Source organism: Ixodes scapularis, unplaced genomic scaffold, assembly GCF_016920785.2.
Source record: "Ixodes scapularis isolate PalLabHiFi unplaced genomic scaffold, ASM1692078v2 PGA_scaffold12__126_contigs__length_90152505, whole genome shotgun sequence".
In the NCBI taxonomy this organism is placed as follows: domain Eukaryota; kingdom Metazoa; phylum Arthropoda; class Arachnida; order Ixodida; family Ixodidae; genus Ixodes; species Ixodes scapularis.
In genome coordinates, this window is record NW_024609838.1 from 67,489,631 (window position 1) to 67,633,098 (window position 143,468).

A 143,468-nucleotide genomic window follows, 5' to 3' on the forward strand; every position below is an offset into this window, starting at 1 on the left:
GCCGCCATCGAGATTCAACAAATGAGTGCGTGAACTGGCGTGCGTGAACTGCGTGAGCTTGTGCACGACCGAACTCTGCAACGTATTTTCATCAGTTCCATTTCTTCTAAAGTTGCGGCTTCTAAAGGTTCGTAGTTTTTTTTTTTTTCTTTTTTTTTTTTTTCGCCGTTTTCACGTTCTAAACATATCGCAATAAAATGCCCGTGCTCTTTTTTACGATGCTGCCAGTTTGAGCCGTTGATCAGTTAAGCCTCGTTCGCCGTAGTACGTTCCATAGGAGCGGCGGAACACGTTTTTCTCTTGACATCAGCTTGTTTGCGGGTTTTGCACGATTGCCCTGCGTGCAAAATTCCTCTTACGAAAGCCCCTTGTCATTATCCCCGCGTTTTAAAAACCCAGAGTTCAGTTTCCCTCTTTCGTATCCCCCGCTTTCTAAAAACCCCGTACCCGCTGCGGGAGGCACTCACTTGATCGAATGACGTTTTAGCGAACGCCCACGTTTCACCGAATGACACTTCAGCGAATAGTCGGACGCCGCGAAGCGGCGTTTTCGGGTGGGCCAAATGAGTTCATATTTTTGTAATGAGTTGCCGCAGACTGTCGCCGCGAAGCGGCGTAAAGCGGGAAACACATGTACGACGAAACCTTCCGATCCGACGTGCGGACTGCCGGAATGACCTTGGGGGGAGAGGGTTTTCGTAGCATTGGAGAGCGTTGAAAACCCTCGCCTCCGACCGTCGTATTGCGCGGTCGGATGTCGGATCGGACGGTTTCGTCGTACATGTGTTTCGCGCTTAAAGCGCAGCGCGACGGATGGGTTAACGCGCGCCCCCGTTATTCGCTAAAACGACCATTCGCTCAAATGTCGCCGTTCGCTAAAATGTCATTCGCTCTTGTGATATGGACCCACAGTCGGTTACAATTTAAGAAGGTAGGAGAAGCTCCTCCCACAAGCGTGATGCGCCGGTTTCAAACCCATCCGCTGTCGAAAGAAGAGTTCACTGGAAATGCTCCTTGTTCCGCTTCAACGGATTCCAACTTGTTTCCAATCCCACTTTTTAAACCTTTGTATTCATCGGAGGGGAAACCGAGCCCCTGAAAGCAGCCTTTGTATCCGTCCGAGGGAAAATCTTATCCCGGAAAGTCGTATTTGTTTCCATCGGAGGGGCAAAACTCTAAATCTCCCTCTCGTGGCTTCCACAATGCTAAGTCAAAGTCGAAAGATAAAGCAAATATGTACAGAAAGGCAAGACCCTCCTCGCGCATTGGCCGCGACGACACGGAAACGATGGGACGCGTAGGTGGCAGGGGGCAGGGGCGGACTTAGAGGGGGGGTCCGGATGTCCTGACCCCCCCTCTTGATTTCTGCATATGTAAAATTTAGGGCGTGAAACGAGGGAGAGGGGGAGGGGTTTCCTGAACATATGGTACGCTGACCAACACCTGACCCCCCCCCTCAGGAAATTCCTGCATCCGCCCCTGGGGGGATATATGATCCCGCTACCTTCTTGACTTGTAACCTACTATAGTGATGCATAAACTATCGATAACTTGACTATCGATAGTTTTTCCAAAACTATCGATAGTGTCGCAAAACTATCGATAGTTTTTCGATAGTCGACTCTGTGTCGGGCTGCCGGGAAATTCTGCAACAGAGGCGATGTGAGTGCGCACGTCCTGGCGAGCGGGATTGTTTGCGAGTGCTCTGGGGATGGCCGCTACGTCCCACCTTGCCAAACATCGCCAACCACGGTCGGACCCCAAGGCCGAGAGGCTCCAGTGCAGGCAGCAACCCCACAGAAGTAGGAGCCACTCGTTCTGTGGTATTATGCAGTCCTTGGAGCTCTCGGTGTCATTTGTTCTTGAGCCAAAACCTCTAAGGACTCCCTCGGATGCAAAAGTTGTGATTCACATGGCCTGGATTAGTGCTGTCCTCAGCATAAAAGCTATAAAACGCTAGAGTTTCTTCTCAAGAGAAAACTGCGGGCGACCACACAGCACTACTCTCTGTGGCCAAGGTTGGCCGCCGCCATGTTCTCAGTTCACTCGATTCCGCAGCGAGTGCCTTCCGATAGTCCTCCCTGTTTCGAAATGCGATGTGACCTTTAATTACATGATCTGAATGGATGCACATTTGCCGTCTCAATCCACATCAGTCTTTAGACTTGAATGTAATGCACTTCCCTAGCACATTATGCCGTTTACATGACCACATAGAATGCGACAACTAGATTCAATGTGACTAAGTTGCATTTATGTAAATGTGGCTACTGGCAAGGGTTGGTACTCGGTATATCAGCCTAAACTTCCTCCGTTGCTGCCATGCTTGAGGCGTACAACTGCATTAACACACTCGACCACTGTTCCCCTGCACTGAAACTTGATTTTCATTGCATTACCTGTTCAGGTATTGATAAGTATATGACGATAACAGAAAAAGCAACTACTAAATTCTGTATTTCTTTAACAGCAGATTTACAACAATATCCTTGTGCTCTGGGTCTCGGAGCAGATTGCACACTCCCAGCATACCTACAAGAAAGTGCAGGTATTTACGTGCTTCGTAACAAGATACAGGCTTTACACAACCCTCGGGACACGAGCAGATTGCACACCCCTAGCACGCCTACAAAATTCGAGTGGAGACATTTACATGCTTAGTAACAGAACATAGAGGCTTGCACAAAACACATGGGACACGAGTAAAATGCACACTCCAAGCACGCTTACAAAGTTTGAGTGCAGGCATTTACATGCTTATTAAGAAAAAAGAGAGGCCCACACACAACACTGGACACTAGCAGATTGCACGCTCCTAGCGCACTTACAAAGTTCAAGCGGAGGCATCTACATGCTTGGTAATAAACTAGAATGGCCCGCACATGGGACACGAGCATGTTGCGCACTCCTTGCACGCGTACAAAGTTCAAGTGCAGGCATTTACATGCTTGGTAACAAAAGAGGAAGGCCCATACACTGGACACAATCAGATTGCACACTTCTAGTACGCCTACAAAACTTGAGTGGAGGCAGTTGCATGCTTGGTAACTAAATATGGAGGTCCACACAACTAGGGTGCCTACATGTTTCCGCCGCTCCGCTGTTTAGGGTGGCGACAACGTTTGTGATACCTGTTGCTGACAAACCAGTGTTGCCTACCTCGTTACCATGGCAGCCTCCGCTGTTTCGTCGACAATTTTGTCACACTCGCCCGTCGTGTGCTCGCGCTACTCCGCTAATCCTCGTTAGGGCTAGGGAGCGCCCACCGCTCTCGTTTCGACGGCGAGGTTTCGGCATGCGATGCCAGTCTGTTGCGTTCCATTTTTTCGAGGGGACTCACGTTTCGATAAACGCAACGCATACTTCCTGCTCGCAACTTCAAAGTATCAAACACCCGAATAAAGAGAGCGACAGCCTTGACGACCGCCATTCCGCTGAGCCTTTGACTCGTCCGACTCCTCTTATGAACGGAAACGGAAGTGTCCTCACAGTGTTGCCGGTGTGTCGAGGCTACAAAAACTCAACGTTGTGTACGTTTAGCGAAATAAGAAGTGGGACAAAATGGCGGTGGGAGAGGATCTGGGAAAGGGTAACAAGAAGTTGGCGCCACCCTAAAGCGGAGCGGAAACATGTAGGCACCCTACACACAACACTTGGGACATGAGCAGATTGTAGTACACTCCTAGCATGCTTACAAAGTTTGAGTGCAGCCATTTATGTGCTTGTTAATAATAAAAATAAAGAGGTATGTCAACAATTTCAAGCAGAGTAAGTCCCAGCATAAAGATTAAAAAGGCTCTCACAGGTTGAAGCAATCTGCACACTGTAGGATATCCACGAAAATGTCACCAGTGGCATTATACTCTGTTTCATACTTAGTGTGCAGCGTTGTCAAAGCTACTGACGCGAGCGTGGGGCTTGATCTCGTTGATCATTTGCACGCATTCTCGCGCAAATAAAACCGTAGTTGAAGCCCTGCGCTCGCGCCAGTAGCCTTGACAGTGTTGCACGCTAAGCATGAAACAGAGTCTAGTCACCCCTTGCATTAGTGTCCTGATCCATGAGAGTTTGCGTGTGCCCGCTCGCTCTCGACACTTAGGTGGATGCTGTGTTTCTGCTTGATCTTTTTGGCACTGGGCCCTTTGGGTGGACGGCCTGCAGGCACTCTTTTGGACCCTCTTGTGATGCCCGATCTGCGCCGAGCGATAGCTGTTGGCTGTACTTTGATACGAGCTCCACATCTTTTGGCCCTCATACACGCCATATTGGTTGCAACAAGTGCAGCCATTACCTGCCCCTCGTTGCACTGCTTCTTCATGTGCGTCAGCATGCGCCGCAGCTGTGCTGCATAGCTAGGGCATGCTCCAGCGCCAGGGTGCGATGCCTTAACATCTCTTCATGGATCTGGTGAAGGAGCTCCAGAGATTCCTGGAAATGGAATGTCATTTTGTGATAGTTATAGAACTAAGTTATCACAAACCATTTTCATTCTTTTTTTCATGGCTTCTAAAGAGGAAATATCAGAAATATGCAGACTAATGAAGCATGTCGATGAGATGGGAATAATGAAAAAGTAATTTATGTAGAGGAGTTTCAACGAATTCCTTTTGCACTTTGATAAGGATACTTGATTGCAATACTGTGCATGTGCAAAGGCCCGAGGAGAAAATATGATTGACATGCTAAAACTGTTCAGTTGCATCTATGATGTAACCTTGAGTATGAAGGTATTCCCGCATGCAGCTAAACGCTGACTATAGTTCATATGTTAAATCGGTTCTGTTGGAACTGTCATGGCATAAGGTAGTTTTTGTCAATATGAAGCAACTTTTATGAATCTTTAGGATTGTTAGTACCTTGCAGCAGTTTGTCATACGTTAAAAGAATACTGCAACAAAATTCTAGTGCCTATTTTGCTGTCTAAATGTCAACCACATTCTGGCCACACCACGGAGATACCTTTATTTTGCTCAAAGAAACATCAAAACATTTAGGAACAAACCTAAAGTCGTTACGTCACTCTGGACTTAAAAGCAGCACTGCTCCGCGGAAGTACGGTAGCAAGCTGCGTGCACGCGAGCCTTGTTGAACCACATTTCCTTTCTCTCTTGGCCTATTCAACTCCTGCGGGGAGTGGCGAGGGGCAACTAAAACAGCCAGGTTGTAACACGTTTACGACACCAAATGGTGTCGCCCCCATGCTCACTAAAGCTCTCCTTGCCACAGTATGATCGCACACTTTTGCACTCGCCCTCTTCCCCTTTGATCTTCCCCCCCTGCATGCGCCACGCAAGACCTTCGTGGACAACGGCGAGTTTGTCCTTGATGCTTTCGTTGTCGCTGCAGCTTATTGTCAGCGGGTCGAAATCAACATTACCAGCTTCCAAGATCTCTTGATAACAGTCACTCTCATTGCTGCTGCAATCAGTGTCAAAGACTATAACAAAGCAAGTGATGTCGTGGGTGTCATCGTCTCAAAACTGCATGCTCTTAAAGGAGCTGTGCAACAATTTCAGGGCTTTGCTTAAATAATTGTGGAAGTTGATGCCTGACACTTCTGAAGTGAACTACAGAAATGGATACCCTAGTTTTTATTTTTAAAAAAATTAAAAAGATCCATGTTTTTGCCACCTCTCAGCTCGTAATCGTCTTCCGGGTCACGTGCGCAGTGACGTTGGTGGGGTAGGCGTGGGGTTCTGGTGAAGGTCTCTCTCTAGAGCCATCCGTGAGCAGCAAGAACTCCTCCGCTCGCAACCGCGAGACCACGTGCTGGCGGCCGCAGTGCGAACAATATGGTAAAAGGAGAAAAGCCTCATCTGGGTCCGGCCATACCTGACCGGCCCTGTCCCCCTCCCCCTCCGGCTTCTGGCGGCTGTTCACGGGAGCAGGTAGCGCTGACTGTTTTGTGGACCTAGGATAGATGGCGCCACTAAAGCTCCGCACAAGAAAAGTTTTGTCGATGATACCAGGTTTTTGACCCATTTATATATATGTTGGAATAACAAGATTTATAGAAAAGTTACCTTTTATCGAGCAGGTATTGGCACAACTTGCTATCTTTCTACAAGATTCCCCATTGACGTCATGCCGCGTGTTTCTCATGGCCACCGCTTGCGGCTGCAGGTCCGGGAATATTCTAAGTTTTGCCACGCTATTACGCTGCGGAATCGCAACATTTCGATGAAAGGAGGTGTGTTTTCTGTCATTTGTGACAAGGTGAACAATACGAAAAGGAGAAAATGCTAATTCTTTCAACATTAAAATCGTTGCACAGCTCCTTTAACTTGTTTACAAACAAACCGGAGCGCCCCTAGCGGACGCCACCGGCGCCGCGCATGCGCGATGGGGGTGTGGGCAAGAAGCTCGGCGTCGCCCATAAACAAACCATTGAAATGCGATGTTGTCGGCGTCGGTGTGAGTCCCTTTGCCCTTTTTCGCGTTCGAATTGTAGATTCTACGTCTTCCTGACGATGTTTGACTACTTGAGCGGCCTCAGCGAAATTGCCAAGGCTCGTTACAGCGCAAAACTTTGGGTGAATAATGTGACATGCGGCGATTCATTCCGCGTGGACGCTGAAGAATGTACGCTAAAGCCTGATTCGCATGATGAGATTTCGCTCGCAATTTTCAGTCGGGACGTCGATCGGGCTGCAAAAGTGTGAACCGTAGCTGAGGTGGCCGACGTCGATGCTGAAAATCTCAAGCAGAATCGGATTAAGTGAATCAGGCATAACAAGTCGGTGATGGCCACTGTAACAATTATCAATACATCCTTTTATCTACTGTTTACATCGAGCCTGCTTACCAACCTTCAAACTTGAGTATTTTGAGGCCTGCACTTACTTTTTATCGCAAGTACCGGGCCCGCGTTTGGTCTACGGGCCGGTGTCGTCTAAAAGAGCAGACGACAAGCAGAAACGTTTGAAACAGCAGACGACAGTTCGAACGATCAGGCGGCCGTTTGAACTTGAAGACGCATTGAACGTAGTCCGCAGGTGGTCCGTACAACTTCGCGGTTTTTCACCGTTCATGTTAGAACAAAATAAACAAAATCTGATGACCAGAAGTGTCCGTGAATTCAATCCGAAGTGCTGCCCGCCCACCCAGGCGAAAATTTCTAACTGGGACCAGTTGGCACCTCAACTGGTTTCAACTGGGACTAACTGGTCCCAACTGGGAATCAACTGGGACTAACTGGTCCCAACTGGGAATCAACTGGGACCAATAGGAGCCCAACTGGGGCCAGCTGAGGGGTCAACTGGTTTGAACCATTCCCAGTTGGGAGTCAACTGGTTTGAACCATTCCCAGTTGGGAGTCAACTGGTTTGACTCCCAGTTGGGAATGGAGTGTACTGGAACCAGTTAGGAAAGTAACTGGTTGGAGCGATTCCCAGTCGGACTCCAAATGCCTTTCCCGTTCCCAGTTCACACTGGGCAACAATTTGGACAAATTGGGGGTGTATTAACCTATGCTAATGAAGAAAACTAAAAACACCTAAATTTTTAGATTTATACAAATAGGGAATTTTAATTACTGGGGTACATTTATATATTTATAAAAATAATATAAAAATTTTAATTAACTAAATAATTTTTTAATTGGAAAATATAATTAGTGACAAAATGTGTTCACCTAAATGAACATTTAGTGCATTATTAAAATATATTAAAACATTTATTTAAATACCTACAGTATTTTTTTTTCTTTTAATAAATAAATTTATCTTTTGACTAATCAGAGCTAGCCGGCCGCCGTGGCACGCGGGTGCGGATTAGTGGTACGCGCTGTCGACAGATGGCGCTGCCTATGCTGACGCCGGCGACGAAGTCAGGAGAGGCACCCAGGGTTAAAAAGAGGAGAAAACGTAAGAACAGGTATAAAAAAACAGCACAATCAGACATTGGATATATTAACATGCAGGGTGGTAGAAATAGGTTAAAATGGGAAGAGGTAGAGGAGCAACTAAGAAAGGAGGATTTAATGGTGTATGGGTTTGTGGAAACACATCTCAGAGACATGGAGCAGCCACCTTGCAACCCTGACTATGTGTGGGAAGAATGCAACAGAATGGAGTGAACGAGGAAGGGAGGTGGAATTGGAGCATTTATTAAGAAGAATATGAACTTTCAAAGGATCAGAAAGGAGTGCGCCGAACATTTGTGGCTGAAAGGAAAAGTCGCTGGGGAATCAACAGTCCTTGGAGTGGTTTACTTATGGACAGGGACAGGTGCTAAAGAGGAAAACAGAAAAATGATTGATTGCATATCAAGAGACATTAGTGAACTAGGGGAAGGCTCCGAAATAATTATTATGGGAGACATGAATGCCCATATTGAGGGTCTGGATGGGTATACGGACTCAACTGGAAGCATATTACTAGAACTGGTGGAAAAACATGACTTAGTTTTATGTAATACCAGTCAGAAGTGTGACGGGCACATAACTTGGGAAACTGGCAATCTGCATTCAACTATAGATTACATACTCATGTCACACCAAATATATGGTAAGTTACAAGTAATGAAAATAGATGAAGAAGGTTCCAAAAGTCTTGGTAGTGATCACAAACGTATTAAGCTGAATTTTGCCAGAGAAGTAAATCCTGAAACTAGACAACATAATTCAAAGCAAACTTTCTGCAGCGACAAAGAGTTGGAAATAGTTGTTGAAAGAATAGAGGCAGCAGTTTCAGGGCACCGGCATACAGATTGGACCTATGAGAGCCTAACTAGGCTTTTTGCTCTAGAACTAGACAAAGTTAAGAGTAAACGAAAGGGGAAGCAAGGACATAGACCAAAAAGCTGGTGGGACAAAGAAGTGAAGCAAGCGATACAAAAACGTCAGGAAGCCTCTAGAGAACACAGGTATTCCAAGCGTAGTGGGGAGTCCGAAACGGAAGTAAAAAGAAAATGGGACAATTTTATAACATGTCGCCGAGAGGCATCCAGTTTGATCAATGCGAAAATTCAGAGAAAGGGTGAGGAATGGATGAGTAATGTAAGTAAGAAAGATAGAAACGCTGCCAAGAAGTTTTGGGAGCACTTGAACTCACTCGGTGAAACAACGCAAGCTAGACAGAGGTTCATACTCTCGCATCAGGGAGATCAATTAGAGGGAGATGATGCGATACAATATATAGGAGCAGTGATGGAGGAGAAATTTCGGGAACGGTTACATGTGGAAGATAGGAGAACCGAAGGAAGTAGCAGTCCAGTTTGTGATATCGCGGATTTTGGACAAAGAGAATGGGAAAAGGCGGAACGAAGAGTCCCTAGTGGCACGTCGACAGGCACAGATGGTATCCCTATCAAGCTGGTGAAGAATTTGGGTCCTAAATCTAAGGCAAGACTAAGGGAGGTAGTGAGTACAATGATAACAAAAGGAAATATTCCAGATGAATGGAGGCTTAGTAGGATGAGTATGATATATAAGGGAAAGGGAGATAAGTCTGATATTAGGAATTATCGTCCTATAACCGTGACACCGGTTATTTACAGGTTGGTAATGCAGATTATAAAGAACAGACTGGAGGAATGGGTAGATTGCGAGGGCATACTGGGCGAATTACAGAACGGGTTTCGAAAACAAAGAAGGTTGGAGGACAATTTATTTTCTCTAACACAGTGTATAGAAATAGCGCAAAAAGAAAACAGACAGCTCTGGCTGGCATTTCTGGATATCAAGGGTGCCTATGACAATGTGAACCAAAGAAACCTGTGGGACATAATGGAGAACTTAAACCTAGATGAAGGACTAACAGCACTATTAAGGAACATTTACAAAGATAACAAGGTGATTATAACATGGGAAGGAAAGGCGACAGGGAAAATAGAGATAAGACGAGGCCTTAGGCAGGGGTGCCCGTTATCGCCTTTGCTGTTTATGTTGTATCTGAGAGGATTGGAGGATAGACTAGAGAAGAGTGGGCTTGGGTTCAACCTTTCTTACAGTAAGCTAGGCCAAAAAATTCAGCAATCCTTACCGGGATTGATGTATGCGGATGATATTGTACTAATGGCTAACAACAGGACAGAGTTGCAGGAATTAATGAGCATCTGTGGTAGGGAAGGAGAGGAATTAGGTTTAGAATTCAGTAGCGAAAAATCGGCAGTCATGATTTTTAACGAGGATGAAGTTGAGAGGCTGAAGATACAGAATATTACAGTTGAGAGAGCTAGTAAATACAAGTATCTAGGAGTATGGATATGTGATGGTGCAGAATATCTCAGAGACCATGAAAAGTATATAATAGGTAAGGGCAACAGAAATGCAGCTGTAATGAAAAATAGAGCACTTTGGAATTACAACAGGTATGAGGTGGTGAGAGAGATTTGGAAAGGGGTCATGGTGCCTGGCTTGACTTTTGGAAACGCAGTGCTATGCATGAAATCCGAAGTGCATGCGAGACTAGAAATAAAACAGCGCGGAGTAGGTAGACTGGCTTTGGGGGCACATTGCAAAACGCCAAACCAGGGAGTACAAGGAGACATGGGATGGGCATCATTTGAGAGCAGGGAAGCGGTGAGCAAGGTAGAATTTGAGGATAGGTTGAGGCAAATGGACGGGGAGCAATGGGCACGAAAGGTTTTCAGCTATTTATACATGAGGAGTGTAGACACAAAGTGGAGACAGCGCACTAGGAAATTAAGAGGAAAGTTTTTGGGCTATAGCGAAGATACCGAAGAGCAAGTCTCAGTTAAGAAGAAAGTTAAGGCCACAGAAAGAGATTGGTGGCTAGAGGGAATGCAGACAAAGACGGCTCTGGAAAGCTATAGATTAAACAAAAGAGTTATTGCCAAAGAAAGCATTTATGACAATTCTAGGGGAAGCTCATTGCTGTTTGAGGCAAGAACGGGTGTTCTGCGAACCAGAACATACAGAGTGAAGTACCAGGAAATTGATACAGTGTGCACTGCTTGTGGAGAGGAGGACGAGACGGCTGAGCACTTGATACTCTACTGTAAAGGGCTTCACCCTATGCCTACCGAAGACAACATAGATTTAATAAAGTCATTGGGTTTTAGAGACAGCGAAGGGAGAGTGGATTTCAAGACTGTAGAGATTACCAAGCAAAGATTAAGTGAATGGTGGCAGAAATCGAGAGAAAACTAGGTATTTTCTTATCCACTGATGGCAAGGGGGTTTCATAGCCTCACTTTCTTTGCACTGCGGAGTGAATATAGATTTCACATTTAAATATTCTAAGCTTAAATGGTAAAACAAAATGGCTAGGTGGCGTAAGCTACCGCCCGATCCAAAGGGCTCAGCCGTATTCATCCATCCATCCATCCATCCGGAGTCGGACGAACGCGGTCGAGAAGGGTCGCCATCGCCCAAGTTGGCGTCGTTATGAAAATGTCAAAACTACAGCTGCGCTTCTTTGGACCTAACTGTACACACACCACGGTGGCGGCGGTGAACTTCGAGGATGGAAAGATGCAGTTCAGCGATCGGAGGGCACCCAGGAAAGACCGGACGGACATAGACCGGACGGAGGAGAACACGCCGCGGAGAGCACAATGGCGAAAATGGCGGGAGGTCTACCTCGAAAATGTTCGACTGTTGTGACAGAGATTGCAAGGTGGGAGCGCTACCGCATCTTATCTGGACTTCACCTGCGCAACGCAGGATCACGGGTGAGCACCTTTCTTCACGCGATGGGAAGAGAAGCTGAGGACGTCTTCACTAACAGACGCCAGCGGCCGATCTTCCTTCATCTCATGAATACCACCTCTGAAAAAGCGATTCAACCGTCGCAAGCAAGTGGCTAAACCCGGAGCGTGTACGTCACCAAACCTATTTAGTTTCATTCTCCAAGTTTTTGACAATAAAGTATTGTCAACCTTCCATTTTGTGCCGTGTTTCATTGTTGCTGGAGTTGGTACCAACTCCAACTGGGACCAGTTGTAACTGGGACCAATTCCAGCTGGGACCAACTCCAACTGGGACCAGTTGCAACTGGGAATTGTTCCATAAACCAGTTGCAACTGGGACCAACTGGTCCCAGTTGAACGACTCCAACTGGGACCAGTTGCAACTGGGAATTGTTCCATAAACCAGTTGCAACTGGGACCAACTGGTCCCAGTTGAAAATTTTCGTGGTCCGACGGCGTCTGGTTTTCCCTTTTCACGGCACATATCCACATTCTCGGACGAACCGAGCACATGAAAGCTGGCCTTCAAACTTTTCTCGACTCTTTTAGTACAGCCCCAGTTGCGGCGTTTGACGAGAAGGCAGGCTTTTGTCAGGTTCCTTTCAAAACAACGCAGAGATACACGTCTCGCATGGGGACTTCTGCCCACAGCCCCAGGCCGGAAGTGCGACCGACGTGCCACCACCGCGTCGTGACGTAACAGAGATGAGTTGGTGTATTCGCGTCTCCAGCTTGATGCTCGCCCTCCCGCGGCGGAAACGGGAAGCGCTCTAGTGAGGGCTTCCCGATTCTAGTGCTCAGCGGGCATGGTGGAACTGCTCGCGATCATGGCACGCGAAATGTCGTTTCTGAATGCAAACAACACTCTTCACTGTCCCAACGTAGTGCTGCAGCCGGTATGCGATTGCACCTTACTGGAGAGTTTTAGTATTGCGCACAGAAGCAAACGCAAGCGCTGTGCGTTTGCGTTAGTTGCCTGCCCCCACGTTGTGCGTGCGCCTCATCGCCATGCGCCATCCAAGACCGCAATTTCGGGCTCCGCGCACGCGCAGTGTGGAACATGCAAAGCTAACGCAAACACACAGGGCTTGAGTTCACTCGTATACGCAATATTAACACTCACTACTGTTTCACCGGCTTCCAACGCCTACGAAACGTGCTGCAGTGAGCAGATGTGCAAGCAGGTAGGCGTTCCTTCGAACTGGAACGGCTGAGATTGGCAAAACGACGGCGAGCAAATACAAAAGTAAATAAATGTTATGAAAAAAACTAGTAATTAAAAAAAAAGCTTTTTTTTTCTTTACGTTAGGGCATTTGGTCTGGAAGTATATTGGCGGCGACTTTGGACGTTTCGCCGATTGTCAAAAGTCGCGACTTTGATAGCACAATATACTTTACCCATAATTAATGTAATTTTACACAAATTTCTCACATTAGCTAGAATGTTTTCATTGATTTTAGACTATTTTTTTATTTTATTGGTAATTAAAATGCAGCATTTGGAACCAGTGATTATAATTAGCACGGTTTTCATTTCATATCTCTTCGTCCGTTTAGAATTAGATCATAACCAACAAATTGTATTTGAGCTTGAAGAATTACTTATTCAAATATGTGAATTTTAATATTTTTATTATTATTAATACAAATCTCGGCAATGTATGCCTCCAATTAACGCCAAGGTCACGAGAATACACTATTTAACCATAATAGTCTTTCTAGAAAGGTATAACTCTGTTTTCTTTTTAGCATGTGAAAAGTTATGAAAATAGACAAACAGATATTGTAAAAATTTGAATTATTCTCTTATTCTTATGCTGGGATAATTGTCATATTATCTAAACGAGAAAAAGGCAGAGAGAACGCACAGATATCAGCACTGATTTTTTCAACAACTACAAATATCAGCCTGGATCGAACAGTATGTCACAAAATAAAGTTTTTGTGAATAACTTTTCTAAGTAAATAATTACGATGTGAGACACATCTTGAGTCATGAAAGAATCTGAAATTAAGACCTATATCGAGAAATTAAATCCAAAATAGAGGTAAGTTTCGGTTTCGCTCCAGAATTAAAACGCGCATCCTTCCGTAATTAATACGCTAAACACCGTTCTTGTTTTCAGGTTAAAGAGGTGGCCTGCACTCATTAAACATTAGCTTCCTCGTATTACCAGAAATAATTTGTATCGCTCAGTAAAGCCAGCACACTAGACAGGCTCAACAGCGGCACGCATCTCTGACCCTCACTAACCCCGCCATCTTGGAAAATGAGTGGCGCCACCTATAGTTAGTTGGAGTCGCGAATAGGCAAACGAAGTCACCGGACCCACCAACACATAAAAATAGATTTATCCATAAAACTATTGTGCCATTTTCAAAGCATATTTAGCAAAAATATAGGAGCATACAATGGGTCCTAGCAGTATAGTAATCTCATCTTTACTTCTTGTCCTGTCCTAACCCCTTTAGGCCTCATGCATGCAACAGATATTTGCACAACTGCCCCTTCATTGGCTTGGCCATGTCTGACAAATACTTGCACGTCAGACGCACTAGTCCCGAGAACGTCCCATGACCAAGGAGAGTTAAAAATGAATAAGAGTTGAGCTTTGTGATTGCAGCAAAGTTTAACAGGAAATTTTGGTTGAAATGGGAAGGTATCTTGTTAAAAACCGGTGGTAATGATACCTGTCATCTGCTATGATATACATTTGGGTGAAACACACACACCAGAAAGCTTTGTTTTGCATAGCTGATTCAAAAACAACATTGTTTGTCATAGTTGGTAAAAGCAAAAACTTATATCTTTCATTGCAAAAAAGTATATTTCTGACAAGAGAAAAAAGAAACAATTTGGTCACTCTTCAACAATCTTCATGGTACAAAGAAGGGAGCTAGAAATGATAACTACTTCCTCCCGCAATTCTCTACTTGGAGTATCGCTAATAATTTTAACAATTTTTTAATTCCATTTTGCGTCCTTTGTTAAAGATTATTTCCAATGACTTGTGCCTTGGAAAGGACATTGACATATTTCAAGCATTGCCTTTGCCTGATCTTAGCTTGCTATTGATGGAAACTATGGTTCTTAGGCATTTTTGGGATAGTCAATTTAAAGCTATATATATACATTTTTGTGTTTTTAGATTTTAAGCTGTGAAGCCGTGTAAAGTGCATCTAAGTTATCTAAGTTTATTTCGGCATGCATTCTTGAGTACTGTCTGCGTCGTATATCAGCAGTTCCTTCTTTCAGCTGGTGTGTTTTACTCCATTTGTATATCCTAGAAGTGTAGTGATTGAAAAATAAAAATCCTAACCTTTTCATTTTCTTGCTGAAGGTTAGAGTCTGGGTGCACCATGCTGTGTGCTTTGCTTGTTGTGGCTGCCTGTGGACAGTCTGGTGGGCCTTGATTTTCGGGCTGGCTGGTGGATGGCTGCTCTACGTCTCTGAAGTTTGCAAAGTAATCTGGCTCAGGGCATCGGTCTCCTAGTGCCAGTCTTCCCAGCTCCAGTCGATCTTCTGGTGTGAGCGGGGGTGCATTTGGGAAAGTTCCTCCAAATCTCTCAAGGACCAGCGCCTGGTGCTTACAAAATCCTCCTCCTGACTGGCCCACTCGACACGTGCAGAGGCCCACGTCCTTCCACACATGGTAGGTGATGTCCGGCCGTTCTGCACTAGGCACTTGGAAGGTGTGCTCATCGAGTTGTTTGATGGCGTTGCCAGCTTCAGGGGGCATTCTTTCGAGCAGCTTGTCGTACAGGAGCAAGTGGGCAGCTACACGATTGTTGGCATGTTTCAACAGCCGCCCCTCGAAGTACTGCTCCCACACAGTTGCGACCATGTCCGCAAGGGCCACTGCATTGTAGACTCTCTGCCTCCCAAGGACAGCATCCTTCAGGACTCGAATGGAGGCCTCCGCAAAGTTATTTGTATTATGACCACGGGTCATTATTCCCGTGCGGAAAAGGAGAACCCATTCTTCTTTCTTCTCCAGGAAGTTGTTCACCCGGGCCACGTAGTGTTTCTTGGGGCACTCTTGGAGCTCTTTGGTTGCAGCTTCGAGCTTCGCTGGTGAGTCTGCGTTCATGATCTGAAAAACAGAAAAATTACCACATTAGTTTAAACACTGTAATGTCCCGAGATACCAAACGATAACCCACCCTAATTTTTTGCTTGATTTCCTTTTTCTTTTTTTTAAACACTGAGAGACAGCCCACTTCCAGTAATCAGTGTTTGGATTAACGATGACGGCGTAAATGCGGCTAGTTAGCTATGGGGGCATGTAAGCGAACATTGCTCACTGGGAAATGCAGCCATCTTTGCTTCAGTGTCTCTCGCTGCAATAAAAGTTTGGCAGAAAAACATAATCTAAATTTTTTTTTTTTTTACTTTTTTCGTTATTGTACACTGAAAATTATCCCATTCCTTAATTTCACCCAGGGTTGGGCACTATTGCGATACAAATGTATCGTGATAGTATTTCAGAAATACATTTCGTATCTGTATATCTGTATCGCGATACATTTCTTTCACCAGTATCTGTATTTCTGTATTGAAATACATTTTGAATGTTCCTTTGTATCACGATACAATCAGGGTGAAATGTATTTCGTTACATTGCTTGAGATATACTCTCCCCCCCCCCTCCAAAAAAAAAATCCGAACGCATTTTGTTTTTTTACTTCTGAGGGCGCCAGGGTCAAGGAGATGCTGCGGCATGTGCTGACCAAGGTTCCTTCCGATTCTCCAGATTATTTTTCTGTACGTCCTCTTCTCTTTTCTGAGAAGTGTTGGGTAGTTTGGGACCCGAACCAAGTGGCGTGCCAGGAACAGGAGTCAGAGGACGTTGTGCCGCAGGTCCTTACATAGGGGTTTCTTGAGTCGTTGTTTGGTGGCATCCAACGCCCGCTGCTCACCGTGTCTCTTGCCTTATCGTACACAGTACACCCAGCCGGCAAAGCTGATTCACAGTCCGTTGCAGCACGAGCTAGCCTGGTGATGGTTGACTTGAAATAGTAGGATGACCCACGCAGTGAAGTTCCGCACATATTTGAATGCGTCTGCGGCTGCGCCCGTAATAATTCACGGCTCAAGGGTACATCATCAGCTGACGTGAACGTGACCCGATGCTCCGGTGATCCGAAACCAGAAGGAGGCCAGACGTGGCCTCACTTTGCCGACCCAGACTTCATGCACCTCTGACTCGTCTTGAGCGCACTGTTTTTCGGAGAGCTCGCTCCTGTACGGGGCGATATCAGGTCGCAATCCACAATGTCTTTGTTTGGATTATACAAAGCGAAACTTAAGGACTGCAATCCATGCGTCGGTGGCGGAGGGTCGGCAGGAAGGACCTTCACAACAGGGATGCCACCGTATCGTTTTTTCAACCATAACAGAAGATAAGACATGTGTTCCAGAATGCTTCAGGTGTCCCGCTATTCTCGAAAATTCCAAATGACATTGCCTGCACGATCTTCAACGAGGTAACCTACAATGAAAGCATGTATTATCCTTTCATTCAGCAGTGTGGTAAAGTTTCATATTCAAGGCTACACCTACAGATAAACAATAGTAGTTCATTCCACCGTGACGTCATGTGATCATTGTTGACAGGGCTGGATGTCCTTATTGGACAGGGGTATGGTGGCGTTTTGATAGGATTTAGGATGACAGAATTTATTTAGAGGTCGAAGTCTTTTCGATCCCTCGTGAGACAGACAAGATGTGAGGGAAGGGACCGCGGTCAGTCCTTGATGGAATGTTTTTTGAGTCCATTCAAACCTCCTCGTCGTCCAAAATCACTACCCTCAAGGCAAAGTGCCAAGCCTACGGGACAGTAATTTCGGGATCAAAAACTTCCACCTCCAACTTCAAGTTTCATCTCGTTTGGTGTTTCAAACAAATTTTAAGAATGTATTGCTGTATCAGTATTTCTGTATTTATATTTCTGCCCTCCCTAAAATGTATTCCTGTATTTGTATTTCCAAAGACTTTTTGCCTCTATTTAAAATGTATTTTTCTGATACGTATCGCGATACACTTTTACAGATATATTTCAGTATCAGTATTTTAGGTACTAGTTTAATGTATCCCAGTATTTAATATTAAAAAATTCGAACACCAACCAAGCCCTTCTGTAGGGACCCAACGTTTCAAGGCCAATTCGGCCTCTTCTTCAGGGGCGACTACGGCTATGGCCGTTGAGGAGCAGTGTCCTTTTCTTTTTCTTCTACGGCGTGTGTCTGGTCTTCTTCTTCTACGGCTCTGCCTTTTTCAATAATGTGACGAAGCCCATTCACATAGGCGGATGGTAAAGCCCCTAGAGCTCTGTTGATGTTCTGTGGCGTTGTTTGAATGTGCCATGATTCTAGGAACAGTCTTTTTCGAGGATTTGTCTCAACGTCAACGATGCATGCGTTGTCGAAGTCAATGCGATGGTCCTTGACGTCGCAGTGCTCAGCAACCGCGCTACGCTCGTGATCGAACTTGCGCACGTCGTTTTTATGTTGACGGATTCTCTCTCTAAAGTTCTTCGTTTCGCCGATGTATGAGGCCGCGCAAACCCCGCACGGAATCTTATATACAACGCCTTGGGCTCTTTCTTTACCAGGGCGATCTTTTGGGCGTGGCATGAGTCGTCCAAGGGTAGACACAGGTTTGTGCGCTAGTTGGATACCCTCTTTCGCAAGCACACGTGCCAGTGCCTCGCTTGTTCCGTTGATGTAGGGAACGCTGATGCGGGAGGTTGGGCGGAAATTCGCACTTAACTGTTGCTGCACGTGTCGTTGGTTTCGGCCTACACGGCGGGCAACGCGATGGATGAAGCTGCTCGTGTAGCCGTTTTTCTTAAGGTCAGCAATGACGGTTCGTTCCTCCTTTCTTTTGTCCTCTTCTGATGAGCAGATGGTCTTTGCCCTGGTTAAGAGTGTCCTGACCACCGACGCCTTATGATTGGCTGGGTGGTTGGATTGAAACTGGAGGTAGCGTCCAGTGTGCGTCGGTTTTCGGTATACAGAAAATTTTAGCTGTTCCTTTTGCCGTTTTACTAGCACGTCCAGGAAAGGTAAGGTGCCGTCCTTTTCGCGCTCCACAGTGAACTGGATGGCAGGCTCGATGGTGTTGAGATGCGCTAGGAATTTGTCCACTTCAGATTTTGCCAGGACGCAAAAGCAGTCATCTACATACCGCAAGAAATTCTTGGGTGGTGTAGATAATGACTGCAGTGCCTTCTGTTCAATAGCTTCCATGCAGAGGTTTGCCGTGGTGACGGAGATGGAAGCACCCATTGCGGTTCCACTGGTCTGCTTGAAGAACTCCCCCCTAAAGCTGAAATATGTACTGTCGAGGCAGAGCTCAAGGAGGCGGCACAGTTCATCCACGCTGAGGTTTGTTCTGTCGCTGAGGTTTTTGTCTTTTTCTAAAGCGTTCCTAGCCGTGGCGACTGCCAGGGGAACAGGAACACTTGTAAAAAGCGAGATGACGTCGAACGATACCATGGTGTCCTCAGCGCTCAACTTTAATAGTGCAACCTTCTCTACGAAATCGCTGGAATTGCGCACATGGGTCGTCGTATTTCCCACAAGAGGATTAAAGGTGCGATGAAGATAGTTGGAAAGAGCACGAAGTGGCGAGGTGGTAAAATCTACAATAGGCCGAAGAGGAACGCTAGGCTTGTGAATCTTCGGAAGACCATACAAGCCTGGAGCAGATCCATTCCTACAGAGAAGTCGCAGGTGGAGGCTTCTTGAATCAGGGTGCTTCTTGAAGATGTCCGCTAGAACTTTGTTCATTCTTGCCTGGACTTGTGATGTAGGGTCCTTTGGCAGCTTTTTATAAGCTGAAGTATCAAGAAGATCTTGAACCTTTTTCTCGTAGTCATCACGGTCCAAGACGACAGTCGAGTTGCCCTTGTCGGCTGGAAGGAGCACAATCTTGTCATCTTCTCGAAGCGCTCGAAGTGCTTTTACTTCTTCTTTTGGTAGGTTGTGTCGCTGATGTTGCGGTATCTTAGACAAGATGCCGATCACCTTTTGTCGGGTTCGTTCGGGAGAGCTTGGATTCATGTGCGCGATGCCGTCTTCAAGAGCTGCGACCATTTTTGGCAAAGGCGGCCTCGTTGTGGTCATGTTAAACCCATGGCCCTTGGCTAATACATTAATCTCACAAGGGGAGAGTAACCTGGACGAGAGGTTTGTGACAAAACTAGCGGTGTTGGTGCTGCGTTGTGTTGTTTGTCTGTTTTGCAGTCTCGAAAACTTTTTGCCTTGAGATACTTGCTGTTTTTCAGCAGCAGTGGAGGCGACACTTTCGGCGAAAGACTGTAGAGATGGGAATACGTCTGGAATGCAGTATTCTAGCTGCCGTCGAGTGAAAAAAAGGTCCAGCTTCTTTTTCTTTAAAGTGGCGTGGCATTCGTGGATGCGGGCTTTAATGAGACGGCGCTCAGCCTGCTCGAGGATCTTGTGTCCTTCCGGCGTATGAACGAGGCGCTTAATGCGAAGGCTTTGGGGAACCACATGGGAGTCCCGGCAGGCAACCGTAAAGTCCAGGTGAGTCTTGAAAATAGAGATGCTCCGAGCAATATTCACATACCGTTTAGCGAGCTGCGCTGTCTCCTCTCCGAAGTCAATGCGTAAAGATTTAAAAGTAAACATTTGACAGAGATCTGTCTGGTTGGGAGTAATTAATATTAAAAAATTCGAACACCAACCAAGCCCTTCTGTAGGGACCCAACGTTTCAAGGCCAATTCGGCCTCTTCTTCAGGGGCGACTACGGCTATGGCCGTTGAGGAGCAGTGTCCTTTTCTTTTTCTTCTACGGCGTGTGTCTGGTCTTCTTCTTCTACGGCTCTGCCTTTTTCAATAATGTGACGAAGCCCATTCACATAGGCGGATGGTAAAGCCCCTAGAGCTCTGTTGATGTTCTGTGGCGTTGTTTGAATGTGCCATGATTCTAGGAACAGTCTTTTTCGAGGATTTGTCTCAACGTCAACGATGCATGCGTTGTCGAAGTCAATGCGATGGTCCTTGACGTCGCAGTGCTCAGCAACCGCGCTACGCTCGTGATCGAACTTGCGCACGTCGTTTTTATGTTGACGGATTCTCTCTCTAAAGTTCTTCGTTTCGCCGATGTATGAGGCCGCGCAAACCCCGCACGGAATCTTATATACAACGCCTTGGGCTCTTTCTTTACCAGGGCGATCTTTTGGGCGTGGCATGAGTCGTCCAAGGGTAGACACAGGTTTGTGCGCTAGTTGGATACCCTCTTTCGCAAGCACACGTGCCAGTGCCTCGCTTGTTCCGTTGATGTAGGGAACGCTGATGCGGGAGGTTGGGCGGAAATTCGCACTTAACTGTTGCTGCACGTGTCGTTGGTTTCGGCCTACACGGCGGGCAACGCGATGGATGAAGCTGCTCGTGTAGCCGTTTTTCTTAAGGTCAGCAATGACGGTTCGTTCCTCCTTTCTTTTGTCCTCTTCTGATGAGCAGATGGTCTTTGCCCTGGTTAAGAGTGTCCTGACCACCGACGCCTTATGATTGGCTGGGTGGTTGGATTGAAACTGGAGGTAGCGTCCAGTGTGCGTCGGTTTTCGGTATACAGAAAATTTTAGCTGTTCCTTTTGCCGTTTTACTAGCACGTCCAGGAAAGGTAAGGTGCCGTCCTTTTCGCGCTCCACAGTGAACTGGATGGCAGGCTCGATAGTGTTGAGATGCGCTAGGAATTTGTCCACTTCAGATTTTGCCAGGACGCAAAAGCAGTCATCTACATACCGCAAGAAAATCTTGGGTGGTGTAGATAATGACTGCAGTGCCTTCTGTTCAATAGCTTCCATGCAGAGGTTTGCCGTGGTGACGGAGATGGAAGCACCCATCGCGGTTCCACTGGTCTGCTTGAAGAACTCCCCCCTAAAGCTGAAATATGTACTGTCGAGGCAGAGCTCAAGGAGGCGGCACAGTTCATCCACGCTGAGGTTTGTTCTGTCGCTGAGGTTTTTGTCTTTTTCTAAAGCGTTCCTAGCCGTGGCGACTGCCAGGGGAACAGGAACACTTGTAAAAAGCGAGATGACGTCGAACGATACCATGGTGTCCTCAGCGCTCAACTTTAATAGTGCAACCTTCTCTACGAAATCGCTGGAATTGCGCACATGGGTCGTCGTATTTCCCACAAGAGGAGAAAAGGTGCGATGAAGATAGTTGGAAAGAGCACGAAGTGGCGAGGTGGTAAAATCTACAATAGGCCGAAGAGGAACGCTAGGCTTGTGAATCTTCGGAAGACCATACAAGCCTGGAGCAGATCCAGGCTTGTATGGTTTTTAATATTAATTACTCCCAACCAGACAGATCTCTGTCAAATGTTTACTTTTAAATCCCAGTATTTGTATTTCCAAATACATTTTTGAGTATTTGCCCAACCCTGATTTCACCCAATTTGCTCTTGATTTTAGGTTGGCTATCTCTTGGGATATTACAAATAGTTTTTTACACCTTTCACTACCGTTGCATCATGCTCAGACGAAAACCCAGCTAAATTCGTGAAGGTTCTTCCACTTGCTCATATATAAGCTAAGTTTATATTTATGAACTGTGACCTCGGAAGGTCTCATGTCTTGGGATGGCAAGTAAACGACGCATTTGACATAAAATGAATCCTATAGAGATGGCTGTCTATACCCAATTGAGTGAATTCACAAATCTTTATAACATTTTCTTTAATCTTGAGTCAAAAACGAAAGAACCGTACATGATGGACGCAGGTTGTAAGGGCATCTCTGTCTAACATATATACTCTTGCATAACAGTCAGTTTAATTTGAAACTTTTACTACAATGTAGATATACGGATTCACAAAGTTTCCATTTATTTTCAAATACAACCAGCACGCGTGCACCATCCCGCTTTGAATGTATGCTTTTCTTCCAAGCACGCAATTGCGATATTGATACTTTTCTAAGTGTTTATTGCAGCGGTGCGGTAAGAAGTGCACCGTTCAGTGCACTTCTTACTGTGCACCGCTGTAATGCCGAGAAGCAACACCCGTGGAGCTCGCTTCCGCGAATATTGCTTCTCCAGAGTACACTGGTGCTTGGTAAGAAGCACGCTCAACGGGGCTAACCTGCTGCAATCAACGCTTTGAAAAATGCGAATAGTGCAGTTCTTCTCGAAGCGAATATGGAATAGCATTTATATTTGAAACTACTATTCAAAATTTTGAATATTTGCACAACCCTAGTTATTTTATCAAGACATATGCCAGAAGCACCAGTTCTTTCTATGACAACCTACTCTCGTAAAAACTAGTTCACGCAGAGTATGAACAATGCCATCGGCGTAACTGCGCATTTCGTTACGGGACTTTTCCCATAGTGACGTCACACGGGCACACCCTCCTCTCCTCCTCCTCAAGACCTGCGCTCAAATTCGGCATTACAGAGAATAGTAAACGTCATTCTTTTTTTTTCTTTTTTTGTTCCTTTTTTTCTCTTTGCTAAGTACTGTAACCAAGACCTAGGGTCCAGTCAGAGGACAATTTCGTCTTCAGCTGTTCAGACTCTTTCCATCTTAAATAAAGAAATCCTTCATTCATTCAATTACTACAACATTTTGAAATATCTACTTGCAAGGGCAACATTTCTATGTTGCCCTAACTCCTTTAAATTTAAAACTAGGTTTCTGCGTTTTCAGCATTTATTTTTCTTTGAATTCGGCAAATAAAATGGAAAGATTCTGGTTACAGCCCATGGAATGACTATGTAAAGCATTTTATCTCCCAACCTTTTGGAACGCCACCATTAAGGTTCGCCTCTTGTCTTGTTCCACGTTGCTCATTATCCAACGCCACTCTGCCTGAGCGACATGGAATTGGCACAGTAGCTGGGTCCCCTCTGGCCACGTTGCTTGGAGGGCAGCTTTTTCGGCTGACGAATGATCCGTCATGAAGGCCTCTGGAGCCTGACAAATAGGAATAATGTGACTTTTGCACCATGACTCTGCATATATTATTGACCTAGGGCTTGAATCCCGGTGCTGCCGAAGATTCAATCTTTTGGCTGCTTCGTAACCTTTTGCTTCATTAGATCGGTACAGTTGAATCATCCGCATATTTTCAACAATGTTGTATGTGCTATATACAGATGATCAAAATAACATTTTTTTTATCTATCTTGTACTCATCAATGAAACGAGATGCCATCTGAGAAAAGGTGCCACTATCTCATTTTAATATATGTTATTCCATCATTCTGCCTAATTCCAAGGGCCAACATACTTAGAAGGTTTGATTATTTGTGAGATATATAACTAAACTTGTGTGTTGAACACCCTTTGTTGCCCTTTGACTGCTCAATGTTATGCAGTGATTGCCAAGCGTTGAGATGCTAAAAATATATGTACAGCAAACACAACTTCAGTGGGGCTGCACTCTATGTGAAAGTTGTGACATGAGATTTTTTTACATGCCTGGACAAATAGGAATAGTGGACAGTAATGCAGCTGAGAGGCTTTTGGCATCCTAAGGCACCTATTTACTATCATCTGCCTGTTTCTCACACACTAAGTAAAGGCTCCGGTGAAATTATCAATATACTTTTTGGCAGTTGGAGGATGATAAGTGTTATGCAATGACAAGAATGATGGTACTAAATCTTTTTTAAATCCTTGAAAGCTTTTTTTATTTAAAAAGTAGTTCTGTGTAGTATGTTTTTGTCAGATAGCAATTGACCATTTGCATCACTAATAATTTTCTCTTGTGAGAAGCTACACTATGCAATCAATCTGGTGATGCTCTTAGTGTTGCATGTTTCACGATTCAGCTCATTCTTTGAGCCCAAATGTTGCAATAATAATTCTGATATTTTCCAGCACTACGATAGTCTTTGTAGAGCGACAGCTGTTATGGCCTGTCCCGCCGGCTTCGTGATGGCGTGAGCGTAAATGAATTCGATTTCCCCGCTAAATTGTAGCAGAAAAATTGATGTCGCGTGACCTTTGCACCAAATGCTTTCCCCCCTAAATTTTGTGCAAAACATTTAGTTCACGTTACCTGACGTGACTGGCCCTATAGAGAAATGCAGGTTCCCCGCTAAATTCAGCGGGAGAATTTACATCACGTCACCTTTGCATTCCACATTAAATTTGGTGAACAAATGCATCTCAACCTTGCTGTTGGTGCTTAAACGTATCACGTCATGTGATTGTCTAGAATTTTTAAGCCCGTTATCTTACTAGAAGGCTATCCCCTAGTCCCACTTGATCAAATCTTACAATTTGTTGCTAGTGCTGACCTCATCAGGGTTTGAGGCTGCTCTCTTTAAAAATGTTTTTCAGAGTACATTGACCTTTTAGTGTGGCTATGATGCCTACAACATGTCTCCAACCGGTGTGTTTACCATGTCCAAATAAGTGGTCCCTCAGTTTCTGCCTCATGACGTCATAGAAGAGTTATGCTGTTGCTGGCCGCGATCCGCTTTCGATGTATGAGTGGGGTAGGATGCTAAACACACCAGTCGGAGACACGTTCCAGGCACTGCAGTATGTCGCAGTAAGTTCTCTGTTCCTCTTGCGCTGTAGAACCGACAAACATAATCCTCATTACACTCATCCACCTTCTGCATTTTTATGATTGATTCTTGCATGATTTGAATGAGGCAACAAACAGTTTGACCGGCTGACTTCGATAGACCCTTTATCAAATTGTCCAAGCACCAAGGAGAATGTTGGGGACGTAGGTACAGAGCGCGACACTGTTAGCGCGAACAAGCGATCGCCGGTTTTTCGAGTGTTTCTCTTTGAAACCAAAGGATGTCATCCAAGTTATTATTGGTATGGAAAGAGCTCATTAAGTTCTATAATGTAAGCGATAACATTTCGTGCTCGCTAATACTATTTAGGAATAAAATGCGAAAATGCGCCGACGTCGTGTTCGCACTAACAGTGTCGCGATGTGTACATGCACTCGCCTCAGCTCTCTAATAGCTTTTATAAAAAGGAATTGCCAAATGCACATGCTAAGTTCCATTTGCTTTAGACTTTAAGTTTAGAACAGTTCCTTCTGTAGATGCCAGCACGTGCACATGCACTATGCCCCTTGGTGCTTGGGTAATTTAGCAAAAGGCCTAGTAAACAAAACAATTTAGCTTCACTCTGAGGTCTTTGAAGCCTTAGGCCCACTTCAGACGGGGCAATTTCGCCCAGCAACTTGACGTCGCAACTCCAGCAACACGGGGCGCCCGCGTTCACACGCAGCAACCGAATTGCTACGACTTGCCATCATCATCATGAAATTTGATTTTTCTTACACTATTTAGACGCACAGCTACGCGCTAAAAACATGTTTTTATATCTTTTAATGGTGTTGAGAATACTAACTCATCTTTCTGGAAAGGTTTATTTCCAAAAACGATCCATTTCAAACCAGAACCAAGTTTATAGTTGTCATCGTCACCACCACAAGGGTGTCGCGTGAAAATATTGCATCCCTGATTCGCTGCAGCCGTTTCAAACGTCTTCGAATTGCTCCGAGTTGCTCGCTCGTTCAAGCCGGACCCGATCTCAGCAATTTGTGCCGATCTAGGGAAAGCTAGGGAACAACCCGCCAGCAACCTCAAAATTGCTGGAAAAGTTGCCCCGTCTGAAGCGGGCCTTATAAATGCATGTAGCTTACTCACAGCAGCACCCCCAAAGCAGAGTGGGTAATTCTGTTTCACAAGGCCAAATGCAGACATGTAGCCTTGCGTGGTCTGGGAGCTGTGGATGACAACTGCCAAGGGTATGGCGCCGGCCTTTGTTGCCACGAGGAGGACGGTGGTAGTGCTCTGGCTGTCATCAACGGAGGATGTGGAGTCGATGAAGATTATGTCTCTCGCCGCTCGGTTCTCCTGGACCCTCTTCATCAGAGGCGTGACTATGAGCACAGCCCAGCCAGCACCATCTGCTCCCTTCGTTGTCTTGATGTCGACACCTGCAAAGTATGCAAATTTAAGGAGTTATTGTCACCTGAATCACGCTTCAGCTGTGTTCCAGATGCCCCTAGGCTTGCTGAGCCAGCAAGCCAGTAACATTGTCATGTGACCATGCTTCTGCCCTCATGAGATGGAGGTTTATCTATTAGAGCAGTGGTTCTCAAATGGGAGTTTGCAGACCCTTTGGGGTCCGCGAAGGCATTCTAGGGGTCCACAAAGTTCTGCCTCATCAGTCTAGCCCAGCAATAAAAGTTTGACTTTTTCTCAGATTGAAAAGAAACATTATAACTTTTGGGTGAGTTTTCTCGTGTGTATGTCAATGAGCGAAATCTACTTCACACTAGCCCTTTGTTATATCTGTTTATAAGATCATTATCATAATTAACCTATACCATTCCCCTCCCTTCATTGCAAATGGGGTACTCTATCATATTTGCTGATCTACAAGGAGTCCGCAAAAGAGCAGTGGTTGAAAACCACTGCATTACAGTATAATTATTTTTTAAGTTTCCTCTTCATTGCTGATGTTGGATCCAAAAGCTTCTCTTTTTATGTACAACTCTATGGCTTTACAAATATGTAAGCAATTAAACCTAAAATAACCAAGTGACACATGTTGTGAATCCAGAATAAATCAGACTTCTTGAATTTATGCAGCACAAGGTCAGTCTATTTTGAGAGATTATATTATCTCATAACATTTGTGTGGGGGGGGGGGGGGGGAGGAGGAGGAGGGGGGGGAGGGGAGGGGAGGAGGAGGGAGGAAGCAGGGCAGGGGTGCATTTGGTTAGTGCACTGTTACTTGAGCAGAGTATTGAATGTGGAAAACACTCAACATACACTTCGTAAATTGCCCATCTTGTAAAAAAAGTACCAGGATTAATCTTGCAAGTTTCTTTGGCCATGTGTGACCCCGGAATAGCTACCCTTTCCTTGTGATGCTCGTGGCAGCCATATTGACTTTTGATGGAATAGGTTTTGGGTTGTTCCCATACTACTGAGGGCACATTTTATATGCAGGGTGTGGCCGTAAGGACCACCAGATTTTAGCACGCATTGTAAAATTTGAATTTCATACATACCTAAAACTGGACATGTGAATGTGTTTTTGCAAGCAGTTTATGTCCATTTTTCTTTACAGTGCAACTTTGAGGTGGTAACATTAGAAATGGGAGCAAACGTAGTGTTATTTTCTTATTTCTGTGCTGCTCCTATGCACCTTCTGCATCCAGCAGGGATGCACGAATGCCAGACGACAAACGCAGGTAACAATAAAATAAAACAAACATTTCTTTTGCTTTAGAATTAAGTTTTCTTTTTTTTGTTTGTTTTGTTTTTAAATGCGAACTGAAACTGCATCATCAACGTTCACATTGCCGCGTGTAAGGCGGAGTTGGCAGGAAGGGAAATGCGATATGGCGGAGAGGGATACACGAAGGAACAGGGTTTGAACTCCTTTAGGCCCAGATCTTCCTTTTATAATTCTGTGGTCTTCTGTAATTTTGCAGTTCATTTTCAGCTGCCATCAAGTGTTCTAGTTTGGAACATTTCAGAACCTACCGCTTGTACAAAAGCGATAGTAATGCACTGTTTTGAGATAGCTGCCCTGAAAACATAAGATACTGGTACCTTTGACTTTAAGTTTGTAGGCATAAGTTAACCTCAGTAAGTATTCATTTTCTGTTCTAGATTTCTTTACCCATTTCTATCTGTGAAAATATATGTAGATTAAACCATTATTTATCATGGTCATCCTTCTCGTCACCAGTCTCTCCTATGACTATCTCAGGGTTTTTGCATTCACCACGCCACCTGGGAGCAAGCTTGCAAAGCAGTGTGCAGACGAAGAGCAGACCGGTAAAGGACAAAGGAAATTCACGGCTGCTGTTTTGCTCTACTTTTTAAAATTTCACGAGCTGAAGTTGAGTTCCAAAAAAATAGTCATAAAAATTATTGCACAAATTACTTGCGTGCCCTGTTTTAGGTATATACTTTTGGAATTTCAATTTTGCAAGGTGTGCCAATTGTGCTATAGTCAGTTACAGGTTAACAAACGTTTTGGAGGGAAAGCAAAACTGAAGAGGAAGAACCAGACAGAACGCCGGTGAAAGGAGGAGGCTTCCTCCTCTCCCCTCCAGCATTGCATTCGCTCCCTCCTCCCCAGCCCCCCTTTGCCTCAAAAACTTTTCTTAACCTGTAAGTGACAAGAATCCTATAGGGTGACAGGGTGACTATACTATATATAGCCCTATAGGGTGACAGGAATACCCAGGCTTGATCTAAAATGGGCTGTAAAAATCTGAGCCTGCATGTAGCAATGTAAGCTTTTTTTCAAAGGTGTTTTTCACAGGTCGGTTTTATCTTGTCAAATTACAAAGCGTAGCTCCCTTTCCATAAAAAATCAGGCCAACAAAATTGCCAGGGTCAACGGCGGCCAGTGACGCAGACGATTGAGTCCAGTTGCGGGGCACGTTTGGTGCACATATTGATAGATGGTGCACCTCATTATCGAGACTGCTCACGACGACCGTGGTCGAAAAAAATTAATGTAATCTTTTTGTAATATTTTTTTGGTTTAAAAATATATGGGGACAGTAATAGAAAAACTTAAATAAACAAAGATTTAAAAAAGATGTGGTTGCATAACTGGCGCTCTTGCTGGTGACAGATTTCGTCTGCGTGTCGTCTGCTTTCTTTCGCTTGTTGGCTACACCACCCGACGCCATCTATCAATATGTGCGCCAAACGCTCCCCGCCACTCGACTCGGTCGTCTGCGTTGCCGTCTGTCGTTTGCCCTGGCAAGCTTTTGGCCTTATTTTTTTTATAGAAAGGGAGCTGTGCTTTGTAATTTTGCATGGCAAAACCAACCTGTGAAATACACTTTTGACGAAAAGCTTAGGTAGCTACGTGCAGAGGCCGATTTTTACGACCCCTTTTTTTATCTCAAGTCTGGGTATTTAGGACACCCTGGTACCTCATGACCATGGCGGTATATTCTGTGATAGGAAAAGCATCTCTGTTAGAAGCCTTCAAATAATGATGACATACCACTCTTAAGGTAGAGTGCCGTTTTCTCCTCCAGCTTTGATATTGGGTCCTTGCGCTCTCCGAATTGCTGCTGGCGCCAGAGCTTGTTCCAGTAATAAACTGAATTTGCCTTGGGATTTACTGCAGCATTGGCAAGCTGCTGTGGGCCATCATCTTGAAGTGAAAGTTTTCTTGCATGCAGAGTCATGGCCTCTGCTACGGTGAGGCCGTCATCAAAGTAGCCAAAGAAAACTTCCCGTGCCTCTGGCGTGCTTCGCAGGAGTCGCAGTCCATCGGCGCATTTTAGCTGGTGATTGTGTTTCTCATTGAGCTTGATGACCCCAGCAAGTGGGATATCTCGCACTAGAAATTTATCATTCTTCTGTGTGCCAGGACTGACTTTCTTGATCTTAATGTCGACTGATGCACAGCAGTTGGTGCAGTGACGACCGGCGGTCTTGTTTTTGGCATTGTGTTGACATTTCCAGGTCTTGTGAAATACCATCCTGTTGAAATTGAACATATTATCAGTCAGGCCTATATTGATGTGGAAGATTTTATAGAAGTACAGTCTATTTTGCAAATTGTGCACACATTGTACAATTCGATACCATAGGCATACAGCCGAACAACCCCCCCCCCCCCCCCCAAAAAAGAAAAAAAAATTAAGTATGCATTAATTTTTTAAGAAACATGATATGAATACTGAAAATGTACTTGCTTCAGTACAAATTTACTATTTTTTACAGGGAGTATGCCATGGGGATGCACACATCATTGAGTCCTGGAGAAAAGCTCACCGGAGAAAAGCTCTGCTCGCACAATTTTCTGTGGGTCTGGAGAAAAGCTCGTCATGGTCTGTTGCAGGTTAAGACGAGCAGAACAAGTCCCCCTTGCAAAGCTCTTTGCTCATCATAATTGGTGGTTCTCTTCTCTCCACTCGCCTCCTCCAGCGTTCACTTTATTAAAATTGAAAGAGTGGAGGGCTTTCTGGGAGGAGCTTGTTCTGCTATTCTCAACCTAGACTTGACAAATCTAGAGAAAATATCATCTGAATTATTATTATTATTTTTTTTTTTTATAATGTGGTTGGTATTATTTTACTTTCAAAGCTACAGGTGCGTCCCACACAACGCTGTATTTGCTGCAGCCCATGTTCCACTTGTAAGTAGACCATGTTCACATGATTATTTCCAGATTTAATTTTGGCATAGCCAGGTTGCAGAAAATATAAACATTACTGTATATTAAAGAGCACTTGTAGTTGAATTGGTAATTTCTTAAATAGATACTGAAATGTAAAGATTCAAAAATGCAGTGCCACCTGCTACGTAAAGGGTTATTTATATAACAATCCACAAAACTACACAAGTTCCAGTGTGCTGCTCTGGTTATATTTTCACTTCACTTTCACTGCCATTGTACAGAAGCTGTATTTTACTTTGTGTTTTACTTATTCCTATAAAAAAATTGCTAGTAAAGTGCAGAAAAGTTGCTCGCACATATGACATCCAAACATACTTCAGTGACATATATGTAGGTGAGGTTTTGTCTGCAGCCAACGGTTTTGCAGTGAGTTTTTTTTTTTCCTGTGAGCTTATCTCCGGTAAGCTTTCCTTGGTCTTCCCTCATTAATTGTTAATAAGGGAAGGAGCTTCCCCTCAACTCTTGACCTGTCACCGACTTTAGGGCTTAATTCCTTTCTTACTTTATTAAAATATGCAATACTTTCATTGCTGTTTTGTAATTAAATTAATATTAGAATGGTTGCAAAAAAAATTAATTTTCTGCATTGACTACAAGTTTGTATAAGCCGTGTTCCTTATTTCCAGATTTATTTCGCTGTAAAAAAATAAAGAAAGCGAGATCTATTTTTACTTTTTTTATACATATATGTATGTGTGTATATATATACATATAGGGAGAGAGAGAGAAAGAAACTGGAATATTAAAAAAAAAAAAAAAAGTATTGCGAGTATGATTTTTGCATACCTCCGCACAGTTGGCATTTACAAGGAGCGAGGGTCGTTAATGTCATTGCCCTATACTTACCTCTCGCATTTCGAAGCTACTTTGGAAACATTCCAGGATGTGTGTGTCTTTGAACTGTACTGTGCCAGCCAAGCAGAGGCGTCTTCCGCGCTGTACAGGTTCGCACGAATTACGGTAACATCATTCGATGATTGTGCATCGTCTCTCACACACACAAAGGACGTCGCAGTGGCCATTCTCACCGAGACAATGGAGCAACGGTATTAGATCGTCTGCTTTTCGCGCGTAAATTGCCGGAGGGCGATCACTGATCTCGATTACGAATGGTCCCAGATGGATGGGCCACATGTGGAATCATGTTCTGATATCAACGACAGAAATGTGTGGATTTCCTGTCCTGTCTGTTAAATCATATTGCGATTAAAGAAAAAGTAAAACACTTAAATAAGCTTACTTTATATTCTTTAAAAAAATCAATAGCGATATCATCGAGTTCGTCTGCTAGGAGTAGGGGTGTCGAAACTTTTCACCAGATTCGACTGGTTCGACTTTGCGGACAGTGTGGCCAGACCTTCATAGACGCATGTCTAGGTTTGGATAATTTATTTTTATGCAAATGGTTATTTTATTTTATGAACAGTTGGAATTAAAAGAAACCACTTCTAATCACTAAAGACGTTAATAACTTAATTTTGTTTGTACTGTATTAACTGAAATAACCAACCAGCGGTGCCCTTAATTCATCCATTAGCCATTACCATCCAATCCGAAGACAACTGGCCAGCCTGTCGCGCATGCGCATATGAGTCGAACCTCAATACAAGGTTCGTCGAAATTTCCATGAAAAGTTCGAAAAAGTCGAACCAGGCCGAACTCGAACCTCGGCCGGTTCGCGACACCCCTAGCTAGGAGCGCTCGGAATAGGCGCCAGCAGGAGCGCCAGGTAGATGTCAGTGGGTAGAGGATTGGATGAAATTTCATCCAGTCCTGAAGAAGAAAGAGCGGCGTCGTTTTTTTTTCTTTCTTTTTCCTCTTTCTTTTTCTTTTAGGTACTTCGCAGCAGGAACGTTACTATAAAAACTTTAATGTGAAATTTTAAAGTATGAAGTACTTCATGACGTATAGTCGCAACTTTTTTTTTTATTTATTTATTATTATTTTTATCGAAGTCTAAACATTCAAACATTTAGCGCCAGTGACGGGCATGCCAATGTTGGGACGTCGTGTTGATTTCGAACAAAAGTATTTTTTGTTCAAAGAATTTAACCCCCCTCTCTCTCTCTCTCTCTTTGATTTCATTATTTTTTTTTTTAAGTTCTGGAGCGGCGGTGATTACAAATTGTATTTGCACAAAAAAAAAAAAAAAAAAAACGGGTAGCAGGAGCGGTAGTTAATTAAAAATATGGATAACGCGAACTTTTGTCGAACCTCGACGTTCGGAGCTCCTTCGACTTTTATGCAAGGATTAACATCATTAACATTGACTAGTGAACAGTTGTCCGGCTTCAACTCGAAGGTTTCAAATCTTGGGAAGCATAAAATAGAAAATAGTTTGTTTTATATTTTATAAAATGATTACCAATATTCAAACGTTATGAAAGCCAAAATAGGTGTTTTCATTGCTTTTGGTACTTAGTAATGTGAACCAGAACCATTGAAGCAATACATCCAACAAGTATTGCACTTTTCCTCCGCTAGAAAGTATCGGATAGTTTTCTCATTTTCGCGCATGCGCACGAACGTAAGCTTCTGTCGAACGTACGGTCGGATGGCAGGTTCGCGACATCCCCAATTAAAAACCAAAAAGGACCTTTTTTTTTCTTTTTTTTTTTTGGCGTTTTCCTATTTGTATTTTCGCGGATTGACGATCAGGTGTACACCGTTTTAGATGACGTTAAGAATGGACCTTTTCCGAGAAGCATTCTGCGCACGCGCGAGCGCCCGATGCCAAGCGGCGGAAGTCGGAACGAAAAATCGAGGAAATTCGGAATGAGCCTGTGGATAAGCGAGTAGAACAGGTAATTGCAGCATATATATAATTTGGTTACACAAAAAAGGAAAGTGGACGGAAGGAAAAACACAACGATTGGGTGGACGCCACGAATGCCCATCTTTAAGCTCACGTTGGGCACGCGCCGCAGCTCGGAGAGCGAAAAAACTGGTAGCGTAGCTCCCGGTAACGATTGGTAGAGCAGGTAGGTCACTTCCTCGATTTTTAGTTTGTGCAGCCACCGCCTGGTGCCGTCGGTATGTGGAAAAGGTCCATTGTGTTGTAAATGTATTTTAATGAGAGCTAAAATGCCGCCGCTAACACATAAGATGTGGCATCTGCGTGATCAACATTAGGCTTGACATCTGAAGGTTTGTGATTTTATGCTTGTCACTGTTTTTATTTCCTACAATAACATCGGAGCACAGTAAAATATGCCGTGATTTTTTTATCCTAGCATTTTACATTGCGCACCGATACCTGCGAGGCGGAATTCACACGTGGCGCAAACCAGCTGGTGTACTTAAATAACAGTGAAAAAAAAAAACAGTTTTTAGGTTTGCGAGGTGTGACATGAGGGTTAAATTAAGTTCTATTGAATGAGTGCAAGGCAGCAACCAGGGGGGTAAAGGTGGGTGAGGAGGAGTGGCAAATCCCGTGCGCCGACATCCTGGGTCCCGAGTGAACGATCGCAAAAGAGAGCGACAGAACACGAGAGAAAGAAAGCAACGTTGCCATGGTAAACACGGAGAGTGAAAACTCTCAGCAATATAAACAGTGATAATTTAACGTTGTAAACTAAATTCTGAGCTATTCTAACGCTTATAAAAAGCAATAAAGTCATTACGCTGCATTAACTTCCCTTCTGTCGAAACAATGAGGTACAGGGGCTTAGAGCGATAAACCGGGGTTCCGGTCTGCACTCGAAAGTGACCCCCATAAGGAGGCTGCCATTGTACGCAAATTTGACCACACGTCACATGACCAAACCAAATACGTGACGTCACAGAAAAGATGGCAGCGCCCATGGAGCGGCTGGCCCCAGCTGGGCCGGAGCTTGTCGGATGCTTTGTTGGTTGTCGTTCGTCTCGGCGAGTTGACTTCAGACGCGGAAGCCGTCACATGAGGCCGGTCGAAAGCGAGTTCAGAGTTCAGCGTGGTGTTTGACGTAGGTATAACGTGAAAATACGGAGAAACGGTGTGCATTTCGCTGGTGACCGACCGGGATATTGCCACGGAAGAGACAATCTGACCTACGTTGCTCGGACCTCGGATTGATTCGGATACCGCTAGGATAAAATTTAAGGCGACGTTTCTGTGCTCTCGTTGACCATCGGAATCTTCGAGGTTTGCAGTGAAGCGTGTGCATATTTGGATACACAGTTTAGCGACGGAAATTGCCTGAGTCGTGCTTGGCGGTGTGCAATCGCGGTGCAGCTTCGATCAAATGACCGAGGGCTCACTTCGGTTGTGCGGCGCACCGGAAGACTGTTTTGAAGCTGGTAGTTCCTGTGCCGTGCTGAATGATGCCGTGCTGCTTACAAATTGTTCCGGCGTAGAAGTGCACTTTCACGGAGCACAGGTGTGCGGCGCACCGAAGAGCTGCCTTCAAGCTGGTAGTTCCTGTGCCATGCTTTAGGTGATGCTGTGCTGCTTCCGAAATTGTTCCGGCGTAGACGTGCACTTTCACGGAGCACAGGTGTTGCAGTTGGTATTGATCCCGCTGGTCTGTCGCACGTTTCGTCAACACAAACGTTTCATCCACACTCGTTACGCGAATTGCAAGCTGTCCGAACATTTCACCGAGCGTGTTACGTACCCAGCTCACGCCGCTTTGTGGCAACAGTCTGCAGTGGCTCATTACCAGAAAAGTGGTCCCACATCCATTTCAGTTCAGTTCGTCCACGGCAGTCGCCAAACCCCGAAGGAGAGGATTTATTCGGACAGAATGCCACTAAAGCAATGCAGCTTCTTCAGTGGTCAGGATAGATTCTCTTCTGCTAGTTTTGTTATACTGTCACGGATCCTTGTTCCAGTCCTATCTTCTATCAATATTCGCTATTCTGGGACACTGCAGGTCATGCTCAGCTGTAATCGTATGTTCAGGTGGAGGTACTGGGCACTTTACCCGTAGCCCTTCACTCTGTGTGAACCCGGCGGCTCTTCAGCCGAGTTACCCGATAATGGGACACAGCTGGCGGACTATTCTGTGTCTTATACCCCTGTCGAGCCGTAGGCAAAGTCCTGACCCGAGCCTGGCAGAACAACCGCAAGACGACCGAGTACCACAAGGAGTAACCTCGAAAATACACCACGAAGCACCTGAAATCCGAGCCAGTTGCTGCTACCAGGAAAAACCACCGAAATTCGGTCTCCTGTCAGAAAATCCGAAGCTGACTAAGCCAACAATGACAAACCTGTAGCAGCAAACCGTGTCCCCTCCCACCATTGTTTGCATGCCCGTCTCGAATCACACTCCGACGCTTTTTCACGCAAGCTGTATGAAGACGTCAAGGACTGGATTGAACAATATGACAGTGTCGCCCGCCACATTGGGTGGACAGACAACCAGCTCCTGCAGAACCTATACTTCTCGTGGAAGCAACTGCCGGCGCTGGTCTGAAAACCATGGATTCTCCTTAACGTCATGGGAAGTTGGCAAGATCAAGCTGAAGCCCGCATCCGTCAGCCAACATCAACGAAAGAGAGCCGGATTTTTTATTCTGTCCAGGACACTGCCCCAATGAGAGCGCCACCGCACTCGTGGAGGATGTTTTGCGCTTGATCGAGCGCCCACGCCCACGCCGACCTTGATGCTACAGAAGACAAGAACCTAAGAATCCCATGCGCCTCACGCGAGGGACAACACCTTCCGCAGCCTTGTCCGCAACCCCCAACAACAGTCGAAGTGTTCATATCACTGAGGCTTCCAACATGGAATGTGCACTGCATGCCCGAGCCTGCCACTATGAACAACTTCCCGGTGTCTCGACACTCGAGTTGTCCAGCTACTACTTCGACACCAGCCTCCCAGGCATCCACGACATCACCCACGACGTTGTCTGGGAGGAGATCAGGAAGCTACTTCCTGCCATCAGTTGCCCGGCTTTTATTTTGATTGCCGAGATTGTTTCGGAACAAGTTTGACAGGTATTTCAACCGAGACTTCTGCAAGCGAAGCGGCATCTGACAAACCAGGGGCAACTTACGCCACAATGGCACGACGACCGCACCGGCTGCCCCTTAGTATTCAATGCCAATTCAATGAGACACTGTAACGCTGAAGCATTCCCGACATTGTGTGTAGGACTGTGCTCAACAAAGTACACAGAGGAAAACGTAAATGATGCAAATGTGCGACCGAAAACCACTTTGCTACCACTGCATGAAGCCTACCATGTCTACCAAAGCAGCCCGTACCAATGAATTGGTCGGCGAGGGTTCGTGCCAAACGACCCTCGATTCCGTCTCCAGGAGCGACCACGGGAGATTAAGGATTACCTTCGGCGACCTTTGTCCCTGATGCCGAAGGTGCTGAATCAAAGATTCTGAATCCCTGATTACCTCAAAGCTCCACATGTCCATCACCTCAACAAGACAAAGCAGGTGAGCGGCGATGCAGTGACAGTGGATTTGGTGTCGGTTGTCGTCCAAGGACAATACCTAAAAATTTGCTGACACCAATTTTCTGTGTCCACTCCGTGAAGCACACAATTTCCAACTTTGAGGGAGAATGCCCCTGAGTGACTTGAAGGAATAGAATGGTTGGTTGCTCTCAAAAGTGAACTGCAAGCATCACCAGACTTGGATAGCAAACAAAAATTGTTGCCAGCTTTCAAGTCAACGGTACAGCAAAAGGCACAGCCACGTAAGCAATACATGCCCGAACTTGCTACATTGATGCCGAAAACTACCAGGAAAATTTTCGGATTAGAAGCCAGCCCTGCAGCTTCAGTGCACATGACGTATGATTACAAGACAGCATCAGTCGGTCAAAGTTGCCACTCGACCAAATTGAACACCCACATGCCAGGAGCGTCATCCGACAACAAGGTCCACAGGTACTACGACTGAACGCCTGACACGAGACTGTCGCAGAAAGAACTCGTTATGGAACCATTTACTAAGAATCAATAATTTTGTAATCAAGTGGAAATAAACATATTTCCGCTTGCCTTCATGCCTTGAGAGTCTACACACCGAGAATTGTGTCCATTGCACGCTCTGGACCTTACGAGGACACTCGCTTCTCTGACCCTTCAATATTAATTAAGGGGTCATACCAGACTGGCAGACTTCTTGCAAGGGGCTGCACTCAATCAACCTTTCCTGAACATGTGGTGCATCCGAAAACCAACTCCAGTGATGTGAAAATGTTATTCATTAATTTATTCCTTCCAGGGGCCTTCGTAGGCATTGCAGAGAGGATACTTAAAACTACACACATGATAATAGCATTAAAGCACACTGCTGTAACTTGTTAATTGGAAAAACAAACACACCTCTGAGCATATAGTTTAATAGTATGTGTTGATGCATTGTTATATAGCATGACACTTCCTACATGTATGACACAATAGACCCTTTGCAGAACCTTATCAAGCAACACAACCGTCACCATTTTTTTCGGCGCAAAGCACACGAATGGGCCCCAGTTCACGTCGAACGCCAATGCAGCATTCGAGTCCAATAGGTGCTGAGCCGAATTCACAGGGATGGCGGACATAACATTCTTGTCGAACAAATACCCAAAGTATGAAAGCCTGGGGTAATTACAGTAGTAGCTACTGTAATTTGTTTCATCAGAATTTGGCAGACGGCAAAGGCTACGGTCTCGGTGAGTCAATACACACATTGGAGAGAGGCACATGACAGCATATCACCAGAGTGCTCGTCTGCACAGATTTGTCACACACCTTCGCTCCGTCTCTCTGATTGGCTCGAGGGGGCTGTGGCGGTTGGCCTTTTCCAAGTTACGGTGATGCGAAGTTTAGACAGCCCACACTTTTAAAAAGAGTCTATTGAAAAGACCGAAAGGAATGGTAGTCAACATTTTTCAACAAGACTGCTCTCCAGGCAAGGGATGAACACAAATATGAATCATCTTATCCAGGTAATTAGAACAATTAAATAATTGACCGACTAATACAATGCACTCTTGATGGAAAAGAGTATAGCTGCAATAAATCCTACAAAACAGAAAAAATGCGCAGTTAATCTATGCATGCACCAAAACAGTTGTCGAATAGCTTTGAAGCAGGTGCCTGCAACGATTCATTCTTCCCCATACTCAATAAAACGCCAACCTCGTAGCTGAAAATAAGGGTGCACTTCGCACTCACACACACACAAAAAGAAAAAAAGGAAGAAAAGCGATCGAATGTAGAATCGTGGATTAGCACAAAAGGTTAAAATCGCAGGAGCTTCCTCGCTAAATGTTGCTATGGTTGTTCGGTGACGGAGGGCTGAAACAACTTCCCTTAGGCCCTAACGCGACGTATACATTTCGCGTAGATTCTTAGATAATTCAACGTTCAAACAAAGCTAAGAGAATGCGAAAATTTCATGTTAAAAGCACTCAAAGTTCTATCGATCCTCGGACACATCCCGGAATCCAAGCACCGGTACGGCGATGCAGAGCTGATGCTGTCTCACAGGTGTTAATATCCAGATGATCCAGAGCGATCTTGCGCAAAAACGGTATAAAGTCTCATTCCTTCATATTTTCACATTATACCTGCGTCAGCAAGCACGAAGAAGCCCGAAGTCGTCGGAAAGCAGCTGCACATCACGGCTACCGCGCACCGAACAAACTCGCATCCGCCAGCTCTGGGCGCTGCCATCTTACCTGTGACGTCACGGCTCTTGGGAGGTCACGTGACGAGTGGTCACATTTGCGTGAAATATGGCGGCAACCGGGGGGGTGCTACTTCCGAACTTCCGGTTTGTCACTCTAAGCACAAGCGTTGGCACAAGCGTTTCGGGGCAGTAAAACTATGGTGCCTGGATCACGTCTTTGACTGGTGTGTTTACCGCGGCCAAAAAAGTGGTCCCTTGATTTCCGCCTGATGACGTCATAGAAGTGTCATGTTGTCGCCGGTCGCGACCCTGGTGGCGTCTCAACAGTTATGGTGTGTGTAGCAGATGCCTGTTCTGCTGCAGGTCGCTTTCCACTGTGACAGTTCACGGAAGCTAGTGCAACCGGAAGTTGGGACGCCGTGACGACAGCGACACTCGCGTTCGCTCGTGCTTTTTGCCAACATTTCTACGGCCAACCGCCAGGATCGCGACAGGCAACAGCATGACACTCGCGTCATTTGTTGCCACATCGGGACCACTTTTGATGTATGGGCGGGATAGGACGCTAAACACACCAGTCGAAGACGCGATCCAGGCACCATAGTAAAACTGAAAACGCCGATTGGCTGAAAAAAAAAATGACGTCACTTCTGGTTTTGTTATTTTGTTGATTTTTAGATAACGTTTTAAAGTAAAAATATATAAAAAGGTACTTTTCTTGTTTTTGTTTGTTTTTACTTTTTTTTTTTTTTAATTTTCCTTGTTTGATTTTTTAATTTTGGCTGGTACGGTTCCGTTCTGTTCCACCTTGGCGCCCTTGGCCGCGGGGCAATGTTTTTGTTTTCGTTCTACGTTCAGGTGTTGGGTGGCGACGTATTAACCGTCGATAGCCAGCTGAAGCAGCTCAAGCAGCTCAAGCAGCTCAAGTTCTCGAGTGGAACGAGGTTGACCCAGTGTTGCCAACCGTAGGGTAATTACCCTACTTGTAGGGTATTTTAGGCATTTTTGGTACATTGTAGGGTTGTAGGGCCGTCCGGCCATTTCCCTGCCAAAAGTAGGGTAATTTCAAAAAGTGAAAAAAAAAAAAAAAGAAAGCTCCCGTGCAGGTTTTGCACAGCTTTGATAGCTTTGCAAACTCGTGTGCTGCCACACCATGACATCATGCAGAACGAAAGTATCCAAGTTGCAAGACGAGCTAACAGAGAGTACCACACACCAAGCTGGAGAGTATTGGAGAGCTGGAGCAACGAGCAAGTGGGAGAGGTGGGAGGAGTGGGAGTTGCGCGGAGGGAGTTTGGAGCCAGAGGAGGTATCATCCCAGTGGACATGTTCCCGCCAATTTTTCTCTGATGACTCTGGTACATCCGGCGGTTCTTGTTACACCTGCGAAACACGTGGCACCACGGGCGAAACCACCCCGAGCCCACCAGAACCGGAAGCCACCTGTTCAACTGAGCTTTTCTACGACTAACAATAGCTGGAACTACCACTCGTCCTCTGCGCTCTTTTCTTATGGCGCGTTGCAATTAACTCTTTCCTTACCACGCCCATAAAGCGTCGATCACTGATGATCGACGAGTTTTAGCGACGTTTTAGCGAACGAAACAGAAGCCATGACGTTTCATCGAATGACACTTTGGCGAATACGGAAGAGTCGCCGGTTTCCTATCCTCTCCAATAGCATAGTTTGTCGAAATAGTACCTTAGTTCGACGAATCCCTAGGCGCGGTACACCCAAAGAAGCTAATATGCCGCTCGGATTAGCTTCCTTTTGTAATGAGCCGCCTTGTCTGTCGCCGCGAGTGCTGGTCCCACGTAGCCCAGTTTTTAATTTGACGACTAATCGGCTAAACATGTTGGTTGGGGATATGTGTGCGCTCGCTACATCACTGTTGTGCTGATTATACAGAGCGCACCTGAAAGCATGGTGTTCTAGAATAACGCAGGTATGCGCGCGCATGTGTGCCCTGTCGCTTTGCACTGTATTAATATTACCCTGTATCATGATAATCTATGCAACAGTAATATCTGAACAAAGATTTGCCTCGTAGGGTAAATTGTAGGGTAATAAGAAACATTCGTAGGGTAATGTAGGGTTTTCTGGACGTTGGCGTGGGGTATTTTCAAAAAATAGGTTGGCAACACTGGGTTGACCGTGCGCAGTGGCAGCCGTTGACAACAAAAACAATGTATGCACTCAGCTTCGCCGGATGAGTGCCGGCGTCGATCGCGAACCGCCAGAGCCGCCAAATACCTCTCGTACATCTCCAAGAACACCAAGAACAGGCGGTATTCATAAAGGTGAGTGTTCACCGCACTTTAGTGCTTCAGTTCCGTTTGGAGTCGTTGGACATAATTTAGTCCGGTGCGTCCGGGAACAAAGGCGCTAATAGAAATGGCGGGAATGGTCGGTCGGTGCTGAATGCTGATGCCATCCAAGCGGATTTGAATTGGGTTTCGTGCGCTTAACGTGTCGATTTGTTTCTTGAGCTGCCTTTACCAACCGCTCGCCCGAAATCGTTCGGTAGAACATGCGGACGTGACGGTTAGCAGGGCCCTCCGCAAAGGCTTAAGGGGTATTCACACGAGGGAGAAATCCCGGGGATTTCTCCCCGGCACGCGCATCCCACGACGAAAACGTCAGGCTTTGCGGTGTACAAAAGCCTCGCGTTTTTATCTCGTGATGCGCGCGTGCCGGGGAGAAATCCCCGGGATTTCTCCCTCGTGTGAATACCCCTTTAGGTGCGCGCTCACAATTTTGGAAGCTTCCGTATGACCGCAAGTGCTCAATAAGTCGCTATAGCAATGATTGCATGCCATCGACACAGACTTCGATCCAGTTTTTCAACGAGACAGGAAGGCCCAACGAAGCAAGCGTAGAATCTGATGCTTCGCCTGTCACTGTCTGCGCGGGAACACGCCGAGAGGCGCTTAAACGAGCTGCCAGGGCGTAATTAAAAAAAAAAAAATCTAACGCAGGTCTGAACCACGCGAGGATCGTCTCGAAGCATGGTAGCCTCAACAGACGCTTGCCGCCACACGCGAGGAGAAAGCAGGAGGCCCGAAGTTTGAACGTGAAGGTAAAACGTGCTTTAATAATAATGATCTTTATCTGCACGTTCCTTTGTATGACTAAGGTGATCGTGCTGAGACACAATATAGCAGCGATTGCTCTCGAACAAAGGACAGGACAGCAGAAAGGCAATGAGAGGCAGGGAGATAACTGACCTCTCTGTTGTAAAACATTTTTCAGAGGAGGTGCGAAGAGCTGGCCCTCACTTTTTCAAGGCAGCCGCAGAACACTACGAGCCCCGAATCACTGCCGCGGCTGACTCACGCGGATGCTGTGCTGCACCCTGCACTGCACATGGTTCGAAGCACACTTCAGGGGACCAGTGCATGCCCCTGATGCATCGTCGCGGTATGTTTTGTACTGCTTTTCCTAGCGGTGCACTGAGCAGTCCAATCTTGAAGGGAGCACGCGAGTGCGTAGCCAGTGCTCCATGCAGCGAGGACTGCAAGCACCCGCGGAAGCTTGGAGCACACGCAGTGACGCCAGCAGCCGTGCACGCTGGCGTCGTCTGCTACTGTACCGTCCTTTCGTTCGATGCGCAGAAAAAAAAAGGAGTGACCGCTCTGTTAAAAGTCTGATGGTGAAGGCATCCTTTACAGAAGCACTGTATGGCTCTCTGCACGCTAGAATGGGGGCTGTCATTGATGCTCGCAGAGGCGTCGCCCACAACTAAGCAGACGACCAAAGTCCTGAGCAGGTGACTAATCGTTTCATTGTTCTTTGGTAGGGAAAGGTAGATAATGTGCTTCTACTCCCAGCTTTGTTTTTTTTTTTGTTTTTATCACCATTTAGTATGTTACCATCAAAACAGCATCCTGGTGTTCACATAAATATGTGTTAACAATACCTATCGTCAAATATGTGACCTAAAGAGCCAACTGCGGCCGAGGATATCTTTTAAGTGTTCTTTTTCTCACAAAGATCCCTGGCATTGACTTTTTAGCCACGTACCTTGAGTCCACAAAAACAATGTGCTTCAGCTAAATGGTATTCGCACAAAATACATCCTGACAAGCTGCTTTCACTCTCGAGCCTCGAAGAAATTTTGCAGTTTGATTTGAACTATGTTGCAGGTTAAGGAGGTAGGGTCAGGGAAAAGAAGGTGGGAGAGGAGGAAGCGGGCACAATGCTGGTCAAACCCTCTCCCTTCGCCGGCGTTGCATCCATCTCGTCCTCTCCCACCTTCCTTTTTCTTCCCCTACCTTCTTGAGTTGTCACCGACCATATAAAAGGCATGCATTGATATCACTTGTTCGTTTTGTGGCCATGGCGCCAGCAAGGTTTGAGAAACGTATCCTGCTTCACAGGAATTCAGCACTCAACATGGAGAAACTATTGGCAGTGCTGCTGTAATGTCTTTGTCCTCGTCTTTTGCAGCCATCTAAAAAAGAGAAATATAATACTAGGAACACAGAGCAACGTCATGCGCCAGTACATAGTGTACTACGAAGGGCAGGTAAATTGACTGCGGAACACGATTTTCTCAATGTCCTCACGGTTCTTTCAGCCAAGTACATACAGATAAGACGATTACCATTAGAAATGTTGAACGCCAATCCGAAATGTTTTTTGGCGGTGTGCCGAGCAAAAGGACATTGCTGCAACAGAAAACATGTGCCATCCTCCGCCTTTGGTGCTTCTGTGTCTGCGCCGAGCTTCCGCAGCCACCAACAGTCAACGCTGCATGGACTGCCCGCCATGCTTTCATGCGTTCCATGTATGATTGGCACGGCATGTGGATGTGTCATGCAAGTGACATCAGCGCTGTTGGCAGTGCCATGCTGGTGGTGGTTGAGCTTTGCTAGGCTCTGACCATTGACAAGCTGTTTTATGCAATAATCGCTCTTGGAAGTCCCCAAACTGTTTTTAGCAATTCAAGTGTCAGATTTTTTTTTAGCTATGGTTATACAGGTTTTCTTTTTTAACATTTACAGATTTCAAAGAAAAAGTGAAAGACGCTGCATGGACTGCCCGCCATGCTTTCATGCGTTCCATGTATGATTGACACGGCATGTGGATGTGTCATGCAAGTGACATCAGCGCTGTTGGCAGTGCCATGCTGGTGGTGGTTGAGCTTTGCTAGGCTCTGACCATTGACAAGCTGTTTTATGCAATAATCGCTCTTGGAAGTCCCCAAACTGTTTTTAGCAATTCAAGTGTCAGATTTTTTTTTAGCTATGGTTATACAGGTTTTCTTTTTTAACATTTACAGATTTCAAAGAAAAAGTGAAAGTTATGACAGTTATAAGTTATACGGCCAGGCGGACATTAGATTCATGGAAGAATGCAGCTAAAAGTCCGTGTAGATCATGTGTATCATGCTTCTCTGCAGCGCAGCTACATACTTGCGTAGGACCACCCCCATGAAGTGGGGTGGGGGGGCTGCATGCGTGTGTTGTGTAGCCCCTCTTGGTTTTACAACTCTACCCTGTTGTAAAATTTTAGATTTTAATGCGAACAAGTTGATAACAAAAAAGAACTTGGTCAACATTGATCTTACAACTAGAGATGTAAAAGGAACAAAAATAGAGAACAGCAAAATGTGGAAGAAGACATCTCGCTTCTTTCATTTTCATTTGACTAAGTGACATTGGTCGGCGACTGTAAGACTTTTAATCACAATAGTTATACACCACAGGTCCCGGGGATCATGGCATCGATGAGCTCGCTTTCGCCTTGTCCAAGGTAGCAGCGGAACACTACGGGCAGGCCCGGAGTCACCGCACCGGCTGGCTCACGGGCGTCGTCCTGTACTCTGCACGGCACTGCGTGTGGCTTAACCGGCCAAGCAGAGGGTCACTGCATGACCTTTATGAGGCGTCGCTAGCCATTGTAAGTATATTTTGGACGCTCGTGTCAGGGGATGTACTTTTGTGTTCTACAACAGAACATGTTTGGTGGCGGTTCAGTCTTGCCAATTCAGCCATTTCGAAACATAATTTTGTGGCGACTTGGCTTAGGTTTTCTGGCTCGGCCGTCTTTTGCACCAGTGTCTAGGCTCGGCGTAAGCCTCTTTGTTCTTTATTGTCAAGGCTAGTGTAATTTCTGCTACGCCGTCGAAGCAACTTCTGCATGCGAACAAGATGCAAGACGAAGCTACATGCTCGTGCACAGTGCATGACCACATGTGAAAACTAATAGAGAGTTTGTTTCGCTGCAATCGTGCCCATGCGCACCCACTCGCAACATGAAGTGAGTTTGTTTCGCCGCCGGCACTCCACACGTGCATGCGCTCGCTGCGCCCTGAGAATTAAGTGTGTACCTGAATGCACTCCCGTCATGCATCACTTAGGCAGGGAACAAGAGCAGATGACTGGTTTGTCCACCATGCGGGACAGTAGAACTGCAGAAAAAGTGAACTTTCTGCTAAAAAAATGACGTCCCACGAGCAACAAAATCGGACACGAGCTTGAATTGTGTGTCTGCTATTCTATAAAGCAAGCAATCCACAACCTGTGCTTAACTTGCAAGTTTTCAGTCATTTTGTTGCTGTACAGACGTCCATATACACCGGTGGATAAAGAAAGGTTCAGAACGAACATCAGCCACCGCGAGATATCTCTCACCATCCGTGCGGGGCTAAAGAGTTGGGACGTTAGTTGACAAAGCTTGCCCGGCAGAAACCTGCGACGCGTCCAATCGGGAGCCGAGAAAGCTAAACTGTTTTTACCCGAGGCTTGGATAAAATCACAGTGTTTAAAAAGGAGCCATGGAATTTATTTTGGGTGGGATAAATTAATTTAGATTCGTATTTTGCTAATACAGTTGAACCTTTCAAGAATGGAATTCTCGCGGCAACGAAGAAATCTGGCGGCCCCAGCGAACGTCCGTAGGGTTCAATGCATTTGCACCCTCTCAACAGCAAAGAGTTTTAAAAAGCAGTCCCGCATTAACGAAAGTTTGAGGTAGTGATCTGCCATAGAGTTATTCAATGTGTCTACCAAGTTGGCATTTTCAAATTCCCTGAGTTTTTCAGGTTTCCTCTGAGTACTTTTGTGAAATTCCCTGAGTGACACAGAACTTTGTTTTAGGTCAAGATGGGCGGACACCATGTCGCCACATGCTGTCACTCTCTAAAAAGCATGTCATAAAATAAAATAACAACACAATACAGTTTTGATGATAGCGAATAACTTTTATTAGATTTAAAAAGAAAACAGAACGAAGTGGTTAGTAAAATTGATAGCGAATAAAGTATAAAAAAAGGTAAACTGAGGTTTACGTGACCCCCCCAGGTCTAGTCATGTGACCTCGGGGGGGGGGGGGGGGGGGGGGGGGGGTGTTGAGACCTGACGGTGACGCCGCTCAAGCCGGAAACGGGAGCAATAACAGGGAAAGGAAAGGGTAAACAAACATAAGGCGTTCAAAGTGCGATTGCTCAACCCTTGTTGTCAAAACACTCCACCTAACAAAATCTTTTTTTTTTTTTTTTTTTTTTTTTTTATTTTGGGGCTAAGGAGTCGCACAGTGAGAGCGGTGTTTGCACGCGACCGTTCCAACAGCGGGCACTCCCTGCCCTCCCCACGCGCGCAGGTGCCCTTCCCCTTGCTTTTGCCATCCTCCACTTCTTTTGTTTTTATTGGTTGCTTTTTTTATTTTTTATACAATTGCTTTTTCGCTGTGCATCCCCGCGTGCGCATATGCTGGGTTGGCGGTCTGCCAGCCTTGCAACCCGAGCTGTGTGCTCCCTGCCGGCGCAATCCAACCTATAGGGAGAAGCGAAGAACGGCCTTCGTTCGCTACATCGAGTGTCCCCTCCATGGGAGTTATGGGCATTCGATACAGAAAAACAATGCAATTTTCTAGGGGATGTTTGGACTGTTTCATATAAACAATAATTCGAAATACGGGTGTGATATAACCGGGTTCGACAGTATGTTTGGCCGTCTCCCTTAATTTCCAGATACCTTCGTTCGTTTGGCACGTATATCCCCGATGCTAGAAAGCGCCGACGTTGTGTTCGCGCTGAGAGTGTCCGACAGTGCACATAAATACACGTGCGAAGCCGTTTTTGCACCGTTTTTTTTTTCCCCATAGAAATGCATTACCGGAAGTCAATTTTCGACTGGTTGCTGTCTGCTTCAACTTGCGTCGGCACACTAGCACCACTTGAACCTCTAGCGTACATTACAATAACCCTACGCGATCTGCAACATTTTTTCGTCAAATGAGCGAGTTTGGAACCCAGAATTGTGAAAAATGGAGCAGTACACTCGTCCGACAAGTTGGGCACATACGTTTCCGACAAGCATCGGCGCGGCCATTGCTGTTTACATTCGGTCAAATAATGATGACAATGGCAACTAGATGCTTTTTTTTGGGGGTTGGTGAAAACAGCGTTTTGCTAGCCCATCTGTTGGCAACTACCTAGGTACGTGACGACACCGCCTGCTGCTATTTCGCCGTCCGCCGCGTGCACGCCGAGATCGCTCGCGCCTTGTTTACTACTTTTCGTTTGGCCTGTCGGAAAGATGCCGCCTCCCATTAAAAAGTTTAAGTTTTTTGCACTTCAGGAGAACTCTGCGATCACTGCCAAAGCCAGAAAGAAGTCTGATATTACAGAGGAGTTCAGTATCCTTTGCTTCTCGCTTTCTACGATTCTGAAATCCAAGGACAGCATCATGAAAAGTAATAGGTGTGCTTAGTTGTCCATTTCTGCAGCAGCGAAATTCTTGCGAGAACGAAAAACGTTTCCTTCCCCCGCGGTTTGGTTATTACGGGTGTGATGATGTGACTTAATGTGGAAAAGAAGTGCAAGTCAACCCATGGATCGGCCTGGAGGGAGAAACGAAGAAGAGAGATTTTGGAGTGCGTGCTCAGAGGGCGTGAAAAGGACTGGCCGGGAGATTGTGCAGAGAGCGGAACGACACGATCGGCCAGGGCAATCGGCGGCCTCCTACTGTCTGACCAGCAGCCTGTTCCAGCGAGGGCAGCGAATAGAAGCCTACGCTGCCCCCGGCTTCCTACAGCGGGAGCGCTTGGTGCGGTAACTCTGGGGCCGCCGACGGAAGCCAACCGCTCCCGCTCCTGACTTCCAGCCACAACCGTGGGCCGACAACGACAGCACAAGACACACTGCTGCACAGGGACTCAAAGACATGGTGACTGATGCGTTTTCCTTTCTTTAGCTAAGTTTTCTTTTTTTGTATAAGCATATGAACCCTTTGATTTTTTTTTGTAAATACAAGTTTTCATGAAAAACGAAGGACATTGTATTTTGTCAATTATTAACCACAAAGAACCCTGTGACAACGGGGTTCAACTGTAACATATTGTTCAGTGGGCCGAGAGTCAAAAGTCTGCTTTTCGGTACGAAAATTCGAAAACATGACGGACTATTTTGTACTTCCTTTCCCTCAAAAGCTTTCCGCATTTTCAGTGCGACACATCCGTGGTACCCAAAGCACGTGAGCCGGCCCTAGCTCACATGTTAGACTCGACCACTGTGTCACCATTGGCGACGAGATGTTTTGGTGGTTTCATCTCGCGGACGCCTTCCTGTAGCGGTGCTGGTAGGATCGAGCAGACGACGCGCTACGTCAAAGCGCCGAGTGGCTAGTTAGTTCGCCTCTATGTCGATTAAAAATGGATTATTAACCCTTTGCAGTCAGATACTCTGACCAACTTAAAGGGCAACTCCGGCCAAAACTCAAAATGAAATAAATTACTGGTATCGTTGTAGACACACAAAATACGACCTCAGCCAAAATATTACGTCCGTGGGACGCCGCATTCTCAACTAATGCCGATAATAAAAATGTGACCTGCCGCAAGCCGCTGCTTCTTAGCGGGCGGCCAGCGGGTTGGCGATCGCTAAAGCAACATTGCGCCGTGACGTCAGTATCGTTCTCTTTTCCTCCGGCCCGGGCGTTGCGCGGAGTGCGTTTCTTCGAGCCGCTACCACCGGTACTTCGGCTTGTGATTGGCGTGTTTAGCCGTTGATTTTATCTGTAGCCCATGTAGCTTCGCTATAGCCTTTTGTTTATCTGCTTGTGAGGACTCCAAGACTCGTTTTAGCGAGCAACTTGGTGCGCCCAAGACTGCCCAGCTGTTCCTCAAAAGATGCCAAGTACAACTTGTAGCGCTGTGGGCTGCTCAAACAACCCGCTGTGCAACACGGAGGTGCTTTTTCACTAGTTTCCAACGGACCAAAAACTGGAGAAGGTGTGGGTGAACGCTGTTCGACGAGTAGACTTTGGACTTCGGCTTTTAAGCGCCCGAGGAAAAAAAAAAAGAACGAAAAAACAGACATGTACAGCCCAGCACACATGTGTTGGGGTGCCGCAGCCCGCGCCGGAGAACCTCAAAGCTTCGTGTCTGGGACTGTCCCGCAGCGCGAAAGCGAGGGGGCCCTCAGGGCGTCACCCATCCCTCCGTATCCTTTCATCCTCCTCAAGAGCTGCGCTCTAATCCGGCGTTACAGGGAGTCGTAAACGGCTTTTTTTTTTTTTTTTTTAAGTTTTGAATATTGCTTATTTTACTGTAGGTAGATGTGGGAGTTGTTTACGAAAATATTTTTGGAGACCGCAGAAGCAGACCACACGAGTCACCCCCCTCGCCCAAGTGAGGGGTGACCTGCAGTCTGTTTGGAAAGATACTGTGTCTGTAGCTTTGATACAAAGATATCTTTCAAAGATACTTTGAAAGATACTGTGTTTGTAGCTGGCTTCAGTTGCTGCGTTCGAATGTGCATCTATTGACATTTGGTGACCGTAGCAGTCAATTTATTGTGCAGGAGGAGACTGGTGGGGCGAGATCAGGAGCACACTTGGGCTCTCTTGCAGTACTTTTCAATGCGGCCACAGAACATGAACATAGGGTTCTAAATAAGGACTGAACACAGATGGCCGTTACTCTCTGGCGCCTATTATTTTGACAAGCCTTCCATGAAAGGCACTTTTTTTTTTCTCACCTGGAACATAGGGTTCAAGTATCAAACCGCCCGTGATGTTGCGAGCGAAATAGGATATCACCAGAACATCTCGGTGCTAATAATCGCAGGGAAGATGAGAAATGCAGGGCATGTCTTATAGCTCAGCCTCCAGCGAGCACTCATCGCCTTTCCTCATGCTTTGGCTGTGCGTGCATTCTTGAGGTTTGCAAGATGCCTAAGCATTGCTGAATGGAATGCGAACGGCTGGGTGTGTCTTACAAATGTCCCGCCTCTACGCGTTGCCGAAGGTAGGAAGCTCTCTTGCTGGAGGCAGGGCAACTGAGGCTTCTCATAGCCATTCTCATCTTGTGAGGGACTTAGTCATTAAACCATTTTAAAAGTGGCAGTGCTACACCATACAATAAAGGTTTTTACAAAAGCAATTTGTAATTGATCTTGTCAAAAGCTAGTTATAAATAGAAAGAAAAAATATCAACTTGCTTCAGTGAGAAAAACGGATGGTGCCTTGTATTCAAGTTTACAAAAACATTTCTACTGACAACCTAAAAAAATTCCATTGAATGGTGCTGTTTTTAACTGGAGTAAAGAGACCCATGTCTGTGTACAACTATCTATAGTCCGTTGCAACCTAAGGGCGAGGGTAAGATGGGCCGGGGAGGAGGAAGCAGACGGAACGCTGGAGAAGAGAGGGGGAAACCTCCTTCTCTCTTTAGTGTTCCGCCTGCTTCCTCCTCCCCAACCCGTCTTACCCTCGCCCTTCGTTCTTAGGTTGCAACTGACTATAGACTCTTTCAAAGCTTATATTAAAGACCCAGGCAGTGACTGTCTACCCTAGATATATCACCATCGTCCTTCACTGGTGCTATGAGACCTCTTCCACAACAATGAAAAATCACAACTTCTCGGAGATGAAATGCATGCTTTAAAGGGGCCCTGCAAGGGCTTTTTGACTGGTTTTTCATTTGCACCGAACCTGAGCGCACTGAACGTAGTCAGTGCAACTTAATTAAACTTTTCTTTTCTCGAATTTCGCTTTATTTTAAAAGTTATAGGCAAATTAAAATTACAAGAACAAGCAAAACATAACCTTTTTCATGACGTCCTTGGTCGCTCGAGTGGCCATGAACTAGAAGAGGGCTAAGTGAGCTCAGCGAGCGCTCCGTGTCAACAGCTCGAGAGGGCGCCATATAGCATGTTCTGGAAAGGCTGTATGAAGCGGGCAGCCAGGGGGGCTGGCATTGCATTTGCTGCACGATTAAACACTAATTCGGCATGACACTTCATTGGTCACAAACGACAGCAAACACGGGGTAAAGATCAGTTCAGAACGGGAGCCACTTCGCACTGCCATACCGCCAAAGGGCCAAACCGCAAGCCAAAGCTGCTCGCCGAAGGCCTTTGAAATGCTCGGAACTGGTCGGATTTTCGACTGCAGCGCCGCCGCATACACCCGAGACCTTTCTACGCTTGCCCTCGTCATTGCCTGATCCCACTACACCTTTCTAGTATGCGCCGCCTTTTCCACCGCTTGGGTGGCGGGTATGTCGAAGGGTCGTTTCTTGTTTCCGTACTTTATAAACTGCATTTGTTTCTTTTCTGGTCTAAAATACTGAACAAAACTACTTTCACAAATAATTGAAACGGTTCTTTTAGCTTTTAGCGGCTCCGACCACTAGTAAGCCCAGGACCAAAGACGTCGCATTTCGCGCGCTTTCAGCAATGCGGGTCGCCCCCGTAGGTAAAGGAGGTTTTTGCGTAGGCCGGTTAAAATATGACGCACTGACATTTAGTTACTTTCTCCGTGCCCGCTGGCTTGCCTGAACGCCAAGAGACGTGGAAACCGCAAAAAAGGTAGACGCTTAAATATGGTTGCAGGGCCCCTTTAATGAAGGCGCAAACAAATCAGTGCAGCCCTTAAAATAAAGCAAGATATAAAATCTGCACTCGCAGAACAGCCGGGCTTTAATTTCTTTATTGCTTTTAACATTTCGGTGTTAACTTGTTTGATTGCTGCAATCTTGTTAGTCAATATTACTAAAAAAAAAAGATGTGCTTGCATTGACCAAAGTGTGAACATTGTTCACACTCTAACAATCTCCAGTCCTGCTTGGCAACGGTAGCAATACATGTACCAACGTTCTCAGATCTAGGTCAGTTGACAAACTTCGGAAAACGCCCGACGCCTTTTTGCAGTGTGTCCGCTCAGTGGCGTCTGCCGCAGTATCAGCCTGCCCTTTGGACAGATCCAGTGGAACGTTGGATGCACATTACCTGCAGTGGAAAGTGATTTTTTTTTTGTTGTTGTTGTTGTTCTTATAGTAAACTTAAGGCCTGCACAATACTTAAAACAGAAAGAGCGTTGTTCAAAAAGCGTTTTTCGTTGACCGCAAAGGAATTGGCACTAGGAATGCTATCCGCCCTTACCTGCTTGTGCACCGGCAACAGAGAAAAACTGGTTTAGAGTGCAGCTCTTAGGTGCCCATTTCCACGCTTCATTGCGTCGCCGTCTGCATGATCACCTTGCTGAATTTAGTGAGAAATTGAATTTGTGTTGAGGTCACGCAATGTCAATTTTTCTGCTAAATCTAGCTGAGGAACTGAATTTGTTTGTGAGTGACGTGGCATGAAGTCATGTGCCATTTAGCAGGGTTGTTTCCTCAACACCAATTCAGTTTCCCCGCTAAATATAGCGGGGAAACTGAATTGGTGTTGAGGTTGTGTGACATCAATTTCCCCACAAGATTTAGAGAGGAAACTTAAACCGCTAAATTTAGCGGGGAAATTCTTGCTAAATTTAGCAGGAAATTTAGCGAAAATTGCCTGCTAAATGGGAGGGGGAGGAGAGGGTATGGAGGGATAGGAGAGGCATAACCTCCCCTCCTCCTACTCAAGCGCTGCGCTCTAATTTCATGTTACAAAGAATTGTAAACGTCTCAATTTTTTTTTTTTTTTTTTTTTTTTTTTTACTGCTGCTCTTTTATGGAGCTTGTCAACCGACAGATCTAAGAAAGTTGATGTGTACGGCCCGAGCAGAGGCATCTATTTTTCCAAGCACAAGTTTTGAAACCCCCTTTTTTATTGAATTCTTTCAAGAAGACACTCCGTTTAGAGGAAATGGCAACGAATCTCCTTTTAGCAAATTTGTTTTTAGAAAAACAAAATTCACCGAACTTGACTGCTTGCTGTAGCATTTGCTTGTCCTGCCTTGGCTGATGGCAAAGCCGAGCCAGTCAGTCAGTGAGTCGCTCGCTTGGGCGGCCAGCATATTCAGAGCATGATCGACAAGTTTTTATGCATGCCACATCCCTGCTGTTTTCGCAAGAATAATTTTACATTTTGCCTGGTTTACAGCCCAAGAGAGGAGAGTGGGTGCTCAAGCATAGGTCAACATGCCTCAGTGCATCATGCTCTAGTCTTTAGCATCTTCCAGACTTGCTTATGTTAATCGAATGGATTCACTAAACGGTGCTCCTTTGCAACTGATTGTTGTAGGCTGCACCTACAACAAGCAGTTGTAAGTGCAGTACATTCTATTAGCATAAAATAAAGGCACACAGCCAAATCACCTCAATGATGCCTAGCAAGTGGCGAGATAAACTTCCCTTTAACAAAGCATGTGTAGCTACCGAGACATCACATTATTCAGAGTGCAGATGCAGTGTAGCTTTCTTTTGGCCTTTGCATCATCTTCCATTGTCCAGGCACAAGCGGCACTGCCGAAAAAGACCAATAAATAAATATTCAACACGGTGTATTATTCACTTTTGTACCTGCAACATTACCGTCCTATATAGATAGTCGACAGCTGCCCCGGCAACTTTCCGGACATGCGGAATCAAAACATCTCATCAACACAAGTGCTATTCGCCACTGCCGTAAGTTGAAGAATACTTTTCAAAAAAATAAAAGTGCATCTTTCAACGCAGTGTCTAGCGTAACCTTACCCCAAGATTTCGAGTTACATCTAAGGTACCCAATATGAAAAATAAAGTTTGGTCCGATCGACGTAACCTAATATGAAAATTAAAGCTATGACAAACAGAACCCAAAATAAAAGTTAGTTACGTCCTATGTAACCTACGCAACGTAAGTTTCGCTTTACGGCCGATGCACGACATAAATACAAAAATGTCATGACTTACTACTGCATAACATCCGATGCAGCATTCATTAGTCAGTTAAAATCTCGACTCTATCCGCACCTCCAGCTTTGTTGAGGGGGCTGGAGTGTTCCTCGCACATTGAAGCTGCTGAAGCTGGGCATCCCCTCCTCTAAAACAATTTACTCAATTGTAGGTACTGGAAACAGAAACTGAACCAGTGTGTGATGGGTTTGGGAGGGAAATAAACGTGGACAAAAGGCAACCAAGCAATTTAGAAGAGACTAGACCCGCCGAGCTAACGTTCTGTACGAACAGTCTGAACCTTATATACTAGTTCTTGTACAAATACAAGATACCCACGATATTCCGCGATAAGTAGCCACCAAAATTAACATACCAATTAGGCAGTTCTGTTCGTAAGTCACGCAAGTCGCCGAACTCTCCTCGCAGAACGTTCGCGAAACAAAAACGGCCATCTTGGAAAAGGATGGATGGATGGATGGATGCTACTGGCTATACCCTTTGTATCGGGCGGTAGCTTGCGCCACCTAGCCTACGTCTAATAAAGACAAACATTTGATTCCTCCGCCCTTCTAAGCCAATTTTCTCTCCCCCCTCTCCTAACTATCACCAGGTAGTGCGGGATATCGCCAGGCTGACCTTTGGGGGATCGGGCAAAAAAACTAAAAACATCACCCCCCGCCTCTTCCCCCCGGCGAGGGAGTCGCCAATTTTCCTCTGGTCAAACCTTGTCGGCGTTACCCCTGCACCCAACCCACTGGGGGACAGGGTTGAGACTTTGGGCCTGAGCCACGCGGGAGGGAGTCCCAATTTTCCTCTGTCCCGCCTGTCCCCAGCTGTGCTAGTTAGTTGTGCATCATTCAATTTTCCGTAGATAATTTCCACCAATCTTCTAACCGCCTCTTTGTTATTGTGATCCTCTTCTCCTCCGTCCTCCCATCGTCGCCAGCAAAGCCCAGGGCCCCGGCCAAACCCGTCACACCCTCAGGAGGGGCAGGACGAAGCCTCGTGCACCTTAAAACTAGGTGCTCAAGTGTCTCACTCTCATCACGGCATGCAGCGCATAATGTGTCTATCTCCTGAAATTTAGCCCTATACGTCTTCGTCCTCAAAACTCCCGTTCTCGCCTCGAAAAGTAAAGAACTTCCCAGCGAGTTGTCAAACACATTTTCCTTTCGTATGTCCTTTTTTTGTGACCTGTAAACCGTTAGAGTCGATTTTTCCTGCATTCTTCCCTCCCACATTTTCCTCTCTGCCTCTTTCACTCCCTTTTTCACTGAAGTAGTCTGCTCAGCCCCATCATTAGTGAGTAGGTATTTAAATGTAAGCTTTCGGGTTCGGTTTGTCCATTTTGTGTTTATGCTTTTCATGTATAAATACTTGTACACCTTACGTGCCCATCTCGTATCATCCATTTCAGTCAACCTTTGTTCAAATTTCAACTTACTGATTGCTTCCTGCTCTCAAAAGACGACCAGCCCATGTCCCCCTGCACTCCCTCATTTGGTGTGTTTCCATGTGCTCCCAGTGCCAATCTGCCTACGCTTCTTTGCCGAATTTCTAATCCTGATTGAACCTCTGATTTCATGCAGAGCACCCCATTGCCAAAAGACAGTCCAGGTACCATCACTCCTTTCCATATACCCCTGACCACTTCATATCTGTTATAGTTCCATAGTGCCTTGAGCTTCATAATAGATGAATTTCTTTTCCCTTTTCTAATTATATTCTCCTCATGTTCTTCTAGATATTTCTTTCCCTCATTGAACCAGACTCCCAGATATTTGTATTTTTCTACATGGTCTATTAAAATGTCTTGTATCCGCAGGGGTCCCCTCTTTTCATCATTAAACACCATTACTCCAGATTTGTCGCTACTAAAGCTCATGCCCAAGATGTCCCCTTCCTCTCCACACATGCCGGCTAGTTCCTGTAACATATCCTGGTTGTCTGCCATAAGTAATATGTCGTCCGCATACATCAATCCTGGTATTACCTGTCTTACCTTTCTCCCTCCTTCCATATAACTCACATCAAAACCTAAGTTGCTCTGCTCTAATTTCTTTTCCATTTCCCTGAGATATATCATGAAGAGCAGAGGCGACAGAGGACAACCCTGCCGGAGCCCTCTTTTTATTGCTGCGGGTTGTGTAATTTCTGCTTCCCATGTTATAACTACCTTATTGTCTGTGTACACCTGCTGCAGAAACCTAACCAAATTTGCATCCAAATTATACTCTTTCAGCCGACCCCAAAGTATTTCCTGGCTCACATTATCGTATGCTCCCTTGATGTCCAAATAAGCTAACCACAACGGAGTTTGGTTCTTGATTGCTATTTCTATACATTGAGTGGTGACGAATAAGTTGTCTTCCAGTCTTCTATCTCTTCGGAATCCATTTTGAAGCTCACCCAGTATTTGCGTATCTTCTGCCCATTCCTGCATTTTCTGCTTTACAATCTGCATAGCTAATCTGTAAAGAACTGAGGTTACCGTTATCGGGCGATATGACTTAATGCTGTCTTTGTTTCCTTTGCCTTTATATATTACCGTAATATCCCGAGTCATCGCCCATCCCCGAGCCATCGCCCACCCCATTTTTTGGGCCAATATCGATTTCCGAAAAAACACCGAGTCATCGCCCACCCCTTCAAATACCCCAGCGCGGACTCTGCGATCCGCGAACACTCATCCTACCCGAATGACGCGGCCGCAGACCTTACAGTTGGAGGACGTCCGTCACAAAGTAAAACGAAGGAGGGAAAGACACTTCTTTTTGTTTACGCATTTCCTCCGTGAGCGACCCCAAAGTGGTCGTGTATCCGTGCGAAAAGAAAACGATGGAGATAACAAAATAAGAGTTTGTTAATGTAACCGCGGAGTGTTAGGTCAAAGTCTGTCTCCGCCGAAGTAAGGTTACCGCGAACCCGCTCCTTCTTCCCGCCCGTCGCGACCGCGGTTGTGCAATATTTTAGGCAAAGTCAAAGCGTAAATAAAGCTTTGCTGGAACGTCCTACACAGACGTTTGCTGAGCGTCCCAACCGTGCATTGATAGCCCGCCGTGCACGGACGCACGTATGTACGCACCAAACAAGAAAGTTGCGCAAGAGCTTGCAATTGACAAGGCGCCCGACTTGGCCCGACGCCAAAGTATTTGCCAACGCGACCGCCGGCTTTCCCGCTTTGCTTGATTGCTCTTGGTAGCTTCTTTGGACCGCTCGCTCGCTGGCTCGCTCGTTGCGCCTGGTCGGTTTTTCTATTTTCTTGTAGACGTCTTTCTTTCTTTTTTTTTTTTTTACTAACTAGGAGAACATAATGGTGACATTCTTTCACGGAACAAACGTTCGCGCTATATGCAGATCGGCGGTGTTTCTAGCGCGTATGCAAGCAACGGGCTTCGCTATAGTAAAATATTCTTTCGTGAGCATTCTTTTCTTTAAAACAATGAAACTAAATAGAGTTTTGAGTTTGATGTATCTCTTGTGCATCAGCGCTAGATACGCAGAGAAAAATAGGCGTTTTTTTCCGCTTTTTTTTTTCAAGTATTTGTGCTCACCCACCGAGACACGGCCCACCCCACTTTTTTAACGAATTTCAGGCGGTAGGGGGGTGGGCGATGACTCGGGATATTACGGTAGTCTCATTCTACTTAGTTTCCAATCATTGGGTACTTCTCCTTTCATAATTGCTTGATTAATCACCTGCCGTAACTTCAATTTGCTTGTTTTTCCTAGTGTCTTTACGAGTTCCATGGGTATGTTGTCGGGGCCTGTTGCTGTACCTGCTGGAACCTTACTTTCTGCCTTATCCCATTCTCTTGTGTTTGTCTCCATTGTTATACAATTCTGCTCCTCCTCTACAGTGCTGCTGACAGTGCTATCCACCGTCCCCCTCTGCTCAAGCTGGGAGAAAGCCTTTTCGATTGTCTGTCTAATATATTCCTGTGCCTCTTCCCTCTGCACTCTTCTCCCCTCCTGTGTGGTCAGCGAGTGTTGGAAATCCTCTGTTTTTCTCCCCTGTGCTTTAATGTGCTCCCAAAACCTTTTTGCCGCATTCTTATCTTTTTTATTTATTTCCATCATCCACTGCACTCCTGCCCTCCCAATTTTGGCCTGTATTAAAGCTGATGCCTCCCTTTTCCGCTCTTGGAATCTCTCCCATTTTGATGTTACCTCAGCTGGCAGAGCTCCCCTTTTTTTTGCCCACCTATGCTCCCTAGATGCCTCTTGGCGCCGCAATATGGCTGCTTTAACCTCCTTATCCCACCAGCTTTTTGGTTTGTGTCTTTGGTTTTGCTTTCCTCTTTGTTTAATTCGATGCTTCTCTAATTCTCTCTTAAAGATTCCTATTAAATCCTCATATGTCCACTCTTTTTCTGGTTGTTTCGATACTACGTCCTCAATACTTTTAGATACTTTTTGAATTTGTGCTTCACTTAGTTTTTGTTTACCCGCTCGTTCCTGGGCTTGTTCAGGTTCAGATGTACCGAATTTAATCTTAATTCTTTTGTGGTCACTCCCTAAGCTTTTTGTACCTTCCTCATCTATTTCCATACTTCCTAGCCTGTCATACAGTTTGTGGGACATGAGGCAATAGTCTATCGTTGAGTGTGAGTTGTTTCGTTCCCACGTTATTTTCCCTTCGCATTTTACTTGTGCATTAACTAACACTAGGTCCAGGGCATCACAGAAATCTTCTAACATTTTTCCGGTTGTATCTGTGAATCCATCAAACTCTTCTATGTGGGCATTCATGTCTCCCATGATAATTATTTCCTGATTAAGGCCAATTTCCCTAATGTCCTTCGAAATACATGCAAAGTGTTGTGAATTTTCCTCCCTTGAGTCACTTCCTGTTTTTAAGTATGCAAACCCCAGAAGAGTGTTCAGACCTGTTACCCTACCCTTCAGCCATAAATGTTCCCTGCAGTCTTCTCTCTCCCTTTCCCAGTCCTGTCCTTTTACCAACGCTCCTAGGCCTCCGCCTTTCCTTTCCCCTGCCCTCCGGTTGCAACTCACCCAAGAATAACCTGGTATGTGGGGCGGTTCCTCCTCATCCCTAAGATGTGTTTCTGCGACACCATAGACTGTAGAACTTTCTGTCCCTAATTGTTCCCCGATCTCTTCCCATTTTAGCCTGTTTCTACCCCCCTGCATGTTGATAAAGCTTATATTTAGCTGTTTTCTTTTCTTTTTCCTACGAGGCTTCCTCCTGCCCCCCCCTCCCACCCCCCTTACCAAAGTTTTGCCCGAGTTCTCATCTACCTTCGGGCCCTCGGTGGGTCCAAAAAAACCCTTGCCCTGTCTCCCATCTTAGCCCCGATACGCCACCCCGTGTGCTGTCCATAGTGTATCCCATCTTTTTCGAATCGGGGTGATGGCCCTCTTTGGTACACTCCCTTGTTCACCTCCAGCACCTCATAGCCCAGCTTCTCTCCCTGTTGCCTGATAGTTCGGTTGGCTGCTACAACATTTTTCTCGGTTGCTACAGACTGTTTCTCCACCTCCGGGATCGTGCACATTAAGATGTGCACCCGCTCAGAGACAGCCCTAAGCTTCCTCACCCCAGCCTCTATCTGCCTTCCCAAGTTGTGGCCCCTCCCATTGAGGACATCGTTTAGTCCAGCGTGTACGATCACCAGGTTTTTCCCCTGCTCATTTTCCCACACTATGTCCTTTGCGCTCTCCATCACTTCGCTCATGCACTTTCCAGGGTGGGCTAACACCTTCACCCTATCGTCTCCACTCACCCTGCTCGCTACCCCTGTGGCACACCTGGAGACATTAGAGCTACCAATAACTAGTACTCTCAGAGTCCCTGCCCCTGCATGCTGCTGCTCCCCTTCTGCCGGCTCCTGATTTCCCACACCTTTGGGTGCGGACGCATTGACTTGCACACGCAACCCCAATCTGGGTGCGGGAATGGGGAGCTCTGTGCCCTTGTTTTCTTCTACTGTGGGGTTCATCCCAGTTGTCCCCTGTACGTTATTCTCCACCTTCCTTTTCAGTTCTTCAAATTCGATCTGTGCCACCTCTCTTTGTTCTGCCTCGCTTCTCCATCTCCCCTCCATTTCCTCCAGTCTCGCCTTCAGGACTACAAGCTCTATAAGCTGCACTTCAAGCTTCCCACGTTCCTCCCGCTCCATTTCCAGTTCCTTCTGCATCTCTTCCAGCCTCACTTCGGCTATCCTCCCTCCCTCCCCGGTTTCCTCTGCCTCCCTTTTCTCCACTGCTTTCCTCATGGCCTCCGCCATCTCCTCTAGCCGCGTGTTTAGAGTCGCGGTCTCTCTCGCCTCTCTTTCCAGCCTCTCTCTCTCTTTCCGTTCGGCGTTGAGCTCCTGCCTCATCTCCTGCAGCGCCTCAGTCATCCCCTCGATTTTTACGCAGATCCGGCATAGGTATTCCCTATCCGTAGCCTCCTCGATCGAGCTGAAAGGGGTCTCCTCAAGGAAACACCACCTACCGCAGCCGCCACACTCGACGTTCGGCACTTCCGGGTCATCATTCCCTCCTTTCTTTCTTTCCTCGTTCGCCATGCCTCTGCGTCTCCCACGTCCGCGGGAACTTACCCGGCTACGTGACCACACGCGTAGACTAAATGACAGCAAACACTAAACTCATTCGTCGCTCTTCAGCGACGTGTCCCGCCAAAAATTCAAACGGCACCGTTCTAGCACCACGTGGCCCCGCTAAGCCAACTTCCCTGTCGCTACCGCCACATTTAGCCAAACTACCCCAACTAAACAATATCCCACACTCTGCGCTACTACCCCATACACAGTTGGATAACAGACTGCAAAGAGTGAAAACTCAAAATAGTGATGGTGATAGCGATGGGGCTTCTATAAAAACTCAGAGAACAAATGTAATCCCTTTATCCGATATATAAAAGAAAAAAAAAAAAACTTGTGGGAAACATTTACCCTAGCAAAAACTTCTTAAAATAATGGTAAAGTTTAAAATAAAGATCTAAAGTTTAAACATTTAGTTATGTTAAAATACACTTGGTAAAGTCTATAAATCTTGTTTCAGTAATTAAATGCAAACAGAACACAGACTTCGTAACCCTTCTTGCTGATAGCCTTTCCTTGCAAGCGTGAATGGTCAAAAGCCGATGCCATGATAGGCAGAAATACTGCGTAGATAGCACGCTTAGAGTGTCCAGAAAAAATTAATGGGGGATGTCTATCTTCTTTCCATAAACCTTTTCGGAGTTTACCCTTCCTGCACGTTTCACAGTAATCTGCGGCATGGATTCACCACACTGTTTTTGTGAAGTGTGGCAAAACGTATGCACCACCATAAGAAAAAAATATGACAATTTATTTAAGTACAACAGGAAGCCACGAGAGGGGAAGATGGCAAGATCCGATCCACCAAAAAGGACTGGGCCTAAGAGTGCAGTCTTGAAAGGCTTGGCCCATGAATCAGGACGATTTGAAACCTATGATGAATGCAGAGAACAAAGGGGTCGATCAGGTGAACAGTAACTAATATCTGACCCTAACATGCAGGGCAAGATCTGTTTTGTTTACCTAATATTTGTTATGCCACCAAAAACCAACGTTACTAAAACACTCAGCTAGGAAACTCAACCTTGGAACCTGGACTGCTGGCGTCCACCGAGACCAAACTAAATATGATAACAGTGCCACTCTTTAGCAACAAGTCAAAACATGAAAGTTGCCTTGCATAGCTACTCCAAGATGGCCCTGCGAGATGACACCAGTGGCCCTTCCGAGAATCTACGGAACCAGTCAGTGCAGCAGTGTAGTTCACGGAGTGGCCACCGCGGGAGAAACAGTGGCATTGCGATTGCATTTAGTTTGATTCTCTCATATGGATTGAAGCCACTTTTTCAAAGGAGGCTCCTATAGCAGTTTTCCAACCGAGTGTACTAGTCCCGTTGTCAAAAACTTAATTTCTTCCTAACAAAAGCCGGCATAAGTCCATTTTTTTTTTAGAAAAAGTTAACCTCGAAGGCTTCAGGGGGGGCCGTCCCCCCCCCCCCCCCCCCCTTCCCCCACCCACACAGTTTCCCCTAAAATCTGCCAAGAAACTGAGGGAAAAGTGAGGACGAGAGCAGGTGTGGATGTCAGGACACCCGAGCTCTGGTTCGAATGATTAGTGGGTACACCTAAAGCCAGGTGCCTTTGTCTTTACTGCACTCGTCAAAGACGTTCGAATGCGAGAGCCCAAAGCTGGATACCGGCGTTCTGCATTCGAATGTGTTCGACGAGTGCAGCAGAAACAAAGGCTGCCTTTGTCTCCACTGCACTCATCGAACGTATTGGGATGCAAATGCCAAAGGCCGCCCCCGGCGTTTGGCTCTCGCACTCGAACATCTTTGACAAGTGCAGTGAAGACAAAGGCACCTAGGTTTAGGTGCCTCTGCGTTCTGATGTCCCTGCACTCTCGTCTCCCCCTCTCCATCAATTTCTCGGCTCATAGAGTTCTGAAAGTTTAACACTGGCAGTGTGCGACAGTAGGCCAGCAGGATGGCATACTCTCCCCTACATGATACGGAATGAGCAGGATCGAAGACAGACAACTCCGGACAGAACGTCCGCAGTTTACAACTCTTTGGCGGCATGCGCTAACTAGCTATCATCATCGTCGTTTTTGACGTCACGGGTAGGGCACACTGGGACAGACTGCGCAGATCTTGGAACCTTCGGCTCGACAGTCAGCGTTATGCGCTGTATCGCGCAGCAAAGCCCATTTCGCGCATTGTTTTTATTTGGTGAAGTTATACTTGAAACCGTGCCACGCGTAGTCATGCTAACAAACACTTTTGGCACTAAGGTGTCGAAATGCTGGGATGGTGATGTACTGTTCTCCACCCCAGTACAAAAAGATGGACGATTAAAATAGAATATCCAGCGCTTTACCCCACTACAACATCTAGCTAGCATGGCGAATAGGGTGTATTTATTTTATTATTATTCAGACAAAATAAAGCTGAGAAAGAAATGTCTCATTAAATTGAAAATAGGAAAGCGAAATTCGGGAATCTCTAACCTGTGTAGTAAACACTTCAGTGAAAGCGACTCCGTGTATCTTGGTGGTTCCGATGTGTTTTGCAAGTGCTGATTTCTTATTAGTCCCAAGTTGATTCATTTTTGGTCTTTTTAAACCAGTAAACAAACATTTCCTCAAAACAACTGGCATTGACGGTGGCTGGCTTCCAGAGTCGTCTCAATGAAATCCCTGCTTGTTCACTCGATCGACGTGAAGCATGCGAGACCCCCTCGCGACCGAAGCCTTAAATTTAGTAAGTCGGTGACAATTAGCATCCCAAAAAATTAGGTATACACCTGCTATGAATTCCTACCGTTTGTATGTTTAATTTTTCGGTCCCAATTGCGCATAATGTGTGATGCGCTTTTCAGCGAGCAATTTTACATTTGTAAACAATTCTTAGTAAAAATTGGATAGAACTAATTAATCGATCGCCTGAAATTGCCGCGATGTGACAAACTTCTTTGCCGCGTATTCGATGCGGGAGGAGCTAATCCGTCAGTTGCTGAAGAGCATTAGCTCGTCAGCAACTGCGGTGTCGGCGAAATAGCAGCGGGCGGTGTCGTCACGTGAAACGTCACATACCTTGGTAGTTGCCAACAGATGGGCTTGCAAAACGCTGTTTTCACCAACCAAAAAAAAAAAGAATCTAGTTGCTATTGTTATCATTTTTTGACCGAATGTAAACAGCAATGGCCGCGCTGATGCTTGTTGGAAACGCATGTGCCCAACTTGCCGGACGAGTGTACTGCTCCACTTTTCGTAATTCTGGGTTCCAAACTGGCTCATGTGACGAAAAAATGTTGCAGATCACATAGGGTTATTATAATGTACGCTAGAGGTTCAAGTGGCGCTAGGGTGCCGACGCAAGTTGAAGCAGACAGCAACCAGTCGAAAATTGACTTCCGGTAATGCATTTCTATGGGGGAAAAAAAAATGGTGCAAAAACGGCTTCGCACGTGTATTTATGTGCACTGTCAGACACTCTCAGCGCGAACACGACGTCGGCGCTTTCTAGCATCGGTGATATATGTGCCAAACGAACGAAGGTATCTGGAAATTAAGGGAGACGGCCAAACATACTGTCGAACCCGGTTATATCACACCCGTATTTCGAATTATTGTTTATATGAAACAGCCCAAACATCCCCTAGAAAATTGCATTGTTTTTCTGTATCGAATGCCCATAACTCCCATGGAGGGGACACTCGATGTAGGGAACGAAGACGAAGGCGGTTCTTCGCTTCTCCCTATAGGTCGGATTGCGCCGGCCGGGAGCACATAGCTCGGGTTGCGGGGCTGGCAGACCGCCAAGCCAGCATACGCGCACCCGGGAATGCGCACGCGGGGATGCGCAGCGAAAAAGCAATTGTATAAAAATTTAAAAAAGCAACCAATAAAAACAAAAGAAGTGGAGGATGGCAAAAGCAAGGGGAAGGGCACCTGCGCGCGTGGGGAGGGCAGGGAGTGCCCGCTGTTGGAACGGTCGCGTGCGCTCATTTTCCCAAACACCGCTGTCACTGTGCAACTCCTTAGCCCCCCCCCCCCCCCCCCCCCCCCCAAAAAAAAAAAAAAGATTTTGTCAGGTGGAGTGTTTTGACAACAAGGGTTGAGCAATCACACTTTGAACGCCTTATGTTTGTTTACCCTTTCCTTTCCCCGTTATTGCTCCCGTTTCCGGCTTGAGCGGCGTCACCGTCAGGTCTCGACACCCCCCCCCCCCTGAGGTCACATGACCAGACCTGGGGGGGTCACGTAAACCTCAGTTTACCCTTTTTTATACTTTATTCGCTATCAATTTTACTAACCACTTCGTTCTGTTTTCTTTTTAAATCTAATAAAAGTTACTCGCTATCATCAAAACTGTATTGTGTTGTTATTTTATTTTATGACATGCTTTTTAGAGAGTGACAGCATGTGGCGACATGGTGTCCGCCCATCTTGACCTAAAACAAAGTTCTGTGTCACTCAGGGAATTTCACAAAAGTACTCAGAGGAAACCTGAAAAACTCAGGGAATTTGAAAATGCCAACTTGGTAGACACATTGAATAACTCTATGGCAGATCACTACCTCAAACTTTCGTTAATGCGGGACTGCTTTTTAAAAACTCTTTGCTGTTGAGAGGGTGCAAATGCATTGAACCCTATGGACGTTCGCTGGGGCCGCCAGATTTCTTCGTTGCTGCGAGAATTTCGTTCTTGAAAGGTTCAACTGTATTAGCAAAATATGATCTAAATTAATTTATCCCACCCAAAATAAATTCCATGGCTCCTTATTAAACACTGTGATTTTATCCAAGCCTCGGGTAAAAACAGTTTAGCTTTCTCGGCTCCCGATTGGACGCATCGCAGGTTTCTGCCGGGCAAGCTTTGTCAACTAACGTCCCAACTCTTTAGCCCCGCACACATGGTGAGAGATATCTCGCAGTGGCTGATGTTCGTTCTGAACCTTTCTTTATCCACCGGTGTATTTGGACGTCTGTACGGCAACAAAATGACTGAAAACTTGCAAATTAAGCACAGGTTGTGGATTGCTTGCTTTATAGAATAGCAGACACACAATTCAAGCTCGTGTCCGATTTTGTTGCTCGTGGGACGTCATTTTTTTAGCAGAAATTCACTTTTTCTGCAGTTCTACTGTCCCGCATGGTGGACAAACCAGTCATCTGCTCTTGTTCCCTGCGTAAGTGATGCATGACGGGAGTGCATTCAGGTACACACTTAATTCTCAGGGTGCAGCGAGCGCATGCACGTGTGGAGTGCCGGCGGCGAAACAAACTCACTTCATGTTGCGAGTGGCTGCGCATGGGCACGATTGCAGCGAAACAAACTCTCTATTAGTTTTCACATGTGGTCATGCACTGAGCACGAGCATGTAGCTTCGTCTTGCATCTTGTTCGCATGCAGAAGTTGCTTCGACGGCGTAGCAGAATTTACACTATCCTTGACAATAAAGAACAAAGAGGCTTACGCCGAGCCTAGACACTGGTGCAAAAGACGGCCGAGCCAGAAAACCTAAGCCAAGTCGCCACAAAATTATGTTTCGAAATGGCTGAATAGGCAAGACTGAACTGCCACCAAACATGTTCTGTTGTAGAACACAAAAGTACATCCCCTGACACGAGCGTCCAAAATATACTTACAATGGCTAGCGACGCCTCATAAAGGTCATGCAGTGACCCTCTGCTTGGCCGGTTAAGCCACACGCAGTGCCGTGCAGAGTACAGGACGACGCCCGTGAGCCAGCCGGTGCGGTGACTCCGGGCCTGCCCGTAGTGTTCCGCTGCTACCTTGGACAAGGCGAAAGCGAGCTCATCGATGCCATGATCCCCGGGACCTGTGGTGTATAACTATTGTGATTAAAAGTCTTACAGTCGCCGACCAATGTCACTTAGTCAAATGAAAATGAAAGAAGCGAGATGTCTTCTTCCACATTTTGCTGTTCTCTATTTTTGTTCCTTTTACATCTCTAGTTGTAAGATCAATGTTGACCAAGTTCTTTTTTGTTATCAACTTGTTCGCATTAAAATCTAAAATTTTACAACAGGGTAGAGTTGTAAAACCAAGAGGGGCTCCCAACACACGCATGCAGCCCCCAACCCCACTTCATGGAGGTTGTCCTACGCAAGTATGTAGCTGCGCTGTAGAGAAGCATGATACACATGATCTACACGGACTTTTAGCTGCATTCTTCCATGAATCTAATGTCCGCCTGGCCGTATAACTTATAACTGTCATAACTTTCACTTTTTCTTTGAAATCTGTAAATGTTAAAAAAGAAAACCTGTATAACCATAGCTAAAAAAAATCTGACACTTGAATTGCTAAAAACAGTTTGGGGACTTCCAAGAGCGATTATTGCATAAAACAGCTTGTCAATGGTCAGAGCCTAGCAAAGCTCAACCAGCATGGCACTGCCAACAGCGCTGATGTCACTTGCATGACACATCCACATGCCGTGCCAATCATACATGGAACGCATGAAAGCATGGCGGGCAGTCCATGCAGCGTTGACTGTTGGTGGCTGCGGAAGCTCGGCGCAGACACAGAAGCACCAAAGGCGAAGGATGGCACATGTTTTCTGTTGCAGCAATGTCCTTTTGCTCGGCACACCGCCAAAAAACATTTCGGATTGGCGTTCAACATTTCTAATGGTAATCGTCTTATCTGTATGTACTTGGCTGAAAGAACCGTGAGGACATTGAGAAAATCGTGTTCCGCAGTCAATTTACCTGCCCTTCGTAGTACACTATGTACTGGCGCGTGACGTTGCTCTGTGTTCCTAGTATTATATTTCTCTTTTTTAGATGGCTGCAAAAGACGAGGACAAAGACATTACAGCAGCACTGCCAATAGTTTCTCCATGTTGAGTGCTGAATCCCTGTGAAGCAGGATACGTTTCTCAAACCTTGCTGGCGCCATGGCCACAAAACGAACAAGTGATATCAATGCATGCCTTTTATATGGTCGGTGACAACTCAAGAAGGTAGGGGAAGAAAAAGGAAGGTGGGAGAGGACGAGATGGATGCAGCGCCGGCGAAGGGAGAGGGTTTGACCAGCATTGTGCCCGCTTCCTCCTCTCCCACCTTCTTTTCCCTGACCCTACCTCCTTAACCTACAACATAGTTCAAATCAAACTGCAAAATTTCTTCGAGGCTCGAGAGTGAAAGCAGCTTGTCAGGATGTATTTTGTGTGAATACCATTTAGCTGAAGCACATTGTTTTTGTGGACTCAAGGTACGTGGCTAAAAAGTCAATGCCAGATGCCAGGGATCTTTGTGAGAAAAAGAACACTTAAAAGATATCCTCGGCCGCAGTTGGCTCTTTAGGTCACATATTTGACGATAGGTATTGTTAACACATATTTATGTGAACACCAGGATGCTGTTTTGATGGTAACATACTAAATGGTGATAAAAAAAAAAAAAAAAAAAAACAAAGCTGGGAGTAGAAGCACATTATCTACCTTTCCCTACCAAAGAACAATGAAACGATTAGTCACCTGCTCAGGACTTTGGTCGTCTGCTTAGTTGTGGGCGACGCCTCTGCGAGCATCAACGACAGCCCCCATTCTAGCGTGCAGAGAGCCATACAGTGCTTCTGTAAAGGATGCCTTCACCATCAGACTTTTAACAGAGCGGTCACTCCTTTTTTTTTCTGCGCACCGAACGAAAGGACGGTACAGTAGCAGACGACGCCAGCGTGCACGGCTGCTGGCGTCACTGCGTGTGCTCCAAGCTTCCGCGGGTGCTTGCGGTCCTCGCTGCATGGAGCACTGGCTACGCACTCGCGTGCTCCCTTCAAGATTGGACTGCTCAGTGCACCGCTAGGAAAAGCAGTACAAAACATACCGCGACGATGCATCAGGGGCATGCACTGGTCCTCTGAAGTGTGCTTCGAACCATGTGCAGTGCAGGGTGCAGCACAGCATCCGCGTGAGTCAGCCGCGGCAGTGATTCGGGGCTCGTAGTGTTCTGCGGCTGCCTTGAAAAAGTAAGGGCCAGCTCTTCGCACCTCCTCTGAAAAATGTTTTACAACAGAGAGGTCAGTTATCTCCCTGCCTCTCATTGCCTTTCTGCTGTCCTGTCCTTTGTTCGAGAGCAATCGCTGCTATATTGTGTCTCAGCACGAACACCTTAGTCATACAAAGGAACGTGCAGATAAAGATCATTATTATTAAAGCACGTTTTACCTTCACGTTCAAACTTCGGGCCTCCTGCTTTCTCCTCGCGTGTGGCGGCAAGCGTCTGTTGAGGCTACCATGCTTCGAGACGATCCTCGCGTGGTTCAGACCTGCGTTAGATTTTTTTTTTTTTTTTAATTACGCCCTGGCAGCTCGTTTAAGCGCCTCTCGGCGTGTTCCCGCGCAGACAGTGACAGGCGAAGCATCAGATTCTACGCTTGCTTCGTTGGGCCTTCCTGTCTCGTTGAAAAACTGGATCGAAGTCTGTGTCGATGGCATGCAATCATTGCTATAGCGACTTGCGGTCATACGGAAGCTTCCAAAATTGTGAGCGCGCTCCTAAGCCTTTGCGGAGGGCTCTGCTAGCCGTCACGTCCGCATGTTCTACCGAACGATTTCGGGCGAGCGGTTGGTAAAGGCAGCTCAAGAAACAAATCGACACGTTGAGCGCACGAAACCCAATTCAAATCCGCTTGGATGGCATCAGCATTCAGCACCGACCGACCATTCCCGCCATTTCTGGTAGCGCCTTTGTTCCCGGACGCACCGGACTAAATTATGTCAAACGACTCCAAACGGAACTGAAGCACTAAAGTGCGGTGAACACTCACCTTTATGAATACCTCCTGTTCTTGGTGTTCTTGGAGATGTACGAGAGGTATTTGGCGGCTCTGGCGGTTCGCGATCGACGCCGGCACTCATCCGGCGAAACTGAGTGCATACATTGTTTTTGTTGTCAACGGCTGCCACTGCGCACGGTCAACCTCGTTCCACTCGAGAACTTGAGTTGCTTCAGCTGGTTATCGACGGTTAATACGTCGCCACTCAACACCCGAACGTAGAACGAAAACAAAAACATTGCCCCCGCGGCCAAGGGCGCCAAGGCGGAACAGAACGGAACCGTACCAACCAAAATTAAAGAATCAAGCAAGAAAAAAAAAAAAAAAAAAGTAAAAACAAACAAAAACAAGAAAAGTACTTTTTTTATATATTTTTACTTTAAAACGTCATCTAAAAATCAACAAAATAACAAAACCAGAAGTGACGTCATTTTTTTTTCAGCCAATCGGCGTTTCCAGTTTTACTGCCCCGAAACGCTTGTCTAATAGCGAGTTCGTTTCACGGCACTCGTGCCCACGCGTGCCCACTCGCAGCGTGGAACGGGTTCGTTTCGGCCGGCACTCCACGAGTGGTTGCACTTTCCGAGTTCGTTTCAGGGCTGACACCCCACGCGTGCATGCACTCGCTGCACCGAGAAAATCGGGAGTGCGCCTAAATGCAATCCCGTCATGCCTCGCTCCGGCGGGGCCGGCGAGGAGCGGGAGCAGACGACGAGGGTTCGTCTGCTACGATGTGTCGCGAAACCGGACGGAACAAGAAGTAGATTTTCTGATAGAAATCGCGTCCCGCGGGCCACGAAATCAAACGCGAGCTTGAATTGTGAGCGTCTGCTATTTCCCGAAGAAAGCAATTGACAACCCGTGATTTATTTGCAGGTTTTAAATCGCTCTGTTGCCGTACAAACGCTGAAATATACCAGTGTGTAAAGGAATGCTCAGAACAAACGTAACAACGGCCCCCGAGATATCTATCACCATCCGTGTGCAGGTGAAAAACTTAACATTTGTCGACAAAACTCCCCCGGCAGAAACCTCCGACCGCCCAATAAGCATCAGAGTGTCAGGTTATCCGTTGGAGTTTTGGGAGTTCGTAGATGATCGTAAGTTTAAGGCGTAGACTGGGGTTGATTTAAAATTAACAAGACGTTTATTAACTGGGATTACAATCGGTTACACAATGGTTACATTATGTCGGAAGGAAGAGCGGTCGTCCCGTCCGTATCGTACGGCGTCCCGGAGTCGTCTCTGTTGCGAAGGGGCTTCTCCTCGGTGAGACGTAATTCGACGCCTTGCTCCTCTGGCCTCGGAATCCCGCCCGGGTCACGTAAACCGGGGGGCCCGATTCTGGGGGCTCTACGGAGGTGCAATGGGAAAGCCCGGGCTGGACGAAATTTTTGGTCGACTGTCTGGGTCTCTGTCTGGCAGGCAAGGTGGCTCTCCGCGCGGAAGGCGCTTGACGCTGACACGCCCTCCTTTAAATATTATTTGTCCTCAAATCACTCCAACGCGTAATCCGCAAGGTAGGCCGGAGGTCTGCGCGTCCTTGACAGTTGCTGACCTGCAGCGTCATCCTCGACGTTGATGAGTGCTCCGTAGTTTTCTTTATCGCGCGTTGGGGCTTCGGATCCGTCCTCGTCTTCACGTTCATCGCTTTCATCTGCGCCGGAGAGCGCTCGGCCGACGCAGGTGTCGGATAACTCCGGTGCCGCTGGTGTGCGTGTATTGTGTCGGCGGAGTTGCTCGACGTTTGCCTTTCTTTCGTTTTGTCGTCCTTTTATGGAATGCAGCCTTTTGATGACCACGGTGGTTGGGGTTAGAAAGGACTTGATCTCGAACGGGCCCTCGAAGAACGGGTCCATCGTGCTTGACCTCGCTCCGATGCTGCAGTAAACGGAGTCGCCGATTTTAAATCTCGGGGTCTTGCTCCTTGCGTCATACCGGCTTTTGGCCGAAGCTTGAGAGTTTTCCAAGTTGTTTTTCGCGTCGTGCCGCTGTCTTGCCAACCTGTGGAGTCTAGTCGTCTCGTCTAGGTCAGCCTCAACTGTTCCGATGTTGAGCTGTCCGGGAAGTTTCGGGACGTAACCGTGCATGAGTTCGAAGGGGCTGAAGCGTGACGAACTCTGTCGCGAAACGTTGACAGAGAAAACTGCCTCGGGTAGAATCTTCTCCCAATTCTTGTGAGGTTCGATGAGTTTTCGAATTATATTCTTCAGCGTCCCTACCATCCGTTCGACAAGACCGTTGGCCTGAGGCCAGTAGGGTGGAGAGGTCACGTGCGTGATTCCAAGTCGTCTGTACAGAGCGGCAGTCTGTTTGTTGACGAAGCTTTTAGCCTGGTCGGTGACGATTGTCGTGGGCACGCCAAATCTCGGAATCCAACGATTCAAGAGGTAGTCGACGTAAAAGTGTGCTGATGGCACGGCGACAGCGTCAATGTAGCGAGTCGCGTGGTCGATGCAAACGAGGACATGCCTTTGACCGTTGCTTTCTTCCAGTGGTCCGAAATGGTCGAGAGAGACTGTCGTGTTCGGAGAGTCCGGAACTGCGCGAGGTTGCAGAGCGCCTTCTCGAGTTGTGGTTCGTTGGTTCACGCGTTGCTGGATCGCGCTTCCCCGCTTGTTCGCTGCAGCGCAAGTGAAGCCACCGGGCTTCACTCGCTTGGGATACGATTGGTTACAAACTCGCATCCGCCCACTGATTTCTATGGACTTCTTCCAAAACCGACGCGCCCCATCGCGGCGAAATACCACGCAGTGCACTCTGGGAACTAGTTGGCCACTCAGTTTCGGTTTCGACTGAGCAGCTTCATCTCATGCTATCACGCCGCGACCGAATGCGCTGCTTGCGTTTTTGATTATCTGACTTTTCACGAACGTACAATACACTTATTGTCGAGCGATACAAAACGAAGACCGGGGCACTTTCCTTGGTTCCCGAAACACCGGATATTATGAGTGCGTGTGCAAACGTAATAAGACGTGGTTTAGTCACCTCACCCCACGAGTGCATCTTCGAGTTCAATTTCAATGATCCCGTCTAGTACAAGTGAACTAGACCTGAAATTTGGTCATCTGGAGCCTTACACGTATTTTGTTTGCCAAACGTCCGCTTCTTGTTACTTCATTTAGCAAAAAGCAAGCCGCATCCTCACAGGAGAATCAAAGTTGAACCCAGCGTTGACGCATGAATGTTTAAGGAAACGCAGTAAATTCGACCTCACTACCGCACAAAAGTTACTTTGATGTCTTCCTCGTGTCATCATATATCTCCCGATCAAATTTTATGCTGATAGAAGATGAAGTTTTCGCAAACGCTGAGATCGGCTAGCTACGACGGAGGCCCTAACAAGCGTCCCCTACTCCTCGCTAAGCCTTTTTGGACAAGCATTACTGACGCCCAAGATCTGTGCCTGAACGGTGTGCCCAAAATGATCTCGGCATACTCAGGCAGGAAGAAAGCAAACGCATAATAAATAATATGGCCATTAGCAACCGTCAACCACGCTTTGAATAGTTTCGTTCGTTTGGTTCATGCACGTCCGGCGCACTTCCGGCGAACGGTGCAACATTCTTCACACAAGTGCTCGACTTTTGCTTTCTTAAAACGGTCTGTATGTGCGAATGTGCCTATTAGCCCCGAGAAGTTCGCGTGGCGCCCCCTTACGGCGAACCGGGGTGACGTCACGGCGAGGAAAGAATTTTTCCCCGACTCGGCCCGCTCGCCCTGTGGAGGCTGTGACAACGCTAGCTGACGGCGCGCTCGTTTCTATTTAATTTTTTTGGAGGCGTGTTTTTCGTAGGAAGTGTAAATTTTTATATGAGCCTTTACTGAGGTATGGCCTGTAGCTACAGGCGAAACTTCAACCAACATTTTAAGCATGCTTGACAGGGCAGGCAACGCATGAATCGCAGCTGCACTGTTAGCAAGTCCCGTGTATTTGGCGAATATTTGGGGCGAAAAACACGCCTTTTACACAAATTACCATAAATTTACACGATGAGTAACGGATAATTCGTTCAGAAATCATGCGAGGTTGTAAAAAACCTGTTTTGGTTCGGTCATACACGCATAACCGTGTAGCCGACCTCGAAAACACGCATCGCCCCCGGCGACGACCGCGGCATTGCCGGCTATCGAAGCACCGGAATGCTTGGGGACACACTTAGAAAGGACCGTCGAGACAAATACCGCGGAAAGAAACATGTCTCGGAGACAGATATGCACCAAAAGCAATTGCGCCATGTCGCAGGACGTTGGCGAAACCCACGCTTACCGGGCTCGCCGCCATCTTCTGGTCGATGGCAATGCGGCTTGCTTCATGTCGCCCATGTTTGTATTTAGTTTAGGGGTCCTGATAACAGTTTCTTAGACACCACAAATAAAGCTATGGGTCTAATTATTCGTTCCAAACAGTTAAAATGGATATAAAAAGCGTGTCCTCGATGTGAACACGTGACATTGCAGTTGGTTTCGTTTTTGCTTCAACCTTCAACTGCAAGCGATCTGGCGATCTGGCCACGGCGCAAGCGCAACGCCGATGTACGCTGGAAGCAAGCGCCGGTTGGCTTTCGTTGTTTTTGTTTGACCGGAGAAAATCTGGCAAGTACGCATGGCGCCGCTACTGTTTTGGTTTGACGGGACGCGAGAAGCTTCGCATAGAGCTTCGGAGTTTGCGAGCACATAGTGAAGACGTGACCGGAGAAGTGCCCCTGTGATGTTCCTGGAAGACGGAAAGTAGCATTCGTAATCGTCGTGTGTGCTTTGAAAGCGGAGGGAGTCACAGGGTCCACGAGTTCGCAACCACAAGCCAAGGTTCACGACAGCGCGGCGTTGACTTCGGCGATCTCGTTCTGTTTGGTGCAACCCGGCGATGCGAAAAAGAGCTGAAACATTCGTCGTGTGTGGTGCGGTGCTTTGTATTCCGGGTCTGTTTGAACCACGCTTTTAACACGGAGCGCAAATTGTTTGTTGCGTGGTGGAGGTTCAACGGGTACAGTCCCGTCGTCGTCAGCTGATCCGGTCCAGCTGGTCCGGGAGGACGCAGCGAGCGTTTTTAAAAGTAAATCTTCCCTCGTTCCGTTTCAAACTGTGGAAGTATCCAGACACATACCGTGAGTAAGAAGCAGCGGGCGTTTTCAACAAAATTACGTTGTTTTAATTGAATAATGGACTCCGAATTGTCGTCTTAAATCTGCCGTTTTTTATGCTTCGTGTTGGACTGCGTTTGCATAGCGACGCACACCCCTCGAGTATGATTCGGTCCTGCAACGAGTTTGTTGCGGCAATCATGCGGCGTGAATAAATAAGGGCAAGGTTTCCAACCTGCCCACAGATGCATGTACTGAGACCATCTTTTTATGTTGTGAACGTGGTGCTCTTTCTTTATTTTGGAAGACGCGTTGGTGCATTTATTATGGTACAATCACTTGAGAGTTGAGAAATTAGAGAGCGAGCAAGCTTTCTCTAGCAGGTACAAACTGCTCTAAAGCAGGTAAAAAACGGGAAGCTTAGGACGGTGCGGACTCCGTGTTTCGCGCTTTTCGCAAGGTGACAGGGTAAATGCTTTTGTGAGATATGCGGAATATGCAAGCGATTTTGTTATGCCCGTCGTTTGCGTCTCTCCATGGCAAAACGAATAAGATGATCTACTACAAAGGCGCAATCACAAGCCAAGATTTAAGATAGCAGTCGTTTGCTTCGGTGATCCGTGTAGCTGTATTTTACCCTGCTCTCTGCAACACCGTGACATGACGAAGAGCTGGAATGGTCACGGTTTGTGCTGGCCTCCCGGTTGACAGATACCCGCGTCGCCCGCATCGGCACCGAGTGCGCTTGGGCTGTTGATGCTCCAGCCTTTCATACGCGGCTTGTCGCCAGCTCATCCTGCTGCTCAACGGTGAGGAAGCGGCGAGAGTAACCTCGGAAGTGAATGTAAATCCTCGTGCATTCAGTTATCCGGTGTCAAAGTGTGGAAGATGTCCAACGTGTACTGAGGGCGGGAACTACGAGCGTTTTGCCTTGCTTTTATAACCGGAACCAGACCAACGAGATAACTGCCTTGCGTACTCTAAAATGACGGAAGCAATAAGTGTCAACAGGTCGAGTACGTCACCGGGGATGTAGGCGAGATGGTGCACACTGTTTAAACGCTTGCAGTATCCACGAGTGGTACCAGGAAAGCGACGTCAACAGAGAAGGAGCTCGCGATTCAGCATAATGCACTGCTACGGGCCCGTGTGCCCGTGTATCTTCAAAGTTCGGGGTGGTGGCAGTATAAAAAAAAGACGCATCAGCGCCCCACACCAGTGTTCACGAATAACACCGGTCACAAACTCCCAAGCCCCACCGCTCTTCTCGACACCGACACGACATACGACAACAAACTGCATCAAAACGCCCCAAAAGTGAAGGCGTCTGCTCCCGTACTGCAACTGCTGCAACTAGCGGAAGTGAAGTGTTGGGCGGATGTCCGGATGTCCTTCACAAAAATATATAAAAAATGCTTTGCGCAAGGATCATTTTCATTTATTATTGTATACGTAATGACAAAATTCCAATAATTAGTTTTTCTATCCGATTCATGCTAGTCGGACTGCTCATAACACTGGTCAAGCAAGAAAATAACAAAAATTTGAACTTTTTCATGACCGGTTTAAGAATTATTGTTAACATATCATTATTTATTGCAACGGACTAACATTATAGATTGTGCCTCCATACTTTTTAAATGCAAACAGTTCTAACACACGGCTGTCCATTGCGCCGTGTTTTGTGTATTCTTCTATAAATCTGTAATGGTCAGTGACCAAGGAGCTCACCCGCACATGTCAAGCTTATATGCGCCGCGGGGAGAAATGGATATCGAGTAAGCGTCCCGCCTGGTGTTAAGTCATTCTTTTTCAAATTACACACCGGCACCTTAACTGTAAAGACATGGATGAAAGAAAAGGGACTATTCGTCCCGTGGGGCGACCACTGTTTTTTGTGTAAAAAGCCCGAGACAATCGAGCATGTATTCCTGGAGTGCTGGGATGGCGTCTTCTTCTGGGATGTCCTCCAACGCACCCTGAAGAAGGATTTTCCGTTAGACATGCAGGGAATTAGATACCTTCCAGTTGAAAACGAGGACGGCGTGCCCTTTGATATGATTATCTTACTGGGCCTGCATAGTATTTGGCGGTCTCGGATGGCTACACGCCATGCCGATATCGACGCGCGTGAGGCTCGGGAATATTTCGGCGAGAGTCTTGCCTTGATTGTAGAAGTACACAAGGCACAGAGCTGCGTGCCAGATTGGATTCAATGTGCGGAAACCGTTAGGCATTTGAAATCATTTTAATTTATTCTACTAGCCCAAAGGCCGGCTGGTAGAAAGTAACACTGTCATTTCTGCTGTTTTACTACCTCAGACATGTACGCAGTGAGTGACTTGTAAAAACGGCAATAAAGAAAAAAAAAAAAAAAAAGGAAGTGTCGGGCGTTGTGTCGGTTGTTGTGTTTGTGTATATGTCGGTGCCGTGTAGCTGTGAGCTGTGTTGCCTGCGTTGTATGTAGGGTTGCTGTCTGGCCGTGGTCGTTCACAGTGTTAACAGACTCGTCTTTTTTTTTTTTTAAACAGGCTGCTAGAAATCTCGATAGGTGGCGCAAGTTACCGCCCAATTCTAAATAGTTTGCTCAAGTTATTTATCCATGTGAGTTCGGCATTCGTTTTTTTTTCATTTTTTTTTTTGTCTAGCGGCTCGTTGAAGCTATTGACGCCGCCGACCGCCGACAACACACGTACGTACCTTTGCAAGTAGCTACGTCCGCCGCTTGGAGACTTTACTGTGTATAAAAGACATCGAACGAGAACTAACGCGCCCTGTGTGCTTTCAATTCGTCTGAAAGGCGCGCGGCTCGCTGGGCTCGTCTCTCGCCTGTTCTCGGCCGCTGGCCGCCATGTTTCATAAGGAACACGCTCGAAACGGTTTTGCGGAAGGCAGACACGGTGTAGCGTGTTAAGTTTACACAGCAACTCATGTGTAGACGAAAAACACAGATGGCCTCGTTTAAAACGAACACGTTTCGACGTGTCCGCTATGGGACAACGGTTTACACGTCTGGGCGTGTTATTTTTGCTAACAGTGTGGTATATGAAAATAAAGAAATATGGCCACAATTGCAGGAGCATCACTGTAGATTTACATCTCGCACAATAAATGCTGCTGAGGGTCTGAATGAATTGGCAGGTTATGCATATTATTTTTTTTTTGTATCTCTGTTTTTAAACAAGATCGCCGAAGCAGAAAAGCTGCATGCTGCTCGAGCAACATGTTAAATACAGCCTGGGCCATCAAGAAAGAATCACAAGTAAGACAGCCCAAGTGCAAGGGAAAAGTAAAAAAAAAAAAAAAAAAAAAAAAAAAACAATGAACATTTATTATATACATTGCTTGCATTTGACCTTTGCTGGATTCGGATAGTATTTCAACGAACTACACGGGTGGTATTTGAGGACTTGTTTATATCAACTTTCAAGTAATGTACAACAAACGTAAGCGAAGGTGTCTAGCTCGTTATTAGCCCCTTAGGTTTCCACGTCTCTTTGGGTTCGGGCAAGCCAGCGGGCACGGAGAGAGTAACTAAATATCAGTGCGTCGTATTTTAACCGGACGACGCGGAAACCTCCTCCACCGACGAGGGCGACCCGCGGTACCGAAAGCGCGCAAAATGTGACGCCTTTGGTCCGGGGCTTACTACTGGTCAGAGCCACTAAAAGCTTCTTTTTAGTCAAAATACAAAACTTAAGTGGCGCGAACCGTTTCAATTATTTATAAAAGTAGTTTTTGTTCAGTATTGTAGATAAGAAAAGAAACACATGCAGTTTATAAAGTACGGAAACAAGAAAGGACTAGGGAGGCTCTAGTGAGGGTGGGCGCACCTCAAAACCTGGAGAGCGTTTGCAATTTAATGGCGGCGCCAGAGGGAGAGGATTCGAGAAAGGATATGCGCCAGTGTTGCCTGCACGAGAGCAGGCGCCCGCTCTGTTGCAACTCTGTTGCTCCATGCGCCTTTCCTCCTCTTGCCTCCCATTGCAAGCAACGAGCGCCTTGGCGCAGCCTCTCTCGCTTCCTTCTCGCTCCGAGAATTGCAAACGTCGAGCGGAGAAAGCAAAGTTGCCAGACAAGCAGCAACGTCCAAGATGGCGGAATTTACCATTTTTCGCGTTAAAAAAATACTTAACCTATCGCAACAAAACTGGTGGCTAATCATTTATACCTTGTGTAAATTATTCAAGCACATTAATGGGCTTTTATGACTTGAGTTAGGCAAGAAAACGACCCTTTGCCCCATAGACTCCCAGCAAAATTTAGCAATTAAATGGCGTCCATGTCCCGTGATCGCCGATCTAGCAGTTGCACCCACCCTCACTTGAGCCTCCCTAGAAATGACCCGTTGACATACCCCCACCAAGCGGTGGAAAAGGCGGCGCACACTAGAAAGGAGTAGTGGGATCAGGCGCCACGGAAAGGTCCCGGATGTACGCAGCGGCGCTGTTGTCGTATCAACAGGAGGTTCCGACCGGCTCCGAGTGATCCGAAGGCCTTTGGCGAGAAGCTTCGTCTTGCAATTCGGCCGTTTCGCGGTATGGCAGCGCGAAGTGGCTCCCATGCTGAACTGATCTTTACCCCGTGTTTGCTGTCGTTTGTGTCCAATAAAGTGTCATGCCGAATTAGTGCTTAATCGCGCAGCAAATGCAATGAGAGCCGCTCTGGCTGCCCGCTGCATACAGCCTATCCAGAACATGCTTTAGTGGCGTCCTCTCGCGCCGTCGACATGGAGCGCGGCAGCCGTGAGCGCTCGCGATGAGCCCACTATCCCTCCTCTAGTTCACGGCCGCTCAAGCAACCAAGGACGTCACGAGGGAGGTTATTTTTTGCTTTTTTTTTTTTGTTATTTTAATTTGCCTATACGTTTTAAAACAAAGCGAATTTCGAGAAAATAAAAGTTCCATTAAGTTACTACTTTCAGTGCACTCAGGTTCGGAGCAAATTAAAACCCAGTAAAACGTCCTTGCAGGGCCCCTTTAAAAGGCGGTCCAACGATGGCATAAATGATGGTCCAATATTAGCCTAAACATTGGTTGAATCGTGGTCCTACATTCGCATTAGTTAATGGTCCAACGTTGGATGGGGTAACGGTTTCGAGAAAATCAAAATTAGGCCAACATAGGAGCCAATGTTTGCCAGTTGCGGGCTTATTTGGTCAAGCAAAGGTGTGCTGCTTGGAAGTTTGGGCGCAGTAATCGTCTAAAAGATAACACACTATGTTTTTTTTCTTCTTTTTTTTATTTGCGGAAGTGATGTGTTTTGTCGTCTGCTCTCAAGCGCGTTCTCGCTGGAGTGAATCAACGGTCTTCCTCACGCGCAGATTCTGTCTGCGACGGAGGTGACTTCTACAGTCATTATATAGAGCTGTGACTCTAGTGTGTAGTTACTTCCAAGCATGCTTTGCCATCCGTGATCCCTCAAGTTTAGCAGACCGTTTTTGGCCCTTCGATACGATACTTCAGCGGTGCGATCGGCCATGGAGTAGCTATGCCTGGGCGCGTATCGGGCCGGCTGGAATCACGGCTACTGTTCTCGCACCGATTACAAAATTTTGATTCCGGTGTCGTAGCGGGACTCAACAGGTTTTAATCACGACTGAAAGTAAACATTTTGCTGTCCTTTAGCTGCGGCAAGTATATTTGAGATTGCTAAAATTCGTGATAGAAAGAAAGGAAAACAAATAAATAAAAACAGGAGATGTGCATTCTCGTTTTTTCTATTTATATTCCTAGAAGTTGACGCAAAATCCCTCATGCGTCCATGGCCTAGCGGATAAGAGGTCTGCCTGCTACTTTGGCCTACGTAGCGAGTGGATTTTCAATTAAAAACATTAAGGAAACCAACCCGTCCTGGGTTTCTAAACTCAGGACGGGTTGGTTTCCCTCATATTGCGGGCACAGAGGAGCGGCGGAGTGGGCACAGAGGAGCGGCGGCTATGCGGTCGCTTCAAAATCCCTTCTACTTCATTCTGCAGATTTTGGCCTTCCTTGGGACAGGGCTACCTCCTCCTCGACAGCCAGCCACCATCTCTGCACCGTCATCATGCACTGTATTCCTGGCGGCTATCGGTGACGACATCGCGCCCGTGTTCGATGCCACAGTTTCGTCCCTCCCCTTCACCAAGCCAGCATCATCGTCAACGACAGCAGGATTCTCTGCAAATTTAAGCGCCTGGTCACCGCAGGACGCTTTCAGTGGGCACAGAGGAGCGGCGGCTATGCGGTCGCTTCAAAATCCCTTCTGCTTCATTCTGCAGATTTTGGCCTTCCTTGGGACAGGGCTACCTCCTCCTCGACAGCCAGCCACCATCTCTGCACCGTCATCATGCACTGTATTCCTGGCGGCTATCGGTGACGACATCGCGCCCGTGTTCGATGCCACAGTTTCGTCCCTCCCCTTCACCAAGCCAGCATCATCGTCAACGACAGCAGGATTCTCTGCGAATTTAAGCGCCTGGTCACCGCAGGACGCTTTCAGTGGGCACAGAGGAGCGGCGGCTATGCGGTCGCTTCAAAATCCCTTCTGCTTCATTCTGCAGATTTTGGCCTTCCTTGGGACAGGGCTACCTCCTCCTCGACAGCCAGCCACCATCTCTGCACCGTCATCATGCACTGTATTCCTGGCGGCTATCGGTGACGACATCGCGCCCGTGTTCGATGCCACAGTTTCGTCCCTCCCCTTCACCAAGCCAGCATCATCGTCAACGACAGCAGGATTCTCTGCGAATTTAAGCGCCTGGTCACCGCAGGACGCTTTCAGTGGGCACAGAGGAGCGGCGGCTATGCGGTCGCTTCAAAATCCCTTCTGCTTCATTCTGCAGGTTCGTAAATACCCATCTTTTCACGTTAAACGATCCTGTAATGGCTTTCTGCTGCTCCTCCAGTGCCCGCTGGTTTTTCTTAGAATTGCTTATATGTGTGTTCACGTTTTTAAGTTACTTTTGTTGTCCGGGGACGTTGAATTAAACCCCGGCCCTATCACTAACGCTGATATTCTGGCTGCCATTGCTGAACAGTCTTCTAAAAACGATGCGCGTCATACCGAAATGGTTGACATGCTAAATCAGGTCAAAGATAACCAGCATCAGCTAGAGCTAAAAGTGTTATACATCAATTCAATACTTGCAGCAGTCGAATCACTTGTAGAATTACTAGATGTGCCAAAGCATCCTACTGAACTGTCTAATGTTGTTAGTGAGGCCGTCCGAGGTGAAACTACCGTTCTGAATTCAAGACTTAATGAGCTTGAAGATAGATCCCGTCGTGACAATTTACTTTTCTACGGTATCGCCGACACCCTTTCCGAAGACTGGTCGCAGTCAGAATCTCATATCCGCGATAATCTTTCCACAATATTAGGACTAGATCTACCTGGCGAGGCAATATCCCGTGCTCATAGATTAGGCTCATACTCAACTAATAAATGCCGGCCAATAATTGTTAAATTCTCTTCCTCTAAATTCAAGGCGAATGTGTTTTCTCAGCGTTTTAAGTTGAAAGGAACAGGAATTTCAGTCAGTGAGGATTTCTGTCCGGCTACGCGGCAGTTACGTAAAAAGTTAATCGATTTCGGTAAAGGCACCGGTCAGAGGTTCTCGCTCAAACTAAACAGGCTGCACGTTAATCAAAAGGTGTATACTTACTGCCCTGTAACAGATTGTGTTTGCGAAGTGACTCCTAGTCACGCTCGTGAAGCTAACAACGCCGCGTCTCTCCCTCCGGGTGCCAATAATACAGTTTCCGCGCCGCAACCGGGCACCGATAACGCAGTTTCCGCACCTGGTCCAAGCAATTATAATTCACACGCGTCATCAACATAACTATGTAAAGGCCCGGCGACTAACGCTATCTCAATATTGTATTCTAACGTGCGAAGCGTGTGCAACAAACGCGACGCTTTGTCATCTCTTATCGACACGTGTACAGTTGATATTGTTATCCTGACCGAAACGTGGCTTTCTAGTAAAATTGATGACAGTGAAATTTTTGAGTGTGAAGGTATGTACAAATTTTATCGTTTCAATCGTGACTCGCGCTCAGGTGGCGGTGTTCTTATCGCTGTTCGTGATTCTATAATATCGAGCGTTATACCAGTTAACCTATCATTAGAGTTCGTGTGTGCCCGTGTACAGGTCAGAAACAAGGATTTTATTTTTTGCGCCTGCTATCGACCCCCCGCTTCGTCTAGTACATTTTGCTCTGAGCTTCACGATGTCTTAAATAGATTGGTAGTACGGTTTCCTTCTTCGTCTTTGCTTCTTCTGGGGGATTTTAATTTTCCCACAATTAACTGGAAAAGTGACACCCCCACAGTAAGTGATCACTCATTACAGGCTCTTTCGTTTCTAAGCCTTTGTCTTGATTTTAATTTAAAGCAACTTGCACAAGAGCCTACACGATGTTCATCTCATTCTTCCAATGTATTAGACCTCATTCTCACTACAACCCCTGAGCTTGTGTCTCCCTTAACATACTTACCAGGTTTAAGTGACCATTGTGTTATTCAGTTCGACCTGCAGGCATCTGCTTCCTCATATAAAGCATTTAAGATTATTCGTGACTACAGAAATGCCGATTTTGTTTCAATTAATAATGAATTAGACACGTTTCTAACTGATTACATCTCACGTTTTCATACGCGAACGGTTGAAGAAAATTGGTCTCTCTTCAAGCAAAAAGTGAGTGACCTAACTGACCAGTACATCCCTCTGAAGCGCATCCGCTCTAATTCACAGGCACCCTGGTTTAACGCACGCCTTAAGCGTCTGCGAAATAAAAAGAAACGGTTATTTCGGCGCGCAAAATTAACAAAAAGTGCTGAGCGCTGGGACGCTTACGAAGCTGCTGATACGGAATATAAACAAGCTGTCGCACAATCAAAGCAGGAGTTTTATCTGTGTACACTTTTTTCTCTTTTAAAAGATAACCCACGAAAGTTTTGGAGCGTGGTCAGCGGTAGTAGATCCAGTGCGGTTGAGCTTTGTGATGCGAATAATGTTCCTGTAGATCTAAACGATTGTTGCAATGTCCTGAATGATGTGTTTGCTTCTTATTTTTCCCACACGACTCCTACCTGTTACCCTATTGTTTTCAGCCCTAATTATAGTCCTATGTTTCCTGTTAGTATTGATTCATTTGGTGTCGACTGTTTAATCCAGAAGCTTAAAATTTCTGCGTGTGCTGGGATTGACGGAATCAACTCAAAATTCCTGAAGAACACCGCCACCTATTCATCTTTGATTCTTTCCGAAATTTTTTCACAGTCTTTGCAGTGTTGCACGTTAGCCAACGATTGGAAGGTAGGGAAGGTGGTTCCTTTGCATAAATCAGGTACTGCTCACTCCCCACTTAACTACAGGCCCATATCATTGACTAGTGTGCCGTGTAAATTACTTGAACATATCATTTACTCTCACCTTGTTGCCTTTCTCGAGTCCAATTCTTTTTTTACTAATTGTCAACACGGGTTCCGAAAATTTTTTTCTTGTGAAACACAGCTCGTATCGTTTACTAGTGACCTGATGGTTGCCATTGATGCCGGGCTAATAGTTGACTGCATTTTCTTAGATTTTGCTAAGGCTTTCGATTCCGTCTCGCACGACCTACTTTTCTGGAAACTGAGTAAACTTAATATCGATCCTAACATCTTGGGCTGGATTAAATGTTTTTTATCTAACCGCTCTCAATATGTTTCTGTCAATGGGCATAATTCTTCTACTACTCCTGTAACGTCCGGGGTACCACAGGGATCTGTCCTAGGGCCTCTCTTGTTTTTAGTCTACATTAACGACCTCCCATCGCAAATTGTCTCCTCTATTAAATTGTTCGCAGATGACTGTGTACTTTATCGCGTAATTACTAATGCCCAAGAGTGGGCTATACTACAGTCAGACCTCGACGTAGTTTTTTCTTGGTGCGCTGAATCCCTAATGAAGCTTAACGTTACTAAATGTAAAAGCATGCGTGTTTCGCGACTCTCTAAAAACACTGACCCTGCCATATACATCCTTAATTATATACCATTAGATGCTGTTGCTTCATACAAGTATCTTGGTATTCACATAACTCATAACCTTTCCTGGAACATGCACGTCGACTATGTCTCCAATAATGCTAATCGTGTGCTTGGGTTTTTGCGGCGCCATTTTCGTTCCGCTAATCTTCCCGTCAAACTGCAATTATATAAAGCCTTAGTCAGGCCAAAACTCGAATACGCCTGTTCCGTTTGGGATCCGGGTCATGTAACATTATCACACATTCTCGAATCAGTCCAGAACCGAGCAGCCCGTTTTATCCTTTCTAATTATTCTCGTACTGCTAGTGTTTCATCAATGAAGACAACTTTGGACTTACCTGACCTTGCTTTACGCCGTAAATACTTTCGTCTTTGTCTTTTCCATAAAGTCTAATATTCTAATCCAATTCTAAAAGATCAACTACTTTTTCATCCGTCATATGTGTCACCTCGCCACGATCACCAGTGTAAGGTTGGCACGCCGACATGTCATACGAACATCTATTTTGACTCGTTTATTCCAAGAACATCTAGCGAATGGAACCACCTCCCTGCCTCCATGGTGTCCATCCAGGACGTCACATACTTCAAGAAGCTCGCCAACGATTTCATCTGTACCACCCACTCCTCTCTGTAGAGCCTCCGGGCATTGAGAGTATGAAAATAAATAAATAAATAAATAAATATTTTTCCTTATGAAAGTTTTGCTAATAAACTGTGCGTTAAAAAAAGAAAAGAAAAAAAAAATACCAGGTTTCCAGACTAAACTTGTCAGACCAAACAGGTCTCCAAACAGAAAGGAGCGAAAACAGGGCGCGCCATCTATCGGTCTTCTTTTCAACGAATTCCCGCGACGCCGGAGTAGCCACGCGTGTGCTGATCGCTCTAATCCCCACACCCGTTCTCGGCCCTTCCGCCTCCCTTAGCCTTGCCGCCGTGCCCGGCCTTCCCCCCTCTTTCGGCCTCGGCACCCCTCCCGGCCCTTTCGCTGTCGACGGCCTAGCCCCCGCACTCGGCAGTTCCGGCTCGCTCGGCCCTAATCCACGCTTGGCCCTTCCGCGAGGGCCGGCCGAACTGGTAGTGACCCGAGGTCGACACACCCTCCCTGCTCGGCCACTACGAAGAGGGTGAGGGTACTGGAACCATTGACTCTCGAACCGACGAGGCGCGCGGCGCGCTCAAAAGCAGGGGTGCGTACGGCGGGGCGCGTGCAACGTTACTTTCTTGCACGGTACGTGGTCGGATCTCGGCAAATAGCGGCGCGACGGCACGTAGAAAATAGACGCGCAACTCTGGCTCCCGTAGAGAGGCTATACGGGAACTGGTACTCTAGTGCAGCATTGAGATTATAGGCTCCAGCCAGAGTTGCGCGTCTGGTTTCCACGTGCCGCCGCGCCGCTATTTGCCGATATCCGATCACGTGTGCGGTGTGCATACCCCCGCTTTTGCCTCCTCCTGTCCTGCTTTCCAGGAAATGAGGGGGTAGAGCGCGGCGGCCGCTATTCCCCGAATTGAGTCACGTGAGGAGCAGACTTGAAGTGCAGGACAGCCGGAGCTACTGGGATGAACGCGCAACTCCTGACTCCCGTAGGCTGCCTCTGCAGGAACTCTAGGGCAGCATGGAGTTCCTGCGTAGGCCCCCTACGGTAGCCAGGGCGGGGTTGCCAGGTATTTGCAGATTAACCCGTCAAAATTTCCTGATATTGTGCCCAAGAATAGCCAAATGTCGGGCTATAACAATAGCCCAACAAATAAAATTTCATACAAGGTATTTACATCTCTTTGAAACACGGGTAACATGATACATGACATAAGACAATTATTTACAGAAGAAGGCAATAAGAGGATGAAGCGTCCCCATGTATATTTTAGTGCAGCGAAAGAAGGGGGTTCTCAAACATCCGTTAAGCTGCCCCCACCCTCCTTCCTCCCTCCTTCTGGAAACACGTGCATCCACCCCTGCCTGCGGTATTAAATCGTGCCAAAAAACTTCAGAAAAACGATATTGCACCTCCGCAACCAACACCAATGAGGGTCCACATATTGTATTTGCACGCTTGTGATTTGGATATTTTCCTTTCCTAACCTCTTGAGTTGATTGTTTTTCTCTACCTGGCGCAGAAATATCATGTTTAAGGCTTTGAAAATTGTTGAATATCGGGTATGAAATAGCTAAATAGTCAACCACCAGATTTTCCTGCCTATTACAAAACTGAGTAGCCCGATTGGGCTGTTTATAGCCCAACCGGCCAACCCTGAGCCAGAGCTGCGCGTTCACCCCGGAGCACCGGCTTTCCTGCAGGGGACGAAATTCTGCTCCTCATCTCACTGGATTGGGCGAACAGCAACGTGCTCCTTCTCCTTTCCTGAAAAACAGGAAAGGTGGAGGAGACAAAAGCAGGGGAACGTACGCTGAGGAGATTGCAACGTCGGCGAAACGGCCGTATCGGCGGCTTTCCTGCGCAGTATTTGGATTTTGCTCCTCACATGATCGGATCTAGGCGAATAGCGGCGTGTCAGCGTGTGGATAACAGACGCGCAACTCTGACTCCCGTAGAGAGCCTATGCAGGAACTCTAGGACAGCATTCACCAGCTTCGGTGTGTGCGGTGCTCAGTTTGGCGTTACTTTGAGAGCTCTATTCGGAAACATGTGCAGTGGCTGTACCCGCGGATGCTAACTTTTGCGAACCTCGAGTTTGGCTAACTTTGAATTGTCATGTTGGTACCCTACTTGTCAGACTCTTTCTTGGGCAAAATTTGTAAAATTAGACTACACGTTTTATTGCATTTTTCATTTGTGAAGCATACTTTGTCACACTACAGCAACAATTAGGTGTCGCATTGTTAATAGTTCAAAAACGCGAGTGTCTCCTTGTGCTTGTAGTCTGCAAGTCATCTCACGCACCTGTGAAGTGTGAGATAACATAAGATGCTTCGTTAGATCACGCGTACTAATGACTCGAATCTCTAACGCACAGGAGTGAAGCTCTGCTGCTAGCACAGATGTCGCCATTGTCTCGAGGCACCGTCTGGCAAGGTAAGCGATCAACTAGCCTGCTGATTTTTGTTTTCTTGTCAGATTGTTAAGCATATATTGTGAAATTAGGCTAAGTGCTTGCTTAGATCACGTGTACTAATGACTTTCATCTCTACTGCACAGGCGAGAGGCTCTGCTTGTAGCACAGTCGCTACCATAGTCCCGATGCCCTTTCTGGGTAGGTAAGCAGCCAACTATCCTGCACTGTTTTTTTTTTTAGTTTGTAATGCATGTATTGTGAAATTGGGCTTGGTGCCTAGCTAGGTCACGTTTACTAATGACTATTTGCACTTAGCAGTGATGCCATCATTGTCCCGAGGCACGTTCTGGCAAGGTAAGCAATTCCCTACCCTGCGGACCCTATTTTCTTTTTTTCTTCTTCTTTACTTGTCAGGCTGCTAAGTAAAATTGTGTGACTAGGCTAGGTGCTTGTCTAGATCACGTATACTAATGAGTAATCTAATGCACAGGCGAGAGGCTCTGCTTGTAGCACAGACTCTACCATATGCCCGAGGCTCTGCCTGGCAAGGTAAGCAATCAACTATGCTGCAGACTGTTTTTCTTTTTCTCAGGTTGTTAGCGTATCTTGTGAAACTAGGGTTGGTGCTTGGATAGATCATGTTTGCTAATGCCTATTCTCTGATGCACAGACCAGAAGCTCTGCACCTAGCAGATGCTGCCATAGTCCCGAGGCACCGTCTGGCAAGGTGAGCAATTGACTATCCGGTGGACCCTGTTTTCTTTTCTTCTTTACTTGTCAGACTGCTAGGCTTATATTGTGTGATTAGGCTTGGTACTTGGTTAGATTACATGTACTGATGACTCAAATCTCTGATGCACAGGCTGCCCTCACGGCAAAACAGGTTTAATTTTGGCAGACGCCTTTCGTCAGGCATGGTACGCAGTCTTTACCATTTTGTAACTATTTGATTCAACGGGGGCGACATGTTTTCTTTAGCGGCATTAATGATAGAGTTCGAAGTAAGAAGGACAGCATATAAAATGGCACAAAAAAAGGAGCAAAGCATAGATACCCTTCACATGGGCATACCAACCGGTGAGGGGGAGGGGCCAAGGGGGGCGCAAGGCATGTGTTGTCCCCCCCCCCTGCCACCCCCCTAAAACAGCCGCCACAAGGCAGGTTAAAGACTGGCCGGCGGCGCCCAAGGGATACCAAGAGCACTCCCCCCCCCCCCCCCCCCCCCCCCCCCCTTCCTGTCTCGAAAACAAGTTGGAACGCCACTGACCGTACATATTCCCCACGAACTACACCCCCTACAATACAGATACAACTACACATTGTATCTGTATTCCTGAATACTTTTTCACCAGTTTCGCAGAAGTGTCTCGGGGATATAGCATTGCATTAAAGACAATGTATCTCAGTATCTGTATTTTTGGCCTTAAAACAAATGTATCTCAGTATTCCCGAATACTTTTTGGAGTGTGTCTGCCCAGCCCTGGTTTATGGGACATTAATTTATTCTATCATTCTTATTATTTTCCAGGTACTTCGGGCAAATCAACCCATCTGAAGTGCGATACAAAAGTGCAACCAGTGGCATTGCACCGAAGTTGCGAACTCTTCAAGTGCTTTCACATCTGTGAGTGTACCGTCCTCCAATCATACTCCGTGTCACTAGTTGTGTGTAGTGCAGGGGCCCTAAACTCGTCAAACACAAAGCTGGGGTCGAAGTTCACGGAGCGCTCCGATTGGTCTATGCCGACGATGACTTCGCGTTTTTTTCGTCAGCGTCCAATCAGCGCACTCCGCGAACTTTCGGCTCCAACTTTGTGTTCGACGAGTTTAGGGCCCCAGGTGAATGCAACGGCCATGCGAAGAGAGAAAAGGCGAGCACTAGGAAGGCATATGGGAGGGGAGGGCAGGGCTGGGGGAGAGGGGGAAAGCACTATGAATGTTAGATAGGAGAGGAGGTTACTCTCCTCACTCGCCTTTCTAGCGCTTGCCCTTTCCCCTCTTCGGGCATTGCTTTAGCCTGTGCTGCGCGCAAGTTGTGACTCGGAATATATTCACCATTGTACAGATTATGATGCACTGGCAGGTAATAGATAACTGGGTAAAAATAATCTGCTCAGTGCTTGAAGACGCAGCTCGCGACTTGCTTGAACACGGCCCACAGGAAACCAGCTGCAAGCTCCCGTTCTCATAACGAGCATTACAAATGGCATGCATTATAGTATGTCGCTAATAGGCCGATCTCACCAGTTGGTTTGAGTACGCCACCGCTGCCGATATGCATCGTGGGAGCTGTAGTCTTTTTACACGCGCGACAACCATGCTGGAGGTTTGCGCGAGCAGACCACGAGGCAGCATGAGCTGTCGCGTGAACTGGAGTCTGCCTCCTACAAACTACAGTTATGGCGGCGTCACGCATGCGTGGAACGCTTGGTGAGATCGGTCTATTCATTTACGCTGGAAACGTAGCTATGCCCTTATAACATATCCACATAGTTAATGTAGTTTCGTTTTTATTTTTCAGGTGTTTAGTCTCTATTTTTCCTTCCCGTCTTTTTTTTTTTTAGTATTTAGCACCTGCACGACAATTCCGCTGGTAGGCTGCAACCACGAGCTCTTTGCCCAAGGATGCACTTCAACTGCATGAACTCTTGCTTGTCAGAAGCAACCACCAAAGGTAAATTCATGAACTCTGGATTCTCGCCCTCAGAAAATATCACCATTAAATTACAAGTATTCGCTCAGACTGGTGCTATCAGAAATTCTCAGAAAAGCAAAAGGCATTCTTTCGAGACATGTTGAGCTTGAATATATCCTGAGTGAAATAAGCAGCGGCAACAACAGTGTACTTGTTCTATTGTCCTCTTACAAAATGCCAGTATGTTGGCGGCAGTACCACTTTAATTCTTGTGATTGCATCAGGAAAGGGATAAGGGGAGCACTACAAATGAATCACGGCTAAAAATGTCACTGTCAAGATTGCAAGTTACAAAATGTGGAGAGCGCAAGGTCCCTTTAACAAATTTCTTGACCCCCATGCCTTACAGAAGCCCTCGATCTTCTGGGGGTGGGCTATCTGGCCTCTACACTCAAATGTGTTTGAGAGCACTGTTTTAGATGGTCCAAAATTTTGTTAAAGGAAGCTTGCATTAGGACACCTCTGATGTTGGCATTCGTTTATCTGGTTAGCCGCCACTGAGTACAAGGTTGCTTATGGCATTTTTCGGCTAATTTTGCATTTTATTAGTAAAAAATAAACACAGTTGCAATATGAAACAGGCTGGCATTGTTGAAAACCGCCAAAATCAGTTGTTTAAGTATATTGAAAACACATGCTTTTATCTGTGTTTTCGGTTTTCCAGCCTTGCACCTGTATCTAAAGTGGTAAACTTTTCACCCCACTATTCTTCAATGGTGTGCAAAATATTTATGAAGTTGGCTGAGTTCCTGGTTTTTGGTAATGCTCATTAAGTAAGGTGTGGGGCCTTGACAGTGTCCTATATGTATCTAATCAGGGTGTACAACTGGGTTTTGCGTTTCAGGAATGCTCCATGGCTCTTTTTGGTGGTCAACACCCAAGGCACAAGACTAAAAGATAAGACATGCAAAAAGATGAAGAAAGGAAACAAGCGACGTTTCTGGTGCATGCATTCAATGTGTACTTTTGCAGTATATGTTTCACCCAGTGTTTATGAGCAATAAATATGTAGGAACAGATACCAATTTTTGTAGCTTATTTTATAAAATATTGCATGATCCTGACAATGTTATATTCGCAGGAGTGACACAAAAGCTCTCGATTGTATTTCAGGTTAAAAAGTTAGGACGTCAAAATGATGCCAGGCCATATAATGAAATTACGATAGAATGTGGGATTGGCAGCTTAATTGTTTTTGGGTTGACAAATGGGACATGAAAATGACACAAAACACAGTCGTTTGACGGTTAAAAGCTTGGAAAAGAGCTGCAAAGACATTTCCTGTCAATTTGATGGAAAATGTTCTAGTGTTAGTTTTGTTGACTTCGCACATGTACACCTAAGAGTGGGGATTATCGGTTCCCAGTAAGTGAGAAGGGTGTGGAAAACGGTATATAAGTACACCTAAGAATGGGGTGCACCTGCATTCCCAGTAAGTAAGAAACGGAATATCTGTGCACCGAAGAATGGGGTGTATCAGTATTCCCAGTAAGTGAGAAATGGAATATATGTACACCTAAGAATGGGGTGTATGAGTATTCCCAGTAAGTGATAAACGGAATATACGTACACCTAAGAATGGGGTGTATCGGTATTCCCAGTAAGTGAGAAACGGAATACACGTACACCTAAGAATGGGGTGTATCAGTATTCCCAGCAAGTGAGAAACGGAATATATGTACACCCAAAAATGGGGTGTATCAATATTCCCAGTAAGTGAGAAACGGAATATATGTACACCCCGGGGTGGGGTGTGTCTTATGCACCCGCTGAGGTGCACCTCAAAATGAGGTGCATGTATGCACCCCTTTTTGGGGTGTCCCATATATACCCATGGGGGTGTCGTATATGGGACAAGTCACATACCCCACTGGGTGTAAGTACTACACCCCTTTTTTTAGAGCTGGGAATGTCCTTCACCCAGCAAACACAATAAGGTTTGTTGGTTCAACCTCTAGAACCGGGTATGGACCGAATGTGACCCACGCTCACGAATTTCCCTTTATCCTCAAACCCAGAATATCAAGTCTACGTTAGACACCAATATGTTTAATTTGTGAAAATATCTGCTTGAGATAAGATGCGTCCTGCTGGATTACGAGACGGGATGTCCAACGAGCCTGAATGTCCAACAAGACGGAAAATCCAATAATGAATATTCAGGCACGTTGGACATTCAGGCGCATTGGACATTCCGTCTCGGTTGGATCTTTCGTCTCGATGGACATTCAGGCTCGTTGGACATTCCGTCTCGGTTGCATCTTTCGTCTCGATGGACATTCAGGCTTGTTGTACATTCCGTCTCGGTTGGATCTTTCGTCTCGTTGGACATTCAGGCACGTTGGACATTCCGTCTCGCCTGTCACGTGCTAGAATAAGAACATTTAATGGCACAAAAGCCGACGTTGACGGACCTACAAAGAAACAGAGCAGACACAAATATTAGATTACGAGACGGAATGTCCAACGAGCCTGAATGTCCAACGAGACGAACGATCCAATAATGGATATTCAGGCACGTTGGACATTCCGTCTCGGTTGGATCTTCCGTCTCGTTGGACATTCAGGCTCGTTGGACATTCCGTCTCGGTTGGATCTTTCATCTCGATGGACATTCAGGCTCGTTGGACATTCCGTCTCGGTTGGATCTTTCGTCTCGTTGGACATTCAGGCACGTTGGACATTCCGTCTCGCCTGTCACGTGCTAGAATAATTTGCCCTCTTAAATGTACACCCTATTGAAAAAGGCCAATATGAACTCGGCTCATTGGAAATATTGTATTCCAATGAAGATGATGGAAACCAATAAAAACTTATTGTTATCCGATTAACCCAATACGCACGATGGGAATTCATATCGGAGCACAATATCCCGATATAGTATGCGGTTATTGGTATACAACAGGATATTGGAGCACAATATCCCGATATAACTTGCGGTTATTGGTATACAACACGATATCGGAGCGCAATACCCCGATATACTACACGGTTATTGGAATAGAATACGACATCGCGTGCATATTGGTGACCGACATGGACATACTGTACGGCCACACGATATACAAATATTGGTCGTCGATCATGGGACCAAAGGAGAATACAATATGATATCGCGTGCATATATCTCAGAACGCTGGTACCAAGTTACCAACATGCATTACGTTGGCATATCCACACGGCAATAAGCGAAAAATATATTGGGTGTGGATACACACATAACATAAACGTTCTGCGTTGCGAACACATTAACATTGATCGACAGTGCAAGTATGTACAGCTGTTAGTACGGCACACAGTACACACAGCCTCGCGCGCTTGAAACTAGACAACCAGCAAACCATTCAGAATAACTAGCCGGAACACCCGCCGCGACCTACCTTTTAATGAGAAAGCCCAATAACGACGTGCTCATGGGAGTGATCGTTTTCCAACAAATGTTTATTGCAGTTGTAATGCAACAAAAGTTGATTGCCAAACGATAAACCCAACGTACCGGGGTACAACTCGATGTTGCAACACACCATCGCAATACAACAAGAAATTATCGGTGTTGGGACACGACCACCACATCGAATACGATATCAATACGAAGTTACCGACGGTGAGAAATACAACATCATGACACGATATACTAGTTACCGGTGTTGGGACCGAAATCGAACGCTATACGTGACAATGTCGGTTCGCACGATAAAATAATGAGGGTGAATAGGTTTGACAGGTCACGTGCATGTAGTTGCTTCTTACGCGCACATTTATCTATATTGACCCACCTTTCTGGGTAATCCTACGTGGTACACAAAATCCACGACTACATGCGAGCACATTTCACCCACCACTCTTCGTCGCCTGTTTCGCGAGATTCACACACTGTCCAAAAAACGACGTGAAAAATACGTACACTTGCGCCATCAAACGATACGTTACAGCCTGGTTTCTCGAGAAGACAGTTTCCATCGCCAACACGCGCGCGCGCGCGCGCGCAAGCAGTTTGGACTTTGAATTATTCGAACTTCGAAGGGAGCGAGCCCGGCTGGCCCGGCGCGATGCCGGCGTGCTGGCGAGCCCAGCTCGGCTCTGAGCCATCTGAGCTCGTACTTTTCTCCTCCCGGGCGTCCCGGGTGCGTATTTTGAAATCCTACCCATTACAGGGGGGCGGAGCCAAGAAAAAAAACACCAAACAAACAGAACAAAAGCATGTCGATTTCTATTGGTCCACGTGACTATGACGTCATTGGCTGTTCCTTTTAGCGGCAGCAGTCCCTTTTGTTTTTTGTTTTTGTTTTAATTGCGGAATCGCTGTGATACATACTGGCGCGGGGTGCGATCATGACAAAAATAGTTAGCAATGCCTTTAATTACGAACAAAAGTTGTTCCGCTAGCGTTAAATAACGTCCAAAGACGGGATTTTGTGAGGCATTTGAGGGACTGCGGTCCGCCGCCATCGAGATTCAACAAATGAGTGCGTGAACTGGCGTGCGTGAACTGCGTGAACTTGTGCACGACCGAACTCTGCAACGTATTTTCATCAGTTCCCTTTCTTCTAAAGTTGCGGCTTCTAAAGGTTCGTAGTTTTTTTTTTTTTTTTTTTTTTTCCGCCGTTTTCACGTTCTAAACATATCGCAATAAAATGCCCGTGCTCTTTTTTACGATGCTGCCAGTTTGAGCCGTTGATCAGTTAAGCCTCGTTCGCCGTAGTACGTTCCATAGGAGCGGCGGAACACGTTTTTCTCTTGACATCAGCTTGTTTGCGGGTTTTGCACGATTGCCCTGCGTGCAAAATTCCTCTTACGAAAGCCCCTTGTCATTATCCCCGCGTTTTAAAAACCCAGAGTTCAGTTTCCCTCTTTCGTATCCCCCGCTTTCTAAAAACCCCGTCCTCGCTGCACTCGTCCAATATTCTGCTTCCGGCTTCAAGAGGGTCTACAAAGGTTGTAAGTGAAGGGAACAATGAAACGAGGTTAACTTGAACCGTAAGAAAACTTGGAATGACGTACAAGTTACGAATTCGAGAAATCTGTATCCCCAGCAATGCACTCCGCTGTCGTAGAAGTAGCTCAGGCACAAAATTATAACTTTCTGTGCCCAGACGGATACGAATATTTCTTGTAAATGCCATAAGAATAGAGTTTGTTAGGTGCAGTTTTACCGCACCATAAACTGTGATTAACAGTTTTGATGGAATCCACTTCGTCAAAGCTGTGAATCCACACATGCTTTGGAGTCGACGGAAACTTTGGTTCTCTGCCTATTTATAAAAGCTAGAATTTCAAAGGACTGGTATTTTGTTGTCAGTTGTCCCTCGTGGTCCCAGGGCATTGAGCGGGAGGAATCTCAGCCGGCCTTCCCAAGGTTTCCTAAAATTGGAAACTCGCATAAGGCCTAACCATTGAACGGGTGGATGCAAGCTCTGCATCAAAGAGTTTGGCAGGGCACTTGGACGTTGGAGCTCAAGATGGGGTCCAGTGGTTGTGGCTGCGGGCCATCTGAGTGGCACGAATCCCACATAAGATGGTGCCACTTGTTGAACCAAACTTTATTGCCCAGGGGTATTGGCTGGCTACTATAGTCGGTTACAATTTAAGAAGGTAGGAGAAGCTCCTCCCACAAGCGTGATGCGCCGGTTTCAAACCCATCCGCTGTCGAAAGAAGAGTTCACTGGAAATGCTCCTTGTTCCGCTTCAACGGATTCCAACTTGTCTCCAATCCCACTTTTTAAACCTTTGTATTCATCGGAGGGAAACCGAGCCCCTGAAAGCAGCCTTTGTATCCGTCCGAGGGAAAATCTTATCCCGGAAAGTCGTATTTGTTTCCATCGGAGGGGCAAAACTCTAAATCTCCCTCTCGTGGCTTCCACAATGCTAAGTCAAAGTCGAAAGATAAAGCAAATATGTACAGAAAGGCAAGACCCTCCTCGCGCATTGGCCGCGACGACACGGAAACGATGGGACGCGTAGGTGGCAGGGGGCAGGGGCGGATTTAGAGGGGGGGTCCGGATGTCCTGACCCCCCCTCTTGATTTCTGCATATGTAAAATTTAGGGCGTGAAACGAGGGAGAGGGGGAGGGGTTTCCTGAACATATGGTACGCTGACCAACACCTGACCCCCCCCCCCCCCCCCCCCCCCCTCAGGAAATTCCTGCATCCGCCCCTGGGGGGATATTTGATCCCGCTACCTTCTTGACTTGTAACCTACTATAGTGATGCATAAACTATCGATAACTTGACTATCGATAGTTTTTCCAAAACTATCGATAGTGTCGCAAAACTATCGATAGTTTTTCGATAGTCGACTCTGTGTCGGGCTGCCGGGAAATTCTGCAACAGAGGCGATGTGAGTGCGCACGTCCTGGCGAGCGGGATTGTTTGCGAGTGCTCTGGAGATGGCCGCTACGTCCCACCTTGCCAAACATCGCCAACCACGGTCGGACCCCAAGGCCGAGAGGCTCCAGTGCAGGCAGCAACCCCACAGAAGTAGGAGCCACTCGTTCTGTGGTATTATGCAGTCCTTGGAGCTCTCGGTGTCATTTGTTCTTGAGCCAAAACCTCTAAGGACTCCCTCGGATGCAAAAGTTGTGATTCACATGGCCTGGATTAGTGCTGTCCTCAGCATAAAAGCTATAAAACGCTAGAGTTTCTTCTCAAGAGAAAACTGCGGGCGAACACACAGCACTACTCTCTGCCGCCAAGGTTGGCCGCCGCCATGTTCTCAGTTCACTCGATTCCGCAGCGAGTGCCTTCCGATAGTCCTCCCTGTTTCGAAATGCGATGTGACCTTTAATTACATGATCTGAATGGATGCACATTTGCCGTCTCAATCCACATCAGTCTTTAGACTTGAATGTAATGCACTTCCCTAGCACATTATGCCGTTTACATGACCACATTGAATGCGACAACTAGATTCAATGTGACTAAGTTGCATTTATGTAAATGTGGCTACTGGCAAGGGTTGGTACTCGGTATATCAGCCTAAACTTCCTCCGTTGCTGCCATGCTTGAGGCGTACAACTGCATTAACACACTCGACCACTGTTCCCCTGCACTGAAACTTGATTTTCATTGCATTACCTGTTCAGGTATTGATAAGTATATGACGATAACAGAAAAAGCAACTACTAAATTCTGTATTTCTTTAACAGCAGATTTACAACAATGTCCTTGTGCTCTGGGTCTCGGAGCAGATTGCACACTCCCAGCATACCTACAAGAAAGTGCAGGTATTTACGTGCTTCGTAACAAGATACAGGCTTTACACAACCCTCGGGACACGAGCAGATTGCACACCCCTAGCACGCCTACAAAATTCGAGTGGAGACATTTACATGCTTAGTAACAGAACATAGAGGCTTGCACAAAACACATGGGACACGAGTAAAATGCACACTCCAAGCACGCTTACAAAGTTTGAGTGCAGGCATTTACATGCTTATTAAGAAAAAAGAGAGGCCCACACACAACACTGGACACTAGCAGATTGCACGCTCCTAGCGCACTTACAAAGTTCAAGCGGAGGCATCTACATGCTTGGTAATAAATTAGAATGGCCCGCACATGGGACACGAGCATGTTGCGCACTCCTTGCACGCGTACAAAGTTCAAGTGCAGGCATTTACATGCTTGGTAACAAAAGAGGAAGGCCCGTACACAGGACACAATCAGATTGCACACTTCTAGTACGCCTACAAAACTTGAGTGGAGGCAGTTGCATGCTTGGTAACTAAATATGGAGGTCCACACAACTAGGGTGCCTACATGTTTCCGCCGCTCCGCTGTTTAGGGTGGCGACAACGTTTGTGATACCTGTTGCTGACAAACCAGTGTTGCCTACCTCGTTACCATGGCAGCCTCCGCTGTTTCGTCGACCATTTTGTCACACTCGCCCGTCGTGTGCTCGCGCTACTCCGCTAATCCTCGTTAGGGCTAGGGAGCGCCCACCGCTTCTCGTTTCGACGGCGAGGTTTCGGCATGCGATGCCGGTCTGTTGCGTTCCATTTTGTCGAGGGGACTCACGTTTCGATAAACGCAACGCATACTTCCTGCTCGCAACTTCAAAGTATCAAACACCCGAATAAAGAGAGCGACAGCCTCGACGACCGCCATTCCGCTGAGCCTTTGACTCGTCCGACTCCTCTTATGAACGGAAACGGAAGTGTCCTCACAGTGTTGCCGGTGTGTCGAGGCTACAAAAACTCAACGTTGTGTACGTAACTTTCAGGGCGCCGAAAATACACAAGGACAAGATACAAGAAAGGAGACGTGAACAAGGCGCACTCGCAACTAGCGTTTATGAAAAAACCACTCTCTTATATACTCATGGAAAACAACACAGTCATACTACACAGTCATACTACACAGTCATACTACACAGTCATACTACACAGTCATACTACACAGTCATACTACGTCCGGTGTAGCCCCCTTCGTAGAAAAGTGTGCTCTTTTGCCGATATAGTGACACAGACGTGTCACTAATGCAGTCCTTGCCCTTTTCTTTTATTTTGAAGGCCTCGTGCAGCTCCCTCGATATCCGATCGGCGTATCTGGCCAAAAACCTCGTGTCACTAAATGACGGTGTGCAGGAGCAACGGCTGCAGTGCGTGGCGAAGTGTCCCGACGGGGTAGCCCGTGTAGCCGCAGCATGTTCGCGGGCGCGATCATTAAAGCATCTGCCCGTTTGGCCAATGTACGATGCTCCGCATGACATGGGGATTTCGTATATGACGCCCGTAGCACATTCCGTGTACCTGTTGCGGTGCTTCGTATTGCAAGGATCTGCTGACTCACGGGGATTGTTGATTCTGCGACACAGTCTCGATAGTTTGTTTGGTGCGGAGAACACAATAGGCACATCGTACCTATCAGCAACCTTTTTAAGATTGTGGGTTAGTGAGTGCACTCACTAACCCACAATCTTAAAAAGGTTGCTGATAGGTACGATGTGCCTATTGTGTTCTCCGCACCAAACAAACTATCGAGACTGTGTCGCAGAATCAACAATCCCCGTGAGTCAGCAGATCCTTGCAATACGAAGCACCGCAACAGGTACACGGAATGTGCTACGGGCGTCATATACGAAATCCCCATGTCATGCGGAGCATCGTACATTGGCCAAACGGGCAGATGCTTTAATGATCGCGCCCGCGAACATGCTGCGGCTACACGGGCTACCCCGTCGGGACACCTCGCCACGCACTGCAGCCGTTGCTCCTGCACACCGTCATTTAGTGACACGAGGTTTTTGGCCAGATACGCCGATCGGATATCGAGGGAGCTGCACGAGGCCTTCGAAATAAAAGAAAAGGGCAAGGACTGCATTAGTGACACGTCTGTGTCACTATCGGCAAAAGAGCACACTTTTCTACGAAGGGGGCTACACCGGACGTAGTATGACTGTGTAGTATGACTGTGTAGTATGACTGTGTAGTATGACTGTGTAGTATGACTGTGTAGTATGACTGTGTTGTTTTCCATGAGTATATAAGAGAGTGGTTTTTTCATAAACGCTAGTTGCGAGTGCGCCTTGTTCACGTCTCCTTTCTTGTATCTTGTCCTTGTGTATTTTCGGCGCCCTGAAAGTTATCATGAACCAACTAGCCCAGATTGCCATTCTAATGTTGTGTACGTTTAGCGAAATAAGAAGTGGGACAAAATGGCGGTGGGAGAGGATCTGGGAAAGGGTAACAAGAAGTTGGCGCCACCCTAAAGCGGAGCGGAAACATGTAGGCACCCTACACACAACACTTGGGACATGAGCAGATTGTAGTACACTCCTAGCATGCTTACAAAGTTTGAGTGCAGGCATTTATGTGCTTGTTAATAATAAAAATAAAGAGGTATGACAACAATTTCAAGCAGAGTAAGTCCCAGCATAAAGATTAAAAAGGCTCTCACAGGTTGAAGCAATCTGCACACTGTAGGATATCCACGAAAATGTCACCAGTGGCATTATACTCTGTTTCATACTTAGTGTGCAGCGTTGTCAAAGCTACTGACGCGAGCGTGGGGCTTGATCTCGTTGATCATTTGCACGCATTCTCGCGCAAATAAAACCGTAGTTGAAGCCCTGCGCTCGCGCCAGTAGCCTTGACAGTGTTGCACGCTAAGCATGAAACAGAGTCTAGTCACCCCTTGCATTAGTGTCCTGATCCATGAGATTTTGCGTGTGCCCTCTCGCTCTCGACACTTAGGTGGATGCTGTGTTTCTGCTTGATCTTTTTGGCACTGGGCCCTTTGGGTGGACGGCCTGCAGGCACTCTTTTGGACCCTCTTGTGATGCCCGATCTGCGCCGAGCGATAGCTGTTGGCTGTACTTTGATACGAGCTCCACATCTTTTGGCCCTCATACACGCCATATTGGTTGCAACAAGTGCAGCCATTACCTGCCCCTCGTTGCACTGCTTCTTCATGTGTGTCAGCATGCGCCGCAGCTGTGCTGCATAGCTAGGGCACTCCAGCGCCAGGGTGCGATGCCTTAACATCTCTTCATGGATCTGGTGAAGGAGCTCCAGAGATTCCTGGAAATGGAATGTCATTTTGTGATAGTTATAGAACTAAGTTATCACAAACCATTTTCATTCTTTTTTTCATGGCTTCTAAAGAGGAAATATCAGAAATATGCAGATTAATGAAGCATGTCGATGAGATGGGAATAATGAAAAAGTAATTTATGTAGAGGAGTTTCAACGAATTCCTTTTGCACTTTGATAAGGATACTTGATTGCAATACTGTGCATGTGCAAAGGCCCGAGGAGAAAATATGATTGACATGCTAAAACTGTTCAGTTGCATCTATGATGTAACCTTGAGTATGAAGGTATTCCCGCATGCAGCTAAACGCTGACTAGTTCATATGTTAAATCGGTTCTGTTGGAACTGTCATGGCATAAGGTAGTTTTTGTCGATATGAAGCAACTTTTATGAATCTTTAGGATTGTTAGTACCTTGCAGCAGTTTGTCATATGTTAAAAGAATACTGCAACAAAATTCTAGTGCCTATTTTGCTGTCTAAATGTCAACCACATTCTGGCCACACCACGGAGATACCTTTATTTTGCTCAAAAAAACATCAAAACATTTAGGAACAAACCTAAAGTCGTTACGTCACTCTGGACTTAAAAGCAGCACTGCTCCGCGGAAGTACGGTAGCAAGCTGCGTGCACGCGAGCCTTGTTGAACCACATTTCCTTTCTCTCTTGGCCTATTCAACTCCTGCGGGGAGTGGCGAGGGGCAACTAAAACAGCCAGGTTCTAACACGTTTACGACACCAAATGGTGTCGCCCCCATGCTCACTAAAGCTCTCCTTGCCACAGTATGATCGCACACTTTTGCACTCGCCCTCTTCCCCTTTGATCTTCCCCCCCTGCATGCGCCATGCAAGACCTTCGTGGACAACGGCGAGTTTGTCCTTGACGCTCTCGTTGTCGCTGCAGCTTATTGTCAGCGGGTCGAAATCAACATTACCAGCTTCCAAGATCTCTTGATAACAGTCACTCTCATTGCTGCTGCAATCAGTGTCAAAGACTCTAACAAAGCAAGTGATGTCGTGGGTGTCATCGTCTCAAAACTGCGTGCTCTTAAAGGAGCTGTGCAACAATTTCAGGGCTTTGCTTAAATAATTGTGGAAGTTGATGCCTGACACTTCTGAAGTGAACTACAGAAATGGATACCCTAGTTTTTATTTTTAAAAAAATTAAAAAGATCCATGTTTTTGCCACCTCTCAGCTCGTAATCGTCTTCCGGGTCACGTGCGCAGTGACGTTGGTGGGGTAGGCGTGGGGTTCTGGTGAAGGTCTCTCTCTAGAGCCATCCGTGAGCAGCAAGAACTCCTCCGCTCGCAACCGCGAGACCACGTGCTGGCGGCCGCAGTGCGAACAATATGGTAAAAGGAGAAAAGCCTCATCTGGGTCCGGCCATACCTGACCGGCCCTGTCCCCCTCCCCCTCCGGCTTCTGGCGGCTGTTCACGGGAGCAGGTAGCGCTGACTGTTTTGTGGACCTAGGATAGATGGCGCCACTAAAGCTCCGCACAAGAAAAGTTTTGTCGATGATACCAGGTTTTTGACCCATTTATATATATGTTGGAATAACAAGATTTATAGAAAAGTTACCTTTTATCGAGCAGGTATTGGCACAACTTGCTATCTTTCTACAAGATTCCCCATTGACGTCATGCCGCGTGTTTCTCATGGCCACCGCTTGCGGCTGCAGGTCCGGGAATATTCTAAGTTTTGCCTCGCTATTACGCTGCGGAATCGCAACATTTCGATGAAAGGAGGTGTGTTTTCTGTCATTTGTGACAAGGTGAACAATACGAAAAGGAGAAAATGCTAATTCTTTCAACATTAAAATCGTTGCACAGCTCCTTTAACTTGTTTACAAACAAACCGGAGCGCCCCTAGCGGACGCCACCGGCGCCGCGCATGCGCGATGGGGGTGTGGGCAAGAAGCTCGGCGTCGCCCATAAACAAACCATTGAAATGCGATGTTGTCGGCGTCGGTGTGAGTCCCTTTGCCCTTTTTCGCGTTCGAATTGTAGATTCTACGTCTTCCTGACGATGTTTGACTACTTGAGCGGCCTCAGCGAAATTGCCAAGGCTCGTTACAGCGCAAAACTTCGGGTGAATAATGTGACATGCGGCGATTCATTCCGCGTGGACGCCGAAGAATGTACGGTAAAGCCTGATTCGCATGATGAGATTTCGCTCGCAATTTTCAGTCGGGACGTCGATCGGGCTGCAAAAGTGTGAACCGTAGCTGAGGTGGCCGACGTCGATGCTGAAAATCTCAAGCAGAATCGGATTAAGTGAATCAGGCATAACAAGTCGGTGATGGCCACTGTAACAATTATCAATACATCCTTTTATCTACTGTTTACATCGAGCCTGCTTACCAACCTTCAAACTTGAGTATTTTGAGGCCTGAACTTACTTCTTATCGCAAGTACCGGGCCAGCGTTTGGTCTACGGGCCGGTGTCGTCTAAAAGAGCAGACGACAAGCAGAAACGTTTGAAACAGCAGACGACAGTTCGAACGATCAGGCGGCCGTTTGAACTTGAAGACGCATTGAACGTCCGCAGGTGGTCCGTACAACTTCGCGGTTTTTCACCGTTCATTTTAGAACAAAATAAACAAAATCTGATGACCAGAAGTGTCCGTGAATTCAATCCGAAGTGCTGCCCGCCCAAGCAATCGTGGTCCGACGGCGTCTGGTTTTCCCTTTTCACGGCACATATCCACATTCTCGGACGAACCGAGCACATGAAAGCTGGCCTTCAAACTTTTCTCGACTCTTTTAGTACAGCCCCAGTCGCGGCGTTTGACGAGAAGGCAGGCTTTTGTCAGGTTCCTTTCAAAACAACGCAGAGATACACGTCTCGCATGGGGACTTCTGCCCACAGCCCCAGGCCGGAAGTGCGACCGACGTGCCACCACCGCGTCGTGACGTAACAGAGATGAACGAAGTCACCGGACCCACCAACACATAAAAATAGATTTATTCATAAAACTATTGTGCCATTTTCAAAGCATATTTAGCAAAAATATAGGAGCATACAATGGGTCCTAGCAGTATAGTAATCTCATCTTTACTTCTTGTCCTGTCCTAACCCCTTTAGGCCTCATGCATGCAACAGATATTTGCACAACTGCCCCTTCATTGGCTTGGCCATGTCTGACAAATACTTGCACGTCAGACGCACTAGTCCCGAGAACGTCCCATGACCAAGGAGAGTTAAAAATGAATAAGAGTTGAGCTTTGTGATTGCAGCAAAGTTTAACAGGAAATTTTGGTTGAAATGGGAAGGTATCTTGTTAAAAACCGGTGGTAATGATACCTGTCATCTGCTATGATATACATTTGGGTGAAACACACACACCAGAAAGCTTTGTTTTGCATAGCTGATTCAAAAACAACATTGTTTGTCATAGTTGGTAAAAGCAAAAACTTATATCTTTCATTGCAAAAAAGTATATTTCTGACAAGAGAAAAAAGAAACAATTTGGTCACTCTTCAACAATCTTCATGGTACAAAGAAGGGAGCTAGAAATGATAACTACTTCCTCCCGCAATTCTCTACTTGGAGTATCGCTAATAATTTTAACAATTTTTTAATTCCGTTTTGCGTCCTTTGTTAAAGATTATTTCCAATGACTTGTGCCTTGGAAAGGACATTGACATATTTCAAGCATTGCCTTTGCCTGATCTTAGCTTGCTATTGATGGAAACTATGGTTCATAGGCATTTTTGAGATAGTCAATTTAAAGCTATATATATACATTTTTGTGTTTTTAGATTTTAAGCTGTGAAGCCGTGTAAAGTGCATCTAAGTTATCTAAGTTTATTTCGGCATGCATTCTTGAGTACTGTCTGCGTCGTATATCAGCAGTTCCATCTTTCAGCTGGTGTGTTTTACTCCATTTGTATATCCTAGAAGTGTAGTGATTGAAAAATAAAAATCCTAACCTTTTCATTTTCTTGCTGAAGGTTAGAGTCTGGGTGCACCATGCTGTGTGCTTTGCTTGTTGTGGCTGCCTGTGGACAGTCTGGTGGGCCTTGATTTTCGGGCTGGCTGGTGGATGGCTGCTCTACGTCTCTGAAGTTTGCAAAGTAATCTGGCTCAGGGCATCGGTCTCTTAGTGCCAGTCTTCCCAGCTCCAGCCGATCTTCTGGTGTGAGCGGGGGTGCATTTGGGAAAGTTCCTCCAAATCTCTCAAGGACCAGCGCCTGGTGCTTACAAAATCCTCCTGACTGGCCCACTCGACACGTGCAGAGGCCCACGTCCTTCCACACATGGTAGGTGATGTCCGGCCGTTCTGCACTAGGCACTTGGAAGGTGTGCTCATCGAGTTGTTTGATGGCGTTGCCAGCTTCAGGGGGCATTCTTTCGAGCAGCTTGTCGTACAGGAGCAAGTGGGCAGCTACACGATTGTTGGCATGTTTCAACAGCCGCCCCTCGAAGTACTGCTCCCACACAGTTGCGACCATGTCCGCAAGGGCCACTGCATTGTAGACTCTCTGCCTCCCAAGGACAGCATCCTTCAGGACTCGAATGGAGGCCTCCGCAAAGTTATTTGTATTATGACCACGGGTCATTATTCCCGTGCGGAAAAGGAGAACCCATTCTTCTTTCTTCTCCAGGTAGTTGTTCACCCGGGCCACGTAGTGTTTCTGGGGGCACTCTTGGAGCTCTTTGGTTGCAGCTTCGAGCTTCGCTGGTGAGTCTGCGTTCATGATCTGAAAAAACAGAAAAATTACCACATTAGTTTAAACACCGTAATGTCCCAAGATACCAAACGATAACCCACCCTAATTCTTTGCTTGATTTTCTTTTTCTTTTTTTTAAACACTGAGAGACAGCCCACTTCCAGTAATCAGTGTTTGGATTAACGATGACGGCGTAAATGCGGCTAGTTAGCTATGGGGGCATGTAAGCGAACATTGCTCACTGGGAAATGCAGCCATCTTTGCTTCAGTGTCTCTCGCTGCAATAAAAGTTTGGCAGAAAAACATAATCTAAATTTTTTTTTACTTTTTTCGTTATTGTACACTGAAAATGATCCCATTCCTTAATTTCACCCAGGGTTGGGCACTATCGCGATACAAATGTATCGTGATAGTACTTCAGAAATACATTTCGTATCTGTATATCTGTATCGCGATACATTTCTTTCACCAGTATCTGTATTTCTGTATTGAAATACATTTTGAATGTTCCTTTGTATCACGATACAATCAGGGTGAAATGTATTTCGTTACATTGCTTGAGATATACTCCCCCCCCCCCCCCCCCTCTAAAAAAAGAAATCCGAACGCATTTTGTTTTTTTACTTCTGAGGGCGCCAGGGTCAAGGAGATGCTGCGGCATGTGCTGACCAAGGTTCCTTCCGATTCTCCAGATTATTTTTCTGTACGTCCTCTTCTCTCTTCTGAGAAGTGTTGGGTAGTTTGGGACCCGAACCAAGTGGCGTGCCAGGAGTGGAGTCAGAGGACCTTGTGCCGCAGGTCCTTACATAGGGGTTTCTTGAGTCGTTGTTTGGTGGCATCCAACGCCCGCTGCTCACCGTGTCTCTTGCCTTATCGTACACAGTACACCCAGCCGGCAAAGCTGATTCACAGTCCGTTGCAGCACGAGCTAGCCTGGTGATGGTTGACTTGAAATAGTAGGATGACCCACGCAGTGAAGTTCCGCACATATTTGAATGCGTCTGCGGCTGCGCCCGTAGTAATTCACGGCTCAAGGGTACATCATCAGCTGACGTGAACGTGACCTGATGCTCCGGTGATCCGAAACCAGAAGGAGGCCAGACGTGGCCTCACTTTGCCGACCCAGACTTCATGCACCTCTGACTCGTCTTGAGCGCACTGTTTTTCGGAGAGCTCGCTCCTGTACGGGGCGATATCAGGTCGCAATCCACAATGTCTTTGTTTGGATTATACAAAGCGAAACTTGAGGACTGCAATCCATGCGTCGGTGGCGGAGGGTCGGCAGGAAGAACCTTCACAACAGGGATGCCACCGTATCGTTTTTTCAACCATAACAGAAGATAAGACATGTGTTCCAGAATGCTTCAGGTGTCCCGCTATTCTCGAAAATTCCAAATGACATTGCCTGCACGATCTTCAACGAGGTAACCTAAAATGAAAGCATGTATTATCCTTTCATTCAGCAGTGTGGTAAAGTTTCATATTCAAGGCTACACCTACAGATAAACAATAGTAGTTCATTCCACCGTGACGTCATGTGATCATTGTTGACAGGGCTGGATGTCCTTATTGGACAGGGGTATGGTGGCGTTTTGATAGGATTTAGGATGACAGAATTTATTTAGAGGTCGAAGTCTTTTCGATCCCTCGTGAGACAGACAAGATGTGAGGGAAGGGACCGCGGTCAGTCCTTGATGGAATGTTTTTTGAGTCCATTCAAGCCTCCTCGTCGTCCAAAATCACTACCCTCAAGGCAAAGTGCCAAGCCTACGGGACAGTAATTTCGGGATCAAAAACTTCCACCTCCAACTTCAAGCTTCATCTCGTTTGGTGTTTCAAACAAATTTTAAGAATGTATTGCTGTATCGGTATTTCTGTATTTATATTTCTGCCCTCCCTAAAATGTATTCCTGTATTTGTATTTCCAAAGACTTTTTGCCTCTATTTAAAATGTATTTTTCTGATACGTATCGCGATACACTTTTACAGATATATTTCAGTATCAGTATTTTAGGTACTAGTTTAATGTATCCCAGTATTTGTATTTCCAAATACATTTTTGAGTATTTGCCCAACCCTGATTTCACCCAATTTGCTCTTGATTTTAGGTTGGCTATCTCTTGGGATATTACAAATAGTTTTTTTACACCTTTCACTACCGTTGCATCATGCTCAGACGAAAACCCAGCTAAATTCGTGAAGGTTCTTCCACTTGCTCATATATAAGCTAAGTTTATATTTATGAACTGTGACCTCGGAAGGTCTCATGTCTTGGGATGGCAAGTAAACGACGCATTTGACATAAAATGAATCCTATAGAGATGGCTGTCTATACCCAATTGAGTGAATTCACAAATCTTTATAACATTTTCTTTAATCTTGAGTCAAAAACGAAAGAACCGTACATGATGGACGCAGGTTGTAAGGGCATCTCTGTCTAACATATATACTCTTGCATAACAGTCAGTTTAATTTGAAACTTTTACTACAATGTAGATATACGGATTCACAAAGTTTCCATTTATTTTCAAATAGAACCAGCACGCGTGCACCATCCCGCTTTGAATGTATGCTTTTCTTCCAAGCACGCAATTGCGATATTCATACTTTTCTAAGTGTTTATTGCAGCGGTGCGGTAAGAAGTGCACCGTTCAGTGCACTTCTTACTGTGCACCGCTGTAATGCCGAGAAGCAACACCCGTGGAGCTCGCTTCCGCGAATATTGCTTCTCCAGAGTGCACTGGTGCTTGGTAAGAAGCATGCTCAATGGGGCTAACCTGCTGCAATCAACGCTTTGAAAAATGCGAATAGTGCAGTTCTTCTCGAAGCGAATATGGAATAACATTTATATTTGAAACTACTATTCAAAATTTTGAATATTTGCACAACCCTAGTTATTTTATCAAGACATATGCCAGAAGCACCAGTTCTTTCTATGACAACCTAATCTCGTAAAAACTAGTTCACGCAGAGTATGAACAATGCCATCGGCGTAACTGCGCATTTCGTTACGGGACTTTTCCCATAGTGACGTCACACGGGCACACCCTCCTCTCCTCCTCCTCAAGACCTGCGCTCAAATTCGGCATTACAGAGAATAGTAAACGTCATTCTTTTTTTTTCTTTTTTGTTCCTTTTTTTCTTTTTGCTAAGTACTGTAACCAAGACCTAGGGTCCAGTCAGAGGACAATTTCGTCTTCAGCTGTTCAGACTCTTTCCATCTTAAATAAAGAAATCCTTCATTCATTCAATTACTACAACATTTTGAAATATCTACTTGCAAGGGCAACATTTCTATGTTGCCCTAACTCCTTTAAATTTAAAACTAGGTTTCTGCGTTTTCAGCGTTTATTTTTCTTCGAATTCGGCAAATAAAATGGAAAGATTCTGGTTACACCCCATGGAATGACTATGTAAAGCATTTTATCTCCCAACCTTTTGGAACGCCACCATTAAGGTTCGCCTCTTGTCTTGTTCCACGTTGCTCATTATCCAACGCCACTCTGCCTGAGCGACATGGAATTGGCACAGTAGCTGGGTCCCCTCTGGCCACGTTGCTTGGAGGGCAGCTTTTTCGGCTGACGAATGATCCGTCATGAAGGCCTCTGGAGCCTGACAAATAGGAATAATGTGACTTTTGCACCATGACTCTGCATATATTATTGACCTAGGGCTTGAATCCCGGTGCTGCCGAAGATTCAATCTTTTGGCTGCTTCGTAACCTTTTGCTTCATTAGATCGGTACAGTTGAATCATCCGCATATTTTCAACAATGTTGTATGTGCTATATACAGATGATCAAAATAACATTTTTTTAACTATCTTGTACTCATCAATGAAACGAGATGCCATCTGAGAAAAGGTGCCACTATCTCATTTTAATATATGTTATTCCATCATTCTGCCTAATTCCAACGGCCAACATACTTAGAAGGTTTGATTATTTGTGAGATATATAACTAAACTTGTGTGTTGAACACCCTTTGTTGCCCTTTGACTGCTCAATGTTATGCAGTGATTGCCAAGCGTTGAGATGCTAAAAATATATGTACAGCAAACACAACTTCAGTGGGGCTGCACTCTATGTGAAAGTTATGACATGAGATTTTTTTACATGCCTGGACAAATAGGAATAGTGGGCAGTAATGCAGCTGAGAGGCTTTTGGCATCCTAAGGCACCTATTTACTATCATCTGCCTGTTTCTCACACACTAAGTAAAGGCTCCGGTGAAATTATCAATATACTTTTTGGCAGTTGGAGGATGATAAGTTTTATGCAATGACAAGAATGATGGTACTAAATCTTTTTTAAATCCTTGAAAGCTTTTTTTATTGAAAAAGTAGTTCTGTGTAGTATGTTTTTGTCAGATAGCAATTGACCATTTGCATCACTAATAATTTTCTCTTGTGAGAAGCTACACTATGCAATCAATTTGGCGATGCTCTTAGTGTTGCATGTTTCACGATTCAGCTCATTCTTTGAGCCCAAATGTTGCAATAATAATTCTGATATTTTCCAGCACTACGATAGTCTTTGTAGAGCGACAGCTGTTATGGCCTGTCCCGCCGGCTTCGTGATGGCGTGAGCGTAAATGAATTCGATTTCCCCGCTAAATTGTAGCAGAAAAATTGATGTCGCGTGACCTTTGCACCAAATGCTTTCCCCCCTAAATTTTGTGCAAAACATTTAGTTCACGTTACCTGACGTGACTGGCCCTATAGAGAAATGCAGGTTCCCCGCTAAATTCAGCGGGAGAATTTACATCACGTCACCTTTGCATTCCACATTAAATTTGGTGAACAAATGCATCTCAACCTTGCTGTTGGTGCTTAAACGTATCACGTCATGTGATTGTCTAGAATTTTTAAGCCCGTTATCTTACTAGAAGGCTATCCCCTAGTCCCACTTGATCAAATCTTACAATTTGTTGCTAGTGCTGACCTCATCAGGGTTTGAGGCTGCTCTCTTTAAAAATGTTTTTCAGAGTACATTGACCTTTTAGTGTGGCTATGATGCCTACAACATGTCTCCAACCGGTGTGTTTACCATGTCCAAATAAGTGGTCCCTCAGTTTCTGCCTCATGACGTCATAGAAGAGTTATGCTGTTGCTGGCCGCGATCCGCTTTCGATGTATGAGTGGGGTAGGATGCTAAACACACCAGTCGGAGACACGTTCCAGGCACTGCAGTATGTCGCAGTAAGTTCTCTGTTCCTCTTGCGCTGTAGAACCGACAAACATAATCCTCATTACACTCATCCACCTTCTGCATTTTTATGATTGATTCTTGCATGATTTGAATGAGGCAACAAACAGTTTGACCGGCTGACTTCGATAGACCCTTTATCAAATTGTCCAAGCACCAAGGAGAATGTTGGGGACGTAGGTACATGCACTCGCCTCAGCTCTCTAATAGCTTTTATAAAAAGGAATTGCCAAATGCACATGCTAAGTTCCATTTGCTTTAGACTTTAAGTTTAGAACAGTTCCTTCTGTAGATGCCAGCACGTGCACATGCACTATGCCCCTTGGTGCTTGGGTAATTTAGCAAAAGGTCTAGTAAACAAAACAATTTAGCTTCACTCTGAGGTCTTTGAAGCCTTAGGCCCACTTCAGACGGGGCAATTTCGCCCAGCAACTTGACGTCGCAACTCCAGCAACACGGGCCGCCCGCGTTCACACGCAGCAACCGAATTGCTACGACTTGCCATCATCATCATGAAATTTGATTTTTCTTACACTATTTAGACGCACAGCTGCGCGCTAAAAACGTGTTTTTATATCTTTTAATGGTGTTGAGAATACTAACTCATCTTTCTGGAAAGGTTTATTTCCAAAAACGATCCATTTCAAGCCAGAACCAAGTTTATAGTTGTCGTCGTCACCACCACAGGGGTGTCGCGTGAAAATATTGCATCCCTGATTCGCTGCAGCCGTTTCAAACGTCTTCGAATTGCTCCGAGTTGCTCGCTCGTTCAAGCCGGACCCGATCTCAGCAATTTGTGCCGAGCTAGGGAAAGCTAGGGAACAACCCGCCAGCAACCTCAAAATTGCTGGAAAAGTTGCCCCGTCTGAAGCGGGCCTTATAAATGCATGTAGCTTACTCACAGCAGCACCCCCAAAGCAGAGTGGGTAATTCTGTTTCACAAGGCCAAATGCAGACATGTAGCCTTGCGTGGTCTGGGAGCTGTGGATGACAACTGCCAAGGGTATGGCGCCGGCCTTTGGTGCCACGAGGAGGACGGTGGTAGTGCTCTGGCTGTCATCAACGGAGGATGTGGAGTCGATGAAGATTATGTCTCTCGCCGCTCGGTTCTCCTGGACCCTCTTCATCAGAGGCGTGACTATGAGCACAGCCCAGCCAGCACCATCTGCTCCCTTCGTTGTCTTGATGTCGGCACCTGCAAAGTATGCAAATTTAAGGAGTTATTGTCACCTGAATCACGCTTCAGCTGTGTTCCAGTTGCCCCTAGGCTTGCTGAGCCAGCAAGCCAGTAACATTGTCATGTGACCATGCTTCTGCCCTCATGAGATGGAGGTTTATCTATTAGAGCAGTGGTTCTCAAATGGGAGTTTGCAGACCCTTTGGGGTCCGCGAAGGCATTCTAGGGGTCCGCAAAGTTCTGCTTCATCAGTCTAGCCCAGCAATAAAAGTTTGTCTTTTTCTCAGATTGAAAAGAAACATTATAACTTTCGGGTGAGTTTTCTCGTGTGTATGTCAATGAGCGAAATCTACTTCACACTAGCCCTTTGTTATATCTGTTTATAAGATCATTATCATAATTAACCTATACCATTCCCCTCCCTTCATCGCAAATGGGGTCTACAAGGAGTCCGCAAAAGAGCAGTGGTTGAAAACCACTGCATTACAGTATAATTATTTTTTAAGTTTCCTCTTCATTGCTGGTGTTGGATCCAAAAGCTTCTCTTTTTATGTACAACTCTATCGCTTTACAAATATGTAAGCAATTAAACCTAAAATAACCAAGTGACACATGTTGTGAATCCAGAATAAATCAGACTTCTTGAATTTATGCAGCACAAGGTCAGTCTATTTTGAGAGATTATATTATCTCATAACATTTGGGGGGGGGAGGAGGAGGGGGGGGAGGGGAGGGGAGGAGGAGGGAGGAAGCAGGGCAGGGGTGCATTTGGTTAGTGCACTGTTACTTGAGCAGAGTATTGAATGTCTAAAACACTCAACATACACTTCGTAAATTGCCCATCTTGTAAAAAAAGTACCAGGATTAATCTTGCAAGTTTCTTTGGCCATGTGTGACCCCGGAATAGCTACCCTTTCCTTGTGATGCTCGTGGCAGCCATATTGACTTTTGATGGAATAGGTTTTGGGTTGTTCCCATACTACTGAGGGCACATTTTATATGCAGGGTGTGGCCGTAAGGACCACCAGATTTTAGCACGCATTGTAAAATTTGAATTTCATACATACCTAAAACTGGACATGTGAATGTGTTTTTGCAAGCAGTTTATGTCCATTTTTCTTTACAGTGCAACTTTGAGGTGGTAACATTAGAAATGGGAGCAAACGTAGTGTTATTTTCTTATTTCTGTGCTGCTCCTATGCACCTTCTGCATCCAGCAGGGATGCACGAATGCCAGACGACAAACGCAGGTAACAAAATAAAACAAACATTTCTTTTGCTTTAGAATTAAGTTGTTTTTGTTTTTTTTGTTTTTTTTTGTTTTTAAATGCGAACTGAAACTGCATCATCAACGTCCACATTGCCGCGTGTAAGGCGGAGTTGGCAGGAAGGGAAATGCGATATGGCGGAGAGGGATACATGAAGGAACAAGGTTTCAACTCCTTTAGGCCCAGGTCTTCCTTTTATAATTCTGTGGTCTTCTGTAATTTTGCAGTTCATTTTCAGCTGCCATCAAGTGTTCTAGTTTGGAACATTTCAGAACCTACCGCTTGTACAAAAGCGATAGTAATGCACTGTTTTGAGATAGCTGCCCTGAAAACATAAGATACTGGTACCTTTGACTTTAAGTTTGTAGGCTTAAGTTAACCTCAGTAAGTATTTATTTTCTGTTCTAGATTTCTTTACCCATTTCTATCTGTGAAAATATATGTAGATTAAACCATTATTTATCATGGTCATCCTTCTCGTCACCAGTCTCTCCTATGACTATCTCAGGGTTTTTGCATTCACCACGCCACCTGGGAGCAAGCTTGCAAAGCAGTGTGCAGACGAAGAGCAGACCGGTAAAGGACAAAGGAAATTCACGGCTGCTGTTTTGCTCTACTTTTTAAAATTTCACGAGCTGAAGTTGAGTTCCAAAAAAATAGTCATAAAAATTATTGAAAAAATTACTTGCGTGCCCTGTTTTAGGTATATACTTTTGGAATTTCAATTTTGCAAGGTGTGCCAATTGTGCTATAGTCAGTTACAGGTTAACAAACGTTTTGGAGGGAAAGCAAAACTGAAGAGGAAGAACCAGACAGAACGCCGGTGAAAGGAGGAGGCTTCCTCCTCTCCCCTCCAGCATTGCATTCGCTCCCTCCTCCCCAGCCCCCCTTTGCCTCAAAACCTTTTCTTAACCTGTAAGTGACAAGAATCCTATAGGGTGACAGGGTGACTATACTATATATAGCCCTATAGGGTGACAGGAATACCCAGGCTTGATCTAAAATGGGCTGTAAAAATCTGAGCTTGCATGTAGCAATGTAAGCTTTTTTTCAAAGGTGTTTTTCACAGGTCGGTTTTATCTTCTCAAATTACAAAGCGTAGCTCCCTTTCCATAAAAAATCAGGCCAACAAAGTTGCCAGGGTCAACGGCGGCCAGTGACGCAGACGATCGAGTCCAGTTGCGGGGCACGTTTGGTGCACATATTGATAGATGGTGCACCTCATTATCGAGACTGCTCACGACGACCGTGGTCGAAAAAAATTAACGTAATCTTTTTGTAATATTTTTTTGGTTTAAAAATATATGGGGACAGTAATAGAAAAACTTAAATAAACAAAGATTTAAAAAAGATGTGGTTGCGTAACTGGCGCTCTTGCTGGTGACAGATTTCGTCTGCGTGTCGCCTGCTTTCTTTCGCTTGTTGGCTACACCAGCCGACGCCATCTATCAATATGTGCGCCAAACGCTCCCCGCCACTCGACTCGGTCGTCTGCGTTGCCGTCTGTCGTTTGCCCTGGCAAGCTTTTGGCCTTATTTTTTTATAGAAAGGGAGCTGTGCTTTGTAATTTTGCATGGCAAAACCAACCTGTGAAATACACTTTTGACGAAAAGTTTAGGTAGCTACGTGCAGAGGCCGATTTTTACGACCCCTTTTTTATCTCAAGTCTGGGTATTTGGGACAACCTGGTACCTCATGACCATGGCGGTATATTCTGTGATAGGAAAAGCATCTCTGTTAGAAGCCTTCAAATAATGATGACATACCACTCTTAAGGTAGAGTGCCGTTTTCTCCTCCAGCTTTGATATTGGGTCCTTGCGCTCTCCGAATTGCTGCTGGCGCCAGAGCTTGTTCCAGTAATAAACTGAATTTGCCTTGGGATTTACTGCAGCATTGGCAAGCTGCTGTGGGCCATCATCTTGAAGTGAAAGTTTTCTTGCATGCAGAGTCATGGCCTCTGCTACGGTGAGGCCGTCATCAAAGTAGCCAAAGAAAACTTCCCGTGCCTCTGGCGTGCTTCGCAGGAGTCGCAGTCCATCGGCGCATTTTAGCTGGTGATTGTGTTTCTCATTGAGCTTGATGACCCCAGCAAGTGGGATATCTCGCACTAGAAATTTATCATTCTTCTGTGTGCCAGGACTGACTTTCTTGATCTTAATGTCGACTGATGCACAGCAGTTGGTGCAGTGACGACCGGCGGTCTTGTTTTTGGCATTGTGTTGACATTTCCAGGTCTTGTGAAATACCATCCTGTTGAAATTGAACATATTATCAGTCAGGCCTATATTGATGTGGAAGATTTTATAGAAGTACAGTCTATTTTGAAAATTCTGCACACATTGTACAATTCGATACCATAGGCATACAGCCGAACAACCCCCCCCCCCCAAAAAAAAAAAAAATTAAGTATGCATTAATTTTTTAAGAAACATGATATGAATACTGAAAATGTACTTGCTTCAGTACAAATTTACTATTTTTTACAGGGAGTATGCCATGGGGATGCACACATCATTGAGTCCTGGAGAAAAGCTCACCGGAGAAAAGCTCTGCTCGCACAATTTTCTGTGGGTCTGGAGAAAAGCTCGTCATGGTCTGTTGCAGGTTAAGACGAGCAGAACAAGTCCCCCTTGCAAAGCTCTTTGCTCATCATAATTGGTGGTTCTCCTCTCCACTCGCCTCCTCCAGCGTTCACTTTATTCAAATTGAAAGAGTGGAGGGCTTTCTGGGAGGAGCTTGTTCTGCTATTCTCAACCTAGACTTGACAAATCTAGAGAAAACATCATCTGAATTATTATTATTATTTTTTTTTATAATGTGGTTGGTATTATTTTACTTTCAAAGCTACAGGTGCGTCCCACACAACGCTGTATTTGCTGCAGCCCATGTTCCACTTGTAAGTAGACCATGTTCACATGATTATTTCCAGATTTAATTTTGGCATAGCCAGGTTGCAGAAAATATAAACATTACTGTATATTAAAGAGCACTTGTAGTTGAATTGGTAATTTCTTAAATAGATACTGAAATGTAAAGATTTAAAAGTGCAGTGCCACCTGCTACGTAAATGGTTATTTATATAACAATCCACAAAACTACAGAAGTTACAGTGTGCTGCTCTGGCTATATTTTCACTTCACTTTCACTGCCATTGTACAGAAGCTGTATTTTACTTTGTGTTTTACTTTTTCCCATAAAAAAATTGCTAGTAAAGTGCAGAAAAGTTGCTCGCACATATGACATCCAAACATACTTCAGTGACATATATGTAGGTGAGGTTTTGTCTGCAGCCAATGGTTTTGCAGTGAGTTTTTTTTTTCCTGTGAGCTTATCTCCGGTAAGCTTTCCTTGGTCTTCCCTCATTAATTGTTAATAAGGGAAGGAGCTTCCCCTCAACTCTTGACCTGTCACCGACTTTAGGGCTTAATTCCTTTCTTACTTTATTAAAATATGCAATACTTTCATTGCTGTTTTGTAATTAAAATAATATTAGAATGGTTGCGAAAAAAATTAATTTTCTGCATTGACTACAAGCAGTGATGTGATTGCTGCGCCAATTGCACCAAACTGCGCCAAGGGGCTAACCCTGCTACATCCTGCTACATTTTGCCAAAATATGGGTAATCTGCGCCAAACCTGCGCCAAAGAACCAGTTTTGGTCGCCTTTCAAAACCGAAACTAAACTGAGTACCGTAATTGAGCCTGCGTGAGCTAGGTGGCGCAAGCGGCCACCCGACACAAAGTACCCTGCATCAATCGTGACATTGTAACCCTTGAGCCGGTGTAGGACGCCGATCTCACTACCCCTCCGCTCCGACTACGGTAGTGGTTTTGGCGTACGCCAAAATCAATACCGTAGTCATTTCGGCGTACGCCATAGTCAATACCGTAGTCTTTTTCGCATACCCCAAACACACTACCCTTACGCCAAATTCAATACCTTGAATAACGTCGGCTGAGCAGGGGTTGAGCTCCGCATTTCGCTAAAACTGGCGGAAGTAACTTTCTGCAGCATAACACCCTGATTGTTTGTTGTTGTTTGTATGAGCGGCGGAACGCGCGCGGCAGGCGTCAATTAATGAATTGTGATTAGCGTTGATACGGCTGACGGCGCGCAGAGCTTAAGGGCACAAGCAAGGAAGCTTGGAGTGATTCTGTGTCGATGTGATTTGACATCGCTTCTTTCTGGTTCTTCGATCATGGTGCAAATGCAGGTGCCCGACTCCCGAGCGATTCGAAGGCAAGAGTGGTAGCCTGTCCGCTGGTCTTTCAATCGCATGCACTATCGTCATTTTGGGCACAGCGGAAGAAAATAAGACGGTCACTATTTTAAATAGCGTGCGATCGGCCTGTCTAGGTTCTGGCGACACCGTTTCAGGCTGTAGATGAGAAAATTTAGCCACTACAGTACGACTGCTAGCCTGGGGTCTGTGCCTCGCAACAGATCGAAACGGGTAGGGGTGGGGATCCCTGGCAGCGGGACCTTTCGCCGTACAAGCTGCGGTGCGCTAACACACTCGACTTCCGATACCCCCTTGGGTCACAGCGCTTGCTGAAAGAAGTTTGGATCGTTTTACGCAGATTTTGCAGTGCGTACGAGACGCGCAACAGCTACGTACTACGTCCTAGATGCCCAAACTGAGGCTCGCTACTTGTGCGCGGCTGTCGTGATCTGCAGCTGGGAACAGTATGCTCGCCATGAAAACGTTGCAGTGAGAAGTACGGAAAAGTAATACTATAAAAGTATAGTATCTAAAACTGGCTTACATTGTCACTGAACATATGGAAATAAAACTGATTAGGAATGCCGATCAGATGGGTGGGAATGTTATATATAATGTGCTCAAGTTATGTGTGGCGTCACGTCGGCACTGGAATTCAAACTGGTTGCCCCCACCCCCGCTCCTAAATTCTTCCAATGCTGCTGGCAGCTTTTTTATATATATATATATATATTTATTGTAACTTTAAAGGCCCCAACAGGAGCATTACATAAGGAGTGTGTGTGTGTGTGTGTGTATGTGTGTGTGTGTGGGGGGGGGGGAAGTACTTGAAAAATACAAAAGATCAACATATGAACAGACAGGTGGCTGATACCTACAGGGCTGGTGAGTAATATAAACAGTGAGAACAAGTGTGTGTGAAATAAAACTGGTACATAAATACACTTGCTAAAAGAGTAATCGAAGCATTGCGGAACAAGACGGGGTTACCTATTGCCGGGCAAAACCAGGGTAATCACCGACTCGCACCAAGCATACCGCAGCTTCCAGTCGGGCTCGGTGCCCTGAAAAGCGCTGCAGGTGCTCAAAAACAAAAGACCCCCAAAGGAGCCCATAGAATTTAAATGGGTACCTGCCCACTCCGTGGTAGAGGGCAACAAACTTGCTCACCAGCAGGCCTGCGCGCTGACTCACCGGGCCACAGCCATGGAAGAGGTGCAGGACCAACCCATGGTGACCTAAAAGGAAATACTAGTCGCACTCTACTGCAAGGCCCTAGATGACACGTTGCTGACACATGAGGAAGTTCTTCACCCAGGGATGAGCAGGCACAAAGAACCGTCGGTGAACCTGGATCTGAAAAAAGATGCAGCATTGCGTTTTTTGAAGGCTAGCCCTGTTCCGTTTGCAATGTGTACCGCAGTGGAGGCAGAACTCCGGATGCTCCAAAGCTAAGGCATAATCGAGCCAACACAACACTGAACGCTGTTGAAAAACTGGCGGTAAATCTGATGCGGGCTGTAACAAATTTTGTGGTGAGCGTGCTTGGAGGCACTATTTTTTAACAGTGGACCTCACTAATAATAATAATAATAATAATTTTTATTTGCACGAGAAAGTTTGCCCACTCAGCGGCGTGCGAGGCTAGACAGAAAGGTTAATACCCTTACGCATGTGCGCTTGCTAGCCCGCCGCTGAGTAGGTATAAACATAAACAAACTGTAGTCGTAAGTACAAGATAACACATATACATGTATGGAAAAATGAATAATCAGAGGGGAAGATAAGAAAACTCGCTGTGCCCCAACCCACCCCCACGCAGACCACGGCAGAGGCCCCAGCCACAAGGCATTCCACTAGCTGTGTGTGACAGTGGAGACAGCAGATATGCTCACCATAAACACCATCAAAGGACGACACAGAGTGAAAAGGATGCTCTTGAAAATTTCGGCTGCCGCGGCAATTTTTCAGCTCTGCAAGGAGACAGTCCTAGCAGGAAAACCCATCATGGAATTCTACCTGGGTAATGTTGTTGTGACGATCTGGATCGGTCATCAAGATAAATGGGCACCGTGCTCAGGAAAGACATGTCAACGTCATCAACTACCATGCCAAAACTACTTCTTTTATTTCGATCATGAGCGCTTGCACGAGCCGCTTCTGAGCGATGTCTCTTGCAGCTCGTCACGTGCCAAGGGTTTTAAGTGTCGACCTGATATCACGCTGCCATGCAACAAACAGTAAAAAAATACTGCATTGAGCAATATGCACATGATTAAATAATGATATACATACGACGTGATAAATGAGAAAAAAAACTTATCAAGTTTACAAAATTCAGTCCCCAGGTAGAGGCTGCACAAATTTGACGACCGGCTTCAGTTTCTCCACATGCACTACATTGCGGCCAGTACCGTCCACGAGTTCAAGCTCGTAGTTCACGGGAGAGAGCCGGCTCACGATTTGGCGAGGGCCAGTAAATCATAGTGTTGCCTTGACTCTGATGAGTGGGCTCTCCTACAACTCGAGCTAGTCCTTAAAAAGAACATGCATGTGCCACAGTCAAAGTCGCTTTCTTGCTTTTCTTGAGCAAGCTTGATTTGTCTGGAGGTCACCTTCCGAGCTGCGTACCGCTGTCAAATGTGTCACCAACGTTGGTGCTGAGGGTTGACAACTTTCCAAGGTTCTGAGACAGAAGTCCCCCGGCAAAAAAAGGCTTAATCAACGGAAAATGTGGTCAGTGTTCGCATTGCTGAGCTTAATTGTCTTGATGCCCACTGCAGCACCAGAGGTGATGTAACAAACTACTAATGACACATTACAGGCGGTAGGGGCATCAGGTTTTCACTTTTCTCCGTCAACAATGCAACAGACTCAAAGTGCCGTTGCCATTCCAGAAATTCTTGGGTCAGCTCTTGCCGGCATCACGTGACAAAGTGGCCGCGTCTCTTACAAATGGGACGGAGCGGACAAACTTCAGGGTTTTGGGACGAAGAACATTGAAAGTCCCGCGAAGTTTTTGACACATGCTGAAGCGACACATGCTGCTTCTTTTGCTTCCCTGTTGCAGAAGGGTGCTGGTGACGATTGCTGTCGTCAGCGTTCCGATGAGGCGGTGGCCGGCCCTGCTTCAAGAGCAGGAAGGAGTGCGCTTTCTTTGTCCCTGCGCAGCTTGCACTCGCTCTGCAGCGAGAGCCAAAACCGGTGTCTTTGGTTGGCCGAAGACAACCTGGTCAAAGCAAAGGAAAGAGTCCAGCAACTCATTCAACGAAGCGAAGCGCCTGTCGAAGCATGCTTTCGTGCTTTGTGGAAGAGTGTGGCCAGGATAACCTTGCATTTCTCCGCCTTCGTCTCTGGGTAGCTGCACTCATGGATGAGCTCCAGTAAATGGAAGGCGGAGTCGGTGCAGGACTCTCCCGAGTGCTGACTTGTGCTGAACATCTTTTGTTTCGCCTCAGCTTCGTTGTCCAGGTTGTAACGACGACGGAAAGCTTTGTTCATTTGCTCCTACATTGTTAGCTTGGCCGTCTTGAGGTGGTACATAATCTACATGGAGTCCTTAGATGGTAGCTTGGATACGATCAATGGGATGGCCTCACCTGGTGCAACTTTAAACGTCTGGAACCTGAAATTTATCTGGTGAAACCAGGCGATGATGTCCGTGCGCAGCTGAGAAACCGAGCTGACAGTCACGTTGGTCAGCGACTGCAGTGTCTGCGGCTGACTCAGCTTGAACAGGAACCCTCTTCCTAGGTGCTTTGGACCTTTTTTTCTTTGCGGACTCTTGGAACAGTGTTTGTCAGAGTCCATGCTGCACGAAAACTCCGAGGACGAGGTTTTCGGCATCCTTGCCTCGAGCTGATCAAGACGATCCATGATGCTGACAGGTGCCAGCAGGCAAATTCAGTGTTGCCTGTAGCTGTGCGTTGAAGAATCTGAACGCAGACATTTTGAGCAGACTGCCTTTCCTGCGGGCAAGGATGAGCCCAACCCTCCCACAGTTCTGCTCATGTTGCAAGCGTTGACAAGGGCGCTATAGTCTGTTGCAGGTCAAGAATAGCATGAGAGTGGAGAAGAGGAAACCACCTCTACTTGTCATGATAGGTGGTTTGCTTCTCTCCAGTGTTCGCTCCGCCAATGTCGAGAGAGAGGGACAGAGACTTCTCCTGCTATTCTTGACCTGCAGGAGACTCTAATTATGTTCCAGAAGCTGGCAGAAAAGACCACATAGAATTTCACCCTTTCGCACGTGTCTGAAGCAGTTCAGAGTAGAAATGTCGGAGGCCCCAGAGAGGATATTTTTGACCTATTCAAGGGTTTTGTTACGCTGCTGCTGCCGCTATTCATTCTGAGAACTGCAGTCCCCTGCACGCGCGATAACCCTGCTGTGGGCCTGTGCGTGCAGTACACGAAACGACACCACCTGTCTTGTGCACGGCCGTCTGTCCCCTGTGAGCAGTTATGATGTCACCAAGCATGTGCACAATAGCTGGTGAGATCAGTGTGTTGGTGACATGATGTTGTTTAATGCAGGGATCATGTGTTGTGATACCAATGGATCCACGGTCTGGGTCGCTGACTCTGGTGCACTCCGTATACCTCAGAATCATTGCCATGAAAGCCTGTGCCAGAAGCTATATATCTAATGGCCAGGAATTGGGGAAAATAGCATATATGGGTGTAGCACAATATGGTCCCAGACAATATGGTCCCAGACAAAATGGTCCCGGGCGAAATGGTCCCGGACAATATGGTCCCAGACAAAATGGTCCCGGACAATATGATCCCGGACAATATGATCCCAAACAATATGGTCCCAAGCGCAAACCTGGACAAAATGGTCCCGAGTAAAATTTCCGACACATTTGACGCACTGTCTAAAATGTCACTGATATCTGCAGCGATTACTTTTAACGGTCTATTCGTCACATGTCAATTCGTCATAGGGGGAATAAAGGCAACCTACCGTGCAGATACCGCATGTTTTGATGCAATGTTAGAAAATATGAATGGAAAATAATAAACATGCTTTTGAACACATGACATGTTTTATTACGTTCCCACAAAAAGTCTACCCTTCTTTGATGCTGTTTGGCCTCAGCAGCCCTTGCGCCATAAAAACCCAATCCAGTCCAAAAGGTCTACGATCTTGAAATCACTTGGCCCACGCCTTTCAGAGGGTCATTCATGATACGGCTCAATTGTTTGTACTGTATGCAGATTGTTTGAAGTTTCTGTTGCATTTCTCGGTAGACTGGTTGAAACTCAAGTTGAACACACGAAAAGTAGAACAAATGGCGAAAATTATGCGTGAAAAATATAAACTCTAGATTGACAAACGGCTCGCAATATAAGTATTTTGCGAATACATTTAATAACATAAACCTGTGAAGACCAAGCAATTAAAAAGTAACTTTAAAATAACCAATGGCTCATGTCACAAATGTTTACCAAAAATAAATACATGCAATCTACAAACCTGTGAAAAGCAAGAAAAAAAAGAAAGGAAAAATGCAGTGAAAACAACATGGGACCATTTTGTGCGGCCTGGCACTTGGGAACCATTTTGTCCGGGACCATATTGTCTGGGATCATAATTAAGGTCCGGGACCATTATGTCTGGATCCCATACTCAATGCCAAACAACCAGAAAGCCAAGCTAAAAACACTGACATTGAGAATGGCCAACATCCTGGAATGAAATTCACATAGGCTTTACTGGTTCAGTGTTGAAAAGCATTTCAGGTTGTTATACACCTAATGGCTGAGATAGCAGCTAGCATGTCGTCGAGCGTAGTAATCAAGGATTTATGGTCTTTGTTAGACACAATTGAAGTGTTAATAAAGGTTTGTTTGGGCAACGCAGCTGCTTTAAGTTACCATGATTTATTGCATGAATATCATCTGAGTCACAGCGCACCTCATCATCGGCAACTCACAGGCTGAGCAGATGGTACAGGAGCTCAAGCAACAATTGCAAGGGCAACTACAGTAGATAAAAAAATTTCAGGTTTATGATTGGTTAAACGTCATGTAGGTACAACAGCGCAAAACAAAGAGGACTAAGGAAAGGAACAAACACCACAGGATGAACGATGCACTAGTCCTGTGGAGCTAGTCCTCGTTGTTTTGCGCTGTTTTATGTTTAGCCTTCAATTAAGTGACCAGATGTCTCCATTTAGGCGGGGACAGATAACGCTTTCCCGACCAAGGTCGCTGTCCCGCCAGCGGGCTTGTGGGACAGCGCGCTTTTTCTTTTTTTTTTACGGGCGAAGCTCCTTAGGGGCTAGCCATGTCCGTATGTCCATCCGATGTCCGGCGTCGGGTGCTCGTGCTCACGAGCACGTGAGCACATGCTCCCGTGCTCGTGTAGGGCAAAAAACAACCGCATCTCCACGTGGTGAATGATGTTGATGGGGCGAAGCTCTGGTGGTGCTTGTCTGCGTAGACGAGCCGCAGCATGCCGAGCCTTTCGTTTGTTTTCATCCATGTCAGAAAGAGAATGTGTGGTATGGAACGTGGTTATATCATTTGAGCATTTGACCTCAGCGTGACATGGATGAAAACTAACGAAAGGCTCGGCATGCTGCGGCTCAGCGTCTACGCAGACAAGCACCGCCAGAGCTTCGCCCCAATCAACATCATTCACCACGTGGAGATGCGGTTGTTTTGGGTAGCGGACATTTCATCGAATGAATGGACATTTCATCGAACGCCATTTCATCGAACGCCGTTTCATTGAATCGCTAAGGGCCATTTCATCGAATTTCTCTGTATCGAGTTTTGGGGCATAACAGTGCTTTATAGATGTTTTACCTTACATTTGTTAAGACAAAAGTAGTCACTTGTGAAACTGTGTTTAAGGTGGAGTCAAACTACTAGAAATAAAAACCATTGGTATAAAAAGAAATAAAAACAAATGGGTATGCGACTTACTGAAAAGTTTTACTCGTGTACACGACAGAAAACATGACACTGGAGGTAAAGGACCGACACTTCAAACACTTTTAGGTTTCTGTGTCATTTTTTTACCGGCAGTCTGGGGGTTTCAGTAATGTGCAAATCACGCCAGCTCGTTTGCACATTTACGTTTAGTTGAAGGTTTATTCACGGAAAGCATTTAACTGCCAGGGCAGCACGCTTATAACATAACGATACTCTGCCAGGAGAGCACACAAAATAAAACATAACGATACTCTGATTATCAGCTTTATGCTCAAATTGAATGTTTCTGCTTTTTTTTTTTTTTTTTTTTAGTTTTCAAACTATACAGAGACAAAAGCTGCACAAAGTTTCAGCCAACATTGTTCCGGGCTATCACCTGGACTGGAATCACCTCCCCTTCACTGTTAACTTTATCAACGGCCCTTTTGCCTATGAATGATATTCAGGGCGCTTTCTTATGAAGGCCAACCCGCACCAGACAATGGTAAAGCCCTGGCTGTACTCTGTCACCGAAGAAGACAAGAACCCTTTCGGATCCTCACATAACCCAAGGTTACACGTACACGCTGTCAGACAATAAAACACTACCCGCTTCCCAGAAAGCACATCATGCTTTTTTTTTTTTTGTCTCATTTTTAATTGTTTTATGTGACATGGAGTGGGGTCATTGTTTTATGGAGGCTTTCTTCTCGAAGCAGGATATGTTCACAATGGAACTTATCTCGTCACTGCACCCTGTGATTTAAAAAAGGGAGAATTAGATGACGTTGTGTATAAAAATTAAAATAAATTACAAAAATATTACAGGCTGTAACGGCGCTCAATAAAAGGGCGTTCGATGAAACGGCTTCGATGAAACGGCGTTCAATGAAACGGTGTTCAATGAAACGGCTTCGATTAAACGGCGTTCGATGAAACGGCGTTCGACGAAATGTCCGGACCCAGGTTGTTTTCAATTCGGCTGCCCCGAACCCAGAATAGATGAAAGACACGGTTAAACAAAACTATCGCACCAGTAGGTTGCTTTCCCTGATGAAGGGACAAAATATGCTTGGCAAAGAAGATGCTGGTGCTGAAGGTTAATTTGCATATGACATCCCAATTCCCATTATACTCCAATTGGAATTTAAAATTGGTACCAGTTGGGTTTTCAGACAACCAATTTATCCGTGCCAAATGGCAGCCGAATTCGCTAAGGGGAAGCTCATCGCCATCTTCTCTAAACTGGGTTCTCAAGGGATTCGATAAACCGGGGTCGGTAAAACGGCGTTGGCTAAAACGAGCTTCTCTAAACCGGATGCCTCCGAATTATTAAATTACAATTGATGAGACCCATTGGCCAATGTGCTGATTGGAACCCACTAAAACCAATCGATTCCGGTTAAAACCAGTTAAAATTCCAATTGGATCTAATGGGAATTTTAGCTGGGGATCTACTATACTAAGAAATATTCTAACCAAATGTATTAGATGTGTATACCAAACAGTATGCAAATGGCAAGGAAATGTTTTCACAGTGTATACGGAATAATAAAAAGGAGTGATTTGTATACCAAATTTAAACTTTTCAAGTCTCGCAACACAGTAATACCCCCTCCCCCCTGCAGCACTACGATTTACTCATGTATACACCGTGGCATGTAGCCAGGAGAGAGACCCGTGGTGCCCAGGCCCCCCCCGAAATCTTCCATTTTGCTGGGACCACCTCTCACCCCTCCCCCTCATACAGAATTTAGTCATGGGCGGGCGCCACCCGAAACAAAATCCTGGCTATGTGCCTAGCTGCACCGTGCAAACGCTTAAATGTCGGCTAAATATTGCTTTGCGGCGCTTTTGGAATATGTGCCTAATAACTAGTGCAGCCTACCCTAACCGATCTGTACCCGTGCACAATCATCTTCATAATACCTCACCCCCTTCCTCCTCATGCCTTCCACATCTGTCAGTTGGAAGAGCTGGACCACCCGACCCCGGGAAGCACAACTGACACTATGGCCCCAATTAGTGTCACACAATCTCAACGTCGCAGAGACCGTGCTGCCGCCCTCACTACCAGCATCTTTTTGACCGCTGATGAGATGCAGATAATGTGGACGAAGCATCATTGTAAAAAAATTTGTCTCTCTCTCCCTCCTAGCTGTTAGCCAAACGTCTCCAATTAGATAAAAGTAATTGGTTTTTTGGCTAAATGGATACAAGCTCCCAGAATGTTAGATTTACTCACACTTAGCATGGACTAACCACTAGGGCTGCATGTGACCCCCCCCCCCACCTCCCCGAGGTCACGTGACCCCCTCCGAGACCCCCCCCCCCCCAAGGTCACATAACCCCCCCCCCTCCCCCCCCGGAGGAGATTCAGGAATGAGGAGAGGAGGAGGATAAGGAGGTGAGGGGGGAGGGGGGTATACCTTCCCTTCACTACTTCCCTCCTCCTCCTCAAGAGCTGCGCTCTAATTCAGCATTACAGGGAGTTGTAAACGTCTTTCACTTTTTAACTCGAGATTAAAGAAAGAATATTTTATATGGCAAGATTTGTAAATTCACTCAATTAGGTATGATTGGCTGTCTCTATAGGATTCATTTTATATCAGATCCGTCGTTTACCTGCCATCCCATGACATCAGACCTTCTGAGGTCACAGTTCATAAATATTTGATAGTTAAACTTACCTTATAAATGAACAAGTAGAACAACCTTCACAATTTTAGCTGGGTTTTCGTCTAAGCATATAACGCAGTGAAAATCATGGGAAAACTTTTTAATGTTCAAATTGAAAATATTTGACTAAAATTTTTCGCTTCAAACTCAAAATCCACTATTTGCATATGACTATAACTTAGAATAAACTGTTTTTCAAAATTGTCATCGGCCCACATCAGTTAATGTTTTTGTTTATTTTTGACCCCGAAACGACTGAGGACACGGATGATCGCATAATTACCTCACGGGATACACTCGGAAGCAGGCCTGAACGTAGCGGGTCAAACAGTTTAGAAAGAATATACAGGAAAGGAGACAAAGTGAGGCCTTCTGGTGCTCAACGAGAATGTACGACGACCACTGCGGGGTCTCTGTCCAAAAAGCCATCTGTGGTTCCACAGCAAAGTGTCCAACCATTGAGGTGTTTCTTGAGATTATCAACGAAAAAGGATATTTCATTTGAACCTGCCTTCGTGTTTACTCGAGCGGCTCTGAAGAGAACAAATAAGTGAAACAAGCGCCGGCTTTCTGCACAATGTGGGGACGGCTTCCTTGGAAACTAATAGGGAAGAGGAGACGGTGATTTGCTGGGTGTAAGAATGACAGCGCACATCCTACAAAGGCGAAGAGAGGGGGAACACTCGGAGACATATTGCACGAGCACCGACACCTGCAGATGGTCCCCACATGAGAAGAGTGAGACAAAGTTGGTGAAACGGACATTGTTCGCCGCCCCTACCACTGTGGGTGCTGCTTCCTTTATCTCCCGGTTTCGTGCTGACTCGGTTCTCAGTCGTGTGCTAAACCAGACAATTTTTTGTTTGTTTAATGCGTGGAGTTACAGTTACCCAATACAAAAGAAACAGTCTTACAGTTACAAGTTACCAGCAGTAAAGAATAACTCGTTACCAAAAAGTAACTCTAGTTACCAGTAACGCATTAGTAGTAGCAAGTTACTGCCCAAGACTGCTTGTCATGCACGGTCTGGATACGAGTGCTTCGCTTCGCTCTTACCAGCGCTTTGGTCGTATAAAAAGTGGCCTTTGGAGCGTCATCTTCGATGTCGCTCATCAAAAGCATTGGCTTATCAATTATTGCAAATAAATTATGCACATCAAAATGCTGAAATGGCGAATCACACAAAAAAAAGAAACACCCTTTGGGTTTAAATTTTTCTAATTTCTCAGTTGACCTCTCTTCTTACTGTATAGTGTAACAAATAAAATAATATTGTTTTGGTTTGTGATTTCTTAAGTCCAATTTTTGTACTGTGACGAGAAAGTAACGGCGTTACTCTTTTTGCAGTAACTGTAACATTTTACTTTTTGAAGCCGGTGACTGTCACTGTAACAGTGTTACTTTTCCCCCTAGGTAACTGTAACTGTAACACTGTTACTTTTTGCTGTTAACGTGCCCACGACTGATGACTAGGTTCAATTTCTTTGTTATGCTGTGGTAGTAAACACCGGGCCGTGGGAACAAGTTCAAATAAAGTACCCCTTACAGTTTGATCTCCTGCCCATCGTATTATCATTGCTGATTACAGATAGCTTTTTATGCGTCTATGTAGTCTTGTCCCATTCACTTCACCATATCAACTTAGACCAAAAGAAAAATGGTTTGTTGCACCATCACGCACGTTGTATTTTAATCAAACATTAAATTACCAGTTAACTACTCTATTAAATTACTTATTTACCAAAGAAATTGATATCGATGGGATGACACTGACTGAGGTACGAAAATGTTTTTGATTTTCTTTTTCTTTGTATTGAAAAGTCCCGTATGTGTATAATTATATTTATATCTATTTTTCTTAGCCGTATGTGTGTAATTATATTTATATGTATTTTTCTTCGCCTGCTGTAAGAGGGGGCTCGGACCTTCGTCAAGCTGCAGTTGCAGCTTTTTGTCCATGTCCCCTGTTTTCATCTCCGAAACGAAATAAAGAGATTTATTATTATTATTATTATTATCGGGCACCGAACAATGGTTCTGAGCACTGCGACACTTTGCGCACCATACTGCTTGACATTTAGAGTCTTTACCCAAAAGGAGGCTTTGCTATCTTTGACGACTTAAATTTTCCAAACATTGACTGGGTTCATCTTACCACGAGCAGCTCGAATGCTGCGCGAGAGTTTTTCATGTTTGAATTTTAACCTCACCCCAGTTGTTGAACAACACACCTGTGGCGACAATATTCTTGACCGTACCCTTACAAGCACACCAGAAATAATAAAAACTGTCAACTGTGTTGCTGGCTTAAGTGACCACGGCATCTTGATCATCGAGTTATCTATCCCTGTGCCGACGCTGAGCCCAACTGTTCAAACAATTCGTGAGCTATAACAAAGGTGATTACTACGTCACCATAAATCGGAACGTGTCATCGTTCTATCAGTCGTATGTCGAAAACCTTTGTTCAAGATCGGTGGAAGAAAACTGGTTACTATTTAAAAACAAACTTAATAATCTAACTCAGCAGTTTGTTCCGAATGTTATTGTAAACAGCGACGGGCATAACCCCTGGTACAATAAAACTTTACGATCATTATAAATAACAAAAAGAAGCGCATGTATAAAAGAGCTAAAAGAGTAAATAATAACAAAGTCTGGGACGATTATTTTTCATGTCTCAAATCTTGTACAGAGCGTAAAGTTGACGAAAAAGAAGTTATTTTCTTTGAACCTGCAAGAATTCTGCTAAGTAACCCCCAGAAGTTCTGGAAGGTATTTTCACCCAGAGATAATACTGACTCTATCCGACTAAAGAATGAAAATGTAAACGCCGTGTGAGCCACATTGCACTACCACTTTAAATAAGTATTTCTCTTCCATACTATCAAACGAAAGCATTGATCATATACCAAGTTTGCCTTGCTCTGGTTTTGAGCCCATGGCCCCCATTGACACTAACATTTCTGCTTCCAGAATGCTTTGACTTATAGAAGGGTTAAAACTCTCATCATCTTCTGGTCCAAACAATATTAGCCCCAAAGTTCTTAGCAACACCAAATATCTGTGAATTCCTCAGATTCATATTTTCTTAGCCATCACAGCAGGATTGCCTATACTCCGTTTCACCTTCAGTCCGAGCGCAGCAAACGCTAGGAGCTATCCCAGCCAATTCAGCGTTGAGAGAGTGTCATGTGACCTTGAGCTCCCTGCGTCGCTCTGGCCAACCGAAAGGTCATGTGATTTTTTCTCGACGTCCAGTCGGACTGAAGGTGGAACGGAGTATACCATTGGACTGGAAGCTGGGGAAGGTCATTCCGGTCTTTAAAAGCGGTGATCGTGTGCTGGACTCAAACTACCATCTCATATCATATTTAGAAGCCAATCATATTTTTTACAATCATCAACATGGATTTCGTAGAGGTTTTTCATGCGAGACGCAACTCTTTGAACTCAAACACAAGTTAATCACTAACCTTGACTCGCAGGGCCAAACCGATGCTGTATTCCTTGACTTCTCGAAGGCATTCGAAAGAGTTCCCCATCGTCATCCAATTTCAAAACTTTCTATCCTGGGTATTGACCCTTTGGTCCTTTCTTGGATTCGTGACTTTCTCTTTTCTCGCACTCAGTTCACTGTGGCTAACAACCATATGTCAGATATTACTAACGTTATATCTGGGGTTCCACAGGGGGCATTACTAGGTCCACTACTGTTTCTTATTTTTATTAACGACTTATCAATTGTAGTCTGTCTCTTCGCTTACGATTGTGTCCTATATCGCAAAATTACTTTGTCTGATGACCATTTGAATCTTCCGAGTGACCTTGACCTGATTTATGCCTGGTGCTCCAAATGACTAATGTCATTAAACATGTCAAAATGTAAATTACTTCGCTTTACTTGGAAACATGTAACATCATATTTTTCGTATTCCATTGGCTCTGGACTAATCATCTCTGCCTGCCTCCATCTATAAATATTTTGGTGCAACACTACCTAATGACTTAACCTGGAATAACCACATTGAAACAGACTCAGCAGAGGCTTTGCGCACTCTCGGGTACATCAAAAGAAATCTGAAGGCGCCACCATCTCATCTCCGGAAAATGGCATACGAGACTTACGTTGCACCAAAGTTGGAGTATGCAGCATTAATTCGGAATGCTCATCAAATTTATCCCATTAACCATCTTGAGTCAGTTCAAAATCGCACGGCCAGGTCGATTCTTAATGACCATTACCGAAGAACTAGTGTCTCTGCACTGAAATGCCTGCTGTATAAGTCGCGCCACAAGATACATCATGCTTAACCCCATTTCATAAAATTTTCTATTATAATCCAATGCTTCATAACTCACTCCTACTTCCTCCTTGAAGAGCATCGTCTCGACTAAATCACCCATGTCACGTATCTCGGATCACAAACTACTTCAACCAATCAGAGAGAGAGAGAGAATAAACTTTTATTCTGAGCATTTCAGCACGGTGGTCTGTGCCGGAAGGAAGGGCTTCCCTTTTCACGAGATACTATATGCTGCCTTATCTGCCTGGCCCCTGTTGACCAATTGAAGCTGATCCTCCAGGGCGGGGCTGGACAGCAAGTTCTCCCATCGCTCTACAGGGGAAAGGGTGTGGGTGGTGGGTGGTCTTGATTGAATTTACTCACGTATGTTGTGGCGGAGGGCTCCTATCTCTTGGCACACTGGGCAGTTCCCACTGTATTGAGTGGGGAACATATGCGACTGAGTAAAAGGGGGTGGGGGAAGGACCCCGACTGAATTTTCCTATACGCTACCTGTTCCTCCAGCGTTAACTTAGGATGCGGGGCTGGCAGTCTTCGCCTTTCTTTGCAGTAGAATGCGACTAGTATTTCCTATTAGGCGACCATGGGTTGGTCCTGCACCTCTTCCACGGCTGTGGCCCGGTGAGTCAGCGCGCAGGCCTGCTGGTGAGCAAGTTTGTTGCCCTCTACCACGGAGTGGGCAGGTACCCATTCAAATTCAATGGGCTCCTTTGGGGGTCTTTTGTTTTTGAGCACCTGCAGCGCTTTTCAGGGCACCGAGCCCGACTGGAAGCTGCGGTATGCTTGGTGCGAGTCGGTGATTACCCTGGTTGTGCCTGGCCATAGGTGACCGTCTTGTTCCGCAATCCTTCGATTACTCTTTTAGCAAGTGTATTTACGTACCAGTTTTATTTCACACACACTTGTTCTCACTGTTTATATTACTCACCAGCCCTGTAGGTATCAGCCACCTGTCTGTTCATATGTTGATCTTTTGTATTTTTCAAGTACTTCCCCCCCCCCCACACACACACACATACACACACACACACACACACTCCTTATGTAATGCTCCTGTTGGGGCCTTTAAAGTTACAATAAATATATATATATATATATAAAAAAGCTGCCAGCAGCATTGGAAGAATTTAGGAGCGGGGGTGGGGGCAACCAGTTTGAATTCCAGTGCCGACGTGACGCCACACATAACTTGAGCACATTATATATAACATTCCCACCCATCTGATCGGCATTCCTAATCAGTTTTATTTCCATATGTTCAGTGACAATGTAAGCCAGTTTTAGATACTATACTTTTATAGTATTACTTTTCCGTACTTCTCACTGCAACGTTTTCATGGCGAGCATACTGTTCCCAGCTGCAGATCACGACAGCCGCGCACAAGTAGCGAGCCTCAGTTTGGGCATCTAGGACGTAGTACGTAGCTGTTGCGCGTCTCGTACGCACTGCAAAATCTGCGTAAAACGATCCAAACTTCTTTCAGCAAGCGCTGTGACCCAAGGGGGTATCGGAAGTCGAGTGTGTTAGCGCACCGCAGCTTGTACGGCGAAAGGTCCCGCTGCCAGGGATCCCCACCCCTACCCGTTTCGATCTGTTGCGAGGCACAGACCCCAGGCTAGCAGTCGTACTGTAGTGGCTAAATTTTCTCATCTACAGCCTGAAACGGTGTCGCCAGAACCTAGACAGGCCGATCGCACGCTATTTAAAATAGTGAACGTCTTATTTTCTTCCGCTGTGCCCAAAATGACGATAGTGCATGCGATTGAAAGACCAGCGGACAGGCTACCACTCTTGCCTTCGAATCGCTCGGGAGTCGGGCACCTGCATTTGCACCATGATCGAAGAACCAGAAAGAAGCGATGTCAAATCACATCGACACAGAATCACTCCAAGCTTCCTTGCTTGTGCCCTTAAGCTCTGCGCGCCGTCAGCCGTATCAACGCTAATCACAATTCATTAATTGACGCCTGCCGCGCGCGTTCCGCCGCTCATACAAACAACAACAAACAATCAGGGTGTTATGCTGCAGAAAGTTACTTCCGCCAGTTTTAGCGAAATGCGGAGCTCAACCCCTGCTCAGCCGACGTTATTCAAGGTATTGAATTTGGCGTAAGGGTAGTGTGTTTGGGGTATGCGAAAAAGACTACGGTATTGACTATGGCGTACGCCGAAATGACTACGGTATTGATTTGGGCGTACGCCAAAACCACTACCGTAGTCGGAGCGGAGGGGTAGTGAGATCGGCGTCTTACACCGGGGAAAAGAAGGGACGTAGGACAGGCACAAAACTCCAATGTCAGCATTGAACCAGCTCGCCTGCACCCTTGCTTTAGTTACATCAATCGTCCATCCGGTCTCGCATGGTTTTTCCCGCCGTCTCTTCTTTCGCGCTCTCGTCGTCTCGTAAATCTCGTCTCGCGTGTATTTTTTTTTATTTTTTATTTTTGCAACGATACATGCGGGCGTGTGCGGACGCTCCGACGCTAACGTGCTGGGTACCAGCCATGCCGTCACACTGTGAAACGAAATTACGTTTTTGCGCGGCGGAAGTTACTTTTTGAGCTTGAAGCACTCGCTTCTGAAAGCAACGGCCGTGGGAAAATTGTATTTGGACCCTGCCTGGCCAGTCCGCGCGTCGCTACGGATATGGAGCTTCCTAAACTGAAACATAAGGATGGCGCATGTTCATCAACATTTCTGTTCTTGTATAAAACATACGCTACTACAAAAATCCATTTTTTAACTCAAAGACTGCTGGGTGCAAGTATAGATTACCTAGGTTTCTCTTGGTTGGCTTTTTTTCGAGAGGGACCCCGGTACATGAAAAATCTGTCACGCAAGAAAGTTGGTGAAGAGAAGTGAGCTAAAGTAAAGAAGGTAATGTCTGCACGCCGAACCCGCACAGCGCGCTTGTTCGTCTTGAGTTCAATCGTTCCACAAAGCGCTCCAAGAACGTTTTGACCCGGATTTGTCCCGCGTCGATGCGCTCAGGTTCTTTTTTTCTGTATGTTTAGCTTGTACCTCGCCTGCCGGCCTTGCAAGCACGCGCCGCTGAACTGTTTTTTGTCGCATGCTGGGCAGTTACACTTTACATACATTTTTGGAAACCAGTTGGCGACGGAGCGGAGAGACATGATTTCGGTTTCGATCGAACAGCCGTATCTGCTCGCGCGACGAAGCACGTGCAGCTGCAAGCCTGCCGAAGTTGCCCTGACGTGCACGCGAACATGATTGCACGACAGAGGCACCAGCCTGGACGCTTGCAATCCACTGTTTCACGTTTACATTTGACGAAAATCTGGCACGTCGGGAATCAGAAAAACGGTGGCAAGCGGTTTTTCAGAATTTCTCGGCAACGGCTACAGCACTGTACACTTTTGGGATGTCCCAATGTCTCTTTGGAGACATTGAAAGTGGACATTCATTACTAGCCTAAGCCAAAGCCTTTGCAGAAAGTTTTGAAAAGCAAACAGTACTTTATAGTTGTAATGCACATTTTTCTTGTGTGCAATTTCGCATTGCACTGCACTAGCTATGTGTTTCATCAGTCGGGGACTGCTTCCATTTATTATTTTATATCAATAATCAACCTAATGTTGTGATATTTACTACTAAGCTGGTCATTTTCAAATAAATTTTAATATGTGAAGTTTGGTTTTCAAATAAATTTGAATATGTGAGGTTTGGTTGTTATCTATCTATAGTGGGTACATATATATGTATCATTTAACTGAAGCATTGCAAAATGTGTCATGTCATAGACATTTCAGTTACATCTTGAAAAACTACTAGGTGTCGAACTTGACCATAATTCGTTTATTTCGGCGAGCAAAGTGGCCTTCGTTTGTCCAGCACCTAAAACGCACATTTTTATTTTTCAAAAAATATCTGCTCCGAAAGCCACTTTTGCTGCTCCAAAACACTGTTTTGGCTGCTCCGAAAGGTGCTCCAAAACGGCTTAGGCCAATCACATCACTGTACAAGTTTGTATAAGCCGTGTTCCTTATTTCCAGATTTATTTCGCTGTAAAAAAATAAAGAAAGCGAGTTCTATTTTTACTTTTTTTATACATATATGTATGTGTGTATATATATACATATAGGGAGAGAGAAAGAAAGAAACTGGAATATTAAAAAAAAAAGTATTGCGAGTATGATTTTCGCATACCTCCGCACAGTCGGCATTTACAAGGAGCGAGGGTCGTTAATGTCATTGCCCTATACTTACCTCTCGCATTTCGAAGCTACTTTGGAAACATTCCAGGATGTGTGTGTCTTTGAACTGTACTGTGCCAGCCAAGCAGAGGCGTCTTCCGCGCTGTACAGGTTCGCACGAATTACGGTAACATCATTCGATGATTGTGCATCGTCTCTCACACACGCAAAGGACGTCGCAGTGGCCATTCTCACTGAGACAATGGAGCAACGGTATTAGATCGTCTGCTTTTCGCGCGTAAATTGCCGGAGGGCGATCACTGATCTCGATTACGAATGGTCCCAGATGGATGGGCCACATGTGGAATCATGTTCTGATATCAACGACAGAAATGTGTGGATTTCCTGTCCTGTCTGTTAAATCATATTGCGATTAAAGAAAAAGAAAAACACTTAAATAAGCTTACTTTATATTCTTTAAAAAAATCAATAGCGATATCATCGAGTTCGTCTGCTAGGAGCGCTCGGAATAGGCGCCAGCAGGAGCGCCAGGTAGATGTCAGTGGGTAGAGGATTGGATGAAATTTCATCCAGTCCTGAAGAAGAAAGAGCGGCGTCGTTTTTTTTTCTTTCTTTTTCCTCTTTCTTTTTCTTTTAGGTACTTCGCAGCAGGAACGTTACTATAAAAACTTTAAAGGGGTAGTGAAACGAAATTTTAGCGCCGATCTTGTTGCATAAATATGGGCTAGGGACAGGCACCACCTCGGAAATATAAATATTGCGCTGTAAAACACAGGAGAACTAATTTTAAACATAATTAAACGATTTCAAATTCTCATCTGGTGGATGGGGGGAAGTTCTCGTGACATCACTTGTGCCAAAATAGCAGCGCCGTTCTGCGGCAATACGGCGTGCCCGCAGAATTCGCCTAGGCCTGAACGCGTTTGCAAAGCCTTGGCGGAGAAAGCCAAAGCGTAGTTGGCCACAGTGAGCTCATTCCCGTTGCGGCTCTTTGCACGACACGGCCCGAGCATGCTTCTGGCACGGCCGGTATTAATAGTTGCTGCGAGTCGCGAGCTGCAAGCCGACGTTAAAAAGGATATGTTTGAACTACGAGGGTGTCAGCAAGAGCCACGCAAATGCCAAATACCTGTTCACACTCGGAGCGGACACGCGCGTTTGATCGAAGTGCTGGATTCGCTCTGTTAGACCGCGTTTCGGTAAGCGCTTCTGGACCGAACTTTTACGATTGCAACTCGATACTGACATGACACTCGGCAAAGAAAGGTTAGACCGACATCGCGTAGTTCCCACGAACTGCTATAGCTCGACACTGACGTAGCGTCGAGTCAGAATAAAAATGGCATACTAATAACAGAGTGTACATACCGAGTTGCCAAGGTAATCCGTATGGCGTTTATTTGAGCTCTATATCACACAAAACAAGGAGATAGAATCAATGAGAGTCCCTTTTCGACGACAGCGTTCGTCACCGCTGTCTCGGAAAACAAGGAGATCGAGATGACAAGGGGAAAATATTGACCTCTGAAATTTAGTTCAGGGATCAAACTACTCATCCGGTAAGGGTCCACAAGGGTCGCGCGGGCATATTCCATTCAGCAGGCCAGCCGGTCATGGACAGACGGTCTTGGCCAAGGACCGCCGGAGCAACGGTGCGCCGAGTCGATGTTGCTCCTAGGCCTACTATATTCTGCCGAGCTCGCTCGGTCAGCAGAATCGTGGTTGTTGTAGCTCTTCTCGTGTGTTTGTGGATCCTGCGTTCTTGATCGTCGTGGTCTGTTTTAAGTACTCCTTCCTTTTTTCTTGCTGGTTGAAGCCGGGACGCACGAGAAGAGCACGAAGAAAAATAAATGTGCGTTGGTGGCCGATACCAAGTAACTGAGCGACGCTGTCGGCCTTGTTGATTTGATCGTAAAAAGTGCGTAAGACAGCTTCGGAGCTGTCGTAGGATTCTGTCGTAACCTGCGCAAAGGTTACGACAATTTCGTTTCGAGAGCACGGGTTTTCTCTAAAATTTGTCGTACGCACTTTTTTCGTTGTGAATTCGCTTTGAGAATCCGGCCTCAGAGCTGGTTTTGTCAGTGCTGTCGTGGTTGCCGACTTGCCGTGGTGCAGCGTGCGTGCAGCCCTTGCACATCTCAAACGGCCACGTTGTCACAGGTCGTAAATCGTCGACGCGCCACCAAGTGGCAACGCTCGTAACCACAACATTCACGCCGTAGCCTTTCCCGACCGGCACAAGTGACGTCACGAATGCGCCCAATATTCCAAGACGCATCGCGCTCTCCGATGGCCGATTTTTGAGCGCGCGCCCAATCGGGCCCATCAGGGTGAAAAATATAGCCATCCGTTCAAAATACAAACGCGCGATTATGATTTATGAATATCATTGATCATATTGAACCTATTTATGACCATAATAGGTGTATTTCAAGTTTCGCTTCAGTATCCCTTTAATGTGAAATTTTAAAGTATGAAGTATTTCATGACGTATAGTCGCAACTTTTTTTTTTATTTATTTATTATTATTTTTATCGAAGTCTAAACATTCAAACATTTCGCGCCAGTGACGGGCATGCCAATGTTGGGACGTCGTGTTGATTTCGAACAAAAGTATTTTTTGTTCAAAGAATTTAACCCCCCTCTCTCTCTCTCTCTCTTTGATTTCATTATTTTTTTTTTTAAGTTCTGGAGCGGCGGTGATTACAAATTGTATTTGCACAAAAAAAAAAAAAAAAAAAAAACGGGTAGCAGGAGCGGTAGTTAATTAAAAATATGGATAACGCGAACTTTTGTCGAACCTCGACGTTCGGAGCTCCTTCGACTTTTATGCAAGGATTAACATCATTAACATTGACTAGTGAACAGTTGTCCGGCTTCAACTCGAAGGTTTCGAGTCTTGGGAAGCATAAAATAGAAAATAGTTTGTTTTATATTTTATAAAATGATTACCAATATTCAAACGTTATGAAAGCCAAAATAGGTGTTTTCATTGCTTTTGGTACTTAGTAATGTGAACCAGAACCATTGAAGCAATACATCCAACAAGTATTGCACTTTTCCTCCGCTAGAAAGTATCGGATAGTTTTCTCATTTTCGCGCATGCGCACGAACGTAAGCTTCTGTCGAACGTACGGTCGGATGGCAGGTTCGCGACATCCCCAATTAAAAACCAAAAAGGACCTTTTTTTTTCTTTTTTTTTTTTGGCGTTTTTCTACTTGTATTTTCGCGGATTGACGATCAGGTGTACACCGTTTTAGATGACGTTAAGAATTGTGTTGTAAATGTATTTTAATGAGAGCTAAAGTGCCGCCGCTAACACATAAGATGTGGCATCTGCGCGATCAACATTAGGCTTGACATCTGAAGGTTTGTGATTTTATGCTTGTCACTGTTTTTATTTCCTACAATAACATCGGAGCACAGTAAAATATGCCGTGATTTTTTTATCCTAGCATTTTACATTGAGCACCGATACCTGCGAGGCGGAATTCACACGTGGCGCAAACCAGCTGGTGTACTTAAATAACAGTGAAAAAAAAAAAAAAAAACAGTTTTTAGGTTTGCGAAGTGTGACATGAGGGTTAAATTAAGTTCTATTGAATGAGCGCAAGGCAGCAACGGAATTTATTCCTGAATCTACGCAATGCAGGTCGCCATTTTTTCTTCGTCTGATGATGATGATGACCGAACCACACCGCCAGCCGTAGAGATCATCCGCCAGCCCAGGCACGCTAATTGCTAAGTATGTGACTTTTTTATCGGTTATATTATTTGTATCTAATAATAAAATGAGGTAAAATTTATGTAAATGATTACTTTATAAAGTATTGCGCTCAAAATTTTAAAAAATCGGATGGTTGAAAGCAAATGTGGTAAGCTACTCCTATCGGGATCGCCATCATCAATGGCAGGTCTTGGTTATGGTGTACTAGAAGACTGGGCAGTGTAGCGAGCGCCGGCGGAAGGGGGGCTCTTTCAGCGATGACCGGATCGGTGGCCGCGAGAGGGCGCAACGTGTAGTAGGCGTGCTGCCGGAGTGCAGAGCGCAGGCAGCGGTAGCGCTTGGCTGGCTTGGCGTTCCTCACGAGTTCGATTGTTTCGTATTGTTTGGCTAACTCTTTACGGTATTCTTTATTTCTGCTGTTTCACATATTATTTATCGCACTAATTCGTTGCCAAATGCTTTGCCCGAGACGTGCATCTCCGGGCAGGGCTCCACAGTACACATCCCGACACTGCTAGCGCGAACAAGACATTGGCGCTTTCTCGGATTTACTTCGAAACAGTATTAGTGAGGACAAACTTTTATCACCTGCATTATAGACCCGAATGAGCTTTTTCCCCAGCAATTAGAACTTTGCTGAGATCCTTTGGTTTCTCATAGAAAAACTGGCGATCGCTTGTTCGCGCTAACAATGTTTCGTTCTGAATAGGCGGGAAATCCATCCCCCAGGGAAACGTTCGGGAAGTCTCTTGAAAGAGACGTCCCAAACGTGTGTAATCCCCTGGATAACGTACGATAAGCATGCTGATGGCATGATACCTAAACAAATGTGTGCTTTTGTGACCCTATAATTTCGCTGTCACTGTAGATGTGATCAATGAATTCCGTGGTTCAAGAGCACTGACCGTAATTAATTGTTTCAACGTTTGGGAAAACAAAATGGGGCTTACAAAAGAGATTACATCGTCTACTTCCGTAGGCTGCATGGAGGTGCTACTGTCGACTCTCGCAACTACTTCCACGGGCTTTCGAAGGAATTTCTAGTACTAGCCTTTATCGTGTTGGCTGTTACTACGTAGGGTCTTCAAACAGGACTGTGCGAATAGTTAGAAAAATGTATCCATGCACTCACCAGCTCTGGTAGTAACCATGCACAGTGGATAAATTCTTTATCCACTGAGCACCAGCTATATTGATATGTGTGGGCACCAGGGCGCACAGATAAATTTTTAAATATGCACTGGGCACCAGCGCACTGTGAGATTAATGAGGTGCACCCAAGGATTCCGGAGGCGATGGTACTTGTTTTTCCTAAGAGCTCGGGAGAGGGGGGCTACCGAGCTCCCCCATAATCGGCGCCTGTGGCGTTTTGTACCTCTACATTCTCCAACGTGAGGTCATGATCTTGATGAGCTTCGTTATCTTCAGGATAAATGACTCAGTATCTTCCGCTGGGCCATAAGACCCTACAATATTCTTGCGGTAAAAAAAGAGGCCTCTCAACACCTCCTCATTGAAGAGACGGAGTGCTGGGCCAACCCTCATCTTTTTAAAGCTGTTAGGAAAAAAAAAATTGCTGATGTGAGGCCATAAATTTTAACATCACATTTTCACAGTCGCTTCTCCAAGCCTTTCTTATGCAGTCAGCGTGCACAGGACCCTTCGGCGTGTTCAAACCAGTGTCTGTAAAACCGATTTAGCAGATACTTTAGAGTGCAAAAAGTCCGAAAAAAAAATGTAGGGGACGACTGTCATGACTGCCTGCATTACATGAAGCAGAGCTTCCCTGTCACTCCTTTTAATGTTGCGGGACGACGACTGACGCCGATCGAACTCGAGAGGGGCACGAAAAAGGGAACGGGCTTCTTTGCAGGACCGGTAGCCACTGTTGCAACCAGGCACGGGCCCCAGGAATTGAGGTTAGGGAGGGGGGGTTCGGGGGGCATTGAGAAAATAAGAGTAGTTGCGAATTAAAGTGGTGCTTTCGGAAAAACAAGGGGGGAATACACCCCCGTAGAGGGGTGTAGGGAAATCACTGCCCCGGCACAAAACACGTCCCGTCTCTCTTGTCCCGCCGTTTTTCCGTAATTGCACGCGTTGTCTACATCCCACTGAACGCGCCGATCACAATCCATTTCACTCAACCATTAAAAAAAAAAAAAAAAAAACTGCAGCAAAACAAGGCGACGACGCGAACCACGCGATCACAAGCAGTACGACCACACGGCAATCCGAGCGGGAAGGAGCACGCCTGTTACCCGCAGCGCCCCCTGGCGTCCTTGCGCGCCGTCATCGCTGCGCCGACCACCTCCCTCCGTTGCTTCTCGGCGCCAACGAGGTAGAGGGGCTTAGAGTGATAAACCGGAAGTTCGGAAGTGGCACCCCCCTGGTTGCCGCCATATTTTACGCAAATGTGACCACTCGTCACGTGACCTCCTAAGAGCCGTGACGTCACAGGTAAGATGGCAGCGCCCAGAGCTGGCGGATGCGGGTTTGTTCGGCGCGCGGTAGCCGTGATGTGCAGCTGCTTTCCGACAACTTCGGGCTTCTTCGTGCTCGCTGACGCAGGTATAATGTGAAAATATGAAGGAATGAGACTTTATACCGTTTTTGCGCAAGATCGCTCTGGATCATCTGGATATTAACGCCTGTGAGACAGCATCAGCTCTGCATCGCCGTACCGGTGCTTGGATTCCGGGATGTTTCCGAGGATCGATAGAACTTTGAGTGCTTTTAACATGAAATTTTCGCATTCTCTTAGCTTTGTTTGAACGTTGAAATATCTGAGAATCTACGCGAAATGTATACTTCGCGTTAGGGCCTAAGGGAAGTTGTTTCAGCCCTCCGTCACCGAACAACCATAGCAACTTTTAGCGAGGAAGCTCCTGCGATTTTAACCTTTTGTGCTAATCCACGATTCTACATTCGATCGCTTTTCTTCCTTTTTTTTTGTGTGTGTGTGTGAGTGCGAAGTGCACCCTTATTTTTAGCTACGAGGTTGGCGTTTTATTGAGTATGGGGAAGAATAAATCGTTGCAGGCACCTGCTTCAAAGCTATTCGACTTGCTATAAGAACAACTGTTTTGTTGCATGCATAGATTAACTGCGCATTTTTTCTGTTTTGTAGGATTTATTGCAGCTATACTCTTTTCCATCAAGAGTGCATTGTATTAGTCGGTCAATTATTTAATTGTTCTAATTACCTGGATAAGATGATTCATATTTGTGTTCATCCCTTGCCTGGAGAGCAGTCTTGTTGAAAAATGTTGACTACCATTCCTTTCAGTCTCTTCAATAGACTCTTTTTAAAAGTGTGGGCTGTCTATACTTCGCATCACCGTAACTTGGAAAAGGCCAACCGTCACAGCCCCCTCGAGCCAATCAGAGAGACGGAGCGAAGGTGTGTGACAAATCTGTGCAGACGAGCACTCTGGTGATATGCTGTCATGTGCCTCTCTCCAATGTGTGTATTGACTCACCAAGACCGTAGCCTTTGCCGTCTGCCAAATTCTGATGAAACAAATTACAGTAGCTACTACTGTAATAACCCCAGGCTTTCATACTTTGGGTATTTGTTCGACAAGAATGTTATGTCCGCCATCCCTGTGAATTCGGCTCAGCACCTATTGGACTCGAATGCTGCATTGGCGTTCGACGTGAACTGGGGCCCATTTGTGTGCTTTGCGCCGAAAAAAAATGGTGAAGGTTGTGTTGCTTGATAAGGTTCTGCAAAGGGTCTATTGTGTCATGCTATATAATAATGCATCAACACATACTATTAAACTATATGCTCAGAGGTGTGTTTGTTTTTCCAATTAACAAGTTACAGCAGTGTGCTTTAATGCTATTATCATGTGTGTAGTTTTAAGTATCCTCTCAGCCCCTGGAAGGAATAAATTAATAAATAACATTTT

At 45.9% G+C, this 143,468-nt stretch overlaps 4 protein-coding genes and 3 long non-coding RNA genes across 15 annotated transcripts; 3 read left to right on the forward strand and 4 right to left on the reverse strand.

The window, feature by feature from the left end:
• Positions 1–40,336: 40,336 nt before the first annotated feature.
• On the forward strand, positions 40,337–53,989 carry LOC120846848. Of its 4 annotated transcripts, XM_040218744.3 has the most exons (5): positions 40,337–40,368; positions 41,573–41,725; positions 42,678–42,845; positions 45,136–45,329; positions 53,743–53,989. In XM_040218744.3, the coding sequence occupies exons 2-5, from the start codon at positions 41,635–41,637 to the stop codon at positions 53,809–53,811; spliced, it is 522 nt and encodes a 173-aa protein (XP_040074678.1). In that variant the 5' UTR covers positions 40,337–40,368; positions 41,573–41,634; the 3' UTR covers positions 53,812–53,989. The 4 variants fall into 4 exon arrangements, 1 of the variants encoding a protein (XP_040074678.1); XR_005798792.2 differs by lacking the exons at positions 40,337–40,368; positions 53,743–53,989 and adding an exon at positions 42,404–42,504 and having other exon boundaries at positions 41,578–41,725; positions 42,678–43,194; positions 45,136–46,730; XR_005717131.3 differs by lacking the exons at positions 40,337–40,368; positions 53,743–53,989 and adding an exon at positions 42,404–42,504 and having other exon boundaries at positions 41,578–41,725; positions 45,136–46,730.
• On the reverse strand, positions 52,348–53,120 carry LOC120846849. The gene is made up of 2 exons (XR_005717132.3): positions 52,816–53,120; positions 52,348–52,662 (listed from the first exon to the last, which is right to left on the reverse strand). It is a non-coding gene; the product is annotated as an uncharacterized LOC120846849 (long non-coding RNA).
• Positions 53,990–54,085: 96 nt separating the features above from the next.
• LOC121835387 lies at positions 54,086–54,968 on the reverse strand. Its single transcript, XR_006077587.1, has 3 exons — positions 54,892–54,968; positions 54,594–54,690; positions 54,086–54,104 (listed from the first exon to the last, which is right to left on the reverse strand). It is a non-coding gene; the product is annotated as an uncharacterized LOC121835387 (long non-coding RNA).
• A 6,495-nt stretch (positions 54,969–61,463) lies between these two features.
• LOC120846847 lies at positions 61,464–70,127 on the reverse strand. 3 transcript variants are annotated; one of them, XR_005717129.3, is made up of 5 exons: positions 69,832–70,127; positions 69,230–69,330; positions 68,540–69,056; positions 66,681–66,874; positions 61,471–61,959 (listed from the first exon to the last, which is right to left on the reverse strand). XR_005717129.3 is itself a non-coding variant. In XM_040218743.3 (4 exons), exons 1-4 carry the CDS (start codon positions 69,920–69,922, stop codon positions 61,687–61,689), a joined length of 726 nt encoding a protein of 241 aa, XP_040074677.1. In that variant the 5' UTR covers positions 69,923–70,022; the 3' UTR covers positions 61,469–61,686. The 3 variants fall into 3 exon arrangements, 1 of the variants encoding a protein (XP_040074677.1); XR_006077588.1 differs by having other exon boundaries at positions 61,464–61,959; positions 66,681–69,056; positions 69,832–70,024; XM_040218743.3 differs by lacking the exon at positions 69,230–69,330 and having other exon boundaries at positions 61,469–61,959; positions 68,889–69,056; positions 69,832–70,022.
• Positions 70,128–81,676: 11,549 nt separating this feature from the next.
• On the forward strand, positions 81,677–82,872 carry LOC121835285. Its single transcript, XM_042289300.1, has one exon. It carries the CDS (start codon positions 81,712–81,714, stop codon positions 82,747–82,749), a length of 1,038 nt encoding a protein of 345 aa, XP_042145234.1. The 5' UTR covers positions 81,677–81,711; the 3' UTR covers positions 82,750–82,872.
• Positions 82,873–86,235: 3,363 nt separating this feature from the next.
• Positions 86,236–88,873, forward strand: LOC120846836. 4 transcript variants are annotated; one of them, XR_005717113.3, is made up of 5 exons: positions 86,236–87,982; positions 88,106–88,164; positions 88,278–88,316; positions 88,453–88,511; positions 88,633–88,873. It is a non-coding gene; the product is annotated as an uncharacterized LOC120846836 (long non-coding RNA). The 4 variants fall into 4 exon arrangements; XR_005717110.3 differs by having other exon boundaries at positions 88,281–88,316; XR_005717112.3 differs by having other exon boundaries at positions 88,106–88,160.
• An 11,677-nt stretch (positions 88,874–100,550) lies between these two features.
• On the reverse strand, positions 100,551–115,766 carry LOC121835240. Its single transcript, XM_042289231.1, has 6 exons — positions 115,283–115,766; positions 111,974–112,266; positions 109,301–109,477; positions 105,125–105,895; positions 101,043–101,177; positions 100,551–100,574 (listed from the first exon to the last, which is right to left on the reverse strand). Exons 1-6 carry the CDS (start codon positions 115,764–115,766, stop codon positions 100,551–100,553), a joined length of 1,884 nt encoding a protein of 627 aa, XP_042145165.1.
• Between the last annotated feature and the right edge of the window lie 27,702 nt (positions 115,767–143,468).

What these genes read in the sequence shown, in the direction of transcription:
- LOC121835285 (XM_042289300.1), top strand. Translation starts at nt 81,712, where the DNA reads ATGCGGTCGCTTCAAAATCCCTTCTGCTTCATTCTGCAGGTTCGTAAA.
- LOC120846848 (XM_040218744.3), top strand. Translation starts at nt 41,635, where the DNA reads ATGAGTGCCGGCGTCGATCGCGAACCGCCAGAGCCGCCAAATACCTCT. An exon ending in GCCCCTGATGCATCGTCGCG is followed by an intron (nt 42,846 to 45,135) that starts GTATGTTTTGTA and finishes TATACACCACAG; the next exon opens with GTCCCGGGGATCATGGCATC. An exon ending in ATGAGGCGTCGCTAGCCATT is followed by an intron (nt 45,330 to 53,742) that starts GTAAGTATATTT and finishes CCTGGTTTACAG; the next exon opens with CCCAAGAGAGGAGAGTGGGT.
- LOC121835240 (XM_042289231.1), bottom strand. Translation starts at nt 115,766, where the DNA reads ATGGTATTTCACAAGACCTGGAAATGTCAACACAATGCCAAAAACAAG. An exon ending in GGCACTCTACCTTAAGAGTG is followed by an intron (nt 112,267 to 115,282) that starts GTATGTCATCAT and finishes CATACTTTGCAG; the next exon opens with GTGCCGACATCAAGACAACG. An exon ending in TCTGCTTTGGGGGTGCTGCT is followed by an intron (nt 109,478 to 111,973) that starts GTGAGTAAGCTA and finishes CCTATTTGTCAG; the next exon opens with GCTCCAGAGGCCTTCATGAC.
- LOC120846847 (XM_040218743.3), bottom strand. Translation starts at nt 69,922, where the DNA reads ATGAGTGCCGGCGTCGATCGCGAACCGCCAGAGCCGCCAAATACCTCT. An exon ending in GCCCCTGATGCATCGTCGCG is followed by an intron (nt 66,875 to 68,888) that starts GTATGTTTTGTA and finishes TATACACCACAG; the next exon opens with GTCCCGGGGATCATGGCATC. An exon ending in ATGAGGCGTCGCTAGCCATT is followed by an intron (nt 61,960 to 66,680) that starts GTAAGTATATTT and finishes CATTCATCATAG; the next exon opens with GTTTCAAATCGTCCTGATTC.